This window comes from Tamandua tetradactyla, chromosome 2 (assembly GCF_023851605.1).
Source record: "Tamandua tetradactyla isolate mTamTet1 chromosome 2, mTamTet1.pri, whole genome shotgun sequence".
Classification (NCBI taxonomy): domain Eukaryota; kingdom Metazoa; phylum Chordata; class Mammalia; order Pilosa; family Myrmecophagidae; genus Tamandua; species Tamandua tetradactyla.
The window spans coordinates 197,470,244-197,583,072 of record NC_135328.1 but is presented as its reverse complement, the minus strand read 5'-3'; the positions used below and the strand labels follow the sequence as shown (position 1 = coordinate 197,583,072).

The 112,829-nt window shown below is 39.5% G+C and overlaps 2 protein-coding genes and 1 non-coding gene across 17 annotated transcripts; 2 read left to right on the top strand and 1 right to left on the bottom strand.

Moving 5' to 3' along the window:
• Window positions 1-7,487: 7,487 nt before the first annotated feature.
• Window positions 7,488-56,264, bottom strand: TAF12 (TATA-box binding protein associated factor 12). 3 transcript variants are annotated; one of them, XR_013171133.1, is made up of 7 exons: window positions 56,149-56,264; window positions 22,197-22,281; window positions 21,240-21,491; window positions 19,463-19,540; window positions 12,438-12,552; window positions 8,990-12,299; window positions 7,488-7,534 (listed from the first exon to the last, which is right to left on the bottom strand). XR_013171133.1 is itself a non-coding variant. In XM_077150591.1 (7 exons), the coding sequence occupies exons 2-7, from the start codon at window positions 22,266-22,268 to the stop codon at window positions 7,499-7,501; spliced, it is 642 nt and encodes a 213-aa protein (XP_077006706.1). In that variant the 5' UTR covers window positions 22,269-22,281; window positions 56,149-56,264; the 3' UTR covers window positions 7,488-7,498. The 3 variants fall into 3 exon arrangements, 2 of the variants coding, with proteins under 2 accessions (XP_077006706.1, XP_077006708.1); XM_077150591.1 differs by having other exon boundaries at window positions 8,990-9,078; XM_077150593.1 differs by lacking the exon at window positions 22,197-22,281 and having other exon boundaries at window positions 8,990-9,078.
• Window positions 56,265-56,321: 57 nt separating this feature from the next.
• GMEB1 (glucocorticoid modulatory element binding protein 1) lies at window positions 56,322-111,670 on the top strand. 13 transcript variants are annotated; one of them, XM_077150583.1, is made up of 13 exons: window positions 56,322-56,402; window positions 63,493-63,604; window positions 77,557-77,656; window positions 79,542-79,701; window positions 80,285-80,439; window positions 85,835-85,947; window positions 86,672-86,796; window positions 87,862-87,965; window positions 94,266-94,423; window positions 101,168-101,299; window positions 102,215-102,352; window positions 105,901-106,023; window positions 109,347-111,670. In XM_077150583.1, the coding sequence occupies exons 5-13, from the start codon at window positions 80,312-80,314 to the stop codon at window positions 110,045-110,047; spliced, it is 1,722 nt and encodes a 573-aa protein (XP_077006698.1). In that variant the 5' UTR covers window positions 56,322-56,402; window positions 63,493-63,604; window positions 77,557-77,656; window positions 79,542-79,701; window positions 80,285-80,311; the 3' UTR covers window positions 110,048-111,670. The 13 variants fall into 13 exon arrangements, with proteins under 13 accessions (XP_077006698.1, XP_077006703.1, XP_077006704.1 ...); XM_077150586.1 differs by lacking the exons at window positions 56,322-56,402; window positions 63,493-63,604 and adding an exon at window positions 74,446-74,502 and having other exon boundaries at window positions 79,584-79,701; XM_077150585.1 differs by lacking the exons at window positions 56,322-56,402; window positions 63,493-63,604 and adding an exon at window positions 74,446-74,502.
• LOC143675376 (U11 spliceosomal RNA) lies at window positions 59,350-59,482 on the top strand. Its single transcript, XR_013171602.1, has one exon. It is a non-coding gene; the product is annotated as a U11 spliceosomal RNA (small nuclear RNA).
• Window positions 111,671-112,829: the final 1,159 nt, after the last annotated feature.

Genomic DNA, 112,829 nt, shown 5'->3' with positions numbered 1-112,829 from the left:
TGGTTTTGATGGGTGAGTGTCTGAGTGATAAGAATCAGCCCTGTCCTGCCTTGCCCTGCTTTCTGACTAGAGGAAAGGAGCAGAAAACAGGGTAGAGAGAGGGGGGAAGGCTGAGAGGGGCAGGCTGACGGGAGAGCTGGAGCCTCATCTCCCTGTCACTGTTCGGAACCAGGCCCTGACCGCCTCATCTCCTCTTTACCACATTATCCGGCCACCCAAACTAGGGCAGCTTTGCAGTCAAACCTGGACTTGAATCCCAGCTCCACTATGTCCTAGCTGTGGGACCCTGGGCAACTCACTTTCTCTCTGTGAGCCTCAGTTAGACTCATCTGTAAAATGGAGGTGATAATACCCAGCTCACAGGGTTCTCAAAATAATTATATGAGAAATCAAAGGCAGTGCTGGTCACATAGTAGGAGTTCAAAAAATGGAAGTCTCCTTCCCTTCCCCTTCAGATTTTGCCACTATAACGACTATAATGGAACAGAAACTACCAATTGGGGAAAAAAACAAGAATTCCAGATGCAAAGTTCTGACTCCCTTCTGTAATGTGGACTGGGCTCTCCTTTCTCACTAAGGGTGAAGTTCTGTACTCTTCCCTTAGTTCTAGCCCTAGGCATGCAAAGCTCCCTCTTTAAAATGGGACCCTGGCCTACTGCAGTCAGACTCCCCTGCTCCCAGGTCTTTGAACTGCTTCCTGCCTCCAGGCCTTTCTTTGAAAGAGTTGCTTCCTGTCTGAAACATGCCGTCCCCCACACCTCTCCCTTGTTCAGTTTGTACACTTTGCAACCCAGGTCTGATTCTACTATCCCTTCTGCCCCTTAGAAGGAACACAGCGAAGGTCTGCCACCCATGGAACCCTTTCTGAAGGACCTGCCTGCTGTGGGGGCCATTGACACTTCATGGGTAAAGAGGACTCACCTTGTCCACCATGCATATGCTGGAACCAAAGACCGTGGGCTGGAATCCAGCCTCTATCCTCTGCCTCTCTGAGCCTCCATCTACAGATGCTCAAATGAGAATGATTTCTACCTCACATGGTTGATGGAGGATTAAATATGATGTAAGTTCCCAATAAACTTTAGTTCCTTCATTTACAAGTCTCCTTTGTGTCTTTGCATGTGCTGTTCCCTGACCTGGAATGACATCTATCTCTATCAAAATTCTGTTCATAACAGCCTCTTTGAACATGAAAAAGTAAGAATAAAAATACCCCTAAAGTGGGAGAAAGATCAAAGGTGATGATGGAGTTATACAGACAAGTTTGGGTTTAACAAATGAGTATGATTGCTGAATCATTATACTGATATTTCTTTTGGTCTCCAGTATCTTAAAGCAGCTAGAAGTAAAAACCTAGAATTGTGCAACTGTAATCCATACCAAACTCTGAAATCTATTCTACAAATAATTGTCACGCTGTGCTTTGAAATGTATTGCTTTTTTGTATATATGTTATTTTTCACAAAAAAGGAAAAAAAGTCGACTGTGATGGTAAAAAAAATATATATATTCCTTCTAGCCTCCAAAGTTCTAGAGCACCTAGAAGGAAAAATCTGAGATGATGGTATGGTAGCCCATGTCATATAGAATCTTTTTAAATGGTATGGGATCTGTCCTCTAACTACTTGTTGAGAAGTGCTTTGAAAATGATTACTTTTTTCTTTCTTTACTTTGTATAAATGTTATATTATACAATTTAAAAAAAGCAAAACAACAACTCTGTTCATTCTTCAAGGCTCAAATACCACCTTACCTGATATATCAGTTCATTCTCAGAGCCTTCTCTGAACAGCAATCTTTGGAGATATCAGGCACTGTTGTCTGTATCTTAGTGCCCCATTTGACTATAGTTCTTCAAGTTCAGGGGTGTGTTTGAGTCTCTTGAGGAGGGGAAGACTGGGCATGGAGCTGAGACTCAGTCCTAGATCTAGCTCAGCCGCTCCTAGCTGTGTGACCTTAACTTAGTCACTTCCCAGTTTACAGCTTCAAGTTTCCTCACTTATATTACGGGATCAAGATGCAGACTTTAGGTCAAGCCTACTTAAAAGGCCTAAGAGTCATCCCCAAGAGAACCTCTTTTGTTGCTCAAATGCGGTCTCTCTCTCTCCAGTCAACACAAGCAAACTCACCACCCTCCCCCTCTCTACGTGGGACATGACTCCCAGTGTGGACCTTCCTGGCAACGTGGAACAGAAATCCTAGAATGAGCTGAGGCTCAGCATCAAGGGATTGAGAAAACCCCTAGAATGAGCTGAGACTCAGGCATCAAGGGATTGAGAAAACCCCTAGAATGAGCTGAGACTCAGGCATCAAGGGATTGAGAAAACCTTCTCCACCAAAAGGGGGAAGAGTGAAATGAGACAAAGTGTCAATGGCTGAGAGATTCCAAACAGAGTTGAGAGGTTATCCTGGGGGTTATTCTTATGCATTAAGTAGATATCATCTTGTTATTCAAGATGTAGTGGAGAGGCTAGAGGGAACTGCCTGAAAATGTGGAGCTGTGTTCCAGTAGCCATGTTTCTTGAAGATGATTGTATGATATAGCTTTCACAATGTGACTGTGTGATTGTGAAAACCTTGTGTCTAATGCTCCTTTTATCTACCTTATCAACAGACAAGTAAAACACATAGAATAAAGATGAATAATAGGGGGGGAAATGTTAAAATAAATTTAGAGTGAAATGCTGGTGACTGGTGAGGTGGAGTGGTGGGGGTTAATGGTATGTATGAATTTTTTTTTGTTGTCTTTTTATTTCTTTTTCTGAATAGAAGCAAATGTTCCAAGAAATGATCATGATGATGAATATACAACTATGTGATGATACTGTGAATTACTGATTATATATGTAGAACGGAATGATCAAAAGTAATGAATGTTTGCGTTCGTTTGTTGTTTTTTGGTATTCAAAAAAAATTTTTAAATTAAAAAAAAAGATGCAGACTTTACACAGTTATCATGTAGGTGGTTTGCTTTTTAACAACTATTATGGAAAATTTCAAACATACCCAAGAATAAAGAAAAGGATATAAAGTATAAAATAGTAAAAAGAACTCTTTTCATAAATGAAACTCATAACTCAGTTTCAGCAAATATCAAAATGAATGCCAATCTTGTTTCACTTATCCCCTTTGCTTTATGAATATTTACTCTTAAATAACAGCCCTGGAAGGGAACAGGTGCTCAGTCTATTGCTGACAGGTGGGGGGTGACTCCTGGCTGGGACACCTCCTCCCAAGCCAGCAGGAAGACCCAGTGTTGGGAAAGAACTCCCTGCAGCCCAGGCCTGGGGCTCAGGCCAGGGGGAAGTAGGGGTCTTCTGGGGACTAACAACCCATAGTCTTTCAAGTCATCACCTAGAGACCATGTAGGATAGATATGGGAGCCAGGGCCTTTGTTCCAGGGAAGCACTACTTGTTTTGGTGGGACATATCCTTGCAGAGGTGTTGTGGCAGCTTCTCTAAGTCCAGGTCTGGATGTATCCTGGGGAGCCTAGACCTGATACTTGGATACCCTGATTACCTTTGGGTTCTCTCCCTTCGAGTCTGAATCAAGCCCCAGGGTCATGAGGCTTGAGCCTCAACTCTGGCCTCTCTCCTTCTGGCTGGCCTGGGTGCCTTGTGCACTATGGATGCCCTCTGGTAGTAATAGCGCCGCATCATCCCCACAGGAGACTTGACTATGGGCAAATCATCCTTACTGAGACATTAAACAGAGGGCATTTTTGTTGAGGTCGTCACCCATTCAGCTGGATAGACTCTTCCATGTACCTTGTGCAGGTGGAGCTTGGAGTCCACGTGAAGCTCCAGTTCTGGGACACAGGTGGCCAGGGAAGGTTCCAGTAAGCATGGCAGGAGTAGGCCCCTGCTCCCTGTGCCTCCCACATTACACCTCTGCTATGGGCCTTGGGGAGAGGCCACCCTCCAGTGCTGCTGCCCAGGAAAGATCACAGAATTTCAGCAAGAGGTCTTGGGAGCCATTTAGAAGGGTGGATGCTGTATCCAGAGCACAGACTGAGTCCCAGGCCTGTGCTATACTGCCTAGCAGTATAGACATCTCCGGGCCTCAATGTACTGATCTATAAAATAAGAGGCTATCTTGTATCACCTCCAGTGACTTTTTCCCCCTAACTCCAGGTGATTCTAACTTCTCAGTCCAGCTCTGCCTCCCTTCCCTCCCCCTAGCTTCACCCCATGCAGGTACAGGTGGTCCTCTCCAGGAGGGCTTTCTGGGTACATTTGGCTCTGTTTCCTCAGAAACTCATCCCTAGTGCTGTGACCAACTTCTACTCTTGACTTTTGGTTAATTCCCTGGAAAAACTCTCAAGCCTTATTTCTTTACCTTAATTCTAAAGATTGACTGCAGCTTTTTGGCTGGTCTCCCTCTTGCTTGCTTTCAATTTTACTTACCACACTGGTAGCCAGAGCAAGCTTCTAAAACACAAATATAACCACATCAGTCCTTTACCTAAAACTTAACTGGCTCCTTGATGCCTGCACAGTGGTTTTCAATTTTCTGTTTATATTGCTTGTTTTTAGTGGCAGAATCCTCTTGTCAGATGAAATCTTTTCAGAGCCCTACAGTGTCCAGTGGTTAAGAAAGACGTTGCTCATGCTAAAGGGTGGGAAGCCAAGAACTAGCCTGCTGGGTCTCCCATAATACTCTGCCCCAATGCACACATATGGTAGCCTCCAAGGCACAGGCTCTGGACCAATGCCACATGTATCTGCATGAAAAGCCAGGATGAAGCCCTCCACATATCTTAGTATGAGGGCCACCCACCCCCAGCTCACCTTCCGCTCATCTCTGGCCACTCTGTCCTAATCTTGCATCTTGGGCTTTACCTATATTAACACACTGACTTCCTTACACCTCTGCACTTTTGCATCAGCTGTTATGTCTCCTTAGTCACTCCCATCTCTGTCTCCACTGGACTTAGGGAGATAGTTTAGAGCACAGTTAAGAGAGTGCAGGTTCTGGAGTCAGATGCACTTTGTTGAAATCTTAGCATCATCACTACTAGCTTGAGTGACCTTAAATGCATTACTTAAACTCTCTAAGCCTTAGTTTCCTCAGCTGGAAAATGGAATTAAATGAGATATTGAATCTATCACCTCTGTAACACTGTGAGTTACTCAACATTTGTTAAGTTCTGTCGGGTGCCCAGCACTGTTAAGCTCTAGGAATCAAAGTCAAGTAGGCATGGCTACTAGCTTAATGAGGTACAGGGCCTTGTGCATGGGTAGGGGATGACCACAGACATACAGTTTCAGAAGATCCCTTACACATCACCCAGTGACAGCCCCCCTTTTTTTTTTACCCCACATCTCATCACCAAGTCCTGCTGAGTACACAACTTAAAACATCTTTCAAATCTATGCCTTCTCACCACTTTTACTACCACCACCTTGTTCCTGGCAGCAGCCTTCTGAATAATCTCTTTGCTGCCACAATTGCCCTCTTTCCTCCTTCCTGTCTGTTCTCTACATTGCCTGGCCAGAGTGATCTTTTATAAATCTTTCAATTACTCCCATTACTTTTTGGATAAAGCCCATTCTGCCAGAGCCTGCTAGGTCCTGCCTCTGGCCCAATTTGCCTCTTTACCCTGCCTCAGGGCTTGTACACATGCAGATCCCTCCTTTGAAAGAGATCCCACCCCTCTTCACCTGGATAATTTCCAGCTCACAAAGCACTTCTCCAAAACTGGGGCTGACCCCCACTTCCATCGTGGGCTTTCCCAGTCCTGTGAACCTCTCTTCTGAAACCCTTGTCAAAGTGGCCATTATACAATTATCCAATAGCAGGATTGCTCCTTGTATCTGTTTTTATTCATTATTGTGGCCCACTAGCACAGGCATAGGCAGTGCTTATAAATACTTGCTGAACAAACAAACAAGTCCTTTAGTATACAGATAGGACAGCAGAGAGAGGAAGCCACTTCCCCGTCACACAGCTGATCAAGAATTGAGGTCTTTTGACTCTCTACCTCAGTTATTTTTCTTTTCTTGTCTTTGTTTTTAGCCACCCAAATTCCCTTGTCCTCTTCTGTCCTCAACAGAGGACTTGAAACAATTTTGGATTCCTTCTTGGCTGCTGAGGTCAGGGACCTGCTCCTATTATCGGAACTTGTTGGAAACCTCCTGCTACTTGATACTCCAACAGAACATGATTAAGAATATCACCTGTGGGCATCAGGAGGCTCTGGAGAGAGTGAAACCCTTCGACATCCTCTTCCTGGTGGTAGGCCACAAGAGTGATCTGATGGCTGAGAGTTAAGGTGATACCAGGAGGGGGAGGAGCTGGCTGCTTCCTTGAGGGCTCACCATGTTGAGATTCAGCCAGAAGCAATAATAAAGTCTCTGAAGAAAGGGATCATGGGGCCAAACACAAGAGTAGTAGGGAGTGAAAAGCAGAGTCCCATTTCAGGCCATGCCTCAGGAGGCAGAGGACCAAGGCAGGGTAAGGCAGATATATACCTTTGCTGGTGATCCCTGGGTGGAACAGCCACCCTCCTGGAGACCCACGGAACACACACAATCCACAAGGGCTATGCTGGGCACAGGACAGGATGACACTAAGTGCCATTGAAGGACATGACCTTGAGGTCTGGAAGGGGCCTGGCTTACTCTGTAGGATGGGAAACATACTGGATTGGACAGACGAGCACTCAAGAATAGACAGCCACCTGCACATAGGCCTTTGTCCAAGGCTACTGCCATCCTTTCTGAGGGCCAAGGATGAACACAACTCTCTCCAGGAGTTCTAGGAAAAGCAGATCCAAAAAGGTTCTTAGACATATAACACTGCCCCAAACAAGATGCCTCTTTAGTCTGGGGCTCAAAATGTGAGAAGGTGACCACTATCCAATCCTTATGGCAGAAAAACTGGACTCAAACACCTATTGATGGTTATGGGCTCCCTTGCAAGAAAATCTCTAGGTTCTTCTGAAACACAGAAATGAATAATGTTGCTGCCATCTGCTGACAAGATAGCTACATTCAGTCTCACTTGACCTCTTCCTAATTCTCTCTGGAATTCCAAAGGCACCCTCTGTCTGTCGATATTAATAACTTCTTTATTCTGGAAAAGCAAACGAAAGTCTTATTCATATAAACACTGACATTACAAAGTAAAAAGAAAAGGACAAGGGAGAAGGAAACAAAATCTCTACAAATCCTGCTAATACTGTCTCACCAAACAGTACCATAATGCTTTGTCCCATATTCAATCACTTATATAATAAACCACAAATAAAATCTTCTCTGGAAGATACTTTGTTCCTCTTTGAGATGGCAGGGAAAAGGGACTGGAAGTTGGGGTAGGAGGCTTTTATTCTTTTGGCAGATCCTCTCAGTCATTATAGATATTGCTGCACTGTTAATAAAAAATATATGCTTCTCTGTAAAGCATTAAAAAAAAAATTCCATGGGTGAGATGGCTGAGGCCTCAGCTCAAGTATCTCCAAATACATTGTTGTCCATTCCCTAACCTTTCCGTGTGTTATTTCTTGGTTGTTTTCCGGATCAATGCCATTCTCTGGAAGGAGAGAGAAAAAAGCCAATTACATGGGTCAGAATCAGGAGCCTAAAGACTGGGACACCTGTGTGTAGCTAGCAGGCAGCATGGTCTACACTACAGGCTGAAGCTTTCAGGACCTGTGGTCATAGGGCAGCTCAGAGGCTCCTTCAAACCTGATAGCAGTTTGCAGGGCTCTAAGAGATATTTACATAGGCCAGCAGGCCCATTTCATTGATCAAAGGACCCAAGTGGTTATCGGTTAGCAAAAGAGCAAAAGGGATAAAAGCAGGAGAGGGTGACAGCCCTTGCTGTTTTGGGGATTGAGAGGAAAGACCATCAAAGCATGTGTTTTTTCTAGGCTCCCCAACCCCAATTTCTTCTTTCCTGGATGATGGAGAATATAAGGGGCTTCTATTTCAAACCTATTGCCACACACAAAGGGAGACATTTCGCACCTGATGATCCACAGTGAAGAGAAACTGAAGACCAACAACTTCCACTATAACCCACAGGGAAACATTCAGATCATGGGTTTTACTATTACCAACCACTGATGAAATTACTATCTCGCTTTGCTCACTTTTTTTAGCCAAGAGATTGTGCCAACATTCTATTTGTTGAATAAATAAACAGTACTGAAAAGAGAGCTGAGCCAAAGTGACAGACAATTGTCTAGACAGACTTCCTTCTAAAGAACATTATAGTCCTTTGGTTCAGGTTATTGGCGGGTGCCTTGCAGAGCTTCCTCTATGAGCTCTGTAAATATATCCACTCCAGAGACACCAGGCCATGGAAAAGCAAGGGACACTCACCTAGGCTGGCCTAGGTGCACCAGTGAAGCTTGGAAAAGGCTCACTTCAAATCAGAGTAGTCAATTAAATTAAGACAGCAAAGATAACAGCCTTGTCAAAAGGCTAAAACTGCAGTCAGGTTGACCAATGAGAGGGACAACCTGCTCCACAGTAAAAGTAGTGTTAGGTTCTCACACTGACCTCTTAGGTCTTTGTTAAAAGAGGCAGAACAGAGGAAAAGCTGGAAGAGAGGCCACCATATCTGGCAGAACAGCCGGAATGCTACCTCCCAGCACCAGAGCAGAGTATTTCTGCTTTCCTTAACTTGCTCTCTATTCACAGGGCCATATATAGTGTTCAAATCAGTAACAACGAAGGCAGATGTCATTAAGAAGGTGTGGAAGGGATGAACTCTGTCCATATTAGAAGAACCTAGAATCAGTAGCTTTAAGAGATGCCCGTCTGAGTTGAGAGGTAAAAAACAGATCCCATGTGGGAACAGTTCAGCACTAAGGAAATATCTGATTGCCTCCCATGGGCCTCTGCTGTCTCTTCCCCTTTCTGATCTTTGGTCAGAAGTTTGCTGTGTGGAAGAAGAGATAACTGCAATTGATGAGCATCCCTTTTGCTACAACTCAAGGGATCAGGCTTGACTGTCCCTGAGGCTCTGATGGCTCCTCACCTGTTTGTGAGCTTCTGTGGTGCAAGCTTTTTTGTAGGGTCGGATTTCTTCAGAGCCAAATCCTGGGATCCACATGTTCCACTGACGCTCTGCATGGAAGAGGCCAACAAAGAGATAAGGGGACCAGGCAGGGTAAGGAGTGTAACATGACCATAAGGCAAGGGTCAACGAGGACTAATCCGGGCAATGAAATGCACTCACACTTAACTCTACAGAGGGACCCTACGGAATACAAAAGGAAATCTCATGTGCCTTTTCCAAGGTTTTAAAGGACCCAAACAATTTGAGCTTCTTGCAAGAAAGCAGTAAATATGGGTGCTGAGCCCTCAGGTTTCCATGTGGCTCATCTACTCCACAGGAAATGAAAGTCATTAGTTCCTTCAATTGTCCTACTTCTGTGCTCAAAATAACCCCCTTCAAACCAAAAGGAAGATTAGGAATAGAAAGGCATTTCTAGCATTCTGTAGTACAGAGCCAATTTCTAGCTCTGCTGCTTTTCAGTTTCTCCATCTTTCAGGTGGTAATAACAACAATGTCTACCTCACAGGATGGCTGAGTGAATTTAATGACATAATGTATATAACGTGTTTAGCCTAGGGCCCAGAATAAATATATAGAGATGTGGATATAGATATAGGCATACCCATGTCCCAGTTTCATGTCCTTGTGCCACTGGATAATATCATCCCTGTAAGATTGTCAGTAGGAGTTTCCACAGGTTAGGGACTTTATTTTACTTTGTCAGTAATTGGCATAGCTACATGGCCCCATAAATCCACAAATAAAGGTGTACAGCAGTTTATGCAAACCCAATGCAAAATATCTTATACTTACACAAGGCTATTTAGGAAAAAATCACAATTCAAAAGGATTACTTTATCACACTCCGCTAGAGCACTGAAAATAGGATTTGTTTTGCAAAATTTGTTTTATCCCAGTCAGGTACTTATTAAAATCAAAAATTAGTGGTCTCAGATATGCTTTGTGTCTAATGCATAGTAAACATTGTGAATGAATGATTCATGTTTAGCTCTAGAATAATTTGATATACAGTGATCCTCCAAAATTTCTTTGAAAACAGAAAAAAATTATTTAGATTGAACTGGATAAATATGTGCTTTTGGGAGAAAATGCCCCAAATCTTCTATTAGCAATATTTGTTATCAGTACTTGGAAGTGAGACTGAGATTATTCTCTGATAATTAAACTTTACAATCAACACAAAGTAGATCAGAGAACAGATATTTAAAGTCATTGTGATGAGAGTGGCTACCATGCAAGTGTATGGATATATGTGTATTTAAGTATGTGTATCTATACATTTCACATATATGCATGCATATACATATATAATATAATATAAATATAATAGCAAAAACAATCATTTAATGGATAAAATACTTATTAAATGCCTGGTGCAAAGCAGTAGTGTGCAGAATATTGGATGTACATTATCTCGATTTTAACATTTCTAATGGAAAACTCTGTCAATCAGAATGGGAAGTGATTTGTCATTCAAGTGTGGAAAAATAGGTGAGAAGCAAACAGCAGCAGTATCCACCCAACCCAATAGGAGAGAGGTGTCAAGAGTTTATAGCCCCACTGGCAAGCTCATCCTTATTAGGGGCATGGGAGAGGATGTGGACCAGATCCGTATTGTGTGATGCTATTTATCACCAGTTCCCTAATTCCCCATTTTCTGATCCCATGCTCTCTAGGCAATCTTCTAATGATGATTTAGCTTCCATTAGGCGTGCTACAGAAATTTTTCTAGTCATGCAGCCTTTTGAATATTCAAACGTTTGTGATAATTATTTTTTACCTTCAATCAATACACTGGCATTCTGGCTTTATTTTCAATAACTAAAGTATAAAATAGGAAAGCTAAATTCTCAAAGTAATATAACCAACAATTGGGTTGGCTTTAAAATATGTCTGCAAATTCTTTGACACTCCTCACTTAAGAAATGGAGTATGTTCTTTTCTTCCCTTGAAACTGAACAAGTCTTTGATACTGCCTCAAGGTACAGAATTCAGCAGAAGGGTTACTTTATGACTTCAGAAGCTGGGTTAGAAAAGGTCACACAACTTCTACCAGGTGCTCATGGGATACTGATTCAGGGAGCCTTCAGTTGCCCTGTAAAAAGTTCAGCTACCCTGTGGCTACCATATGATGAGACCATGTGATAAGACCACAAAGAAAGAGAGAGTAAAAGATGCCTGTGGAGTCCCCAGGTGCTAGAGTGTTCCCAGCCCAGGCACCAGTCATGGAAGTGAAGCCTACCTTTCTCAAGACAATGTGAGATCCAGCTACCACCTAATTTAACCACATAAGAGACCCTTAGCTAGAAGTGCCTACCTGAGCTCAATCAACCTCCTGATTCATGACAAAATGATTGTTATTGTTTTATTTCATTTTTATTTTACTTTTTTTTTGGCATGGGCAGGTACCAGGAATCGAACCCAGGTCTCTGGCATGGCAGGCGAGAACTATGCCTGCTGAGTCACCACGGCCTGCCGATTGTTATTGTTTCAACCACTGTTTTTTGAATGGTTTGTTGCACAACAACAGATAACTGTAATATTGGTTTTCTGCTATTAATACCAGCAACATTAGCCAGAGATGTGTTATTTGCTCCACAAGACTATAAGTGCTTCCCCAAGCAATCCTTTCTTAACACTGGGAAGGAGGTTTTCAATAACCACTCATGGGCTAATCTGTACTGAATCCCTTGATAACTCCAGCCTCATTTTCTTGGCCTGTCTGTCTTTGCAGCAATACACCATTATTTTCTCTCTTTCAATCACAATATAACCATATGCAGAAGGGGGCTCATTCATTCCCAAGTGATTCTGATTATCAATGTTAGATAAGTTATCTTCCAGAAAAATGCAAGCCCAAATTTAGTATCTGTTAAGTGAAGAGGAAAAAAAAACAAGACTACAAAATGGTATGTATAATATGATTATAATTTTCTTGGAAAAAAGTATAAGTAGGCCAAAATATGGCAGGGAACCCTGAGAAAGTTTTATTTGAACAGTAATGACATAATAGTAGATATATTTCCTGAGCTCTTACTATATGTCAGGCCCTGTATCAGTCCCTTTGCATATATAACCTATAATTCTAGCAATTAACCTGTGAAGAGGATATTATGATCCTTGCTTTATAAATGAGAAAACAGGCTCTAAGAGAAATTAAAGAAGGATGAGGTGATACAGACAGGAAGTAGCAGAATCTGGTTTCAAAGTCCAAGCCTGGGCTCATTCACTCTGCCATAGATGGATTCCTCTTCTCTCTTCAATGCTCCTATTGAATACATAAATACATAAATCCCAGAGCCTAAAAGTCTCATCCTGACATGAGGATCCCTCTGACTATACATTCTCTGGCAGTCCTGGAAGGAACAGTAGTATTGATACCTCGGGGTGAAATAAGACCACATACCTAGATGCAACTGGACATCTTTCACCTCCAGGGTGCTGGACTTGCGATGCCGAGCAAGCTGGCAAGCTGCTGTCACTACACTTTCGATAAAATCATCAGCGATCTGTAGCAGCATCTGGGGAAGGCAAATGTGAGGAAGATAACCATGAGAGTAACATTGGCAGGGTAGGATCCTGTTGCTGAGACAACTGTTATCTGCCTGAATCACATATGTAGTCAGGCTTTCTATTAGAAGTCCTGGAATCAGCATTTGGGTTAAAGTAGGGAGGAGAAATGAAGAGAATAATAGAAATACACCAACCCATTAGCCAGGTCCAGTGAAACTGACACCATTCTGAGGATGTACTTTCTACCCATCAGGGATCAATTAGCCCAATCCATACTCCTCACATTTTCTTCTGAATCAGGTGGATCAATATAATCAAAACAAAAGTGGGTCAATATAATACCTCACTCATAGTTTCTGAAGACACTTTCATTATCTCCTTTAGTCATTAAAATAATCCCATGAAGAAAATGGGCCATGGATATTATCTTCATTTTATAGAGGAGGACATTAAGACTTAAGGAGACTAACTAGCTCATGGCCACATAACCACTAAGCAGTAGAACCAGGATTCTACTTGAGGATTCTGAGTCCAAATCCTAGGTTATTTCCACTTCACTATCACTATCACTGCTCTTGTATGAAGAACAAGAGCAGAATTCTGAAGCTAAAGATCTATATGAAACAACTGAAATTTTGATAAGTCAATACATTCCCCACAGCTTCCTCTGCTATGCAACAAAATCAAAGAAAAACGACAACCACATGTGCAGACATTTCTTCCCTGCTAGAACATAAACTTACTGCCATCTTTCCTACGGGAAACAAATGGAAACCATGTAAGGAAAGATTTCTGATTAAATATGACAGATCAACTCCAAAAATGACCTCCTCTCCCTTCTTAAACCTATTATGGAAAAAGAAAGACATTAATCCACAAAGACAGTAAGAACAGGAGAGAAAATCTTAATGCACAAGTGTTTTCAATAAACTTTGAAGTAAATTTTTGCTAAAGAAAAGACAGAGGAGAGTGGGAACTTAACTAGCAGATAGAAGCACAACACAAGTACTTATAGAGGAGACACCTATAAGATTTGCCCTTTGAAACCTATGAGAGATTCAGGATTTGGAGACGACATTTATTACAGAAGTTTGGGCTGAGGCATGGATCTAAAATCAGGGGGAAGTGACACTTGTTTATATACAGAGTAGTCCTCTCCACCCCCATAGTCTAAAAGCAGCCAGGTGACTTCTCCCCATATATGCCTGACTGAGAACACAGCAGGTTTATTTCCTAGAGAAACTGAATGGGAGTGGCTCTGGAACCTGCCAGCCACAGCAGATGGAGGAGAGAGACATAGGTCCTTTCTCCTGCATTCCTTCCAGAACGTCAGAAGCTAGGGGTAAATCTCCCAGATAGGAAACAGGAGAATTTTCCTCTAGAGATAAATAACAACTCTAGAGAAAAGACTTACAGATACTGACATTTACAGAATCCCCCAATAAGTAGGTTGGCTTGTGAACAAATTGTTCTGAAGTAAAACTTAGTAGCATTCTAGAGCCAGCTGAGATCAGCTCATAAAAGCCAATTATGCAGCCCATACACTTCCCCGCAAACAAACAAAAAACCAAAAAACAAACAAACAAACAAAAATTCAACAAATGGTGCTGCAATAATGGAATACTCACATGGAAAAAGAATGAAATGTAACCCTGGCCATACAGAATACAAAAAAAAAAAAAAAAAGGTAATTATGGACGTGGTGGGCCAGGCTTGTAAGCCTGGGGCCGACACAGCGTTCCAGACATACATGACCCCAGTGCTACTGGCCCATAGGGAAAGGGCAGAATTGGCCACAGAGGAGTTTATTCCTCCCCAACTATGACTTCCAAGCAGCAAGTAGGGGCCCTAATCTGCAGCTCTGGCAGCGGGCCATGCTTCCTGCTGCCTGGGGTGGATGCCACTCCAGATCTTTGGAGGAATAGTTACCTTCTGTTCTTTCATAACTGAGTGAGATAACTTTGTTGAATAAAGAAAGACCTTTATTAGCAGGGGGAAAAAAGCCAATTATGAGAACGACTTTCCAATTTTGCACTGTAACCATCATGTTGGTGGCTTAAAATAGGCCATGGCCTCTCTCTCCAGCCAACACAACAAGCAAACTCACCACGCTCCCCCTGTCTATGTGGGACATGACTCCCAGGGGTGTGGACCTTCCTGGCAACGAGGGACAGAAATCCTAGAATGAGCTGAGACTCAGCATCAAGGGATTGAGAATAACTCTAGAATGAGCTAAGACCCAGCATCAAGCAATTGAGAAAATCTTCTCGACCAAAAGGGGGAAGAGTGAAATGAGACAAAGTGGCAATGGCTGAAAGATTCCAGAGTCGAGAGGTTATCCTGGAGGTTATTCTTATGCATTAAATAGATAACACCTTTTTAGTCAAGATGTAATGGAGAGGCTGGAGGGAACTGCCTGAAAATGTAGAGCTGTGTTCCAGTAGCCATGTTTCTTGATGATGATTGAATAATGATATAGGTTTCAAAATGTGACTGTGTGATTGTGAAAACCTTGTGTCTGATGCTCCTTTTATTTACCTTGTCAACAGATGAGTAGAATGTATAGAATAAAAATAAATAATAGGGGGAACAAATGTTAAAATAAATTTAGTTTGAAATGCTAGTGATTAATGAAAGCAAGGGGTAAGGGGTATGGTATGTATATATATTTTTTCTGTTTTCGTTTTATTTTTCTGTTGTCTTTTTATTTCTTTTTCTGAATTGATGCAAATGTTCTAAGAAATGATCATGATGATGAATACGCAACTATGTGATGATATTGTGAATTACTGATTATATATGTAGAACAGAATGAGCATATGCTAAGAATGTTTGTGTTTCTTTCTTGTAATATATTTTTTAATTAATTTAAAAAAAAAATAGGCCATGGTGGGACTTTTACACCACAAAAAGAATTCTAAAAATCAGAGCCTTTCCCTCAAAGATCTGACTGTTAACATTTACCAGCATACCATTAGGCAAAGCCCATAATCAATAAACCCTGCTTCAAATCAACTTTTTAGTGGCTAATTCTTTAAGAATGGATAGCCAGGATCACCAGACATTTGAAGACATTTGCAATACTAAACAGAGACTATAAAAAACAAAAACAAGGAGCAAAAAAGGAAGTCAGGGGAAACATAGATAATGGGTGGAAAAGCAGAAAATGTCAAAAAGTATAATATCCTCAGAGAGAAATAAGAGAAGATATAACCATAAACTTAAAATAAAAAATGGCTTCAACTGAAGGGATACAGACTGTGCAACAGGACTAGATACAAAAACTCAAAAATGGACAGCACAATACTACCTAATTGTAATGTAATTATGTTAAAACACTGAATGAAGCTGCATCTGAGCTATAGTTTTTGTTTGTTTGTTTGTTTTTTATATATATTTTTTGTATTCTTTTTTTCTCTATATTATCATTTTATTTCTTTTTCTGTTGTCTTGCTATTTCTTTTTCTAAATCGATGCAAATGTACTAAGAAATGATGATCATATATCTATGTGATGATATTAAGAATTACTGATTACATATGTAGAATGGAATGATTTCTAAATGTTGTTAGTTAATTTTTTTTTTAATTAATAAAAAAATGGCTTCAAAAATATAGGAGCAATCAGTTAACAAGAAAAAGCTCTTGGAAATTAAAATTTTTACATCAAAAAAAAAAAAGTTAAAAGGTTTAGAAGATAAGCTCAGAGAAATTTCCTAGAAAGTAGAACTTAAAATTACAAAGAGACAAAAAAAGAGGGGAGGGGGGGAGAGAAAAGACCAAAAAGCCTAAGTGGATCAATTTAGAAGATTCAATAACCAACCACTAGTTATTCCAGAAAGAAAGAGCAAAGTCAATGGAGAAGATCAGGGGCAGGGGTGGGATGGGGACTGGGGGACAGGGAACGGGGAATTAATGCTAATGGATACTGTGCTGGTTTGAAAGGAAGTATGCCCCCTAGAAAATCCATGTTTTAACCAAAATCCCATTTCATAAAGGTAGAATAATCCCTGTTCAATACTGTATGTTTGAAACTGATAGATCATCTCCCTGGACGATGTGATTTAGTCAAGAGTGGTTGTTAAACTGGATTAGGTGATGACAGATCTCCACCCATTTGGGTGGGTCTTGATTGGTTTATTGGAGTCCTATAAAAGAGGAAATGTTTTGAAGAATGAGATTCAGAGTGAGCAGAGAATGCTGCAGCACCACATAACAGAGAGTCCACCAGCCAGAGACCTTTGGAGATGAAGAAGGAAAATGCCTCCCGGGGTGTTTCATGAAATAGGAAGCCAGGAGAGAAAGTTAGCAGATGACGCTGTGTGCCCTTCCAGCTGAGAGAGGAACCCTGACTGCGATTGCCATGTGCCTTCTCATTGAGAGAGAAACCCTGAATTTCATTGGCCTTCTTGAGCCAAGGTATCTTTCCCTGGATGCCTAAGATTGGACATTTGTATAGACTTGTTTTAATTGGGACATTTTCTCAGCCTTAGAACTATAAACTAGCAATTTATTAAATTCTCTTTTTAAAAAGCCATTCTATTTCTGGTATATTGCATTCTGGCAGCTAGCAAACTAGAACAGGTACAGAGTTTTTGTTTAGGATAACAGAAAAGTTTTGGTAGTGGATGGTGGTGATTGTAGCATAACATTGTGATTGTAATAATATCACTGCATTGTATTTTTGAAAGTGGTTAAAATGGGAAACTTTATGTTACCACAATAAAAAAATACAGAAGAAGAAATGCTCAAACATGAGTTAAAAAAATTGGAACCCTTCTACATTGTTGGTGGGAATGTAAAATAATACAGTTTAGTTCCTCAAAAGTTAAACATTGAGTTACTATATGACCCAGCAATTCCATTCCTAGTTATATACCCAAGAGAAATGAAAAGATACGTCTACACAAAATCTTATACATGTATGTTCCTAATTATATTATTCATCATAGTCCAAAAGTAGAAACAATCCTAGTATCTATTAACTAATGAATAGATAAAAAAAAATTATGGTATGTCCATAAAATGAATATTATTCAGGCATGATATTAATGAAGTATATTATTCAGGCATAAAATTAATGAAGTATTGATACATGCTACAACATAGATGAACTTTGAAAACATGGTAAGTGAAAGAAGTCAGCCACAAAAGACACAAATTGTATGATTACATTTTTGTCAAATATCCATAATAGGCTAATCTATAGACAGAAAGTAGATTAGTGTTGGCCTAGGGCAGAGGGACTTGAGGTGAAATTGGTCCAAGATTTCCGTTTGGGGTAATGAAAATATTTTTAAATTGAATATAGTGATGGCTACACAACTCTGTGAATATACTAAAAAACCAATGAATTATATTTGAATGAGTGAATTTATGGAATGTAAATTATATCTCAATAAAGCTGTTACCAAAACAAAAAACAAAACACAACAAAAAATCCCCCCCTACACTTTACAAAAAACAGCAAATATGTTTCCTCTGCTTGAAAAATAAAAATAACCAAGGAGTTACACTGGCTTTGTAACATGTATAATCTTTACCTTCTGTTAAATATTTCTCTGCAAAGTCCAAAAAAAAACCCATCAAGTAACAAACAAAAAATCCTAATATACAAATCATTCCAGAACTGAGGCACAAGTTTCTAGAATAAAAGCAGCCTCCAAGAACTCAGTAAATTGAATGAATAAAGACCCATACTAAAGCTCATTATATGAAAGTTCAGGACAGAGATGATAGGATCCTCAAACGATTGGTATGTGAAAAGCTTAAGATTTCTTAAGAAGATGGCATGGGATCTAAGAAACAAGAGCCTGACTGAGGTGGCATTTGTGCAAGTTGTCTAAAAATTAATCAGACCAGAAAAGGATGTAGGTTTTTGAGAGTGAAATCTCCAAGAGAAACAGAACAAAACAAAACAAAATAAATCAATAAATTATTATCAATAAATCTGGAAAACAGTTTTGATAGATATATAACAGATCTGATATAGCATGCAGAAAAAAAAGCTACAAAGAAAAGCAAGTAAACAAGGGTTATTATTATTTTTTTTTCTTTGCATTGGCAGGCACTGGGAATTAAACCCGGGTCTCCGGTATGGCAGGCAAGGTGGTTCATGCCGGCCAAACCACCATGGCCAGCCCAAGGGTCAATTATTAACTTCAAGAAAATGAGTTGTACAAGAAAAGAAAGGTAATCACAGACACTAGTTTGCTTTGTGGTGAATAATATTTATATAGTCAAATGCATATACTACCTTCTAAGAAGTCAATTAACTTTAGAGGAGTCAATGTAAATACTGACTTCTGAGTTAATAAAAACATTCTGACAAAATATACTGGAAAAATGAGGAGGGTTCAAAGCTGGTTCAGTGGTCAGAATGCCTGCCTTTCATGGGGAGACCTGGATTTGATTCCTGGACCATGCACCCTCAAAAAAAGAGAGAAGTGTGAGTGGTATAACAAAATTCTCATCTACTATAATAGGAAGTCAACAGACTATTGCGAAGGTAATGAATCAAAGAACATCTGTTTATTATTTAGAAATACAGATGATTATCTGTTTATTATTTAGAAATATGGAGGATTAACAGCTAAAATTTTTTAGTGATTGCCTTTGAGCAACAGACTTTGCCTTTTTGGACAGGCAAAAGCAGTCGCAGCTACTAGGTATAAAGTTCCAGGCAATCTCCTAGGTAATTTGTATAAATTATCTCATAGGTCCTCTCAACAACTTTATAGGTAAGGCAGAAGCTGAGGCTCAGAGTGCTTAAGTGACTTTTCTGTAGCCACAAAGTTGGCAAGTGGAGGTGCCAAGATTCAAGTTTAGATTTGTCTGTCTCTAAAAATCTGAGCTTGTAACCACTATGCTATTCTAGTTGTCAAGAACACTGTCTCTGAGGTACCCAGCCCCACCTTACCTCCTCCACATCTTCATCCAACTGCTCATTAGGATCCACTTCTCTTACTAAGTCTTGCAATTTCTTCTTGGTCAATACCTAAAGTTAACCAGGAGAAGACTTTTCAGTCAAGTTTAAGGAAACAAAACAACTCAACACCTCATAATGAAGTAAAGCTGTCAAATTGTTGGGTTTAGTTTCTACTTTCCAAAGAATTTACAGTCTGGCCTATCTGGTGGTACTGCTACACTCTCAAGACAGAAGTAGGCTGGAGAAAGGCAGAAACAGCAGTTTGGAAGAGATGCCAGGTCTAGCTGTCAGGCAGTTTATTTCAGCCTCATCTCTTTTTCTCACAGTGCCTCACCTTTTTTCCAACAGTGAACAATTCGCAATTCTCTGACCACCACAGATTGTACCATGCCTCTGTTGCATCTGAACATGCTCTTCCCCTCTTCTTCCTACCTGCTCAGCTTGTGGTATTTCCTTTCTAATGCCTTTCCTAGTCCACCAGAGAAAAGTGACCACTTCCTCTTTTGGCCTCTACTGTACTCTGTACACCCTTTTGTCATTGTGCATATTTACAAACTTGCCTATCTCTGACTTAAAAGGCTGTAAACTCCCTGAAAGCAGGGAACATGTATTCATCTCTGTATCACTAAATATCTGTTTAAGGGCTTAAGTATGTACAAGTACAATCCCTCTTTCATAGAAGAAATGTCATATTGCATATATATGCCATTAAAAAATGACCAAGACCTACACTAAAATACTAGCCATGGTTATTTTTGGGTGATGGTGGTGGAATTATGGGTTATTTATTCTCTACTGTATTTCTAATGTTCCTGACAAACACGTATAACTCTAGAAATAAGGAAAAAATAAACTAATTTAAACATAAGTCGCTTTTTATGAGGTCTCAGATTTATCTGTTCTTCATTCTACCTAATTACCTAATTCAAGCCTTTGCCATGTCTTCATTTATTACAAATGCCTGAGAATTGGTCTTCCTACCAGTCTTCCTCCTTTCCTATCCTTCTTGACCTCTTACTGCCAGGTTAACACTCCTAAAACCCACGGTTTTTATTATGTTACACTTATTATTAGATAGTTGCAAAGACTGTCTACTGACTAAAGGTGCCAATATAAACTTACTGATGTAATCCTACCTATACAACTCCATCGTCCACTCTTCTCCAAAAGATTCTACTTTCAACATAGGTTGGTTTCCTGACTTACTGCCTAACACTGCCCCATCCTTTGAAATGTTCTCTCTTTATCCAGTTCCACCCAGGCTACAAGGTTCAAATCAAGGGAATAAATTTATTTCTGTGGCTCTGGAGGACAGAATCAGAATCCTAGATAAAAAGAGGGGGATGATTATAGAATCACAGCAACACATTAATAATGGCAACAGCTGGATGAACCAGAAGAAGGAAAAACCAAAAGGTAAGAGTACTTTTAATATAGTAATAGTGAATCCATTTATTACTTTATTTAACAATTATAGAGTATATATATATTATATATATATATAAATAACCTGTCACAGTCAAGGTGTTGTGTTAACATATGCATATGGATGTCTGAATACATACATATACAGTACTGAGTAAAAATTGATAAATGTGTTGTACATGAAAATTCAATAAAGAACTTTAGAAGTCCAGGGGAATGAAAAGACCTTCTTTTTCAGCTAAGAGGAAGATGCTACATCTGACAGGGATATCTTTCATAGCATTACAGGTTCAAATAGCAGGTAAGAGGTACCTATAGAGAGCAAAAAGTAAGAGGATGATACCTGATTGTTTTCAGGGCTGAGACGACCTCCTGTTCCAGGAGTACCTGGTATCTTTACTACTGTAGTGCTATTGGCCATGGAGCCTTGTGGAGGAGTGCTGGCTGGTTCCGGTTTTATGGATGAGAAATTGGAAAGGTTGATTAGGGCTGAGGGGCCAAACTGGTTCATAATCTGCCGAGCTTTGGATTTCAGCTCATAGAGCTTATCAAGATCCTGTTTCCTTTTGGAGCTGTGAGGACCAAGGCCAATCAACTGTAGATGGAAAACATGAAAATTAGTTCCCAGAAGTCTGTAATAAAGGATGAGTTTTGAAAGTGAAATTAGTAAGGTCTGTCAGACTCTGAGGAGTTTTTGGTGTATCTGGGATGATGACCACCTAAAACTGGAGGGAATGAAGAATGTTCACTGCTCTTGTTTGATATTTAGAAAACGTCTCTTCTCCAAAAGCTAACTGAAATAGTCTAAAAAATTGAAATCAGGAAGAAAATAAAATGAAATGAGGAACCTTGAGTAGAAAAATAAACTAAAAGCAAGGCATTTTGAAGACTTAGTAAAAATAGAACACTTGGTTAAGTACTACATGCATTATTTTTGAGCATCAAATAATGTTAAATTCAAATAAATCATGGCATGGTCACACACTTAAAATCCACTCACAATGCTTCAGGAAACAGATTAGTTTATTTTGGCATTTCAAAAGATGCTTAAGTCTATGTCAGGGCTATGCCCACTAAATACGATTTTAACAATTGTTAAAAAGCAAGCTATTTATCATCAAAGACAATTTTTCTCTGAGTGTTAGCAATATTTAAGTACATGCAAGAGTCCCCAGCCTGAAGCAGCTAGGTACTTCTAAATCTTAGAGGTTTAGTCTGTGGACCTCAGCTCTGGTGTTGTCAAAATCAGATGCACATTCACCAAGTTCTGCCCACAGCGGCCTCAAAGAAGCTTACTTACAGCTATCTGAGTGTCTAGATCTTTAATTACATCAGCAACAGCTGTGAGCCCGGTGAAATGAGAGGCAGCCATTTTCAAAAGCTCCCTGTAAATGAACAACTGGCATCAAGCACCACTCCTTCTACAGAACCATTTCAGTTGCATAGACTGACACAACTTACAGACCAATGACCCAGGGAAACTAGATGTGGTTGTAGTAAATATAGTATGTATAGACTATCTGCCTATACAAAAATCAATGTTTTAATGGATAAACTAGCAGCATATGAAATACTTTATTGGGAAAAATTGTAGTATTTAACTCTGGGTGGAATCAGAGCAATGGCTTTCTGAACTTGGTAAAACACAGCAACCTGAGTGCTATCTGTTATATCCTTGCTCCTACTGTTGTGTTCCTCCCCAATTCACTACCTAACTTTCTAACATGAGAAATCATCTGCTTCCATATTATTCTCAATAAAACCAACTAACAATGCTTTGCTTAAATGACCAAGAGAAACTGAGCTGAGTTGTTGGCCAACAGCCAGCTGAGGATGACAGCACAGTATTAGGATCAATTGGTTTATTTTAAACCATGTGTGGCTCATGCCTTCTTGCTTCACAATATCTCCGAATAATTCAATTATTTTGGTTAAGCTATTTCTTCCTATTAAAAGAAAAATCCAGATGATAACTAGACATCTATCACCAGATTGACACTACCCTAAGTTTCCTAGACCTGTTCTTTATATGGTTGGATTTAAAACACAATAACATGTTTCAGTGGTGATTACATGGGTTTTATAATTGTCAAACACACCACACTGAACATTTAAATCCATGCATTTTATTGTATGTAAATTATACCACAATTAAGAATAAGCCAAATCTTCAAAAAGTAGGTAATAAAATTAACATTGCATATATAATGGGAAAAGATAGATTATCAAATAAATGGTGGTGTATGACTGAGCACATCTGGAAGATATCTGCTATTGTGTCTAAAATTTAAATATTTTATCTTCCTGGAATGGAAGGGATGCATATCTTCTTCCCATATACCTCTCATGCCAGATGGAGCAAATATTTAAATTTTAAACATGAAATCATATACTAGAAAAAAAATACAAATTTCACGAACCTAAACCTCATATCCTACACAAAAGTTTATTCAAATGGAGCACAAACTTACATATAAAACATAAAACAATAAAACATTTACAGAAAAGAAAAATATAGAAAGTCTTTGGGATCTAGGATTAAGCAAAGAGTTTTTTTAAATTTTTATTAATAAAACCAATCAACATACAATATGAACATTCTCTTTTTTTTACATCACATAGTTGTATATTCATCATCATGATCATTTCTTAGAACATCTGCATCAATTCAGAAAACGAAATAAAAAGAAAACAGACAGAAAAAAATTCATACATACCATACCCCTTGCCCTTCCTTTCATTGATTACTAACATTTCAATCTACTAAATTTATTTTAACATTTGTCCCCCATTATTTATTTATTTTAATTCTTTTTATTTATGATACATAATGACATAGACACATTCTTATCATATGATCATTCCGTTGTTATATAATCAATAACTCACACTACCATCACATAGTTGTATATTCATCATCATGATCATTTCTTAGAATATCTGCATCGATTCAGAAAAAAGCAATAAAAAGAAAACAGAAAAAAATTTCATACACACCATAACCCTTACCCCTCCCCTTCACCATTCACCAGCATTTCAATCTACTAAATTTATTTTAACATTCGTTCCCCCTATTATTTATTTATTTTTACTTGTCTGTCGATAAGGTAGACAAAAGGAGCATCAGACGCAAGGCTCTCACAACCACATACCCACACTGTGACAGCCATATCATCACACAATTATCTTCAAGAAACATGGCCACCGGAGCACAACTCCACATTTTCAGGCAGTTTCCTCCAGCCTCTCCACTACCTTAAATAAACACGTGATATCTATTTAATGCGTAAGAATAACCTCCAGGATAACCTCTCGACTCTGTTTGGAATCTCTCAGCCACTGACACTTTATTTTGTCTCATTTTGCTATGCCTCCTTTTGGTCCAGAAGATTTTCTCAATCCCTTGATTCTGAGTTCCAGCTCATTCTAGGATTTCTGTCCCACGTTGACAGGAAGGTCCACACCCCTAGGAGTGATCCCTGGGAGTCAGGTACCACGTAGACAGAGGGAGGGTAGTGAGTTTGCTCGCTGTGTCGGCCGAAAGAGGGGGGGGGGGCAGAGAGAGAGAGAGAGAGAGAGAGAGAGAGAGAGAGAGACCACATCTGAGCAACAGAAGAGGTTCTCTTGGGGGTGACTCGTAGGCCTAATTTTAAGTAGGCTTAGCCTATCCTTTGAGGGATTAAATTTCATATGAACAAACCCCAAGATTGGAGGCTTGGCCTATTGTTTTGGCTGTCCCCACTGCCTGTGAGAATATCAAGAATTCTCCACTTGGGGAAGTTGAATTTTTCCCCTTTCTCACCCCCTAGGGGACTCTGCAAATACTTCTTATTCACTGTTCAAATCTCTCTGGGATTTATCTGGGCATCACTGTAGAACCTACAAAACCTCATGCCCTACGCAAGGTTCCAAGTACTGTGGTTTTTGTTTGTTTTTTTTTTCTGTGTTCATTTTTTTTTAATTAAAGAAAAAAAGAAATTAACACAACATTTAGAAATCATTCCATTCTACATATGCAATCAGTAATTCTTAACAAGTACTGTGGTTTTGACTAAGCTGTCCACATAAGTTATATTAGGAAATGCACTAGTTAAAATATGAATTTTGTACTAAATAAACATTTTTTGCTTGTCTCACACATATGTTAAAGTTTTAACATATTAATTACCATCTATTTTCAAATCCTTGCATTATTGACATTCCTTTGTTCTTCCTCATGCAGAAAGGTTTTTAAATCTGCACATTTAGTCACTATCATGATACACTCCAGGCATTCCTAGATTATACCATCTCAATGTTTACTGTCTATCTTTCCATCTGATTTCATTTGTGCCCCCAGGCCTCCTCCGTATATCATTCTCACATTCAGCGTTCTAACATTATTGTATTACAGTTAGGTAGTATTGTGCTATCCATTTCTGAATTTTTACAATTAGTCCTGTTGCACAATCTGTATCCCTTCAGCTCCAATTACCTAATATCTACCCTATTTCTATCTCCTGATGGTCTCTGTTACCAGCTGAAATTCTCCAAGTTCATTCGCTAATGTCGATACATATCAGTGAGACCATACAGTATTTGTCCTTTTGTTTCTAGCTAATCTCACTCAGCAAAATGTCCTCAAGGTCCATCCATGTTGATATATGCTTCATGACTTTATTCTGTCTCACAGTTGCATAATATCCCATCGTATGTATATACCAAAGCTTGCTTAGCCACTCGTCTGTTGATGGACATTTTGGCTGTTTCCATCTCTTGGCAATTGTAAATAATGCTGCTACAAACATTGGTGTGCAAATGCCCATTTCTGTTCTTGCCCCCACATCCTCCAAAAAGATACCTAGCAATGGTATTGACGGATCATATGGCAATTCTATACTCAGCTTTTTGAGGAACTGCCACACTGCCTTCCACAGCAGTTGTACCATTTGACATTCCCACCAACAGTGGATAAGTGTGCCTCTTTCTCCACATCTTCTCCAGCACTTGTCATTTTCTGTTTTGTTGATAATGGCCATTCTGGTGGGTGTGAGATGGTATTTCATTGTGTTTTTTATTTCCCTCATAGCCAGGGAAGTTGAGCCTCTCTTCATGTGCGTTTTGGCCATTTGTATTTCCTCTTCTGAGAAGTGTCTGCTCATGTCTTTGGCACATCTCATGATTGGGTGGTCTGTCTTGTTGAGTTGAACAATCTCTTTGTATATACTGGATACTAGACCTTTATCTGATATGTCGTTTCCAAATATTGTCTCCCATTGTGTAGGCTGTCTTTTCACTTTCTTGATGAAGATCTTTGATGCACAAAAGTGTTTAATTTTGAGAAGTTTCCATTTATTTATCTATTTCTTCAATGCCCATGCTTTGGGTGTAAGGTCTAGGAAACCACCTCCTATTAAAACATTGATAACATATTTCCCTGCATTTTCCTCTAAAAGTTTTATGGTCTTAGACCTAATGTTTAGGTCTTTGATCCACTTTGAGTTAATTTTTGTATAGGGTGTGAGATATGGATCATCTTTTATTCTTTCGCATTTAGATATTCAGTTTTCTAGGCACCATTTACTGAAGAGACTCTTCTGTCCTAGGTGAGTTGGCTTGACTGCCTTATCAAAGATCAACTGTCCATAGATGAGAGGGTCTATATCTGAACACTCTGTTTGATTACATTGTTCAGTATATCTATCTTTATGCCAGTACTATGCTGTTTTGACCACTGTAGCTTCATAAAACGCATTAAAGCCAGGTAGCGTGAGGCCTCCAACTTCATTTTTTCTTTCTCAGGATAATTTTAGCTATTCGGGGCACCATGCCCCTACAGATAAATTTGGTTATTGGGTTTTCTACTTCTAAAAAGTAAGTTGTTGGGATTTTAATTGTTATTGCATTGAATCTGTATAGCAATTTAGGTAGAACTGACATCTTAACTATATTTAGTCTTCCAATCCATGAACACGGTATGCCCTTCCATTTATTTAGGTCTTCTGTGATTTCTTTTAACAATTTCTTGTAGTTTTCTTTGTATAGGTCTTTTGTCTCTTTAGTTAAATTTATTCCTGAATATTTTATTCTTTTGGTTGCAATTGTAAATGGAATTTTTTTCTTGATTTCCCCCTCAGATTGTTCATTACTAGTGTATATAACACTACAGATTTTTGCATGTTGATCTTGTAACCTGCCACTTTGCTGTACTCGTTTATTAGCTCTAGTAATTTTGCTGAGGATTTTTCAGGTTTCAACATATAGTATCATATCACCAGCAAACAGTGAGAGTTTTACTTCTTCCTTTACAATTTTGATGACTTGTATTTCTTTTTATTGTCCAATTGCTCTGGCTAGAACTTCCAAAACAATGTTGAATAACAATGGTGATAGTGGACATCCTTGTCTTGTTCCTCATCTTAGGGGGAAAGTTTCAGTTTTTCCCCATTGAGGATGATGTTATCTGTGGGTTTTTCATATATTCCCTTATTATGTTGAGGAAGTTCCCTTCAATTTTTAGCCTTTGAAGTGTTTTCAACAAGAAAGTATGTTGAATTTTCTCAAATGCCTTTTCTGCATCAATTGAGATAATCACGTGGCTTTTCTGCTTTGATTTGTTAGATGGTGTATTACATTAATTACTTTTCTTATGTTGAACCATCCTTTCATACCTGGGATGAATCCTACTTGGGTATGGTGCATAATTTTTTTTACTGTGCTGCTGGATTCGATTTGCTAAAATTTTGTTGAGGATTTTTGCATCTATATTCATTAGAGAAATTGGTCTGTAGTTTTCTTTTCTTGTAATATCTTTGTCTGCCTTTGATATGAGGGTGATGTTGGCTTCATAGAATGAATTAGGAAGCTTTCCTCCTCTTCAATTTTTTTGAAACATTTGAGCAGGATTGATACTAATTTTTCCTGAATGTTTGGCAGAATTCACATGTGAAGCCATCTGGTCCTGGACTTTTCTTTTTGGGGAGCTTCTTAATGACTGATTCAGTTTCTTTACTTGTGGTTGGTTTGTGGAGGTCGTCTATTTCTTCTCGAATTGATGTTGGTTGTTCATGCCATTCTAGGAAGTTGTCCATTTCATCTACATTGTCGAATTTATTAGCATAATGCTGCTCATAGTATTCTCTCATTAGTTCTTTTATTTCTGTGGGGTCAGTGGCTATGTCTTCTCTTCTATTTCTGATTTTATTTATTTGCATCCTCTCTCTTATTTTCTCTGTCAACCTCGCTAAGGGTCCATCAATCTTATTTTCTCATTCAACCAACTTCTGGTTTTGTTGATTTTCTCGATTGTTTTCATGTTCTCAATTTCATTTATTTCTGCTCTAATCTTCATTATTTCTTTCCTTTTGCTTGCTTTGGGGTTAATTTGCTGTTTCTTTCTCTAGTTCTTCCAAGTGGACAGTTAATTCCTCGACTTTTGCTCTTTCTTCTTTTTTGACATAGGCATTTAGGGCCATAAATATTCCTCTTAGCACTGCCTTTGCTGCATCCCATACATTTTGCTATGTCGTGCTTTCATTTTCATTTGCCTTGAGATATTTACTGATTTCTCTTGTAATTTCTTCCTTGACCCACTGGTTATTTAAGAGTGTGTTGTTGAGCCTCCAAATATTTGTGAATTTTCTGGCACTCTGCCTGTTACTGATTTCCAACTTCATTCCTTTATGATCTGAGAAAGTGTTCTGAATGACTTCAATCTTTTTAAATTTATTGAGACCTGCTTTGAGACCCAGCATATGGTCTGTCCTTGAGAATGATCCATACGCAGCTGAGAAAAAAGGTGTATCCTGCTGTTGTAGGGTGTAATGTTCTATATATGTCTGTTAAGTTTAGCTCATTTATTGTATTATTCTAGTTCTCTGTTTCTTTATTGATCCTCTGTCTAGATGTTCTGTCCATTGATGAGAGTGGGGAATTGAAGTCTCCAACTATTATGGTAGATGTGTCTATTTCTCTTTTCAATGTTTGTCTCATGCATTTTGGCACATTCTGGCTTGGTGCATAAATATTTATGATTGTTATGTCTTCGTGCTAAATTGTTCCTTTTATCAATACATACTGTCCTTCTCTGTCTTTTAGCTGTTTTACATTTGATGTCTACTTTGTTGGATATTAGTATACCTGCTCCTACTCTTTTCTGATTGTTATTTGCATGGAATATCCTTTCCCAACCTTTCACTTTCAACCTATGTTTATCCTTGGGTCTAAGATGTGTTTCCTATAGACAGCATATAGAAGGATCCTGTTTTATAATCCATTCTGCCAGTCCATGTCTTTTGATTGGCGAGTTTAATCCATTAACATTTAGTGTTATTACTGTACGGGCAGTACTTTCTTCTACCATTTTGCCTTCTGGATTAGTGGGTCAAGGAAGAAATATCTTGAGGCAAATGAAAATGAAAACACGACATAGCAAAATGTATGGGATGCAGCAAAGGTAGTGCTAAAAGGGAAATTTATTGCCCTAAATGCCTATATCAAAAAAGAAGAAAGGGCAAAAATCGAGGAATTAACTGTCCACTTGGAAGAACTAGAGAAAGAACAGCAAACTAACCCCAAAGCAAGCACAAGGGAAAAAATAAAGATTAGAGCAGAAATAAATGAAACTGAGAACATGAAAACAATTGAGAAAATCAATAAAACCAGAAGGTGGTTCTATGAGAAAATCAATAAGATTGATGGACCCTAGCAAGATTGACAAAAAGAAGAAGAGAGAGGATACAAATAAATAAGATCAGAAATGGAAGAGGAGACATAACCACTGACCCCACAGAAATAAAGGAAGTAATGAGACGATACTACAAACAACTTTATGCCAGTAAATACAACAATGTAGATGAAATGGACAACTTTCTAGAAAGGAATGAACAACCAACATTGACTCGAGAAGAAACAGACAACCTCCACAAACCAATCACAAGTAAAGAAATTGAATCAGTCATTAAGAAGCTCCCCAGAAACAAAAGTCCAGGACCAGATGGCTTCACATGTGAATTCTACCAAACATTCCAGAAAGAATTAGTACCAATCCTGCTTAAACTCTTCCAAAAATTTGAAGAGGAGGGAAAGCTACCTAATTCATTCTACGAAGCCAACATCACCCTCATATCAAAGGCAGACAAAGATATTACAAAAAAAGAAAACTACAGACCAATCTCTCTAATGAATATAGATGCAAAAATCCTCAACTAAATTCTAGCAAATCGAATCCAGCAACACATTAAAAGAATTATACATCATGACCAAGTAGGATTCATCCCAGGTATGCAAGGATGGTTCAACAGAAGCAAATCAATTAATGTAATACACCCTATCAACAAATCAAAGCAGAAAAACCACATGATCATCTCAACTGATGCAGAAAAGGCATTTGACAAAATTCAACATCCTGTCCTGTTGAAAACACTTCAAAGTATAGGAATAGAAGGGAACTTCCTTAAAATGATAAAGGGAATATATGAAAAACCCACAGCTAATATCATCCTTAATGGGGAAAAACTGAAAACTTTCCCCCTAAGATCAGGAACAAGACAAGGAAGTCCACTATCACCACTGTTATTCAACATTGTGTTGGAAGTTCTAGCCAGAGCAATAACAAGAAAAAGAAATACAAGGCATCAAAATTGGAAAGGAAGAAGTAAAACTCTCACTGTTTGCTGATGATATGATACTATACGTTGAAAATCCTGAAAAATCCACAGCAAAACTACTAGAGCTAATAAACGAGTACAGTAGCAAAGTGGCAGGTTACAAGATCAACACACAAAAATCTGTAGTGTTTTATACACTAGTAATGAACAATCTGAGGGGGAAATCAAGAAACAAACTCCATTTACAATTGCAACCAAAAGAATAAAATATTTAGGAATAAATTTAACTGAAGAGACAAAAGACCTATACAAAGAAAACTACAAGAATTTGTTAAAAGAAATCACAGAAGAACTAAATAAATGGAAGGGCATACCATGCATGGATTGGAAGACTAAATATAGTTGTCAGTTCTACCTTAATTGATTTACAGATTCAATGCAATAGCAATCAAAATCCCAACAACGTACTTTTCAGAAATAGAAAACCCAATAACCAAATTTATCTGTAGGGGCATGGTGCCCCAAATAGCTAAAATTATCCTGAGGAAACAAAACGAAGTCAGAGGTCTCACACTGCCTGACTTTAAGGCATATTATGAAGCTACAGTGATCGCAATATCAATACCAATGGAATCGAATAGAGTGTTCAGATATAGACCCTCTCATCTATGGACATTTGTTCTTTGATAAGGCAATCAAGCCAACTCACCTGGGACAGAACAGTCTCTTCAGTAAATGGTGCCTAGAAAACTGGATATCCATATGCAAAAGAATGAAAGAGGACCCATATCTCTCACCCTATACAGAAGTTAACTCAAAATGGATTAAAGACCTAAACATTAGGTCTAAGACTATAAAACAGTTAGAAGAAAATGTAGCGAAATATCTTATAAATCTTATACTTGGAGGCGGTTTTATAGACCTTACACCCAAAGCACGAGCACTGAAGAAAGAAAGAAAGAAACGGCAGCTCCTCATATTAAACACTTTTGTGCATCAAAGATCTTCATCAAGAAAGTAAAAAGACAGCCTACACAATGGGAGACAATATTTGGAAACGACATATCAGATACAGGTCTAGTATCCAGAATTTATAAAGAGATTGTTCAACTCAACAACAAAAAGACAGCCAATCCAATTACAAAATGGGAAATAGACTTGAACAGACACTTCTCAGAAGAGGAAATACAAATGGCCAAAATGCACATAAAGAGAGGTTCAACTTCCCTGGCCATTAGAGAAATGCAATCAAAACCACAATGAGTTATCATCTCACACCCACCAGAATGGCCATTATCAATAAAAGAGAAAACGACAAGTGCTGGAAAGGATGTGGAGAAAGAGGCACACTTATCCACTGTTGGTGGGAATGTCAAATGGTGCAACCGCTGTGGAAGGCAGTTTGGTGGTTCCTCAAAAAGCTGAATATAGAATCGCCATATGACCCGGCAATACCATTGCCAGGTATCTACTCAAAGGATATAAGGGCAAGGACACAAACGGACATTTGCACACGAATGTTTATAGCAGCATTATTTACAATTACCAAGAGATGGAAACAGTCAAAATGTACATCAAGAGACGAGTGGCTAAACAAACTGTGGCATATACATATGATGGAATATTATGCAGCTGTAAGACAGAATAAACTTATGAAGTATGTAACAACATGGATGGACCTTAAGGACATTACGCTGAGTAAGACTAGCCAAAAACAAAAGGACAAATACTGTATGGTCTCACTGATATGAACTGACATTAGTGAATAAACTTGGAATATTTCATTGGTAACAGGGACCATCAGGAGATAGAAATAGGGTAAGATATTCGGTAATTGGAGCCAAAGGGATACAGACTGTGCAACAGGACTGAATATAAAAACTCAGAAATGGACAGCACAATATTACCCAACTGTAATACAATTATGTTAAAACACTGAATGAAGCTGCATGTGAGAATGATAGAGGGAGGAGGGCTGGGGGCATAAATGAAATCAGAAAGAAAGATAGATCTTAAAGATCGAGATGGTATAATCCAGGAATGCCTAGAGTACATAATGATAGTGACTAAATGTACAAATTTTAAAAATGTTTGTGCATGAGGAAGAACAAAGGAATGTCATTACTGCAGGGTGCTGAAAATAGATGGTAATTGATATTTTAAAATTTCAATTTATGTGTGAGACTAAAGCAAAAAATGTTTATTTGGTACAAAATTTATATTTTGACTAGTGCCTTTCCTAATATAACTTATGTAGATAGCTTGACTGAACACCAATGATTGGGTAGGACATGAGATTTTGTTGGTTTGTCCAGAGTGATGCCCCGAGGAATCCCATAGTGATTCGATCAGTGAGTGGAAAAGTATTTGCAAAGTCCCCTTCGGGGAATGGAGAGAATGGGGAGAAATTCAACTTCCCCAAGTTGAATTCTTGATATTCTCACAAGCAGTGTGGACAACCAAAGCTATAGGCTGAGCCCCCAGTCTTGGGGTTTGTTCAGATGAAACTTACCCCACAAAGGATAAGTCAAGTCTATTTAAAATTTAGGCCTAAGAGTCACCCCCAAGAGAGTCTCTTTTGTTGTTCAGATGTGGCCTCTCTCTCCAGCCAACACAACAAGCAAACTCACCACCCTCCCCCTGTCTACGTGGGACATGACTCCCAGGGGTGTGGACCTTCCTGGCAACCAGGGACAGAAATCCTAGAATGAGCTGAGACTCAGCATCAAGGGATTGAGAATAACTCTAGAATGAGCTGAGACCCAGCATCAAGGGATTGAGAAAACCCTCTAGACCAAAAGGGAAGAGTGAAATGAGACAAAGTGGCAATGGCTGAGAGATTCCAAACAGAGTTGAGAGGTTATCCTGGAGGTTATTCTTATGCATTAAATAGATATCACCTTGTTAGTCAAGATATAATGGAGAGGCTGGAGGGAACTGCCTGAAAACGTAGAGCTGTGTTCCAGTAGCCATGTTTCTTGATGATGATTGAATAATGATGTAGGTTTCAAAATGTGACTGTGTGATTGTGAAAACCTTGTGTCTGATGCTCCTTTTATCTACCGTGTCAACAGACGTGTAGAACATATGGAATAAAAATAAATAATAGGGGGAACAAATGCTAAAATAAATTTAGTTTGAAATGCTAGTGATCAATGAAAGTGAGGGGTAAGGGGTATGGTATGCATAATCTTATTTTTTTCTGTTTTTGTTTTCTTTCTTTTCTGTTGTCTTTCTATTTCTTTTTCTGAATTGATCCAAATGTTCTAAGAAATGATGAATATGCAACTATGTAGTGATATTGTGAATTAATGATTATATATGTAGAACAGAATGATCATATGTTGATGTTTTAGTTCGTTTGTTGTTAATTTTTTTAATTAATAAACACAATTTTTAAAAAAATAGATGAAAAGACAAACTACAGATTACCAGAAAATATTTAAAATTACATATCCAACAAAAGCGTAGTATCTAGAATATATTAAGTGATCTCAAAACTCAGCAGTATGGAATGCCCACCTCAGCAGTATAGGATGCTCACCTGCCATGTGGGAGACTGGGTTTGATTCCCAGCCCACGTACCCCACAAAACAACAACAACAACAACAACAACTCAGCAGTAACTTTCTGTATTATCTTTACAATTTTTCTTTAAACCTAAAAAATAAAGTTTACATGAAAAAGAAAAAGTACAAACTGTGATATGCAAAACAATGAGTGAATCTCAAAAAATTTACATGAGAAGACACCTGTCTTAAAAGAGTACATACCGTATGATTGAATTTATATGAAAATCTATTACTGAGGTAAAACTAACCATTAGTGACATAGCAGGGCAGAGATTAACTGTACAGTTAGGGGGTCATTTCTGGAGTGATGAAAACAACCTATATCTTGAGTGGGATGATGCTTATAGGTGCACACATTCATCAAAATTTACTGCGGTAAATGTGTACGTGTTCTTGTACAAAAATGAAGTCAATATAAAAGAAAAAATCTAAACATGCAACTACCATATGACCCAGTGTGAGGACCCAGGCCCCTCCCCCTCCCCCATTATGAGAACAAGTCACTGAAGGCAGCCGCCTACAAGACCAAGACAGACATTGAAGGTCAAGAGAACCCCTTAGAAGGGAAAGAATGTCATTAAAACCCTCCTTCCCTAATCAAATCTCAGGAGACCATGCTGAAACTCAGTTGTCACACCCTGTGGAACTAAACCTTTATAAGCCACTCCTGTGGCACCCCTTCCTCTTCTCTCTCTTTTACATGGAACACTGACTTCCATTTCCCAACTGGCCGTGATCGGGAAGAATTTGCTCCTTTTCATAAGTCCCTAATTAAACTCATTAGGTAACTGCCAAGTGTGTCTTTGGTCTTAGGGCTAAGATGGATTGGAACATTTGGCAAACCAGCCAGAAGACCAAAGAGCCGCTGGCAGTAAAAGGCATGAATACTGGAAAGGGAGACTCCCCCAGGGGGAGTCGCAGGATGGCTCACAACATCAGTGTGGGGAGGGGTGGCTACCCTCCTAGATGAATGGGGACAGCCAAGGGAGTATGGGGCTGCCCAGGACTTCCTGGCTGGACTGTTAGCACTCCTGCCACAGGCCACGAGACAGTTAAGATATTATAAGAAAAGGGAGAGCTGTCAGGCTGCTGTGACCACCACATGGACCCTGTTAGAAACTGTATGTTCAGCCACAGAAGAGGCCCTGGCTGCTAAAGCTGCTGTTCACCACCTAAAAGAAGAACTTAAGTTAGAAAGGGACTTGCATATAGTCCAAGAAGATTTGAAGGATGCATTGAATGAGAGGCTACGCTGTGTATATGAGAAGTTACAAATATTGACTTGACATGCCTATATGCTGGAGTAAGAGGGTGTAGACTGCCCAAGGGGAAAGTGAAGTATATCCTGACTTCCCCTGATTGAGACCTTAAAATATGGGATCCTGTTGATTTCTCTTCAGATGATGATGAGCCCCAGTCTGACTGGGATATTGAAAATGAGGAACAGAAGCTTGTTCACCCTCTGATCCAACAAAAAGTTAAGTCAGAACATATTCTACACCCTCACCCCCAGCAGGGGAGGGTGACACTGAGAGTACCACTGCCCCTGTGGCTGCCCCAGCACTCCCTCCTGACCAAAATACCTTAGTTACCATGTGGGATTATACCACCACTGAGTTACATGAAATTGGAAATCAATGTAGACAAAAGCCTAAGGAAGTCCTGCCAAATTGGCCACTATGTATTTGGGATACTGGTGCAGAGGGAGTGTTACTTTCAGGATAATAAATAAGCAAATTAGCCTCAATTACTACATACCCCTCCCTCCGTCAACCTATATATACTCTGCCTGCCAGGCCAAAATCCAGTTCATTGCTAAATTGGTTTATAACTCAATGTAGAGAAATTTGACCCAACATGGAAAACATACCTCATGCTGGTCCCTACTGACATACGCTAGATGAATTATAAGCTGTACTGAAGGACTATGAATGAAGAATGCCATTTATGTTGCTAATTTTGTAGGACCAGATAATGAAGCCTTCACAACAGGCACAAAAGATGCTGTTTTAATTTGCTAATGTTGCCAGAATGAAATATACCAGAAATGGAATGGCTTTTATAAAGGGGATTTATTAAGTTATAAGTTTACAGTTCTAAGGCCTTAAAATGTCCAAACTAAGACATCTAGATGAAGTACCTTGACTTCAAAGAAAGGTCAATGTCTGTCACATGGGAAGACATATGGATGACATCTGCTGGTTCTTGTTTCCAGTTCTGTTGTCTTTAGCTTCTGATTCTAGTGGCTTTCTATTTACACATCTGTGGGTCCTGACTTAGCTGTGCCAGGGCAAAACTCTGGGTTTCATTTCTTAGCTTAGCATCTCATAGAAATGCATAAGGCAATATCTGCTGGGCTCTGGTTCCTGTCTAGCTTCTGTCAGCTCTCTCAGCTCCTGGTGTCTCCTGGGGCTTCTGCATTTCTAAACATCTGTGTCTCTATTGCTTTTGAGGTTTGCTCCAAAATGTTTCTGCTTTTAAAGAACTCCAGGAAATTAATCAAGATCTACCTTAAATGGGCAGAATCACATCTCTGTCTAATCAAAGGCCACACCCACAACTGGGCATGTAATCTCCATGGAAACAATCTAATCTACCCTAAACCATAGGCCTTCCTCCACAAGACTGAATTAGGAAAAAGAATATAGCTTTTTGGGAGTACATAACAATTTCAAACCAGCAGATGCTATCCTGCATAGTGCCCCCAATCAGTGTATGAGACTCTGAAACCCATTCTTAATCCAATAGTAGGGCAGTCATTTCAAAGGCTGCCCAAATTGTGGCCGATTCAGGAGAGTAGAATATCTAAGGTGTAGAGGGGTTGATAGGTCATGCCCCAAGGGGGCATGATGGTCCAAATTGTGTATATGCAGGCAGATGTGGACCAACCTAATAGCCGCTGGCACTAAAAGTGAAGAAACTGATGGGTAGCCAAATGTACTACTTTTCAGGGTCTGGAATAAATTACCTGCATTACTTGGTTAAGCTGCCAGAATGCAATGTACCAGAAATGGAATGGCTTTTAAAAAGGGAATGTAATAAGTTACAAGTTAACAGCTCTAGTGCCAATAAAATGTCCAAACTAAGGCATCCAGGAAAAAATACCTTGGCTCAAGGAAGGGTGATCTGGGAAGGCATGTGACTGGTGTCTACTAATCTGTTTCTGGTGCCACTGCTTCCAGCTTCTGATGCTAGTGGTTTCCTCTCTAAGCACCTCACTTCACTGCTCCGAGATAAAACTCTGGGTTTCATCTCTTGGCTTAGTATCTACTGGGGCCAGAGATTTATTCTCTTCAGATTCTGGCTATTCTGTGAGTCCTTGGCTTAGCACCAAGGCTATTTCTGTCTTGATTTCCAAATCAGCAGTCAGCAGTCCAAGCATCTGAGGTTTCTTCAAAATGTTTTCCCTTTTAAAGGAGTCTAGTAAACTAATCAAGCCCCACCTTGAATGGGTGAGTCACATCTCCATTTAATCAAAAGGTCACACCCATAATTGGGCACATCACATCTCTGTGGAGATAATCTAATCAAAAGCTTCCACCCTACAGTGACAAATAAGGATTAAAAGAAAGGGCTGCTCCCACAAGATTAAATTTAGATTAAATCATGGCTTTTCTGGGATACATAAACTTTTAAACCAGCACATTCCCAAGAATAAAGATAATAAAACTGAAACCAGATCAGCAGATGGAAAGGAAACTTGGGCTGAAAAACCTGATCCTTAACAGTCTATGGGGCCCTCTGCTCCTCCTACTAAGGAAGCTGGGCAAGCTCTTTTTCCCCTTATTTAGGGGACTGCTAAGATCCCCCAATAAGAGCTATATACAGGGACACTGGGGATTGGAGGCTGCATATTGAGTTAACAATCTTTTGATCCCCTCTTTGAGCATAGGATTTTGGCACTCATGGACACTGCAATGGAACGCACCTTAATATACGGAAAATGGCCCTGACACAGTGGGCTTATATTAGCCATTTGCTGGGACAGGGGTCAAAGTATTAAAGTAACACAACAATTACTAACACAGATTGGCCAGTTACCACTGTAAAAGTATTCAGTGTACATATCTCCTATTCCAGAATATATATTGGGAATTGATATTCTGCAAAATATTACTTTGCAAACTACTATAGGTGAATTCCATCTCCAGTGTCAGGTGGTCAAAACCACCCAAAAAGGACATGTTAAGTGGTTAAAACTACCCTTCCCCAGATGCATGGTGGCAGTGAGTCAATATAAGTTTCCAGGGGGCCATCAAGAAATAACTGCCACTATGAAGGAACTGGAAAGAGTGGGTGTATTAGTTTGTCAAGCTGCCAGAATGCAAGATACCAGAAGTGGAATGGCTTTTAAGAAGGGAATTTAATAAGTTACAAGTTTACAGTTCTAGCGCCGCGAAAATGTCCAAAGTAAGGCACCAAAAAGAGGTTACCCTCACTCAAGAAAAGGCTGAACCAATATGATGAGCATTCTCACCACCCTCCCCCTCTCTGCGTGGGACATGACTCCCAGGGGTGTGAACCTTCCTGGCAACGTGGGACAAAGATCCTGGAATGAGCTGAGACTCAGCATCAAAGGACTGAGAAAAAACCCTAGAATGAGCTGAGAATTAACATCAAGAGACTGAAAGAAACTTCTCGACCAAAAAGGGGAAAGAGTAAAATGAGACAAAGTGTCAATGGCTGAGAAATTCCAAACAGAGTTGAGAGGTTATCCTGGAGGTTATTCTTACGCATTAAGTAGATATCACCTTGTTGTTCAAGATGTAGTGGAGAGGCTGGAGGGAATTGCCTGAAAATGTAGTGCTGTGTTCCAGTAGCCATGTTTCTTGATGATGATTGAACAATGATATAGCTTTCACAATGAGACTCTGTGAATGTGAAAACCTTATATCTGATGCTCCTTTTAGCTACTATATCAACAGAAGAGTAGAACATATGGAATAAAAATAAATAATAGGGGGAACAAATGTTAAAATAAATTCAGTTTGAAATAGTGGTAAATGAAAGCGAGGGGTAAGGGGTATGGTACATATAGTTTTTTTCCTCTATTATCATTTTATTTCTTTTTCTGTTGTCTTTTTATTTCTTTTTCTAAATCGATGCAAATGTACTAAGAAATGATGAATATGCAACTATGCGATATTAAGAATTACTGATTATATATGTAAAATGGAATGATTTCTAAATATTTTGTTTGTTAATTTTTTTAATTAATAAAAAAAGTTAAAAAAAATAAAAAAATAAACACACACACACACACAAAAAAAGAAAGAAAAGGCTGAAGACATCCAGAACACATCTGTCAGCTGGGAAGGCATATGGCTGGTACCTATTGGTCCTTTGCTCCTGGGCGCCCTTGTTTTCAGCCTCTGTTTACTGTGGGGATTCCTCACTTGACATCTGTGGACCTTCACTTAGTTCTCTGGAATACAACTTTGGGTTCTGGCTTGCTTTGCTTCTTACAGGAAGGTACATGGTTATGTCTGCTGGGCCCTGCATCACTAAACATCTGGGTCTCGTGTTTGCTCTGTTCACTCTGAAGCAACTGATCTCCAAGTATCTGCATCTGCTCTGAGATTTCTTCAGAATGCTTCTTCTTTTAAAGGACTCCAGTAAACTAATCAAGACCCACCCTGAATGGGCAGTCACATCTCCATCTAACCAAAAGGCCGCACACCTCCATGGAGATAATCTAATCAAAATAGTTTCTGCCCTACAGTATTGAATCAGGATTTAAGGGCATGGCTTTTCCTGGGTACACAATACTTTCAAACAGTATAGTGGACATTATAAATCCTACTCACAGCCCATTTAATAGCTCAGTTTGGCCAGTGAAGAAGCCTGACGGTTCCTGATGGATAACTATTGATTATTGAGAACTTAATAAAGTAACTTCTTTGTATGCAACTGTAGCAAATACAGCTACTTTGTTATAGGACATAAGTACTAAATCAGGCCTATTTCATTTTGTGCTGTATCTTGCTAATGCTTTTTTTTTTTAGTAATTCTTTAGATCCCTCCACTAGCTTGATTTGTCTTCACCTGGGAAGGACAACAGTGGACATGTATTGTGCTACCACAAGGATATCTTCATAGTCCCACTCTCTGTCATGGCTTGGTAGTCCAAGATTTTAAAATGTGAAAACTTCAAGCAGAGGTTATTCTTTTTCATTATATTCATGATGTTAGGTTAACTAGTAACCCTCTGGCAGAACTGGAAACCACCATTAAGACTATAGTGGCCTGTCCTGAATGCTAAGGATGGGCAGTAAATCAAGACAAGTTACAAAAGCCTGTATGCTCTTTCAAATTCCTGGGTGTTGTTTGGTTGGGCAAGACTAAGACTATTCCCTCTGCTGTTACTTATTGATAAAGAGCAAAATTACCCCACCCCATATGCTCCTAAAATGCTCATGGCTTTCTTTGGTTTGTTGGGTTACTGGAGACCATTTATACCCCATTTAACACAGATTTTAAAACCCTCGTATGCCCTACATAGAAAAGGAAAAACACGGGAATGGGATGTTTCACAGAAGAGTGCTTTTGAAAAAGCCAAATGGGTTCTACGACACAGGCTCAGGGTTCATGGGGGGTGGACCCAGATGTGCTTTGTGAATTAGACATGGCTAGTACAGATATTGGCTTTGGGTAAGGCTTGTGGAAAAGGCAACAGACAAAGCAAATTCCCACTAGAATTTGGTCTCAGTTCTGGGAAGGATCTAAACATGATATAACCCCTTAGAAAAACACAGATTATGCTGTCTGTAATGCCTTACTGCAAGTTGAAGAACTAACTCAGAAACGTCCTATGAAATTAAGAACAGCCACCCCTACAGAGGTGGTTACAGGACATTGCCACTAAGCCTCACCCTGACAGTGCACAATTCAGAACATTAATGAAATGGAAAGCTTATTTGCTGTAGCGCAGCTTTTTCAAAAACAGCCTTTAACTGCAGAAATGTATATCTTAGGACCAGTTTCCTATGTGGAAAAACAACACTTGCCCCTTCCCACTGATCCTACTAAGGTGGCTACCTCTGTGCTCACTGTTGACAGATGTGGCAGTATACCTGAGTCTGCCTGGTATACTGATGGATCAGCTTATAGACAGCCCACTACCTGGATGGCAGTAACCTAGTAGGGACATTATATAGTGGGAAACTGGGATTATGCAAAGCAAGCCAAGGGGCTGAATTAAGGGTTGTATGGACAGTCATTGTCCATGAACCAGAAGATGCATAAACTATTTGTATTGACAACTGAGCAGTATTCTGGAGCCTGACAGTGTGGATGGCAACGTGAAAGCAAGAGCAATGGACTGTTGCAGGCTGCCTGTTATAGGGAAGGAAATGGGGGAAGACATCTAGACTACCTGTCACAAGCAGAGGCAACCATATTTATGCCCCTGTCCATGTGCTGGTTTTCAACTGTTGTGTACCCCAGAAAAGCCATGTTCTTTAATCCTCATTCAATATTGCTGGGTGGGATCTTTTTTGTTTGTTCGTTTCCGTGGAGATAAGGCCCACCAATTGTGGGTGGTATCTTTTGAATAGGTGGTTTCCATGAAGATATGTCTCCACGCATTCAAGATGGGTTGGCTTACTAAAGTCCTTTAAGAGGAAACCATTTTAAAAAAGCTTTAGAGCTCACACAGCCACAAACTTTTGGAGATGAAGAAGGAAAACATCCCTTGGAGAGCCTCATGAAACAAGAAGCCAGGAGAGAAAGCTACTAGATGTTGCCATGTACCTTCCTAGCTGTCACAGGTGTCCAGAAGCCAAATATCCCAACAGAAGCCAGCCACATGCCTTTCCAGGTGACAGAGGTATTCCGGACAGTATCAGCATTTCTTGAGTGAAGGTAACCTTTTGCTGAGCTTTAATTTGGACATTTTCACAGCCTTAGAACTATAAACATGCAACTAAATAAATTCCCTTTTTAAAAGCCATTCTGTTTCTGGTATTTTTCATTCCAGCAGCTTTAACAAACTAAAAGATTTTAGTGCCAGGAGTGAGGTGTTGCTGCTGTTGGCAAATATCAAACATGTTGGAACAGCTTTTTAAATGGGTAAGGAGAAGATTCTGGAAGAGTTGTGAGGATCTTAATAGAGAAGGCCTAAAATGCCTTGAAGAGACTGTTGGTAAAAATGTGGACTCTAAAGAGACTTCTGTTGAGGTTTTAGAAAGAAATGAGGAATATGTCATTCCAAACTGGAAGGAAGGCGATCCTTATTTTAAAATGGCAGATAATTTGGCAAAATCAACTACTGGTTTTGGATGAAAGGCAGATTTTAAAAGCCATGAATGTGGTTATTTAGCAGAAGACATTTCCAAATTAAATATGGAAAATGCAGTCTGGCTGTTCTTTACAGCCTACAGTAAAATGCAAGAGGAAATAGATAAGTTGGGAACTGAATGCTTGAGTACAAAGAAAACAGAAATTGGTGGTCTGGAAAATTCTGGGCTTCCGGAAAGTGAGATCCCAGAGAATAGTGCCCAACATGAGGATTTACCCAAACATGGAAGCAGTCAGCCATTACAGGACAAGTGAGGATTTGAGATGGAATTATCCAGAAAGGATCTGTGCAAAGTCCTTTTGTCTAATGGGCATGATCCCAGCATATTGCATAAAAAACCAACAAGAGTATTGTGGGATCTGTATAAACAGAACCATTGTCACTCTGGACTAAAAGGGACAGAAAAAAGACAAACTGAAGGGAAAATTAAAGGAAGAACCATGGAACCTAAGGTCTGAAGACAAGAAACCTTGAACCAGGAGAACAGACCACCCATGCACTTGGAGAGGGTGAAGCACATTCCTTGGGGATTGGGGACAGCCCTGCTGCCACATGTGTGGGCCCTGGAGATGGCAGAGAGCCCAGGTGCTGCCCTGATGCATGGAGAGGGTGGAGCTGAGAAAAAGGTGGTCTTCTCAGTGTCCCCCAAGGTTGCATTTGGAGAAAACAGAGCTGCTGTGTAAGCTTTGGCAAGGGTAGTGCTACTCCTTTCTAAAGCTCTGAGGAAAAATGACTCTTAGACTTGGAAATCTAATGGAATTTGCCCTGCAGGTTTTTGTAATTGTTTGGGTCCTGAGACACCTGTATTCCTTCCAATTTCTCCCTATGAAAATGGAAACATGTATCCTATGACTGTCCCTTCTTTGTATGTTCCCAGCAGACAATTTGTTCTAAGTTTCACAGGTCCAGAGCTAGAGGAGAATTTTGCCTTAGGATACACTATGCCCGTAGCTGACTTTGATGAGAGTCTGCACTGTTTCTGACACTGTATTATATTTGTATTGTTACTGAAATTGTTTAAGGCTTTGTGATACTATAATGAAATGAACATATTTTGTATATGGAAAGAACATGTCCTTTGGGGGTCCAGAGAGTGGAATGTGCTGGTTTGAAACTGTTGTGTACCCCAGAAAAGCCATGTTCATTAATCCTTGTTTAATATTGCTGGGTAGGATCTTTATTTTTATTGTTTCCATGGATATGTGACCCACCCAATTGTGGGTGGTATCTTTTGATTAGGTGGTTTCCATGGAGATGTGTCTCCAACCATTCAAGGTGGGATGAGGGTACCTTAAGAGGGTACCATTTTGGAAGAAGTTTTAGAGTCCACATAGCCAGAGACTTTGGAGAGGAAGAAGGAAAATGCCCCCAGTGGAGCCTCATAAAACAAGAAGCCAGGAAAGAAAGCTAGTAGTTGTTGCCACGTGCCTTCCCAGCTGACAGAGGTGTCCCGATGACATCAACATTTCTTGATGTTGAAGGTAATGTCCTGTTGGGGCCTTAATTTGGACATTTTCACAGCCTTAGAACTATAAACTTGCAACTTAAAAAATTCCTTTTTAAAAAGTTGTTCCATTTCTGGTACATTGCATTCTGGCAGCTTTAACAAATTAAAACAGCCCATAATACTGATTCTTTACCTGGCAATATTGAAGCAGATACTTTAGCAAGAATCCATAGCCTAGAGCCAACATCACATGACTCTGCTGAATGGTTGCACAGGAAAACAGGACACTGAGGGTAACAAACTGTGGAGACTGGCACAGCAATTTCAGCTGCCCATCATCAGACAATAACTAAAGGACGTTGTCAATGCCTGCCCCACCTGTTCCTTGAGACACCCAAGGATGCTTCCTCATCAACTCAATTACATTGGCCTAGAGCAGATTACAGTCATTGGGTGGCAGGTAGATTATACTGGGGCTCTTCCCTTATCCGAAGGAACAAAATATGCCTGTACAGCCATAGGTACAGTCATGTACTGTTGCTGGCCTTCCCAGTAGGGAAAACTAACCAAAGAGCTACAATACGTAGCTTAGAAAAGCTAAGTGCATTCTTCGTGATCCACACACATGTGGGGAGTGATGGGGGACCTCCTTTACCAGACAACTAACCGAAGCCTGGGCTACTGAACACATGTCTTATGGACATTTCATTTGCCTTACAATCCCACAGCAGCAAGGTTAACTGAAAGGATGAATGGGCCTTTAAAAGAGCAATTAAAAGATGGCAAGCAATCTCTGCAGCATTAGACACACCAGTCGGATCTGGCCCTTACCAGACTCAATGCATAGACCCAAGCAGCTGCTCCAGCTCCTAGTGAACTGATTAAGGATGGGGCCTATGCAGGCACTACTAATTCAGGTAAAAGGACAAGCAATGCTACAGCCAAAATGAGGTAATGAAAACAACTTGCTCTTTCCTGTGCCACAGCATTAGAGTATAGGTTACCAGGATATAGACTGAGGCTATAGAATGGGGAGTGGTTGCTTAATATGTACAGAATGTTTAACTAGGTTGAACTAAAATGTTTGGAAATGGACAGGGATGACAGAGCACATTATTGTGAGAATAACCAACAGTGCTGACTGGTGCATGAAAAAGATGGAAAGGGAAAGTTTAGAGTCACATATGTCATCAGAAGGAAAGCTGGAGGTTAAAATATGGGAATTATAATACAGTCAGTCTTATGGTAGACAATGTTCATAACTGACTACACAAATACTAAAAAGTTCTTTCATAGTAGATGGTAATTAATATTTAAAATTTTTAATTACGTGTGAGACTAAGGCAAAAAATGTTTATTCGGGACTTCCGGAGAAGATGGTGGCTTAGTAAGACGCGCTGGTCTTAGTTCCTTCTCCAGAACAGCAACTAAAGAAACAGAAACAATACGAAACAGCTCCCGGAGCCACGACAGAGACCAAAAAGACAGCGTACCCCATTCTGGAACGGCTGAACGGGCAGGGAGAATCCGCTGCGGTGAGCTACCCGAGGGGCGCGCGTTTTCCCGGCCGGGGCGGCTGGCGACTGGGGTCCCCTCCACGCACGTGGCTCCCCGGTCTGACTGGGAATGTTGGATAGCGGGGCCCTCCCACCACGCTTGGCGTCTCGGGCCAGCTGGGCAATTTGGACCGGCACTCCCCCAAGCCGCGGCGGCCAGCGACCCCCCCTCCATGCGCGGTTTCCTGGGCGGACTGCGAGATTCAGATTGGCAAGTTAAAGGAGCCACAGCATCTTTTACTGGTGGGACCCGCAGACAGACGAGCGCCACGAGCGCTACCTACTGGGCAGGAAAAGAAAAACAGAGCCCAGAGATTTCACAGAAAAACCTTTCAACCAGCCAGGTCCCACACCCAGGGAAATCTGATCAAATGCCCAGACACCAGCAGAAAATAACGGATGACGCTCGGAAAATTGAAGATATGGCCCAGTCAAAGGAACAAACCAATAGTTCAAATGAGATACAGGAGCTGAGACAACTAATGCTGAATATACGAACAGAAATGGAAAAACTCTTCAAAAACCAAATCAATAAATTGAGGGAGGACATGAAGAAGACATGGGCTGAACAAAAAGAAGAAATAGAAAATCTGAAAAAACAAATCACAGCACTTATGGGAGTGAAGGACAAAGAAGAAAAAATGGAAAAAGCAATGGATACCTACAATGGTAGATCTAAAGAGACAGAAGCTACAATTAGTGAACTGGAGGATGGAACATCTGAATTCCAAAAACAAACAGAAACTATAGGGAAAAGAATGGAAAAACTTGAGCAGGGGATCAGGGAACTGTATGACAATATGAAGCGCACAAATATATGTGTTGTGGGTATCCCAGAAGGAGAAGAGAAGGGAAAAGGAGGAGAAAAACTAATGGAAGAAATTATTACTGAAAATTTCCCAACTCTTATGAAAGACCTAAATTTACAGATCCAAGAAGTGCAGCGCACCCCAAAGAGAATAGACCCAAATAGGCGTTCTCCAAGACACTTACTAGTTAGAATGTCAGAGGTCAAAGAGAAAGAGAGGATCTTGAAAGCAGCAAGAGAAAAACAATCTGTCACATACAAGGGAAACCCAATAAGACTATGTGTAGATTTCTCAGCAGAAACCATGGAAGCTAGAAGACAGTGGGATGATATATTTAAATTACTAAAAGAGAAAAACTGCCAACCAAGACTTCTATATCCAGCAAAATTGTCCTTCAAAAATGAAGGAGAAATTAAAACATTTATAGACAAAAAGTCACTGAGAGAATTTGTGACCAAGAGACCAGCTCTGCAAGAAATACTAAAGGGAGCACTAGAGTCAGATACGAAAAGACAGAAGAGAGAGGTATGGAGTAAAGTGTAGAAAGAAGGAAAATCAGATATGATATATATAATACAAAAGCCAAAATGGTAGAGGAAAATATTATCCAAACAGTAATAACACTAAAAGTTAATGGACTGAATTTCCCAGTTAATGGACTGAATTTCCCAATCAAAAGACATAGACTGGCAGAATGGATTACGACCCAGCAATACCACTCTAGGTATCTACTCAAAGGACTTAAGGGCAAAGACACAGACGGACATTTGCACACCAGTGTTTACAGCAGCATTATCTACAATTGCAAAGAGATGGAAACAGCCAAAATGTCCATCAACAGACGAGTGGCTAAACAAACTGTGGCGTATACCTACGATGGAATATTATGCAGCTTTAAGACAGACTAAACTTATGAAGCATGTAATAACATGGATGGACCTAGAGAACATTATGCTGAGTGAGTCTAGCCAAAAACTAAAGGACGAATACTGTATGGTCCCACTGATGTGAACCGACATTCGAGAATCAGCTTGGAATATACCATTGGTAACAGAGACCAGCAGGAGTTAGAAACAGGGTAAGATAATGGGTAACTGGAGCTGAAGGGATACAGACTGTGCAACAGGACTAGACACAAAAACTCAAAAATGGACAGCACAATAATACCTAAGTGCAATGTAACTATGTTGGAACACTGAATGAAGCTGCACCTGAAATATAGTTTTTTGTTTGTTTGTTTGTATCTTTTGTTTTTGTTTTTTTTTCTTTTTCCTTTTTTATATATATATATTTTTTATTAGTATTATTATTTTAATTCTCTTCTCTATATTAACATTCTATATCTTTTTCTGCTGTTTTGCTAGTTCTTTTTCTAAATTGATGCAAATGTACTAAGAAATGATGATCATACATCTATGTGATGATACTAAGAATTACTGAGTGCATGTGTAGAATGGAATGATTTCTAAATGTTGTGTTAATTTCTTTTCTTTTTTTTGATTAATAAAAAAAATCTATTGGATTAGAAAAAAAATGTTTATTCGGTATGAAATTTATATTTTGACTAGTGCAGCTCCTAATATAACTTATGTGGACAGCTTAATTGAACACTAAAAGTACATGGAACTTTGAGTAGGGTATAAGATTTTGTAGGTTTGTCCAGAGTGATTGCCCCAATAAATCCCAGAGTGATTTGAACAGTGAGTGAAAAAGTATTTGCAAAGTCCCCTTGGGGAAATGGTGAGAAAGGGGGAAAATTCAATTTCCCCAAGCGGAGAATTCTTGATATTCTCACAAACAATGGGGACAACCAAAGCAATAGGCTGAGTTCCCAATCTTGGGGTTTGTTCATATGAAACTTAACCCCACAAAGGATAGGTCAAGCCTACTTAAAATTAGGCCTAAGAGTCACCCCCAAGAGAACCTCTTCTGTTGCTCAGATGTGGCCTCTCTCTCCAGCCAACACAACAAGCAAACTCACCGCCCTCCCCCTGTCTATGTGGGACACGACTCCCAGGGGTGTGGAACTTCCTGGCAACGTGGGACAGAAATCCTAGAATGAGCTGGGACTCAGCACCAAGGAATTGAGAAAACCTTCTCGACCAAAAGGGGGAAGAGCAAAATGAAAAAATACAGTGTCAATGGCTGAGAGATTCCAAACAGGGTCAAGAGGTTATCCTGGAGGCTATTCTTATGCATTAAATAGATATCACCTTGTTAGTCAAGATATAATGGAGAGGCTGGAGGGAACTGCTTGAAAATGTAGAGCTGTGTTCCAGTAGCCATGTTTCTTGAAGATAATTGTATAAGGATATAGCTTTCACAATGTGACTGTGTGATTGTGAAAACCTTGTGTCTGATGTTCCTTTTATCTACCTTATCAACAGACGAGTAAAACATATGGAATAAAAATAAATAATAGGGGGAACAAATGTTAAAGTAAATTTAGACTGAAATGCTAGTGATCAGTGAGGGGGGGTTAAGGGGTACGGTATGTATGAATTTTTTTCTGTTGTCTTTTTACTTCTTTTTCTGAATGGATGCAAATATTCTAAGAAATGATGATGATGATGAATATGCAACTATGTGATGATATTGTGGATTACTGATTATATATGTAGAACAGAATGATCATAAGTTAAGAACGTTTATGTCTGTGTTGTTATTTTTTTTTAAATTAATTAAAAAAAAAGTTCTTTCATGAACTAGAACAAACTTAACACCATTATAAGGAGTTAATAATACAGGGTATGTGGAAAAATTGTACCTATTGCAAACAATAACTATAGTTAACAGAAATATTTTAATATTCTTTCATCAACAGTAATCAATGGACTATACCAATAACATAAATCAATAATGGGGGATTAAGGGGGTGAGAGGATTTGGGTTTTTTAAAAATTTCTTTTCTGGAATATTGAAAATGTTCTAGAATTGATCATGGGGTTGTATGCACAACTATGTGACGATACTGTGAGTCAGTGATTATTTACTTTTGATGGTGTGTATGGAGAGAATATATCCCAACAAAATTGCATTAAAACACACACACACACTTTCCAGAAACCTACAACCTCCAGATGGGTCCCTGGTCCAGGTAAGTCCTGAAACCTAGAGGGCCCCGCAACATCAGATAGTTCCATCTCCCTACCCCATATTAGTCACAGCTCCTTCCAATATGAAAAATTTAGAATAGCACAGCTTAAACACCCCTAGAGAGATGGAAAGATCAAAGGTGATGGTGGAGTTACACAGTGAAGATAGGATTTAACAAATGAATATGAATGATGAATCATTAAATTGATATCTCTTTTAGTCTCCAGTATCTTAGAGCAGCTAGAAGTAAAAACCTAAAATTGTGGAATTGGAACCCATGTCAAACTCTGAAATATGTTCTACAACTAATCGTGGTGCTGTGCTTTGAAATTTATAGCTTTTCTGTATATATGTTATTTTTCATAAAAAAAGAAAGAAAAAATGTCAAATGCAATGATAAAAAAATATTTAAGCCTTCTAGCCTCCTATATTCTGGAGCAGCTAGAAGGAAAAATCTGAGAGGATCATATGGTAGCCCATGAAAAACTCTGGGATCTGTCCTGTAACTCTTTGCTGCAGTGCTTTGAAAGCTATTGCTTTTTTATTTCTTTGCTTTAGATATATATTATACTATACAATAAAAAAGTTAAAACACACAAACGTGCACACACACTGGTAAATACATACATTATTCCTGGAAAGTTATATAAGACACTGATAACTGTGATTGCCTTAGGCAATGGGAGATGGTGGTAACTGGGTAGCTCAAAGGACTGAGGTAGGAAAAAATTTACTTTGCACAGTATATTACAAATTCTATACCAAATGTATATGTTACCTATCAAAAAAAATCAAAACATCTCACCTCTTATACAAAAATTTATTCAAAATGGATCAGAGTCCTAAAGGTAAGAACATAAAACTATAAAACATTTTGAAGAAAACATAGGAGAAAATTTTCATGATTTTGGTTTAGGCAGAAGTATTAGATAACACTAAAAGCACAATTCAGAAAATTAAAAATTGATAAAAGGGCAATCAAAATTTAAAATTTCTGCTCTGTGAAAAACATTGTTAAGAAAACAAAAAAGGGGGCAGGCCACGGTGGCTGGGCAGGCCACTGTGACTCAGCAGGCAAGAATGCTCGCCTGCCATGCCAGAGGACCCGGGTTCGATTCCCAGTGCCTGCCCATGTAAAAAAACAAAACAAAACAAAAAAGTAAGAAAACAAAAAGGCAAGTCAGATCGGAAGAAAATAATTACAAGTCACCAATCTGAAATGGAATTTTATCCAGAATTATTTTACATTATATTTTTTTATATTATATTATTTTATATAACAATACAGAAGTCTATTGTATAAAAAATCAACTCAAAATGGATCAAAGACTTAAACATAAGAACCAGGACTATAAACCTCCTAGAAGAAAATGGGAGATATCTTCAAGATCTTGTGGCAGGTAACGGATTCTAAACTTTACACCCAAAGCACAAGCAACAAAAGAAAAAACAGATAAACGGGACCTCCTCAAAATTAAAAACTTGTGAAAAGGATTTGTCAAAAAAGTGAAAAGGCAGCCTGCTTAATGGGAGAAAATATTTGGAAACTACATATTCAATAAGGGTTTAATATCCAGAATATCTAAAGAAATCCTACAACTAAGCAATAAAAAGACAATCAATACAATTAAAAAATGGGCAAAAGACTTGAATATACATTTCTCCAAAGAGAATAAACAAATGGCTAAAAATGCATACGAATAGTTGCTCAATACTACTAGCTATCAGGGAAAAGCAATTCAAAATCACAATGAGATATCATTTCACACCCACTAGAACGGCTACTATTTAAAAAGCAGAAAATTATAAGTGTCGGAGAGGATATGGAAAAATAGGAACACGCATTCATTGCCAGTGGGGATGTAAAACAATGCAATGGCTATGAGAGAGTTTAGTGGTTCTTCATTAAGCTATGTATAGAACTACCATATTAACCCACAATCCCTCTACTAAATGTATATCCAAAAATAACTGAAAATGGGACTCAAAAAGATATTTGCACATTGAGGTTCACAGCAGCATTATTCACAAAAGATGAAAGCAACCTGAGTCTTCATCAACTGATGAAAGGATAAATAAAATGTGATATATGCATAAAATGGAGTATTATTCAGCCATAAAAGTGAAGTTCTGATGCATACAACAACATGAATGAACCCTGAGGACATCGTATTGAGTAAAATAAACCAGACACAAAAGAACAAATATTATACAATCTCACTGATTTGAAACAATTAGAATTGTAGAGTCAGAATCTAGAATATACATTACCAAGGGGACAGGATGGGGATAGGATAGGAAATGAGAAGTTAAGGCTTAACATGTACAGGGCTCCTAACTGGAATGATGGAAATGTCCCAGTAATGGATGGTGGTGGTAGTATCAGAATGTTGTGAACACAATTAACAGCACTAAATATAAAACTTAAAAAAAAAAATTCTCAAAATTCAGCAATAAGAGAACACTAAGCAAAAATAGGCAAAAGATCTACATAGACCCTTCACCAAAGAAGATAAAAGGATGGCAAATAAGCACATGGTAAGATGCTCCACATCATTAGTTATCAGAGATATGCAAACTAGGACCACAATGACATGCCACTACACACCTACCAGAATGGCTAAAATTAAAAAACAAAAACAAAAAGCTAACATTACTGCTAGAGAGGATGCAGAACAACCGAAATTTTCATATATTGCTGGTGGGAATATAAAAGGGTACAGCTGCTTTGGAAAATAGTTCGGCAATTTCTTATAAAGTTAAACATCATATGACCCAGCTATCCCACTCCTAGTATTTTCACACAAAAACCTGCATATGACTGTTTATAGCAACATTATTCATAATCACTAGAAACTGGAAACAATCCAAATGTCCTTCAATTAGTGAATGGAAAAACAGATAATGGCATCCACACAATGGAATACTAGTCAGTAATACAAAGGAATAATATGGATGAATCTCAAATGCATTGTGCTAAGTGAAAAAGACAAGACTCAAAAGACTACGTACTGTATGATCGCATTTACATGACACTGGAAAAAGACAAAGCTGTAGGACTGGAGGACATATCAGTGATGGCCAGAAGATAGGATTAGGAAGGTTTTGAATACAAAGGAGCAGAAAAGGGGGAATTGTGCAGGGTGTGAAAACTGTTCTGTATTCCAATTGTAGTGTGGTTATATGACAGTATGCATTGTCATAACTCATAGAACTGTACATTAAAAAAGTAAATTTTATTTTCTGTAAATTAAAAAGTAAAGTTAAAAAAAGTAAAACAAAACATAATATCCTGATCAGAATGGTCAATGATTCTATGTTCAAATTACCTGTTTACCAGCAGCTCTCATCAAGCCAAACTATGGATGAATCTGATCAAGCAAATGGAATGAATGGAATGTAAATAACTTGAATTCCATTATGCTATATACCATGGTTGCATTTGGCTTACACAAATTTCTAACTCTCACTTGTTCAGAATGCCAAGAAACCAGGAGACCTTATAACAGGTTTAAGACATTGGCCTTCTCTGGACATCTGTTCCACTTATCGTTTTTAAGTGAAGGTAATAGAAGATTGGAAGTTCATATTGTCTTTAAAATCCTTAACCCCTGAAATGCTTAGGAATTTATTATTTAAACAAAATACTGGCATTAAGAAGACCTGCCTGGTGGCATAAAAGCCTTGTCACCATGGTGCATGATTTGACTGAATGACTGCTTTTCTACCTAGTACTTCTCTACAGCTTCTGGATTTATTATAACTTCCCAGCCTAAATAAACCAAAATAGTCAATTAATGCAGTCTGTGAGACTGGAGAGCAACAGAAAAGCGTTTTATTTTTCAATTTGAAGCTAATATGGGGTGACTAGTTTGACCCTGTTTAGAGAGTTGTGACTTTACAGAAAGGTTGTATATAGCACAGTCAGTGGTCAAGGGCACAGGCTCTAGTGGCAGTGTCTGGGTTCAAGTCCCGACAATGCCACTTAGTTGTATGTCCTTGAACAAGTTACCTATTCTCTTTAGGCCTTAGTTTCCTCATTGTCCCTCGTGGGGTTGTCATGACAATTTACTGATTTAATGTACCTAAGGTGCTTAGAAGAGTGTGCAGCACATGGTAAACACTCATAAACATGTCTGTTAATCTGATGTATATGTGCTCTCCTCTCTTCTAAATCTTGGTCACATTAAATTTTGGTGCATTAAAAGGTTTTACCTATCCTGCTGTTAGCACACATACCCATGTACTGGTGGCACCCTAGCAACAATCTTTTATGGCCACAGAGATTGAAAAAAGAACAGTGGATTTAAAAAAAAATGGTAGTGAAAAGTCAGCAGAAGGCTGATGAGAGATACTGCAGAACATGGATAAGTCAGGAGAGCTGGGTTGCCATTAACAAATTATGTGAGCTTCCTTTCGCCAGAGGTTCCACATCTATAACTAGGAGCTGGAGTAGGCAAATTCTAAAGTCCCTTTCAGCTTTAACAGTGTAAAATTTAAAATATGGTTATTATATATAGCTTTAAAGCTTGTCTTCTGCCTCCAGTTTGCAGGACTGCAAACTGATGATAAATTCCCTCCAAAATATTTTGGGACTTTCCATGAAGACCTCAGGTCAAAAGCAACATTTCCTATGTCATATCTGCTGTAACTTTAACACAGTGATTTTCTGTTCAGGCATTCTGAAATCCTATTATAATAACTCAGTCAATGTTAGAGCCAAAAGAGTGATATTGGGTACACTTTGCAAATATAGATGTGGACAGGATATTAATTCAGGAAGAAATGATCATTTATCAAACTATCAAGTGCTTTGAAATGGTGGCAGGTTCTGCCTCATAATTTGGTGTAAATAAGTTTTGATCATTTGCGCAGAGTATAGGCCTTACATAAAGTATAGGCTAACCATTGGGAAAAAATTGTAGGTTCAACTAAGTTAACCCAGGTTCCCAGCCATCCAGTTCATGTTACAAGTAACTGTCAAGTCAATCCAATTTAAGACCTTCAAATTGGTCTTTCTTGGCTTCCTAAATTTAAAACACAGCTTATTCCATTGCAAGGAATGCTCAACACAAGTTTGTTTTTCTATCTTGACTATCCATGCTTCTTCGAAAACACAGGAATTCTGTTCTCCTCAAATACCATTCACTATAAATTAGAGTTCTTGACATTAAGAGCAGTCTTAAAGGGGAAAATGCCTTTCATTCAAAGATCTGCTTTGTATAGCTATCAATCCTATTTTGCTGATGGGCAAACTGAGACTTGGAGAAGAACCAACTTAGAAAAGCAGAAAAAAGTTTTGGAGACATATAGCTGGGTTTAATGGGTTTGACTGAGGCTCGGCCAACTTAGTAGCATGTGATTTCAAGCAAGTTACTTAACTTCTCTGAAACTATTTACTTCTCTGTAAAAGTGACTAAAAAACTCTAATTTGTGAGGTTCTAAGTGATATAACACTTGAAAGTGCTTAAGACAGTGACTGGTTGGTCTGCACAATGTTCAATAAGATATATTACTACTGGAGAAGGGAAGTGAATGGTCCAGGTCTCCCACTATCCTTATCTAAAAGCAGCCATCCTCAGTAAACGCTTATATTAAAAATGCAGGACATAACTTTATTTGCAACTTTCTAACAACTCAGCAATTTTAAAAAAAGGGAGGGGTTTCATTTGAAGGTTTCCTTACTGCCAAGTAACATCCACAGTACCAATGCCAATACCACCCAGAGTAGCTAGGTAATAAGACTCAAAATAAGTACTAGAATTTGTAAAAATTTCCCTCCTGAATTTCAAGTTAGAGCAAAGATTCTAGAAGCATTTATCCAAGGAATATAAATGCTTCCTATATTGCTAGCACTTCCTATTTGCTAGCACCGCAGAGTACTGTGTCAAAATTACAATCTAATTAATCACTGCCTCACTATGATCCTAAGCCCTCTCTGGACCTTAGTTAGCCTTCTTAACTGTAAAATAAGGGTTTAAAAAGGAAACTTTTTCGGGTCCTTTCATCTCTGACATTCTTTTATTTGAGATGCAGAGGTAATCAAGGTTGAGTGGATTGGAATTTAAAGCACTTATATATAAAATGAGTTCGAACTGTTTCCAACTTCACATTCTAGCTTCGCAAAAATGAAGCAGAAAACGAAGATGCTTGCCGACGGGCTTCCTAGATCAGGTATCTGACAGAAGGAAAGTCTGCCAAAAACCAAGTAGGTAGCGCGAAGGAGTCGTCTTCCTCTGAATAACTTCCTTTACTACTCAGGGTTCAGAGAATACAATTTAAAAAAATGGATCTCTATACCATTTTCAAATCCTTTCCCTTTCCCTCGGAGGCTGACCTCCTTATAAGCCATGTCCTCTGAGATCTTCAGCCTTTAGGAGCTCGGGTCCTCAAAGCCCTGTTCCCTCAGGAACTCGGGAGTCTCAAAGCACCTATTCTGTCCCACAAAAACCTCAGTTCTCATTGCCCGCTTCTCTTCCCTCACAAATCCAAGTCTTCGCTGCCCGCTTCTGCCCCTCAGGAGCCCAAGTCCTCACTCACTGCTCTGCCTATACCCCTCAGGAGTCCGTATCTTCACACCCCGTTCCGTTCAGACCCTCTCCTCTTTGGAACGCGGGTCCTCACAATCCTGTCCTTCTCACACCGCTTCCATCAGTGCCAGAGAACTCACATCCATCCCCTTTCCCTAAGTCCCGTCTAGAGCCCGGGTTCCCACAGTCGCATCTTCTTGGACCCCGGATCCCCTCAGTCTGGTCCCAAGAGCCTGAATCCTTTACATCCCCGTCTCCTCCACCACCTGGTTCTTCAAACACTGACCCACTGTAGGTCCGGGTCCTAACTCCCTCCTCCCGCTCTTCTTTCTCAACTGCCAGGGCCCAAGACTCACAGGCAGCAGCGTCTATCTCCCCATGATATGCGGAGACTGCCCCAGTGAAGCGTTCGTCTCAGCAGCCGGTCTGACTGCGCGGCCCTCCCCGAGCACTTCCGGCACCGCTCCCCGCCTCCAACCCGGAAACGCGCAGCTCTTCCGGCCGGCGGGCGCGCGCCTAGCTTGCGCAGGCGCAGACTGCCCTCAGACACGTGGTCCCAGCCCCGGGCTTACCCCCGTATCGGCGTTGGCGTTTTCTTTCTCCCGCTGAGGTGAGATTGTCCGCAAACTTCAAGCTTTACACTTCCTCGTGGCTGTTGACTCTTCCCTCCTTCTTTCTTTTCGCCCTTGCCTGTGGTGCATATCTCCAGAATGGCCGGTAGTTGACGCCTCCAATGGCTTAAAGGTAGCCATATTTAGTTGGCGCCTTTGCCGTTCAATCACGATGGAAATATCTCCTGGGACAGCAGCCCCCTAAAAGTATCCTGTTGAACCCCACCATGGGAGTTAGCAGCACAGGAACCTGGGGATCGGAAAAGACTGGTTGTACCTTTGAATAGAGAGCAATTTAGTCCTTTCTATATGCCAGAAACTGCTAATTCCTTACTTCCGATATGTCATTTAATCATTTAAAGCTTCCAGCTAGTAACTGCAGAAACTTGAGTTCTGCAGTTTCTGGCATATAGAAAGTTGAGTTCAGAACTCTCACCCCAAAGCCCGAACCTACTCTGTAACTGCTAAGCTCTGATGCTTTCATTTATTTCATAGGTAAAACTCTTGGTGAAAACTATATTCCTGTCCCTAGATTCTAGGCATGTAAATCAGACCGTGCCAGCCTCCGAGGGGCTCACGTACGGTGGAGAAAACCCTCAGAAACACAAAGGAATTCACAAACTGCCAGAATGAATCAGAGAGCTGAGTCCCAGTTTGGTGCACCAACCTGCCCTCCCTGCCTTTCTACTTTCCTGTTCCATCTTCATCACACCATATTCCCAATCCACCCTCTACACTGCCACCGGATCTAAATTCTCAGATTCAAGGCCCCTTCACCGTTAGGCTCCAAGCCATTTTCTGGCCTTATCTCCCTGCCAGTGCTCTCATTCTTATTAGATTGTGGACTGATATTGCACTCTTGTCCATATTCTTAAGGCCCAGATTAATTGTACATTCATTTAACACAGGTGCCAGGTATGTACGAGCAGATGGATTAAACAAGCAATACCTTTATCTTTACAATCTCGAGTGGGAAAAAGCTCATAAACAAGTGCACAAGGTTAAAAGGAGAAAATACCTGGGGAAGACTTATTTAACTGGATGATGGAAGGTCCTGTGCCAAGCCCCTAGTTAGGAAAGAGGTTATTCAAGGAGCAAGATGGCCAAGGTGTCTGGAGCTTAATGGGTGAGAGGGGAAGTAGGCAGGGGTCTAATCAGGAAGGACCTTGTAAACTAAGGTGGGGACTTGGGATTTTTATTCCTAAACATGAGGGAGAAGGCATGGAAGGATTAAGTGGAGGAGTGAATTGATTTTGTTTTTAAGAGATGATTCTGGTGGATTATAGGAAGAGCCCTGTTTATGTGACTCCCTTCTTTTTTAGGTTCTACTTTGTAGAGGGCAGGGACCTCCATGTGTTATTAAGCCAAGAAAGTAAAATATCTAACAGTCTATTATGTTTTGTTTTTTGAAAATATATATACATACATATGTCCATAGAAAACAGTTTAGCAAGATGAACACTAGACTGTTAATAGTAGCTTGGGGAGAGACTTTTCACATTTTACATAATTTCTGTACTGTTTCAATTACCTTACAATTAACACGCAATGTTTTTATGTTAAAAATGAATATGAATGATTACATTTATATGCCATCCAGGAAAAGACAAAACTGCAGGAACAGAAGAGATCACTAGTTGCCAGGGATTGGGTATTGGGAAAGGGGTGGACTAGAAAGAGGCACAAAGAAATTTAAGGGGTGATAGAAATGTTCGATATTTTGACTGTGGTAGCTGGTACATAGCTGTTAGGTGTTTGTTAAAACTCATAGAACTGTATGGTAAAAAAAAGGTGAACTTCCTACATATAAATTGTACCTCAGTAAACCTGACTTAAAAAAAAGAAATATATGGAGAAAATATGCAAGCCTAAAATCACATTTCTAAGTGTTTTAAATTATACATAGCATTACACAATAAATACCAACTTTCCTTTTTAAAAATTAGAACATTACAGGTGAATCTAAAGTCCTGTGTGATCAACGTCCACAATCCTGATCCCCTCCCTTCTTCCCAGAGGTAATCTCTGATGTGTGCCTTTCCAGATTAAAATATATATGTATGTATCATATATGACCATTGAAAATATATAGCACTGTGGTGTGCGCATGCTCTTTATCACATCAAATGGTATCCTGTACCCAATAAGCCACCTTTCTTTGCACCCAATTTTCTCAGTATCTGCGTGGACGAAGATATAATCCAATCATCCGAAGTGCAATATTTATTTCACATGAAAGGTACGCTGTACCTTATTTTGCAACGTTTTCTGATGTCTAATTCATTTCTTCAAGTGCAGTATATAGCATCCCACATTATGAATACACTACATTATGTTATCCTTTTTTCTCCTGTAGGCAGACAGTAGGTTGGTACCAGCTTTTTTCCCTTTTACAGCGATATGGTGCCTCCTGTAGTACACCCGTGCCGGGACCGCTCCAGGGTGAATGGCTACGCGTGGCCACCAGTTTATGCATTTTCACTTTTCGTTTGGGATTCCTGTCTTCCCCGGTTTGGTACTCAGCGCCCAATACGGCGCCCCTCGCGTGGGGCTGAAAATGAAGACGCTCCTTCAACGGAGGATACCAAGCAAAAGGACCTGAGCGGCCACCGCAGACTACCGCCCAGCGTAATAAACCGGGAGAGCGACTCCGGGTCAATTGCAGTCTACACTCATTTAGCCACTCCTCCTGGTCACGCCCTCTGCGCCCGCCGGCAACTTCCCAGCAAGCCCTGCTATATTTGCATAACAACTCACGTACTTACCTTACTTCTAAATAAAATCTAAAAGATAATAGATTTGGGGGGGAGCTCCCCATCAGGCAATAAACTTTTAGAACCCTTCTCCTATTCAAGATCATGAAGTAAGTGGCATAGGAGTCATCTGCACCTTTACCAAAAGATGAATTCGCTAACATGGCCACTGTATTTTGCTGTTTGATCTAGTAAAAAGGGCTTCTGTCGTGAGTGGCACACGTAGGGCGCCTCGGTTGCTCTTCGTGCGGAATCGACATCAAGAGATTTCGGAAGCATAATTTTTGTTGCCAGGGCAGCTGGTGATCGTTGGTCCCGGCGCCCTTGTTTGGTTGTTCTTGAAAAAGCAAGTTTAGTTGTTCTAGAGCTGCGAAGTATTTTCTTAAACGGTTTGCGCCTGGATTCCGGCTGTGTGCAAGCATCTAGTCTCATGGGGTTTTTTTTATATATGCGCTCTGTAGTGTTTGGTGTTCGGTTGGGTGTTCTTTGTTATACGGCCTCTGAAGTCAGTGGAAAAGTAACAAGTATTAACAGTTTGGTAAGAGTCTTTACAACGTAGTGTATCCTTCACGGTATTCTTTCTAGAACTTTTGTTCTTCAGAAACATAAGGCAATAATTTATAACTGTATTTGAATGGCACTCTCATAGCAACAACCTTTCCGGCGAGGAAGTCCACAACTACCGTAAAAATCTAAAATCTTTAAAAATTCATCTTGTAGGAATGGATCCTCGAGGAAATTTAGCTAGAAGCGTTCATTCATTTTAATAGCCAGATATATATTGTGCTCTGAAGTACTAGTAAACAGAATAGATACCAGTTTAGTAAGGAGAGAGGATGGCAGAGTACAGGGAAGCTGAATCTTGGGGGGCAGGGTGGAGGGGGTGTGCTGTCTGGGAAAGTTCCTGAAACAATGCATTTGAAGCTGAAGCCTAAAGGGTGATTAGAAGACAACCAGGCAAAGAAGGAGGCCGGGGAGTGGGGAGGGCAGTCTAAACAGAGGCAAAGCGTTGAGGCTGAAGAAAAAGGATCTAAAAGACCCGTGTTTCCTAGAGTAAAACCATCCAGGCGCAGGAAACAAGGGAAGCCTGAAGAGGTTGGAAGGACCTGTTCTCACAGGCTGAGGATGTTCACTGCAGTGTGTTGTATAAGCAGAAGAAATTGAAAATTTACACCAGGTGTTGGGAAAATTTTTCTGTGAGGGGCCATGTGGTCTTTGTTAGTCATTCAACTCTACTGTTACAAAGCAACAATACTCAATATATAAGTTAATGGGTGTGGCTGTGTTCCAGGAAACCTTTATGGATACTGAAATTTGAATTTCATAATTCAAAATATATTTTTCCTTATATCTTTTAGCCAACTTTTAAAAATAAATTTTTAAATTTTTTTTAAAATACCAAAAAACACCAGATGCAAACATTCATAATTTTTTATCATTCCGTTCTACATATATAATCAGTAATTGACAATATCACATAGTTGCATATTCATCATCATGATCATTTCTTGAAACATTTGCATTTTTCAGAAAAAGAAATAAAAAGACAACAGAAAAAAATTCATATATACCATACCCATCACCCCTTCCCCTCACCGATCACCAACATTTCACTCTAAATTTATTTTAACATTTGTTTCCTCTATTATTCATCTTTATTCCATATGTTTTACTCGTCTGTTGATAAGGTAGATAAAAGGAGCATCAGACACAAGGTTTTCACAGTCACACAGTCACATTGTGAAAGCTATATCATTATACAATCATCTTCAAGAAACATGGCTACTGGAACACAGCTCTACATTTTCAGGCAGTTTCCTCCAGCCTCTTCACTACATCTTGTCTAAAACGGTGTTATCTATTTAATGCATAAGAATAACCTCCAGGATAACCTCTCAACTCTGTTTGGAATCTCTCAACCATTGACAATTTGCCTCATTTCATTCTTGCCCCTTTTGGTTGAGAAGGTTTTCTCAATCCCTTGATGCTGAGTCTTAGCTCATTCCAGGATTTCCATCCCACCCCTGGGAGTCATGTCCCACGTAGACAGGGGGAGGGTGGTAAGTTTGGGTGTTGTGTTGCCTGGAGAGAGATTAGCCAACTGTTTTAAAATGTGAAAACTATTATTAGCTTTAGGAACCTTACAAAAGAGGTGGCAACCAAGGAGCAGTACCTTGCAGATCCTTGACCTACTCAATCAATAGCAGTAAGAGTTTGGTTAGACCAACTATCGGATATCCACACAATGGAATACTATATGCCCATTACAGTTTTGAAATAGAGGCTTTTATGCTCACAATGATGATGGTTCACCTTTATGCCTTTATGGAGCACTCAGAAAGTGCCAGGCTTCCTATTAAACCTGTATGCATTAGTTCCTTTACTTATTACATGAATCAGTGATAGAGGAGCACTTTATAGATGAGCAGCCCAGATCACACAGCTAGAAAGTAGCAGAGCCAAGGTCTTTTTACACAGGGAATGACCAAAATGGAATATCAACTGTGGTGAAATTGGTTAGAAAGGAAAGACTTATTGGGAAAGCAGAGCTTTTTTTTTTTTTTTTTTTTTTTTTCTGTTTTCTTATCTATGTTTTCCTGTTCTCTACAAAAAAAACCCAAAACAGTACATGAAAAGGTTAAGGGAATGAGAACACATAGTCATCAAAAGATAAATGATGATAAGTAAAATCAGGGACTCGCAAGGAAGTCAGATGCAATATCAAGTAGTGTATGATCATGGGGGTGCAAGGGTAGTTCAGTGGTAGAATTCTCACCTGCCTTGCGTGAGACCCGGGTTTAATTCCCAGCCCATCCGCGTCCCAAACAAACAAACAAACAAAAGAAAAACTGAACAAAAAAAGTTTTCAACAAATGGTGCTGCAATAGGGGGAAATTCACATGGAAAAAGAATGAAATGTGACCCCCGCCATACACGTACAAGAAAAAAAAAAGTGTATGATCCCATTATGTAAAACGTCTAGAAATGGCAAATCTATAGAAGCAGAAAACAGATTGGGGGTTGTCTGGGGCTGCAAGGGTGGAGTGACTACAAATGGGCATGAGAGATATTTGGGAGGGTGATAGAACTTTTCTGAAACTACATTGTGGTAAGAGTTGTGCATCTATATATTTACTAAAAATCTTTAAATTTACACTTAAAATGGGTGAGTTTTATGGTATGTAAATTATACTACAATAAAAGTGTTTTTTAAAAAATCAGGGGATAGCAGGAGAAAAGTTCAGCCAGCTGGTAGTGTGAGAATCTATGTTTATGAAATCCGTTCTTTGATTTAGAAAGTTTATCAGAGTGAATTTCCTGTATACTAAGCTTCTGGTTTTGAAGTCAAAGTTATTAACTGATCAGGTCACTCCAAGGTTTAAAACCCTTACTAACTCAGCAGCTAACTATCTCGTAAGTTAATATCCTCCAAGTCTGGAGTGACCCACCCCTCTCTTCTCAGGGCTCTTGGTACTGGGCTGGAATCCTGGAAGCCACCACTCTTACTCTCCCTTCAGGGCCTCCAGAAACTTCTCTTTTCTTCCTGGATAGTCTCTCCCAACGTGGCAAATTCCTCCTCATTTTTCAGATCTCAGCTCAATTGTCACTTCTTCAGGGAACCCTTCCTGACCACTCTACCCCCATCTGCGTCATGCCCCCCCCTCCCATTCTGCTATACTTTTTCATAGCAGCATGGCAGCTCAGGGAGATGGATTTAGAAACTGTGAGGCTTTGAAACTGTGAAGGTAGGAGAGGGGAAGAGGGTGTCAGTTTGGCAGAGAAGAGAAAGGTCTTCTTTCAGGTGGGACAGATGTCAAATAAGCCTTCTGACTTAGAACCATTGACACCTGTTTCCTGAGCAGATCTACCAGCCCGTATTCAAGATGCTGGGATTGGTGACTATTAATAAGAAACAGTAGCAACGTTTTTGGACAGGCCTTTTTATGTCCCCAATACTGGGCTGAGGGCTGGTCACCGGCTCAGGAGCTTACATACTAGCGACTATGCTGGTGGGTATGCCAAGCGCCCACACGGGGTCTGGTACACAGTAAGTACTCATAAATGTCATCATTAATGGTCCCTATCACAGGTAGAGAAACTGAGGCCCAGAAAGCGTCTTCACTAAGATCCTATAGTCAGTGGAGGCGGCTGCGTTCTTGAAGTAGATGAGTGGTAAGTGCTAGCTGTTAAGTATTTATAGTGATCACAGCTGACATTTCTTGAGTGCTTACTACATTCCAGACATTATTCTGAGTGCTTCTGTGCCTGCGGATTACTTCATTTACTGTTTCAACCCCCCTGTTAAATGAGATAACATACCATCTCCCTTTTACAGATAACGAAACTGCAGCTCAAGCAGAGACTTGTCCAGGGTCACAGGACTAGCAGGACTTGAGTCCAAAACCAGAAAGTCAGCTGTCTGCTTTGGTCCTGGTGGTGGACAGTGGGTAAGGCTGGGGCTGGGGTGGGGGAGAAGGTGAGTCACTCGACTGTATCTGGATTCATCTCAGATGTTTTGGGTCTTTTTTGTGCTGTCTCTCTGCCTCCTTTTCTGATTCACTCCCCATCTGTTAGTGGTTTCTGGATTCTGAGAATGTGGATGCAAAGAAGTGGGGTAAGCAACAGGGGAGGGGGAGTTAGACACAAAAGTGCAGGCAGTCATTAAGAAATAAACATTTTCTGAGTGTTCTGTTGCCAGGCAATGTTCTAGGGGCTGGGGTCCAGCCATGAGTAAAACAGATCATGTCTGACTCTCATGGAGGTTCCATGGCAGGGGAATGGGGGGGGGGGTGAGGCGGGAGTGGGGTGGATACAGACAAGAAAAAGCTATGTCAGATAGTAGTTAGGATTGTAAAGGCAATGTATGAGAGAGAGAGAGTGACTGGGGAGGGAGCACAATATGACCCAGAGTGAATAGGGATAGCCAGGCTGGGCCATGAGATCAGGAGGATGGGAAGGAGTCAGCCAGCTGACCATCTGGAGGAAGAGTGCTCTGGGGAAAGGGAAGTAGCCCTGGCAAAGACCATAATGTCCATGTGTTGGAGAAACTACGAGAAGGCCAGTGTGGCTGGAGCCAGGGACAGAAGAGAAAAAGGAGTAGAAGAGAAGATCCTCGCACCAGGTCATGGAGTGCCTTACAGATCACAACAGGGAGTTCAGTTTTATTCTGAGGGAGAGGGAGGCCACTGAAGGCATCAAGAATGAAGGCGGGGCTTCTCCTTTAGAGAATACCTATGCTCACCCCCCTTCAAGTGCGTACCTTCACTACATTAAAGTTTTGAACTGTAAAAAAAAAAAAAATGAAGACTGGAAGGTGGCATGACAGGAAGTGGGGAGACCAGTTAGGAGGTACTGGCTATAACAGAGGCAGGCAATGATGGTGGTCGAGACCAAGTGGAGTTTCAGATAGGAGGTAGTATTAGAGGGCTCTTTGGTGGTGACTGAGTGATGGAGGTGCCATTCCTTGAAGTAGAGGACACAAGAGGAAAAGTAGATTTAGGGGTGATCTAAGGGGAGGTAGAAGTAGAAATGATTAATTCAGTTGCAAACCTGTTACTTTACAGAGCCAGTGGCTGGCCGGGCAACTGGAGACACAGTTCTAGGCTAGAAGGAGATACCTGGGAGGAGAGACCATAGTCTGCCTCTTGGGGACTCATAGGCCACACTTCTTCACAGATGGGCAGTGCAGAATTCAGATGATGCTTGAAGCTGTTGGTTTCTTGTTTTGCTTTGTTTTATAATTGGTTGTTGTGCTAGTTTTAAAGGATGTATGTACCCTAGAAAAGCCATGTTTTAATCCTAATCCCATTTTGTAAAGGCAGTCATTTCTTCTAATCCCGAAGCAATATTGTATGTTTGAAACTGTAATTAGATCATTCCCCCGGAGATGTGATTTAATCAAGAGTGGTTGTTAAACTGGATTAGCTGGAGGCATGTCTCCACCCATTTGGGTGGGTCTTGATTAGTTTACTGGAATCCTATAAAAGAGGAAACATTTTGGAGAAAGCCAGAGATTCTGAGAGAGCAGAGAATGGCATAGCCATGAGAAGCCTAGCCAGTGACCTTTGGAGATGAAGAAGGAAAATACCTCCTGGGGAGCTTCATGAAGCTAACAGATGATACCATGTTCACCATGAGCCCTTCCAGCTGAGAGAGAAGCCCTGACTGTGTTCACCATGTACCTTCTCACTTGAGAGAGAGACCGTGAACTTCATTGGCCTTCTGGAACCAAGGTATCTTTCCCTGGATTCCTTTGATTGGACATTTCTATAGATTTGTTTTAATTGGGTATTTTCTCGGCCTTAGAACTGTAAAATAGCAACTAACTAAATTCCCCCTTTTAAAAGCCATTCCATTTCTGGCATATTGCATTCTGGCAGCTAGCAAACTAGAACAGATTTTGGTACCAGGAGTGGGGTGCTATTGTGGTTTGCAAATACCAAACATGTTGGAAAGGCTTTTTAAATGGAAAAGGGGAAGATTTTGGAAGAGTTGTGAGAAGCTTGATAGAGAAGGCTTAAAATGCTTCTAAGAGACTGTTGGTAGAAATGTGGACTCTAAAGACACTTCTGATAAAGCCTTAGACAGAAATGAGGTACATGATATAGACTGGAAGGAAAGCAAGCCTTGTTTTAAAATTGCAGATAATCTGGCAAAATTGACGAGTGGCTTTGGCTGGAAGACTGATTTTTTTTTTTCATTCAGTGTTTTAACATAATTACATTACAATTAGGTATTATTGTGCTGTCCATTTTTGAGTTTTTGTATCTAGTCCTGTTGCACAGTCTGTATCCCTTCAGCTCCAATTACCCATTATCTTACCCTGTTTCTAACTCCTGATGGTCTCTGTTACCAATGACATATTCCAAGTTTATTCTCGAATGTCGGTTCACATCAGTGGGACCATACAGTATTTGTCTTTTAGTTTTTGGCTAGACTCACTCAGCATAATGTTCTCTAGGTCCATCCATGTTATTACATGCTTCATAAGTTTATCCTGTCTTAAAGCTGCATAATATTCCATCGTATGTATATACCACAGTTTGTTTAGCCACTCGTCTGTTGACGGACATTTTGGCTGTTTCCATCTCTTTGTGATTGTAAATAATGCTGCTATAAACATTGGTGTGCAAATGTCCGTTTGTGTCTTTGCCCTTGAGTTCTTTGAGTAGATGCCTAGCAATGGTATTGCTGGGTCGTATGGCAATTCTATATTCAGTTTTTTGAGGACTCGCCAAACTACCTTCCACAGTGGTTGCACCATTTGACATTCCCACCAACAGTGGATAAGTGTGCCTCTTTCTCCGCATCCTCTCCAGCACTTGTCATTTTCTGTTTTGTTGATTGGAAGACTGATTTTAGAAGCCATGAATTTGGATATTTAGCAGAAGAGATCTCCAAATTAAATGTGGAAAGCACAGCCAGGTTTCTCCTCGCAGCTTATAATGAAATGCAACAGGAAAGAGATAAACTGAAAACTGAACTCTTGGGTACAAAGAAACTAGAAATTGATATTCTGGAAAAGTATGGGCTTCCAGGAAGGGAGACCCCAGAGAATATTGTTCCACATGAGGTCTTGGCCAAATGTGAAACCAGTCAGCTATTTCAGAGAAAGCCAGGATTCCTGTTTCATGAAGCTCCCCAAGAGGCGTTTTCCTTCTTCATCACCAGAGGTCACTGGCTGATAGAATCTCTACTTCTCATGGCTATGCCATTCTCTGCTCTCTCAGAATCTCTGGCTTTCTCCAGGATTCGACATGGAGTTATCCAGGAAGGATTTGTGGAAACTCCTTATGTCTGATGGGCATGATCCAAGGCTACTGCAAAGAAAGCCAATGAGAGTGCTGTGGGACCTGTATAAACAGAGCTGCTGCTAGTCTTGACCTGGGGGGTTCAGAGAAGGTACACATTAGAGGAAAAATAACTTCAGAGGCAAAACCATGGAGGCTGAGGTCTGAAGTCAAGAAGCCTCGGGCCAGGAGAGCAGACCCACCCAAGCCCATGGAGAGGGTGAGTTTGCCCCAAATGCAGAGGATGGGCCTTCCACTGTGGCAGTGGCAGAGTCATGCCACCTCAGGCCTTGCAGAGGATGAAGCACATTCCTTGGGATTTGGGGAGAGCCTGGCTGCCACCACATGGAGGGGTTCAGCACGTGCCCCGGAGATGGCAGAGAGCTCAGGTGCAGCCCCGATACTTGGAGAGGGTGGAGCCAAGAAAAAGGTGGTCTCCCCAATATCTCCCAAGGTTGCATTCAGAGAGAGGCAGGCCTCTGCATAGGGTCTGGAAAAGGGTGAGACTGCTACTTTCTAAAGCTCTAAAGATAAATCACTCTCAGACTTTGAAATCTAAATGAACTTTGCCTTGAAGGTTTTCAAAAGTGTTTGGGTCCAGTGACCCCTGTGTTCCTTCCTCCCTATGGAAATATGTATATGTACCCTATGACTGTTCCTCCTTTGAATGTTGGCAGCAAATAACTTGTTATAAGTTTTTACGGGTCCAGAGCCAAAGGATAATTTTGCCTTAGAACAGGCCATGCCCATAACTAACTTTGATAGGAGTTTGTACTGTTTCTAACTTTGTATTTCATTTGTACTGTTACTGAAATGGTTAAGGATTTCTGATATTGTGATAGAATTAATGTATTTTATATATGGGAAAAACGTGTCTTTTTTAGGGTCCAGAGGGTGGAGTATGCTGGTTTGAAAGGATGTATGTACCCTAGAAAAGCCATGTTTTAATCCTAATCCCATTTTGTAAAGGCAGCCGTTCCTTCTAATCCCTGTTCAGTATTGTATGTTTGAAACTGTAATTAGATCATCTTCCTGGAGATGTGATTTAATCAAGAGTGGTTGTTAAACTAGATTAGATGGAGGCGTGTCTCCACCCATTTGGGTGGATCTTGCTTGATTAGTTTACTGGAGTCCTATAAAAAAGGAAACATTTTGAAGAATGAGAGATTTCAGAGAGAGCAGAGAATGACATAGCCATGAGAAACAGAGAGTCTACCAGCCCGAGACCTTTGGAGATGAAGAAGGAAAACGCCTCCTGGGAAGCTTCATGAAACAGGAAGCCAGGAGAGAAAGCTAGTCTTCTCCCGTGAGAGAGAGACCCTAACTTCATCGGCCTTCTGGAACCAAGGTATCTTTTCCCTGGATGCCTTTGACTGGACATTTCTATAGACTTGTTTTAACTGGGACATTTTCTCGGCCTTAGAACTTTAAACTAGCAACTAATTAAATCCCCCTTTTAAAAAGCCATTCCATTTCTGGTATATTGCATTCTGGCAGTTAGCAAACTAGAACAGTTGTCAACATTTACAAATATGGAGATACCAAATAAAACCCCCTCTTCCAAATTAGATTTTCTGACCACCTTGGGCCCATATTCTGGGCAAGTCACAGCAGGCCAGTGGAGGAACTACTGTCCCTCCAGATGGGATATGAACCCTCCAGTTGGTCTGGCCCCAGCAGGCCTGCAGCAAACTCAGTTCAATGCCTGTCCTAACAGGCCCTGGAATTTATAATACCTGGAGAGGGTGGGAAGTGACACTATGGAAGGGGCTGAAATAGCAAAGAAGCTGGCCTGGGGAAGAACCTGAACTTTGAACAGACCCACAGGGGTGGCAGTTCTGCCAGTTCCCAGCCTTGTGACTCAGGATAAGCCATTTCATTTCACTGAGCCTTGTCTTGCCTCATCTAGAAAATGGGGATAACACTGCCTACCTGGAAAGGAGACTAACATGAATTTCACCTATTCATGTTAATCTTCACCTAAGATTGAGAGAAGGGGCTCAATCTTTGTTGGTTTTCTTTCCTTCCAATTCCCTAAGCAGCTAAAGTCTCAGGAAATTGTAATGGTCAAGCCAGTAGCGTGGTGGTTCTCAACCCCAGCTGGCCATTAGAATCATCTACAGGCATTTTAAAAAATACTGTTCTCATGCCCCAGCCCCGTCCCCAGATATCCGTATTGAATTCATCTGGGTTGGAGCCATGGTATAAAGTCTCCCCAAGTGATTTATCTCCTGCTAGGGACAGGAGATCAGTGGAGAGGTGATTGTGTGTGGGTTCTGGAGGGCATCTGCCTCTTTTCAAATCCAGCCCAGCCACTAACCAGACGTGTGAATTTGTGAAAACTGCTTAACCTCTCAGTTTAAATAGGGTTAATAACAGGACCTGTAAAGGGAAATAGATCTAAAGTACTCAGAGCAGTGCCTGGCAACTAGCAGTCTCTCTTCAGGCCTGGGCGTCACCATGCCTGAGCTTCCTTGCTGTTTCCAAACTGATTGCAGCTACCCGCAGGCCTGTGTCCAACTCACACCCACATCGTCCCCAAGGGGACCTGAATGCCTCCAACCTCCCACACCCAGGCCTCTCCTCACCCTGTCAACTGCTCCCAAAATTATTTTTGGGCCTTCTGCTGTTCAGTTTTGTAAGTCAACAAAGTGAATAAAATTATTCTCCCAAATTATCTGCTTATACATCAGAAGACCCCCATAAATGCTGGAGGAAAGGGAGATTCAGACTAGGCACTCAAGTATCTTTCATGTTAACAAATGAAAGGAGAATTCTTAATGCTGAGGAAACTGTCTAGTGAAAAAGGAAAAAAAAAGCACAATACAGAATTGTATATTCAAAATAATTCATCAAGGTAAAGGAATAAAATGCATAGAAAAAAGATTGAAAGGAAATATACCAGATATCAGTCGAGTTTTTTTCCCTCTACTCCACAAACTTTCACACACATTACAATTTTCTTCAGTGAACATGTGATTACGAGAAAAACAAGTGAAAAGCACAAAAAAAAGAAAGCCTTCACTGGCCTTTCTCTCCTCTTAAAATAATCATCCTGTGGACTTTGGTGTCAACCACTGGCTGTTCCCACCACTTCTCCTCCTATCTACTACTTGATCCGCTACAGTCTGGCCTCCTTCCCAATATTTAGAGGTGACTCCACCCTAGAAGGATCAATAAAGATACACCACTTAGTTGCCAAGTCCAGTGGCTTCCCCTTTTTCCTTGCCAGAGTTATCTGCAGTATCTGAAGTTTTTTGGTGCTCATCTCCTCCCGGAAACTCCCTGCCTGCCTTCTGAGCTTCCATCCCCCACTCCATCCAGGGCTCTGACCTATCTGACCAGTTTTGTTTGGTCTCCGTCCCTTGAGTCTCGGAGGTCCTTAAATTTGAAGCTCTGCCCTCCTCCCTCTCTGCATTCTTCCTGGATGATCCCATCTATCCTTGGCCTTGGTGGTCCAATCTGACAGTTCTCAAATTCCAGTCCTGGCCTGTTTCCTGAGACAAGTCAATCCTCCTTCCTTCTGGACATTTTCATCTGGATGTCCCTCAAGCACCTCGGGCTCATGAGTTCCAAACTGACTCATCATTTCTACTTTCCCATAGTCCCCAATCAGTTCTTTTTGGCTTTGTTCCCTCCCTTGGGGTCCCTTGTCCCTTTCAATCCTACCCCCTCCCTGCCATATGCAGTTGGTCACTATGCCCTTTGGGTCCAGACAGTATGCCTGAGTTGCTGCCTGAACCCAAGCTCATGGCTGATGAGCTCTGGCTCTGCCTGGGTGATGCCCTCACTCTCTTCACTGGATGATCATTGGGTTTCCTTTCTCCGGGCTTTCTCCTCTCCAATCCCTATCTTCTTATAATTTTTCTGATCATTCATTCATTTATTCATTCAATTAACAAACACCTACCATGCACAAAACTCTGTTCCAAATACTGTGTGGAGTCAATAATAGGGATCATCACAAGATAAGTAAACAAATAACCAAGTGTTCTAGTTTGCTTGCTGCCAGAATGCAATATACCAGTAATGGAATGGCTTTTAAAAAGGGGAATTTAACAAGTTGCTAGTTTACAGTTCTAAGGCCAAGAAAATGTCCCAATTAAAGCAAGCCTATAGAAATTGTCCAATCAAAGGCATCCAGGGAAAGATACCTTGGTTCAAAAAGACCGAAGAGGTTTAGGGTTTCTCTCTCAAGTGAGAAGGCACGTGGTGAACACAGTCAGGGCTTCTCTCTCAGCTGGAAGGGCACATGGCAAACACAGCGTCATCTGCTAGCTTTCTCTCCTGGCTTCCTGTTTCATGCAGTTTCCCGGGAGGCGTTTCCTTCTTCATCTCCAAGGCACTGGCTGATGGACTCTCTGCTTCGTGGTGCTGCAGCATTCTCTGCTCTCTCTGAAATCTCTCATTCTCCAAAATGTTTCCTCTTTTATAGGACTCCAGTAAACCAATCAAGACCCACCCAAATGGGTGGAGACACATTTCCCCTAATCCAGTTTAATAACCACTCTTGATTGGGAGACATCTCCAGGGAAATGATCTAATTACAGATTCAAACATATGGTATTGAATAGGAATTATTCTGCCTTTACAAAATGGGATTTTGATTAAAACATGGCTTTTCTATGGTTCATGGACACGTTTCAAACCAGCACACCAAGGGAATTTCAAATTGCAGTGATTGCAATTTGAAGGTAAAAAGTGGGGTGTGACTGTGTTCCAGTAGCCTTGTTTCTTGAAGATGATGGTATAATGATAGAGCTTTTACAGTGTCACTGTGTGATTGTGAAAACCTTGTGTCTGATGTTCCTTTTAGCTAGGGTATGGGCAGATGAGAAAAAATATGGATAAAAAATAAATAATAGGGGGGACAAAGGTTAAAATAAATTGGGTACATGGAAATACTATGGGTCAATGAGAGGGAGGGGTAAGGGGTATGGTATGCATGAGTTTTTCTCTTTTTCTGAGGTGATGCAAATGTTCTAAAAAATGATCATGGTGATGAATACACAACTGTGTGATGATATTGTGAGCCTTAATTGTACACCATGTATGGAATGTTTGTATGTTAAGATTTATCAATAAATATATTTTTTTAAAAAAGAGGGGGGTGGTGTGAGAGAAAGTGACTGGGCCATGGGGAGGGGAGTTCTCCTGAAATAGTTCTCCTGATGAATATGACAAGTGCCTTGATAGAATGGCAGAGGGGATGGGGTGGGATGGGGGGAGAAGGCAGCAGGAATGATAGAGAAGAATGAGGCTGGACACCTACTTTAAATTGGGAACCAGGGAAGGCCTATGAGAAATAAAGGGTAAGAAGCAGCTCTGTTGTCCTTGGGAGAGGAGCATTCCAGATAGAAGGAAGAGCCACAGCCAGTGCTAAGTCCCTGAGGAGCATTCCAGGCATAACTCAAGAAGGTGTCCAGGGTGCCTGGGACAGAGAGTGAGGAGCAAAGGAGAGGAGGGCAGGAAGGAGATCATGCATGGTGGCCACAGCAAGGAATCTGGATGTTATCCTTAGTGCAGTAGGAGGTTACTTAAGGGCTTGTTTTTTAACAAGGAAGTGACATAATTAGACTTTATCTCCTTAAAAGATTCACCCTAGGTGCTTAGAGTGGATAAGATTTGGAGGTGGGTAGATAGGCATGCTGAAGGCATTCCGAAGAAGCAAGTGGGAAATTACTGCATAGTCTAGGGGAGGCCTGCTGGCTGGGATTAGGTGTTAGCACCCCTACTCCTTAGCTCCCTTATCCCTGCATGATTACCACAACTGCCTGGTTCCCAGCCTTCCTCTTCAGCTCCATCTCTCATCAATTCCAACTTCTTTGTCTTTGTTTCTTTTGGAATGTCCCTCCCCATTTGTCCCTTGGATGAACTCTTGTTAGCCGTTGTGACCAAGCTCAAATGTCCCCTTCTCTATGAAAACCTTCCAGGAATCCTCCAGGGAAAGTCCTTTGTACTTTTTTTTAGTTCTTTGTTCATATTTCTGTGATAACACCTACCACAACTGTCCTTTACCTGTTTACAATTCTGTCTCTCAAAAAGGTGGACCAAGAGCTTCTGGAAGGCAGGGACAGAAGTGTCAATGAGGGCACGATGCATAATCAGAACACTCAGATGATTTTGACTAGTTCACAGAGGTCAAGAGACCAGTCATGACTAACCCCCTTAATTCAGAATCATGTGCTGATGTGGAAGTTCTTGATCATAAGAACAGACGCTAACATGGACACCAACCCTCCCCATTTGCTTCTCATAAAAGCCCTGAGAGGTGAGAAGAGTGGATAGTTATTCGTACTTTATGGATGAGGAAATCAAAACTTATGGGAGGCAGTGACTTGTACAAGATCCTGGAGCTGCTACTTGCCAAGCTTAGAATCTAGGCTGTTTGACCCCAAATCCAATTCTGTCGTTTGACTCCAGGCTACTTTGCCTGTCTTGAAACAAGAACCTGCAGAACTTCCAACAGCTCCTCAAGTCTCTTTAGGCACAGGGGACTGAGGGCAGAGGTACCACTGATAGGAGGCAAGATGGGGACACAAATTTCTTCCACCCCCTGACCCCCACTCCCCAAAGTGCCTGTACATCATGATCTCATTTGTTCTCATTAACAATACCATCCATCTTAGTGGTTATAACCCGTGGACTCTGCAAAAAGGGCCTGAATTTAAATCTAGGCCATGCCACTTACAGGTGACGTGACCTTGAGAGATTAGGTAAAATGGGAGTGATTAAGAACCTACTTAGTATGGTCGCTATATTAAATGATACAAAAACATTTTCCCCACAGCTTGGCCATAGAAAGGTCTTAATATTTATTAATAGCTATTACTGACCCCAGGAACTTTCCTAAGCACTTTTTCACATATCACCTCATTAAACACTCACAATAATCTTATGTCTTACGTTAGATAGAGGATAAGCGCTGTTAACTTCCCTAAAGTTGCAAAGCTTCTGAAAAGTCAAAAATTGGACCCAAAACCTCACAACCAGAAAAGGCTTGGCAAACATGAATGGGTGAGAGAATTTCAGAAGCTTGCTCGAGTCCTCGTGACCAGTTACTGACTCCTGCTCAAGCAGGTCTTCTGTTCCCAAATTAGTACTTGGGTATTAACTTCTGAAGGTCTAAAAAGATGTAAGCTTCACAAAACAGGATTTTGGGAGGGTAAGGGGGTAGAGTCCTCCAGAGGAGTGGAGAGAGTTGGTTTTGATCCTGATTGTAGATGAGCTAATGATTTTATTTAGGTCTGTTTTCTCACCAATGAAGCAGGGGGAGAAGAGTTATAGGGTCTCTAGTGTCCTTTCCAGCACTACCTTTCAAGAGCATAAGACCTCTGCTCAGGTAAGGCCCAAATCGCTCCGGATGAGTTTATCCTCCGCGAGGCCGGCAATAGGGACGCGTCCCCTTTAAGGCGCCAGCTCGCCGGCGGCGGCGGCCGGAAGTGTTGAAGCCCGGCCTGGCGGCGGCGGTGTAGATACCAGCCGTGGCGGCCTCTGCGCATGCTCCGTCGCCCGCCCGCCCTGGCCGCTCGCCGCCCGCCCGCCCGACGGAGACGGTGAGGAGGGGGAGGGGTGGGCGCGCGGGCGCGGGCGCGGGGTGGGGTGGGGGCGGGGGGGCGGGCGCGGGGGCCGCGCGGCGGCCGGCGAGGGCGGGCGGGCGCGCAGGGGGCGGGGGGCTGCTGCCTCCGCGGGCGCCTCCCCACGCCCTGTGCGTGCCGCCGCCGCCGCCGGGGAGCGAGCGGACGTCGCGGCGCCGCGGGGGGGGGTGGGGGGACGCTGCCGCTGGGTCCGCCCGAGCCTCCGGGCCGCCCCCAGCGCGGCCGGCCGCGCTGCCCTGGCTCGGTCCTAGGCTTCCGGGCCTCGGGACCCCCGGCCGTGGGGAGTGGAGGCCGGCGAGCCCGGCAGTGGGGGGCCCCGGAGCCCCGGGGCCCCCAGACCTTGGGGCCCGGAAGTCCTCGGCCAAGGGGCTGGGAGGGGCCGGAGTGACTCTGGACTGAGAGGTCCGGGCGACCTGGATCCCGGCGAGGGGTCGGGAGAACCCGGGGTAGTCCGAGAGGCGTGGTCTGAGAAACACCTGGCCCACTGATGAGGAGCTGGTTAGAGGCCCGGCTTGCCGAAAGGAGAGGGACACCCATATGCCTGCCCGGGAGGAGACCCTCCGAGCCTTGGCAGGGGACATAGGGCAGAGAGAGGCTTCTGCCGAGGGAGGGAGTGTCCGAGCTTCTCCCGAGGGGCACGTTAAAGGACTCGACCACCTAGTCGAGGGGGAAAGAAGCAGGTGCATTTCCGAAGGCATGGTAAAAGACTTGGGTAGTGGGAGCAGGGGACAAGGAAGAGGAGATCCAAGGGAAACTGATCAGGCCCGTGCCTTCCCACAAATTGAGAGGACGGTAGGAAGACACCTCATAGCTACCAGAAGTAGGTTCTAAGGCTGTGTGAAGACTAGAGTACTCCCTGACTACAGGTAGAGAACAGGGTAATCTGGTATGTCTGAGGAGATGGGGAAGCCCGTGTTTTTAAGGGCTATAGGAAAGACCAGAGGAAGAAGCTTAGTGTACCCCCCACTTTCAGAAATGACAGGTCCTCTAATTGAGGGGCAAAAGATAGAAGGGCAGAATCCTACCTGAGGGTCCTGGGGAGTGCTCTCCCAGACAGATATATAAGGTGCAGCAATTCGGGAGTGGGGTTGGGGCAAGGCTTGGCTATCCAAAGAACAGAAGGAGGCTTGAATTCTCTCAGCATAAGAGAAGTCCCCAAACCACACCCTACCAGGCATAAAGTGGACCTTGGTGCTATTTGGAAGTACCAAGCAGAGTTTTCCTTTGTATCTCAAAGGATCAGGAAAAGGGACTATCAGATAATTCTAGTTTCACAGAGAGATTCTCCGCAGCCCTTAACCTCCTGCTGATGGCCACCAAAGTGCTTTTAGGGAAGTTTTTCATAACATGGTTCTGTCTCTCTTAATTCTGTCAGCCTTATAGCAATTATGTATATTTAATGTCTTTTGGTTTTAATGATGACTTTTTCATTCATATTTACTTCGGCAGACATATATTGAATAGCTAACTTGTCCTCAACTTCACTGGGTTAACTTGAACCCTATTTTAGTCTTGTCCTGAGCAGAAGTTCCCCAGACTCTGATGGAATGACCCTTCAAAGAGCTCTGTTATTCCATTGCATCCCTAAACACCAAATATAGTTGTCTCTGATCTGTGGATATTTCCATTTGCTCTGAATATTTCCCTCACAGTGGTTTTTCTGTAGTCGATTTAATGGCACCATTACATCTGGTAGACTCTGGATCATCTACTAAATGGATGAGAAAAAATAAAGAAGGAAAAACATCAAAATTTTGGCCTCAAGTAATAAAGTTTAACTTGAAAATGTCTTAAGAATAGACCACACATGCAAAAGCATAGAATAAAGGTTACAGTAGAGTATGGGGTAAATACATTTCGAGTTATCAAAAATCAGAATATCTGGTATTTCTTTTCTTACTCACTTTCAACCCAGATGTCCCTGTAACCATGTAATACTTGTGCTTACTTCACACAAAACATCTAGTCATCTTCTAAACATTGGTTTTCTGGACACACAAAAATAGATTTAATCCAGAGTAGGTCAGATATCATTTGTTTAGTTTTCCAGTTGCTTATCTGAGTAGTTAGTTATGTGCCCAGTTTCAAAGTGCCTTTTTTGTCTTTAATAATAATAAAATAATTCTTACTTTTCACATAAATTTGACATATTTCGTTTATGTGTGTTCCCCTAGAATTGGAGAATGTTCTGTGATTCCGCAATAAATACTCTAAGGCTCCTTCCGTGAAATACCCAAAGGATCAACTCATCTTGCCTCAGGAGTTTTTGTTGCTTTAAACAAGAGCTACTCAACACATTACAGTCAGCTTGTACTTAGCCAGTGTAATCTGTAGAACTGGTTTAGGGTTACTTTCTAAGAATTTGGTATTCATAGTAATAAGAGATAATTCAACCCAAACTTGTTTCTCTAAAGAATGTTCAGAATGGCCATGTTGAATCAGATCCATTTCTCTGACTGACATTGAGAGACATGGATAACTATAATTATCTTCTCTGATAAATTCTCAGGTTAGAAAAACAGGCAGAACATTCCTGTAGGGTTCCAAGGTGTGGGAGGGGTGAGGAGTGAGATACAAATTTTGTGGGGGAAAGTGTTAATCCAATAGCTAGTAAACAATTTATTCAAAATGTTGCAAAAGAGATTCAACTTTAGGGTAGAGGGTTGAAATTAGAAGCATCTTTCTGAGGTTTTAATTTACCTAAGCTTTTAATATTTTTTTATATTTGAACCTCTATTTTGGAGTAATAAATTCCATAAGATTACTACTTGCTAAAGTATGACATCTTTTAAATTAATTAAAATATGAAAATATTTTAAAATATTGAAGTAGTAAGAGCAGAGTGCGTGGCACATAATGAATGTTGAATAAATGTTAGCTATTTTAATTGATACATTTTACATGATTCTTTACATACATTTTAATGATTCTAGTTTTAATCCTTTAACTTTCGGAAGTTCAGATTGTTTACTGTAATATCTTACAGTTACTTTTTTCCTCTATATTTGACAGTGCCGTGCATCTCTTTCCCATCTGTAGTTCCTTAAGAGCAAGTACTGTCCCTCTTCATATCCAAGGAGCCTAACTCTGTGTCTGATGTTGAGTAGACTCAGTAAGTTTTTGTTCAGCTGTCTATAATGATGGGTCACTTAGGTTCCTTAAGATAATTTACATTTCCTAACTTAGAAATTTAGAAAGTTCTAGAGGCCTTTTAGGGTAAGGGAATCATTCAAAACATTTCTTACAGACCTGCTATGTACCAGAAAGGTACCTTAGAGAGGTTCCAATAGGCAGTTTCGTAGATAGAAATCGTCTTAAGTGCTGGGCACTATGCTAGGCATGGGGAAACTGATGGGTAACTCACAGTGAGAGAAGCAATCCTTGCTCTCCCACAATGTTCAGTTTGCGGGGAGAGGCTGATGAAGTGCAATGATGGTGGTTGGAGAAGTACTGTAGAAACTGAGGGAGCAAGGATACCGGCTCAAACTTAGTCAAGGAAATCACATAAAGCCTTCCCCAGGAAGTGATGTTAGAAATAAATTGCAAAAGATCAGCAGAAACTAACCAAAAAGGAGGGGGAAGAGAATTCCAGGTAGAAGAAACACATGTGAAGGCTTAGGTGAGGAAATATGTCATGTTTGAGAAATTGGAAAAAAATTTCAATAATAGGAGCCTGAATATGAGGAGCGTGTCTGTGAGTAATGAGGCTTGTGATGAATCAGGGTCAGACTTGGAGGTTGTAGGCCCTGTTAAAGTGTTTGTACTTCATTCTAGCAGCAACAGGATTCCATTGCAGGATATTTAAGTGGGAAAATGGCTTGTGGCCTTCAGTAAGATCATTCTGGCTTCTTTATGGAGAATGAATCGGAAGAGAGCAAGAGTAGATATTAGGATAATGATGAGAAGCAGCTGGAAAAATCTAGGTGCAAGAGCACCTGTAAGACCCAGAATATCATGTGGCAGCAAAGATGAAGAGTAGGAGATAGTTGAAAAAAATATATAGGGGTTGGATGGATAGGATGTGGTGGTCAGTTGGATTTAAAAAGAGAAGGAAGCAAGGAGTCAAGAATTATTCCTTAGTTTCTAGCTTGAGAAAATGACTGGAGGGCAGCACTATTTACTGAGACAAGAAACATGGGAGGAGGTTTGAGAGGGAACATGAGTTCAGTCTAAGGGTCCTACAATACATCATTGAAGCTGGATATAATGGATATAGAATTTAGAAAAAAAAGTTTGAATGTGAGGATCATAAAGGGCAGAAGTAGAAGTCAGATTTGAGAAATTTTAACTTGGTCAGATGCAAACCAGAATCAATTGAACCAACATATGTCAGTGCCTGCTGTGGGAGGCACAAAGATTTTTAGATGAGACAGAGCATCTGTCCTCACTGAGAATGGAGTGCATTGATGGCAATAGATGTCTATTCAATTAACTGCAATACAGAGCACAGTGTGATAAATGCTGGTAAGAGAGCTACAAACCAAGTGCTGGGGAAATGCAGAAAAGAGAATGATTTGGCAATGGTTTCATGGAGATGGGAGAGAAAGTCATTTCAGGCTTAGGGAATAGCAAAGGCACAGAAACTTCAAAATACATTGTATGTTCATAGTTCAGTGTGGGGTTGGTTTGGCTGGAGCTTAAGATTTTAGGGACATTATAATTGCAAATAAAACTAGAAGAGTATTTGGGCGCTAAATTGCTTTGAATGCCGTGCTTAAATATGTGTGTTATAGTCAAACAAGCCTTGTGGAAGAGCTGAGACTTGGATTAGGTCTTCTGACCACTAGTTACATATTCAAGCCTTCATCCATTGTATGCCTACTCTGATCAGGCACAGTCTTAAGCATCTTCATATATTTAAGTAAATACTTAGCTGTTATTTATACTGTCTTAAGTGACTCTCCACTTTCTTTTCAAATGTGAAGATTGATAGCTTCAGAATATCCTGAGTATCTAAATTTTCATTAAGATTGGGACAATGCTTTGAATTAATTTAGAGTCAAGGAGCACTTGGTGTGGGACACCCGTTTCCCCAACAGGCCTGTAAGGGAGCTGCAATATGAGATCATCTCTCCATTCAGTCTGAGGCAAAGAGGTATTAAGCAGTTCCTGGACGTCGTGCGCTTGGATTCAACGTTTGTTAAGCAACTACATAATGCAAGTCATCTTCCTGTTTTCACTTAGTTTAGTTCAGTCAGCAGATACTTATTAAGTATTTTTAAAGGACAGAACACTTGATGAGGTGTAATGGCTGGCTCTCAAGAAAAGAAATAGGAGCTTACTAGTTGGGTGGAACTGGTGGTGTACCATCAAACTGCCTCTCCTGAAAAAAAAAAACAAGCAAAACCAAAAGCCTGATGTGTAGCATTTACCAATTTCTGTGGTATAACTACTCCCAGCATCACTGATTTCAAGCTACCAATTTAATGTCACTGAACTTGGAGTTGGGAAGAGATATGTACAGTCTGTTCTCACAAGATGGTAGAATTAGCTCCAGCCATCGCAGCACTAGAAGTATCAGATATACTTAAGAAAACCTACAATAGCAAGTGAGTCCTGAGGTATTTCTGGAAAGAATAGAGTCTATGTCAGTCCCTCCTCACAGTTCCTGTCCTTTCAGAGGACCATGATCTCCAGGGTACCCTTGGAATTGGTAATCATTATTTTGGTATTTCTCTTCTATGGTTGCCATCTTTTCAAACCAGACAAAGTTACTGGTGTTTCTTGTTCCTCATAACAGCCCTAGCTATCTGACTTCATGTGAAAGATGGCTAATGCAGAAGTGAGTGTCCCAGTGGGGGATGTAGTTGTGGTACCCACTGAAGGAAATGAAGGGGAGAACCCTGAAGACACTAAAACCCAGGTGATCTTGCAGCTACAGCCTGTGCAGCAAGGGTAAGTGACTAGAGATTTGGATATTCTGGAAAATTTGGGAGGTTTAAAGGGTGGGGAAATTATAACTTTATGATTGCTTAGCACAGTGGAGCATTCAACACCAATCTCTTACACCTGGCTAAATTTTCATCTCTATAATATAATGTGTCATATATTCATCATTTTGATAAGAGAAATACTCCTTATTTCTATTCCTCTTCTTTTTCACTGAACTCTTATTTATCCACACTATCTAGCACAAGGCCTTGGTACATGTTTACCAAAAGACAGTGTAAAGTTGAAGGAGATTAAACAAGGCAATTACAAAAGTATTCCTGCTAGAAAAATCTCTGAATCCTCATGAATGGGTAAACTATCAAGGTTAGTTTATCAAAAACTATATATCAACCACCTACTAAAATATAACATATTACTAAGGTGTTGAAAGTAATACATCAGATGGTTCTGCCATCATGGAACTTAAAGTTAATTGTAAAAACCAAAAAGATCACTAACATGGAAAAATCTAAGGAGTACTAAATGGCATGGTTAGAAAGTTCTTTGAAGATCAGAGGTCACTATGAACTTGGAAAAAAGAAGAGATGAGATTTGGAAAAGATCTTGAAGGATAAATAAGAATTAGATCTACAGAGAAAAGGAAGATAGTTATTCTTTCTTGGGTTGTGCATAAAAGATTTCTTCATAAAATTAGAAATTATTCTCGACAAATTCATAATCTAATTCCAATCTAGTAAATAATATACCTTTCTTAAATATTTCTAGAGAAAGCCAATCAGTAACCTCTCTTGGTAATTAAAAAAACTTTTTATCATATAAACTTTCAAATATATGCAAAAATGAAGAAAATAGTATAATAAACTCTTTGTAAGTCCTCAGCTTCAGTGATTATCAACACATGGCCAGTCTTGTTTCATCTCTACATCCACCTATTCCTGAATTTTTTTGATCCAAATCCCAGACATTAGTATGTGTCTTTAAAAGATAAGGACCTTCGATTCCTGGTGCCTGCCCATGTGAAAAAAAAAAAAAAAGAAAGAAAAAAAAGATAAGGAGCTTCTTTTCATTTTAGTTTTTTTTTAATATAACAGTTTGTTGACATTTCTGAATATTGTTAAACATGCCGGAAATATTCCAAGATCTGTAAGAGAAAGTTGATATACATTATTCCTGACATATAGTTAGCTGATTAAAATCTTTTTTGGTGCCAACAGATTTTGCATGCTTATTCAGATTCACATATTTGAAAATTTCATTTGTTGCAAATATTACCTTTTTTTTTTTTTTAACATGGCCAGGCACCGGGAATCAAACCCGGGTCTCCCTGACTTCGCAGGTGAGAACTCTGCCAGTGAACCACTGTTACCTGCCTGCACATGTTACCTTTTGGTACATGAAGAGTATATCAGTTTACTAGGGTTGCTGAAACTAAGTACTACAAACCTGGTGACTTAAAACTACGGAAATGTATCATCTTATGATTCTGGGGGCTGGAAGTACAAAATCAAGGTGTTGGCAGGGCCATGCTCCCTCTGAAACCTGTATGGGAGAATCCTTCCTTGCCTGTTCTAGCTTCTGGTGTTTGCTGGCAATGCTCAGCATTCCTTGGCTTGTAGATGGATTATTCCCATCTCTGCCTCCATCTCTAAATCGCATTCTTTCTTGTTTCTATCTTCACATGATATTCTTTCTATGCCTCTTCTCCCCTTTTTATAAGGATGCCAGTAATATTGGATTAAGGATCCACCATTCTCCAGTATGACCTAATTTTAATTTAACTAATTCCTTCTGAAATAATCCTATTCCAAATAAGGCAACATTCACAGGATGGGGGTTAAGACTTGAACATGTCTTTTGGGGGGACACAATTCAACGCATAACAAGTTCTTGGCAGCTTTATTTTTCCATGGAGCACAGTTTCTTCTCTTTCTTAAAGTGCTCCTTTTGTTCCTAGTTTTATCCTTAGCAGAGACAGAAAGAACTCTGTTATTTAAAGACTAAGTTCTTTTGAAGATTTAGTTCTATTTATTTTATTTTTTCTATCTCTTTAATTTTCCTAATGATATTGCCTCTCCTGGAAGCTTCTAGTTGTTTGATTAGATATAGGCATCTTTGTATGACATATACTGACTCCCCAAGCATTGTTCATGAATTTAGTACATGTACTAATGAATAAGCATTTTTGAGAGACTGCATTTTGAGATGCTTGATAGTCAATGCTCAGTTGATTTCTACAGTGGTATTATCTAATTATTTGAATATTTTATTTATTTTGACCTTATTTTATAAAAATGAGTGGGAAACAAAAACATTGATACTAATGATAAGAAGTACAGATCTCATAGGTTAAACATAGGGGAGATGAAAGATGGAAATCATCGGGTGCTAGTTTTCAGTCTCAGTCACAACCTGATTAGCTGTAAGTTCAAGCATGAAAGAAAGAAACAATCATAGACCATGTTTGGAGACTGGGAATGTGAAATGCTGGGAATATATTGGTGAAGATTATATATAAAAGGCAAGAAATAATTAGGGATTTTATATAAACACTTTAGATTTCAATATATAGCACTCCCTTTGTGTGTCTTTTTAGCTTATACATATATGGCATTTTACACATTTTCAGGGATACATTATGAAACAAAAGTAGCTCGTCTGGTAACAGTTTTTTTAATATTAATGCATAGAATATGACACATTGTATAAGATGATACTTTCATATTAAAACTACATTGACTTTAAAATATATCTGCATTTAACTTTTTTTTAAAACAGATACTAAAGTATCTATAAGGCTTTTAATTATGAGAGTTCAAGATGGAAGACTTGCTCAGGGAATGCTTTCTTTAAAAAAAAAAGAATGGCTATTAACTTTTTCAAATAAAATCTCTTTTATACCATGCTAAAAAAAAATTCCCAAAAGGAGTGAAGGAACTAGGATTTCCTCACCATTCTTGGCTTTCCAGCTTATTCTGAATTCATAATAAACTTGCTAGTATAATATGAAGTCTAGTGACTTTATAACTACATAAGGCTACTTAGTGTATTGACTGATTTCATTATTCTGTAGAGGAAATCAGTTCAAATGTAATAGAATAGTTCAGTTTGAGGAGTAGTGGCCCTATTTTCCCTTTAATGCCCATATCCCTTCCTAGTAGAAAGCTTAAGGTGTTAGGAAGATGCATTAACTCTTTCAGATCAGTAGGACACCTCTTATTTTATGTAATAATCATTCATTTTTTGAGAATCCTAATTCTTAATCCAATATTCAATTTATCAGAATATCTTTCCTTAACATTCTGGATAAAAATAACTTATTCTATAAAGGATTTATCAGTTTTCAGAAAAATATATACAATAAAGTGAACTTATCTTGAAAGCTGTAGTAGACATAATTTTGCTTTCTTTTGATGATTCATGAGGCGTGGTATGAATTATGTTATTATCTTTTATTATAGTTGTAGTAGATATAGGGTATTTACCTCATTACTCTGAGTTACTTTAGAAGACATTCCCCTAATAAAATCTTGTTTACTCATAAAAATATTAAATATGCCCCCTACTTTTTTATCCCAAAGTACAATTTATTGAAATTGTATATAAATGAGAACTTATTTTAAGGGACTTTTCATATATTGATCAATTTAGAAGGGGTTTACTAATCTTGCTTGAAGCGATGGTTTCTCATATTCATAGCAGTCATTCATTGAACAGCCATTTATTGAGTGCTATGCCATGTTCCAGTCAGTATCTGTCTGATGGACATACAAAATTGAATAAATGAATAAGACAAATCTGTGCTTTCAGGGACTTCTTAAATATACACCAGGGGAGATAGGTAAACAGGTATATATTATGAAGTGTTATAGGTGCTATGAGAAAAAGTCCAAAGTACAGTTGGATTACGAAGGAGCAAACGGGTGATTATACTTCTTTCATACATGGACGAAGTATGAAAAACATCATAGAGGCTATTTATTCCAAAACAAATAGATGGGAAAGGTTATTCTGGGCAGAGGGAGAAGTAAAAGCAAAGATCGAAGGTAAAAGAGAAGATGGCATTTTGGGGAACGACAAATAGTTTGGTATGACTGGTGCTGGATTGTAAGATAGGACTTGGGAAGAGTTGAAACCAGGGGTCAAATCTTGGAGGGGCTCAAATACATTAAAGATTTGGGGTTTATTTTAACAGTGAGGAGAGTGGTCTTGAAGGTTTTGAGGAGGGATTTACAAGGTCACTCTAGTGTGAGTATAGAAGATAAGTTACTTGCACATAGACTAGTCCAGACTAGAGACGATGATGCCTGAATTAAGGCAGTATCAGTGGCGATGGAGATAGAGAGAATGGTTGGAGTTAAAGAGGTATATCTGCCAAGATTTGGTGACTATGTGAAAGATAAGGAAGAAAAGTTAGAAATCTAATGTAATTCCAAAGTTTCTATCTTTGACTACAGTGTGTTGGGTGGTGCCATTAACAAAGATGAGGAGTATAGCAAGAAAAGGAGTAAACTGAGGGGAGTGAGAGGGACTCACTAATGAGGTTATTTTAGACATATTGAACTCAACAAAGTCCTCTGGGACATACAAATGTATTTCTTCATTTAGTAGTTAATTGTATCCTAGTGTGAAATTTAGAAGGGGGGGGCCTGTGCCTAGAAGTATCACCATGGAGGTGGGTGGCCATTGAGACAAAGGAGATAACTCGGGGAATGCTTTCAAATAACAAGCTGCAATAATTAACATATTAGGCTTATAATAAATATGATCATGTTAGGTTTTCTGAGACCATTTCTCAGAAGGTAGAGACATTTTAGGGTGATGTGGATCATATAACTTTTCTCTAAGTGGTGCCTCTTAGTTACTGCTAGTCACATTGGACAAAGTCTCTCTCTAGGCTCTAATGTTTATGGTACCATAAAAAAATGCTGAAGTGCTAAAAAAAAAAGTTTTTAAGTGCCTAGATTCTAACAAAGGACATTATCTTCTATGGTCAACAACATATTACTACAGTTCATGGTTCTTCCTTTCTTGTAGTGTGTAGTGCCATTAATTTTTAGTCTTGTCAGGATAATTCTGTAAAGTAACTTAGTCTTTTACTTGAAGGAACCCTATATGTCATGAGCATTTAAAGTCTATTGTAATATAGTAGCAAGTAGTGTTATAAATACAGTAGCAAGAATTACTTTCCTTTGAGATGAGGAAAGTTGTTGATTCATTTCCATAGTAGTAGCTGCTAAGCAGTCCTGGACAGCTTGAAGTTAAATACAATGGGGAACTAGTCAAAGCACTCATATTTTTGTAGAATTGTAAATATATTTATTTTGTTCCTTATGGGATAGAATAAAACAAATGTATTAACCCCATGCTGTGAATATTAATTTTTTCATGATTTATGTAGTTTGTTTATCGATGGACACTTTTACAACAGGATTTATGAAGCGGGGTCGGAGAACAACACAGCAGTTGTGGCAGTAGAAACTCACACGATACACAAAATTGAAGAAGGGATTGGTAAGTGTTTGTTGTTATCTAGTACTTTTGACCTTAGCTTCCTTAGTTGAGATTTTGCTATTATGCTTTATGTCCCAGGCCCCCTTTCTCTCATTATGCTCTAACAATGCTGTACTTTTAGAGAAACCCACTGATGGGACTGTCAGTTGATAGCAGTTGTTTAGCATCAGTTTGCTAGGGTTACAGAAAAGAGTTTTTATCCGTAAAAATTCCCCAAAGAAATTAAAGCCTTCAGGTTGGTCTTTGTCATGAGGGAAGTTGCTGAGGAAGACTGACAAAGTATTGACTGGAAGAAAGTCACTGGAAAGAAAATAAACTTTGAGGTTAGACAGACCTCAGTTTGAATCTCACTTTCTTACTTAGCTGTGTATCCTTAGGAAAATTACTTCACCTTTCTGAGTCCCACATACTTATATGTAAAACAGAGGAAATAATCATTGCCTTAGAGGATGGTTGTAAGATCTAAGTAAAATGATGCATATAAAAGCACATGGCAAAAATAAATAAATAATAATTTTTTAAAAAGCACATGGCACGGTATCTGGCAAATAGTGGGAGCTTCTAAGAGATAGCTGTTACACCAAACTTCTTCCAGAGGATTTCTAAACAGTGTTGTCAAGTATGAACTGTTAACCCCTCAGAGGAACCTGGAGACTATAGATTTTGAAGATAAGCTTTGGGGAAGAGTTGCATGATAAATAACAGATATTTTTTCCAATTTCAGATGCAAGCACTATAGAAGCAAATGAAGATATGGAAATTGCTTACCCCATAACTTGTGGGGAGAGCAAAGCCATCCTCCTCTGGAAGAAGTTTGTATGTCCAGGAATAAATGTGAAGTGTGTCAAGGTAATTTTCTTCTCTTCTTGCCGGGGCCTATTTTGTAGCTCCTTGTTTTTGAAAGGTGTGGTTTCAGTGCTTCTTCTTTTCTTTTCACCATATCAAAGTTTTTTTATCTTTTATTTGTGTGTGTGGCTATAGCTCCATGTTTCACAGTAGAAACAAATGAGGACTTTGGAGTGAAATTGACCTGTATTGAGCCACTGGGCTCAAGTTCTGTGAAAGCAGGAAACTTGTCTGCTTATTCATCAATATCGCCTCAGCACATAGAAGGGTACCTGTCATATAGTAGATGATAAATAAATATGTGCTGAATGAATGAATGAAGTTCCATCTCTATCACTGACTAACTGAGTGACCTTGAGTAGGTTATTTAATATTTCAGAGCCTCATATGTTAAAATGAGAATGATCATATGTATGTAATGCTAGAATAATATATATGCTAGGAGATTTAATGAGATAATATCTTAAAATATCTTGCACTTCTGTGCATTGTGGTAAAGTATATTAAAAATTATTATTGATAAAAATAAAATAATCTTCATGAGAACACACTGTAGAATGATTGTTCATTCTGTCTCCATTGGCAGTGCCACTAGATAATAGTGACCATGAATGGCATCATCCTAGAATCATTAAGGATTCCAGAGTTTTGAGGCTCTGTAGTGCTATTGGTTTCTGTCATACTTTTCTGCCACACCATGAATTTTATCATTAGAGCTGAATAGATAACTTCAGTTTATGTGACCAGCCTTCGTAACACTGGCCCCAACCATCTGATTCAGATCATAATGGAGTCTAGAAGCTAATCAATAAATTCATCTCTGATCTTCCTCATGTCCTATAAGGCTTTGTGCTAGGAAAGGGAACTGTCCTTAAGGAAAGGATCATCTCTAGCTATAGGGCAGGAAGCTGGATAATATAAGGCTTAGACTTAAGCCTTAGTCTCAGTGACTTAGACTGATGCCTGGGTATCTTTGTACCTAACAAGTAGAGTTATCATCACTTTCTTTTCCCTCTTGGCCTGACCAAGTTGACACTGGATTATTTTGGACTTTTCTTTCAACTTTAGTTCAATGATCAGTTGATCAGCCCCAAGCATTTTGTTCATCTAGCTGGCAAGTCCACCCTGAAGGACTGGAAGAGAGCTATTCGTCTGGGTGGAATCATGCTCAGGTAAGCTCTAATGGCAAATACACACCTTTCCATACCCTTTGGGACTTAATCATGGGAGATTCCAGAGAATCCAGTCTTTTCTCTTTAATTTGAGATTTTTATTCTATTTCAAGGATTGACTTGAGCAATCCATGAATTTATTTGACCTTCATCAACTTATTCTTGAAATTCCAGGAAAAGAAGGAAGACTGAATTAGTTTAACTTTTGCCAGCATCTAGGACAAATTTTTCTAGATAATTCTGGATAGAATCCTCTCTGGGCAGAAAGCTCAGGAGTAGATGACAGACCTGCTTGAGATCACCAAGCAGAGTCAAGTCCAAGCCAGGTGCCAAGGCATGACAGCCATGGAGACATTTAGGCCGACTAACAAATCAGTAAACTGGTGAACTAAAAGGGTGCTGTTAATAAAAACAATTGTGCAGTCCCTCCTCCCATCCTCCCACCTTTTTTGCAGCAAGTTTTCTATTACAATCTTTTCCTTCAGATAAAGATTACCATAGATTTGGTATTCCTTGAATACTCACCTATTGATAGAAAATTTTAAAATGTGGTTAAAAATTAAAATTTCGGGTGGGCCACGGTGGCTCAGCAGGCAGAGTGCTTGCCTGCCATGCCAGAGACCCGGGTTTGATTCCCGGTACCATGCAAAATAAAAAAAAAAAATTAAAATTTCTCCACAAAACATGTGTCAAGAGCCTTTAAAACATCTTACTCTTTCCTTTTTAATTATTTTTAAATACTTTGTCCAAGAAATAATCTATAGTGCTTGTAGAGATTCAAGCATAAAGATGTTAATTATAGTATTTTTTATTATGGTAAAAATTGCAGTTTGCCTTAATATACATCTAAAGTAAATTATGACTTTTCTATATACATATGAGTGTACATTATAGGATATTAGGTGGCTATTAAAATATTTCTGAAGATTTTTAGAAATGAAAATGCTTATGATATAAAAGAAAGAAGGTTATAAGATTATATAGTGCAGTTTTAGCTATGTTAAAAACACACACATGTAAGTATAATTTACTCCAGTAAAATATGCCAAAACATGTATATTACCTCTGTGGTAGAATTTTTTTTATTTACAGATACTCTGCACCCACCAAGCAAACACTTCCCCTTATACCCTCTTCCTATATCCTGGTAACCTCTAATCTACTTTATATCCCTGTGAATTTGCTAATTCTAGGTATCTCACATAAATGATATCATGTCCTATGTCCCTTGCTTTTAAAATTTTTTTTTATTGTGAAATATAACATATATACAAAAAAAGCAATAGATTTCTAAGTACATTTTAACAAGTAGTTATAGAACAGATTTTTTTTTATTAATTAAAGAAAAAAAGAAATTAACATAACATTTAGAAATCATTCCATTCTACATATGCAATCAGTAATTCTTAACATCATCACATAGATGCATGATCATCATTTCTTAGTACATTTGCATCGATTTAGGAAAAGAACTAGCAAAACAACAGAAAAAGATATAGAATTTTAATATAGAGAAAAAATAAAAAAAATAATAATAGTAAAAAAAAAAAGACACAAACAAACAAACAGACAAACAAAAAAAAAAGCCTATAGCTCAGATGCAGCTTCATTCAGTGTTTTAACATGATTACTTTACAATTAGGTATTATTGTGCTGTCCATTTTTGAGTTTTTGTATCTAGTCCTGTTGCACAGTCTGTATCCCTTCAGCTCCGATTACCCATTATCTTACCCTGTTTCTAAGTCCTGTAGAACAGATTTTTTTAAAACTTTTTTATTGTATAGTATTACATATATACAAAGCAAAGAATAAGAAAAGCAATAGTTTCCAAAACACTCTTCAACAAGTAGTTACAGGACAGATCCTAGAACAGATTTTAAAGTTTGTAGAGGTTACAGTTCCATAATTTTTCGTTTTTCCTTCTTACTGCTCCAAAACACTAGAGACCAAAAAGAAATATCAATACAGTGATTCAGCAGTCATGCCCAGTTGTTAAATCCTATCTTCTCTGTTATAATCCTTCTTCTTTTTAAATAATATGTATATATGTACATAAAGGCAATAAATTTCAAAGTACATCGGAACAGTTAGTTGTAGAACAGATTTCAGAGTTTGGTAGGGGTTACAATTCCACAATTTTAGGTTTTTATTTCTAGCTGCTCTAAAGTTCTGGAAACTAAAAGAAATATCAGTTTGATTCAGCACTCATGCTCATTTGTTAAACCCAAACTTCTCTGTATAGCTCCACTATCACCTTTGATCTTTCTCCCACTCTTTAGGTTTATTTGGGCTATGCCTATTCTAACTTTTTCATTTTGGAAGGGGCTGTTGATAATATGGGATAGGGGAATGGAATTAGTCAATGTTCTGGAGGGGCTGGCCCCTCAACATTTCAGGACTTATCTGGAGGTTGTAGGTTTTGGAAAGTTACCTTAGTGCATCGAACTTTGTGGAATCTTAAATAATGCCCTAGGTATTCTTTAGGATTGGCAGGAATGGTTTTGGTTTTGGTTTGGCAAGTTATGATAGGTAGCAATGTCTAACTGAAGCAAACCTAAGAGTGACCTCCAGTACAGTCTCTTGACTCTATTTGAACTCTCTCAGCCACTGACACCTTATTTGTTACACTTCTTTTCCCCTTTTTTGTCAGGATGGCATTATTGATCCCACATGCCAGGGCCAGGCTCGTCCCTGGGAGTCATCTCCCATGCCTCCAGGGAGATTTTCATCCCTGGATGTCATGTCCCACATCAAGGGAAGGGCAATGGTTTTACCTGCAGAGTTGGGCTTAGAGAAAGGCCACATCTGGGCCACAAAAGAGGTTGTCCCTTGCTTTTTTTACTGAGCATAATGTTTTCAAGGTTATTCCATGTTGCAGCTTATCTTAGAATTTCATTCCTTTTCATTGCTGAATAATATTCCATTGTATGTATGTACCACATTTTGTTATCCATTCGTTGTTGATAGACACTTGGGTTGCTCCTAACTTTTCGCTGTTGTGGATAATGCTACTATGATAATTGGTGTCAAGCATATATTTGAGACTCTGTTTTATTATTTTTGGATATATACAGAATAGTAGAATAGCTGGGTCATGAGTTGTTCTAGTTTGCTAGCTGCCAGAATTCACTATTACCAGAAATGGAATGGCTTTTAAAAGGGAGAATTTAATGAGTTGCTGGTTTACAGTTCTAAGGCCGAGAAAATGTCCCAATTAAAGCAAGTCTATAGAAATGTCCAATTTAAGGCATCCAGGGAAAGATACCTTGGTTCAAGAAGGCCGATGAAGTTCAGGGTCTCTCTCTCAAGTGAGAAGGCACATGGCGGACACAGTCAGGGCTTCTCTCTCGGCTGGAGGGAACATGGTGAATACAGTGTCATCTGCTAGCTTTCTCTCCTGGCTTCCTATTTCATGAAGCTCCCAGGGAGGCGTTTTCCTTCTTCATCTCCAAAGGTCACTAACTGGTGGATTCTCTGCTTCATAGTGCTGCAGCATTCTCTGCTCTCTGAATCTCTCATTCTCTAAAATATTTCCTCTTTTATAGGACTCCAATAAACCAATCAAGACCCACCCAAATGGGTGGAGACATGTTGTCCCTTAATCCAGTTTAACAACCACTCTTGACTAAATCCCATCATTCAGGGAGATGATCTGATTACAGTTTCAAACATTCAGTATTGAATAGGTATTCTACCTTTATGAAATGGGATTTATATTAAAACATGGCTTTTCTTAGGGGGCATACATCCTTTCAAACCAGCTCATGAGTTAATTCTGTACTTAACTTTCTGAGAAACTACGATGTTGCTTTCCACTTTGGCTGTACCATTTTTCATTCCCATCAATGCATTAGAGTTCCTATTTCCCTATTTCCTCTCAAACACTTATTACATTCCTTTTTTTTTCAATAATAGCCATTCTAGTGGGCATGAAGTGATATCTCATTGTGGTTTCAATTTGAATTTCCCTTTATGGCTAATGATGTTGAACATCTTTTCATATGTTTATTGGCCGTTTGTTTATCTTCTTTGGAGAAATGTCTATTCAAGTCATTTGTCCTTTTCTTTTAACTTTTTTATTGTATAATATAGCATATATACAAAGCAAAGAAAGAAAAAGCAATAGTTTTCAAAGCACTCTTCAACAAGTAATTACAGGACAGATCCCAGAGTTTGTCATGGACTACCATACCATTATCTCAGATTTTTCCTTCTAGCTGTTCCAAAACACTGAAGGCTAGAAGGAATAAATATTTTTTTATCATCACAATCTACTTTTTTGTGTGAAAAATAACATATACAAAAAAGCAATATATTTCAAAGCACATTGCAACAATTAGTTGTAGAACAGATTTCAGAGTTTGGTATCGATTACAATACCACAATTTTAGGTTTTTACTTCTAGCTGCTCTACAATACTGGAGACTAAAAGAAATATCAATATAATGATTCAGCAATCATATTTATTTGTTAAACACTACCTTCTCTGTATAACCACACCATCACTTTTATCTTTTTCCCACTCTTTTGGGGTATTTGGGCTATTCCCATTCTAACTTTTTCACGTTGGAAGGTGCCGTCAATAATATGGGGTGGGGAGATGGAACTAGCTGATGTTCTGGAGAGGCTGGCCCCTCTAGGTTTCAGGACGTATCTGGTCCAGGGATTCATCTGGAGGTTGTAGGTTTCTGGAAAGTTACCCTAGTGCATGGAACCTTTGTATCATTTGCCCGTTTTTAAATTGGATTGTCTTTTTGTTGTTGCATTGTAAAAGTTATTTAACTATTCTGATTATTATGCACTTATCTGATATATTTACAGCCATATTTTCTCATTCCATTGGTTGTCTTTTTAGTTTCTTGATAATATCCTTTGATATGCAAACATTTTTTATTTTAATGAAGTTGAATTTACTTGTATCTTTTGTTGCTTGTGCTTTTGATGCCATATCTAAGAATCTATTGCTGAGTCCCTGATCGTGATGATTTGCCCCTATGTTATCATCTAAGAGTTTTATGGTTTTAGCTTTTGTATTTATTTTGTGCAGGAAGGGTCCAGCATCATTGTTTTGCATGTGGTTATCAGGTTTTCCCAACACCATTTGTTGAAGAGACTATTCTTTCAGGATTTTTTTTAAAGGGTAGTTGTTTTCTTCTTTATAGTTTTCTGTATTTTCCACAGATATGTTAAATTTTGTTTCACATATTATGCTTATAGTGAGAGACACATAAACATTATTAAAAAAGTTTTTTTCCAGATAGTTTGTTTGGACAAACAGTAGTTGAATAAAAGTGGGGAGGGATACCTTTAACCTTCATTTTTATTGTTCTTGATCTGATTTATTTGACCAGAAAGACAAGCATATACCAAATTTCCCCAAATCTAGAGAGAAATCAGAATGCCTAAAAAATCTTTAGTGAAAACAGGGCGGGCCGCGGTGGCTCAGCGGGCAAAGTGCTTGCCTGCCATGCCGGAGGACCTCGGTTCGATTCCCGGCCCCAGCCCATGTAAAAAACAAACAAACAAACAAAATACAATAAAACAAGAAAATGTTTAAAAAGATGTTTCCCTTTCTTCCTTCCTTCCTTCCATCCTTCCTTCCTTCTCTCTGTCTTTCCTTCCCTTCCTCCCTAAAAAAAAAAAAAAAAAATCTTTAGTGAAAACAAAATGACATTATAACACAGTCTACTATAATTAAAATACCTCATGTTTTTGTTCTTCGACCATAATAACAACATCTGGTAGATCCACTTTTTGGGATAATTTCTAGTGAAAGTTTAGTATAATCAGCTTTGTTTTCTATTTATAGGAGACTTGGTAGTTATCTATTTTAAATGAAAAAAATCTCTGAATTTATCTCTGAAAGTAGCAACAGACCTTGTTTGTCTAAGAATACTAATATATCAGACTCTCATCACAAAACTGTAATTCATCTGCAGCATTTCTCAGTTGTATGGGAATATGAACTAGTCTTTTCCTCTTTCAGGATGGGTTTCAATGAGAGTCTATGAGGAAGCTCAACCATTGTCAGGAGTATATATCTAAAGATTAGTGATAACAGGACATAGAACTGAGTATCCATAATGTGAATACAAGGGAGGGAAGAGGAGTATTCGTACATGTGGGTAGGACCAGTGAAAACTTTATAACTCCAGTTAGAATTTTTGCAACCTAATGACTCTTAATACTATCGAGTTTCACGAATCAACAGAATAGACTCAACAGTGTTTATCGCTGAGGCCTAGTTCCCTCTAGATGAAGTGGAGGCTGAACTGGTACTTCTTGTCTCCCTTTGCACAGGAAAATGATGGATTCTGGTCAGATTGACTTTTACCAACATGACAAGGTTTGCTCCAATACCTGCAGAAGCACCAAATTCGATCTTCTGATCAGCAGTGCAAGAGCTCCAGTGCCAGGACAGCAGACAAGTGTGGTGCAGACACCCACTTCGGCCGATGGTAGGGGGTAGGAAACCACCTGAAAACCCAGTGTTTTTCAGCAGCACTTTTTCTTCCCATTTCTCCTTTTTGTTCCATAATTTCAATTCTTGTGTCATTGAACATTTTTGTAAGGTATGGAAAACTTGGGTGGGATTCCATGTTTTGGAAACAGACCTCTTGTTTTCTCCCAAGCAAGTCCTTATGCTTAGACTCCTTTCCTCATTTCTTTCATACAACATATGGTAAGCACTAGACATATGGTTCAGTAGTTATAATAGTTATTCAGTGACTGCTTTGATGTTAGTAGGCCTATCTGTGTTGAACTTAGACTCTGCTGTTCTACTTGTAGCCAAGGCAGGAAGATAGATTAGAATAATGAATATTTTCCTAGCCATTGAACTGAAGTGTATCCATGACAATACATCATTGGCTGGGCTGGACTCTTGAAACCCTGTTATAAGGATCAAAGTGCTCTGCCTGGAAAGGGTCCAGATTAGAGTCCAGGAAAAATGTAGTTATGTGAGATTTTTTTTTTTTTTACATGGGCAGGCACTGGGAATCAAACCCGGGTCTACAGCATGGCAGGCAAGAATTCTGCCTTCTGAGCCTGCCTGCCATGTGAGATTTTAAGGATTCAGTTAGTCTTGCTGGAGACTTACCACAGCTGGAGAGAATATGTCTCAATTACTGACAGAAGATTTATAAATGGGCTTGACAGATTCACAAGAATGTAAAGGATATAAAAGTTAGCATGTAATTATGTTAAAAATTACCTCTCAAGATTTCTGACTAGCCCTAATGTTCTGTGAGTAACCAGTGAGTGAGTAGAAGCCAAATCTTTTGGAATTTAAATCCTTCCAGAGAAATATAAAGCATTTAGCAGTTTGAATTTTGGTCACTTGATTCCTTTACCTGAAAAGTGAAAAATGCTCTGAAATTATTTAGTTCCTTTTTATTTGGCCAAAGCTCCTTTACTTGATTGTCAGAATTAGTACTTTGCTTGATTATATTGTTATTTGTTTATTAACTGAAGTCCTTCCTTTATTTAGACTTCCTCAGTTTTTCTCGAATGACCCTTTTCTGTCCCAGAACCCCACATAACATTTAGTCATCACATCTACTGAATCTCTCCTGGGCTGGGAGAGTTTCTTGGACTCCCTTTATTTTAGGTGACTTTGACAGTTGGAGGAGGACTGCACAGGGATTTTGAAGATTCCCTCAGTATGGGTTTGTCAGAAGTATTCTTATGATGAGACGGGGGTGGTGAGAGTTTTGGAGGATGACTACTGAGGCAAGGTGCTCTTCTCTTCACGTTGATTCAAGGGTGCTGGCTGCCAATATGCCATTGCTGCTGCTGACACGCAGAGCTTCTCCAGCCTTGGGTGGTGTGAAAGCCGGAAACTTGACTTGATGCGATGCACACATTGGCAGCTTTATTTTAGAATGTGGAAACCAGCTGGTTGTGGCATCTGTCACCACTTTGAACCCCTTTTGATTTTTTCTTTTTTACATTTTTTATTTTATTATTGTGCATGTTTTATTCACACACCTTATAATCCATCCAACATGTATAATCAATGGCTTTCATTATAATCACAGAGTTAGGCTTTCATCACCACAATCAATTTTAGAACATTTTCATTGCTACAAAAAGAAAAAAAAACATGCTCCTCACACGCTCCTGTTATTGACACTTAGCAGTGGTGTGGTACCTTTGTTACAATTGATGGAAGAATATTAAAATATTACTGTTAAAACTATTCTCCATAATTTGCATTAGGTGTATTATTTCCCATATACCACCCTATTATTAACACCTTGTATAGTGACATACATCTGTTCTAGTTCATAGAAGAACATTCTTATATTTGTACTATTAATCACCTTCATTGTTCACAACAGGGGTCACTGTGTTATACAGTTCCATGTTTCATCCACTAACTTTCCTTCTAGTGACATACACAACCCTAAACTTCCCCTTTCAATTACAATCACAGACGGATTCAAGACTACTAATTATACTCACATGCATGTGCTACTTTTACCTCTATCCATTTCAAACATTTACAATCAACCTTATTAAAAATTCTGCACAGGGTGGACCATGGTGGCTCAGCAGGCAGAGTTCTTGCCTGCCATGCTGGAGACCCAGTTTGAGTCCTGGTGCCTGCCCATGCAAAAAAAAAAAAAAAATTCTGCACAAATTAAGCATCAGCTCCCCATTCTCTACCCTCATTCTATTTTCTAGTAACCTATATTCTAGATACTAACTCCTGGAGTTTGCTCATTATATTTAGTTTGTATTTGTGAAATCATATAATATTTATCCTTTTGTGTCTGGCTTATTTTCCTCAACATAATGACCTCAAGGTTCATCTATTTGTCTCATGGATTAGGACTTCATTCCTTCTTACTGCTGAATAATATTCCGTCATATGTGTATACCACATTTTGTTTATCCATTCATCAGTTGATGAAGACTGGTTATTTCCATCTTTTGGCAATTGTGAATAATGTCGCTGTGAACATCAGTGTAGAGATATCTGTTTGCATTCCTGCTTTCAATTCTTATGAATATATACCTAGTAGAGGGACTGCTGGGTTATGTGACATTTCTATACTTAGTTTCCTAAGGAACTGCAAGACTGTCTTCCATAGCATTTGTACCACCTTACATTCCCACCAGCAGTGAATTATTGTTCCTTTTTCTCTACATCCTTTCCAACACTTGTAGTTTTCTATTTAATAGTGGCCATCCTAGTTGGTGTCAAATGATATCTCTTTGTGACTTTGATTTGCATTTCCCTAGTAACTAATGATGTTGAGCATTTTTTCATGTGCTTTTCAGCCATTTGTTCATTTTTAAATTGAGTTATTTGTCTTTTTATTGTTGAGTTGTAGGACTTCATTGGATATTCTAGATATTAAACCATTATCAGATACATGGTTTCCAAATATTTTTTCCTACTGAGTAGGCCGCCTTTTCACCTTTTTGACAAAGTCCTTTGATACACTAAAGTATTTAATTTTGAGATGGTCCCATTTATCTGTTTTTTTCTTTCATTACTTATACTTTGGATCCAAGTCTAAGAAACTGATTCCAACCACATCATCTTGAAGATACTTCCCTACATTTTCTTCTAGGAATCTTATGGTCCAGATGCTTATATTTAGGACTTTGATCCATTTTGAGTTAATTTTTGTATTATTAATTTAAAAATTTTTTTTACAATACCAAAAAAACACCAAACACACACATTCATAATTTTTGATCATTCTTATCTACATATATAATCAGTAATTCACAATATAATCACATAGTTGCATATTCATCATCATGATCATTTCTTGGAACATTTGTATCTATTCAGAAAAAGAAATAAAAAGAAAACAGAAAAACATTCATACATACCATACCCCCCACCCCTCCCCCTCACCGATCACCAGCACTTCACTCGAAATTTATTTTAACATTTATTCCCCCTATTATTCATCTCCATTCAATACGTTTCACTCATCTATTGATAGGTAGATAGAAGGAGCATCAGACACAAGGTTTTCACAATCACACAGTCACATTGTGAAAGCTATATCTCATTATACAATCATCTTCAAGAAACATGGCTACTGGAATACAGCTCCACATTTTCAGGCAGTTCCCTCCAGCCTCTCCGTTATGTCTTGACCAACAAGGCGATATCTATTTAATGCGTAAGAATAACCTCCAGGATAACCTCTCTGTTTGGAATCTCTCAGCCATTGACACTTATTTTGTCTCATTTTACTCTTCCCCCTTTTGGTCAAGAAGGTTTTCTCAATCCCCTGATTCTGAGTCTCAGCTCATTCTAGGTGTTTTCTCATTTTCTTGATGCTGAGTCTCAGCTTATTCCAAGATTTCTGTCCCACTTTGCCAGGAAGGTCCACACCCCTGGGAGTCATGTCTCACACACACAGGGGGAGGGCGGTGAGTTTGCCTGTTGTGTTGGCTGGAGAGAGAGAGAGAGAGAGGCCACATCTGAGCAACAAAAGAGGTTCTCTTGGGGGTGACTCTTAGGCCTAATTTTAAGTTAGGCTTGACCTATCTTTTGTGGGTTTAAGTTTCATATGAGCAAACCCCAAGATTGGGGGTTCAGCCTATAGCTTTGATTGTCTGCACTGCTTGTGAGAATATCAAAAATTCAACATGGGGAAGTTGAATTTTCCCCCTTTCTCACCATTCCCCGAAGGGGAATTTGCAAATACTCTTTTATTTACTGTTCAAATCACTCTGGGATTTATTGGGGCATCACTCTGGACAAACCAATAAAATCTCATGCCCTACTCAAGGTTCCATGTATTTATGGTGTTCAATTAAGCTGTCTACATAAGTTAAATTAGGAAATGTACTAGTCAAAATATAAATTTTGTACCAAATAAACATTTTTTGCTTTAGTCTCACACATAAGGTAAAATTTTTAAATATTAATTACCATCTATTTTCAGCACCCTGCAGTAATGACATCCCTTTGTTCTTCCTCGTGCAAAAACATTTTTTTAATTTGTACATTTAGTCACTATCATTATACACTCTAGGCATTCCTAGGTTATACCATCTCAGTCTTTATCGTCTATCTTTCTTTCTAATTTCATTTGTGCCCCCAGCCATCCTCCCTCTATCATTCTCACATTCAGCTTCATTCAGTGTTTTAATATAATTTTATTACAGTTAGGTGGTGTTGTGCTATCCATTTCTGAGTTTTTACATTCAGTCCCGTTATACACTCTGTATCCCTTCAGTTCCAATTACCCAATATCTTACCCTATTTCTGTCTCCTGATGGTCTCTGTTACCAATGAAATTCTCAGAGTTTATTCACTAATGTCAGTTCATATCAATGAGACCATATAGTATTTGTCCTTTTGTTTCTGGTTAATCTCACCATTTTGAGTTAATTTTTGTATGCAGTATGAGAATGGGGTCCTCTTTTATTCTTTTGGATACGGATTTCCAGTTCTCCCAGCATCATTTATTGAAGAGGCTGTTCTATCGTAGTTGAGTGAACTGGTAGCCTAGTTGAGTCAATTGACTATAAATCTGCAGGTCTGTTTCTGAACTGTCCATTTGATTCTGTTGATCAATATGTCTGTGTTTATGCCAGTACCTTGCTGTTTTGATTAGTGTACCTTTGTAATATGCTTTAAAGTCAGGAACTGTGAGTCCTCCAACTTCATCCTTCTTTTTCAAGATGTTTTTGACTATTTGGTATCCCTTACCCATCCAAATAAATGTCATAATTGACTTTCCCATTTCTTCACAATAGGCCATTGGAATTTTGATTGGGATTACCTTGAATCTGTAAATCAGTTTGGGTAGAATTGACAACTTGATACTATTTATTCTTCCAGTCCATGAACATGGAATGCCATTCCATTTATTTAGGCCTTTTGATTATTGATACTTCTAACATGTAGCATTTGTTCTAGTTTGCTAGCTGCCGGAATGCAATATACCAGAAAAAGAATGGCTTTTAAAAAGGGGAATTGCTAGTTTATAGTTCTAAGGCCGAGAAAATGTCCCAGTTAAAGCAAGTCTATAGAAATGTCCCATCAAAGGCATCCAGGGAAAGATACCTTGGTTCAGGAAGGCCGATGAAGGTTAGGGTTTCTCTCTCAAGTGGAAGGGCACATGGCGAATACAGCCAAAGTTTCTCTCTCATCTGGAAAGGCACATGGTGAACACAGCATCATCTCTTAGCTTCTTCTCCTGGCTTCCTGTTTCATGGGACTCCCCAGGAGGCGTTTTCCTTCTTAATCTCCAAAGGTCGCTAGCTGGTGGACTCTGCTGCTCGTGGCTATGTCGTTCTGCTCTGCTCTCTCTGAATCTCCCATTCTCCGAAATGTTTTCTCTTTTATAGGACTCCAGAAACTTATCCAGACCCATGCAAATGGGTGGAGACATGTCATCATCTAATCCATCTTAACAACCACTCTTGATTAAATAACATCTCCAGGGAGATTATCTAATTACAGATTCAAACATACAGTGTTGAATAACGATTATTCTGCCATTATGAAATGGGATTTTGTTTAAAACATGGCTTTTCTAGGGTTCATAAATCCTTTCAAACCAGCACAGCAACTATGCTTGCCTATATTTTTGTTCAGATCAATTTGATTTTTCTTAATTTTCTTTGTTTAAAATTTTGATATACAATGATAGTAAATGTTTTTTTCTCTGTTAACTTGCTCTTCATGAATCTCTTCTTATCTGGTTTTTTTTTTTTTTTTTGGTCTCGATTTTCTTGCTTTTCATTATATAGGCTGATAAATAAGCTACAACCACTTCAGATATTCTAGATATTTTGTATCAAATGTGCTTGTAGTAGGGCTTTTGGCCAAACCCTGTGTGTTTCTCTTAAGTTATTCCAGGCCTTCTCACCCTTGATATGCCTGGGGCATGCAAGCTGACAATCATGCCCACTTCAGCCTCTATCAAAAGTATACCTGCTCAGAAAGCAGATTGCCCTTTTGTGATTTTATGTTATCTTGCACTTTCTAGACAGAGTAAGAAGAAAGCATTTTCTTTTGCAAGGCAGGTTGTCTGTAGAGAATCCCATATTCACTCTGCCTTACCTAGTATTCTAGTTTTTAAAAGTATGGACCTGTAGGCAAGTGGCCAGAATGTTAAAATAACAGAGGTTCAGAGGCTATAAGTATGAACTTGAGGATAGCTATAACTTTTTCAAAAAATTCACTGCGCTCACATCCAATGGACTGCTTTTAGGTAGCATCACCCAGATTGCTATCTCAGAGGAGAGCATGGAAGAGGCAGGGCTCGAATGGAACTCGGCTCTCACTGCTGCTGTCACCATGGCCACAGAGGAGGGCATGAAGAAAGACACAGAGGAAATTTCAGGTACTTTCCTGTGGGGCTCAGATATGTTATGGGGTTTTATGTCCCTTATTACCATTATTGTTATAGATGCAGAAGACCTCTTAATTACTTTTGCTTTTTCATGTACATTAGTACTAATTACTACAAACATTTTAGTTTAATCCATACAATGGCCCTGCAAAGTCACATTTTACAGTTGAAAAAAATCCCGATTCAAAGAGGTTTTGCAACTTGCCTAAGTCCACTCACACAACCAATAAGTGTCAGAGTTGAATTCAGCTGTTTAGTGCATGCTTTTCATCCTACCGAACTACCTCCAACTTTGTCACAGTTCTTAGATAGACCCACCTACAAAATGTTAGAAGGAAAAGTTAGGTAGCAGGTGATGTAAGAGAATGATGAGTAATGATGATTCTCTTAGAGGGTACCAGAAGAGGCTGCACATCATTCTCAATTTGTTTAACAAATATTTATTCATACCTATTTTTAGTTGGCACCATTGCTGGAGTATGCTAGATACATAGATGAAAAGATATAGCCTATGCGCACAGGAGCTTATAGCCCCACCTATTTAACTTTTCTCTTAGATATATATATACACACACACACACACACACACACGTACAGAGCTAAGGTGAGAATATATTTAATATTTTTACTGGAGGAAGATGCCTGTTCCTTGTAGCCAGAGGCCTAACAAATTGAGAACATGACAAATTGGGACAATTATGCCAAGCCCCTGTGCTGCTGAAGGAACCAAATAACTATGTACCAACTTAGGGAGACAGCTGGAGTTCCAGAAGCTCCTACCCTTTTCTCAGAAATGGCCCAATAGGAAATTCTTTTGAATTAAAATAATTTTGACTTTAACATTGCATGCCTAAATATCTATGAAACACCCTTCATTTACCTTCTCTCTTGTTTCTTTTATGCCAGAGGACACTTTGATGTTCTGGAAAGGAATAGCAGATGTAGGGCTGATGGAAGAGGTTGTCTGCAATATACAGAAGGAAATAGAGGAGCTACTCAGAGGAGTTCAGCAACGGCTCATCCAGACTCCCTTCCAAGTCACAGGTAGGCGTACTAATCCTAGCAACAGTGGTCATTTATTGAATACACACAACTGTAGGCAGGTACTGTTAGCCTCACCACAATCTTGAGGTGTCGGAAAATATCCCCATTTTACAAATGAGGAAACTAAAGGACATAAAGTTAAATCACTTGTCCAAGGTTCATAACTTTTCTGTGTGTGTGTGGTGAATTCTTCATTTTAACATTTTTGTTGAGAAATACACATACACACACACGTAGTCCTACCATATTGTACAATCAGTGGCTCATAATATCATTGCATAGTTGTGTATTCTTTACCATGATCATTTTTAGAACATTTGCATTATTCCAGAAAAAGAAATAAAAAGAAGAAAAAAGAACTCATACATCCCATACCCCTTACCTCTCCCTCTCATTGACCCACAGTATTTCAATCTACCTAATTTTTACCCTTTATTTCCCCTTATTATTTATCCTTTTTTTTTCACTCATCTGTCCATACCCTGAATAAAAGGAACATCAGACATAAGATTTTCACAATCACACAGTTACATTGTAAAAGCTATATAGTTATAGCTTCTTTAAGAATTAAGGCTACTGGGGCGGGCCACGGTGGCTCAGCAGGCAAGAATGCTTTCCTGCCATGCCAGAGGACCCGGGTTCGATTCCTGGTGCCTGCCCATATTTAAAAAAAAAAAAGAATCAAGGCTACTGGAACAGAATTCAGCAGTTTCAGGTACTTTCCTCTAGCCACTCCAATAAACCATAACTAAAAAGGTATATCAATATATATAATAAGAATAACCTCCAGTATAACCTCTTGACTCTATTTGAAATCTCTCTGCCACTGAGACTTTATTTTGTCTCATTTTTCTCTTCCCTCTTTTGGTCAAGAAGGCTTTCTCATTCCCATAATGCTGGATCCTGGCTCATCCCCCGGAGTCAAGTCCCAAATTGCCAGAAAGATTTACACCAATGGGACTCATGTCTCATGAGGGGGGAGGGCAGTGAGTTCACCTGCTGAGCTGACTTATAGGAGCCACTTCTGAGCAACAAAAGAGGTTCTCTGGGATGACTCTTAGGCCTAATTATAAGTGGGCTTAGCTTCTCTTTTGCAGGAATAAGCTTCATGGGGCAAGCCCTGAGATTGAGGGCTCAACCTTTTAAATTGGTTGTCCCCACTCCTTGTGAGAATATCAGGAATTCCTCAGATGGGGATGTTGAATATTTCCTCCTTTCTCCCCAGTTCCGCAAGTGGATTTTGCAAATACTTTTTTGTTCTCTGGCCATATGACTCTGGGATATATCAGGGCATCACACTAACCTGTACAAACCAATAGGATCTCAAACCCTATTCAAGATTTCATGCAATTATGGTGTTCAAATAAACTGACCATACAAGTTTAATGAGATAATGTGCTACCCAAAGTATAAATTTTGCACCAAATACACATCTCTCCCTTTGGTCTCGGACAGAGGTTGAAATTTAAGTATACGGGCCATATCTTTACCCAGTATTCTGATTTGCTGCAGTACTATCCAGATCAGCTTCATTCATATCTCTAGACAAAGTTTGATCACATGTTCAGCTTTTTAACCCATAACTGTGTTCTGAACTGAGGTCTGGCCATGCTTTTTCTCACAGATAATTTTTGCCTTTATATATCATGCTAGAAAGCAGTTTTCATAAAGAGGGAGAATTGGAGAAATTCACCTAATTTTAGATTATTCTCATAACCTATTAGTTAAAGGCTTCCAGAACTCTTGTGTTCACTTTTAGCTGAATATTTTGCTGTATTTTGAATATTCACAGGGTACTTGTTGCTGAGCAGAATGTAAAAGGATGTTTAATCATCTAACACAAATGAGGTTATGAGGAGACCTCATAAGCTTCAGTGAGTTCTTACTTAGATGTGTTGTTTCTTGTTACTTTTTTATAACCTGTACATTTGATACCATACACTTAAACAACTTTACAGCAAAATATTTTCTAAAATTTAAAAGTATGCATGCTTGTAATAAAAAAAGGCATGTAATACAGAACTCTGGGGTGACTATTTAGGTAGTGGTCAAGGACGGCTCTTTAGGGAGGTGACATTTGAGCAGAAACTTGGCTTGAAGGAGCTAGCCACATGAAAAGCTAGGAGAAGGAACATTCCAGGCAGAGGGAACAAAGATCCAGAAATGGGAATGAGCCTGGTGGGTTCAAAGAATTACAGGAACACCAGTGTAGATGCAGCAGAGCAAGCTATGTGGAGGGTGATAAGTGATGAGGTTGGAGAGGAGGAGAGATATGCCTTGAATTCTGGGTTTTATTCTAAGGTCATAATAAGCAATGGTAGTGATTTTCCACCCCTTTTTTGGGGGGAGGGGACAGATGCATGAGCTGGGAATCAAACCCTGGTCTCCCATATGGCAGGCAAGCATTCTACCACTGTACCACCTGTGCCTTGACCCCCATCCCTTTTTTTCTTTTTTTCCCCATCATAATGATTTTGAGCAGGCGAGTGAAGTGATCAAATGTGTATTTTTAAAGGGTCACTCTGGTTGCTGTGTGGAAAATAGATTATATAGGACAAGAATGTAAACAAGATCAGTTGGGAGACTTATAGGAATTAGTCCTGGCAAGAGATGTCAGTGGCATGGATTAGAATGGTAGTGGTAGATTTGGGAAGAAGTGATGACATTAGGGATGTGTTTTGAATATGAAATGACAAGTCTTGTTGATGGATTGGATATAGGGTGGAAGGAAGAAAGAAACCCAGGGTGACTAGTAAATGTTGGTCTGTGCAGTGAGTGGTAATGCCATTTAGAGTTGATGATGATCACTAGGGAAGGAACACGTTTAGAGTGGTAGTCAAAACTGTTTTTTGACTTTTAAATTAAGATGTCTGTGAGGACTTCAAATGAAGATGTCACTCATATATACAGATATGCGAATCTGGAACACAAAGAAGAGGTCAGGGTTGGAGATAACCATATGAGAGCTCTCAGCATGCACATAGTATTTAAAACCATGGAACTGGATGAAGTAATTGAAAGAGAGTGAAAGGTAGAAGTGATCTGAGTTGAGGAAGCAATGACAGCAAATACTGACAACTCTTTCAGGAAGTTTTGTATAAAATGAAACGGAGAAATAATATTAATAATAATACTGCATGCCACCCCCCATGTTTGACACTTAAAATATGATACAGATCTTCTAATCTGTCTTTTAGGGTAAGTATTTTTAGTCCCATTTATTTCAGCAGTGAAATGACTTGCCTATCTGATCACTTTACTCCCGTGCTCAATATCACTATGATGGGCAAGGAGTAAAACTGAGATTTATACTTATCTCTATCTAGTATAGTGACATTGTTTTCTAAACCGAAAGTCAGAATTTATAGCCAGATTAAAAAATTTTTTTCCTGATTATTGTATGTATTTATATGGAAAAATTTACAAAGATATAACAGATATATCAATCCCATCATTTCTGGGTTGTTCCATATTTGTAAGTAGCACAACACAGAATTGGTGGAACATTTCTGTTTTAACTTGACAGACATGTCTTTTGTTTTAAATAGATGCTGCTGTTCTCAACAATGTGGCACATACATTTGGCCTAATGGATACAGTCAAGAAGGTTTTGGACAACAGAAGGAACCAAATAGAGCAGGGAGAAGAGCAGTTTCTTTATACTCTGACAGGTATGTGTTACTTCTCACCTTTTTTTTTATTAATTAGCGGAAAAAAAGAAATTAACCCAACATTTAGAAATCATACCATTCTACATATGCAATCAGTAATTCTTAACATCATCACATAGATGCATGATCATCGTTTCTTAGTACATTTGCATCGGTTTAGAAGAACTAGCAACACAACAGAAAAAGATATAGAATGTTAATATAGAGAAAAGAAATAAAAGTAATAATAATAGTAAAAAACAAACAAACAAACAAACAAACAAAAAAAACCTGTAGCTCAGATGCAGCTTCATTCAGTGTTTTAACATGATTACTTTACAATTAGGTATTATTGTGATGTCCATTTTTGAGTTTTTGTATCTAGTCCTGTTGCACAGTCTGTATCCCTTCAGCTCCAATTACCCATTATCTTACCCTGTTTCTAACTCCTGCTGGACTCTGTTACCAATGACATATTCCAAGTTTATTCTCGAATGTCCGTTCACATCAGTGGGACCATACAGTATTTGTCCTTTAGTTTTTGGCTGGACTCACTCAGCATAATGTTTTCTAGGTCCATCCATGTTATTACATGCTTCATAAGTTTATCCTGTCTTAAAGCTGCATAATATTCCATCGTATGTATATACCACAGTTTGTTTAGCCACTCGTCTGTTGATGGACATTTTGGCTGTTTCCATCTCTTTGCAATTGTAAATATCGCTGCTATAAACACTGGTGTGCAAATGTCCGTTTGTGTCTTTGCCCTTAAGTCCTTTGAGTAGATACCTAGCAATGGTATTGCTGGGTCATATGGCAATTCTATATTCAGCTTTTTGAGGAACCGCCAAACTGCCTTCCACAGTGGTTGCACCATTTGACATTCCCACACTTCTCACCTTTTTTAGGTGATATTATCCTGGTATCTTTGTTGACTTTTCCTTGTTGTTTTTTCCTTGTTGACTTCTCTTGGGACTGGCTTTATTCTTTCTTTCTTTTTTCTCAATTCACATAATATCAGATTTTACTTTTTTATTACATACACCCCTAAGTGAAGTGGTGGGAAATAAAGGGGGCACAAAGATACAAAGGAAAAACAATGAAGCTGATATCTTTTTGAGGATTAAGATGTCTGCAGGATTGCTTCATTAATCCAGTAGTGTTGGTGGCAGAAGAAACAACTTGGCCTTTGTCTTGTTTACATTATTGACACCTCCCCTTTAGTGGATGTTTATTTAGCACCTTTTCCATTATTTTGATGATCAGAAATTATGAGAACATGGGTAATTTAACTTTTTATCAAGTACTTTGTGCTAGTCTCCAATCTAGGTTTTAGAAATATAAAGTTAAATAAGATCACCTCAGTCTTTCATGGTCTTTAAAAGGACTCAAGAGGGAAGCAGACCTTGAAACAAGTAAGTGCAAAGGTAGCAAGTTTTGTGACAGAAGCATGTAGAGGGTATGATGGAAGGGCAAAGGAATTAGTCGCTTTTATCTGCAGAGAATCAAGAGAAGCTTTTGGAAGAGATAAGTCATGAAAGATATAAAACAAGGAGAGGTATATATTATAGCATTTGAATAATGTAGAATTTATTATGGTTGGTCATGAAGATGAAAGGGAAGAAAGAGGACTTAGTAAGTAAAGGAAACTGAGGTTGTTTATTAAATTATTTGTTAAATTTATTTGTAGACCCAGTTTATATTTTAGACCCAGTTTATCCAATGCTTTCAGAGATACCCTTTCACATTTGATCTTCTAAGAATGCTGGGATGGCTATTATCCCTGTTTTACATATAGCCCAGTAGAGACACGGAGAGGATTAATGATTTACCTGAGGCCACATGACTACTTGGCAGCAAAACCTGGAGTAGAATGCTGTCTAATCTTGAAACTTTAAGCCCTTACAAAAAAAAATATACCCTGGGTCACATTTCATTCTTTTTCCATGTGAATAGCCCATTATTGCAGTACCATTTGTTGAATTTTTGTATGTTTGTTTTTTCTTTCTTTCTTTGCTTGTTTTTGGGAAATGTATGGGTTGGGAATCGAACCCGGGTCTCCTGCACGGCAGGCGAGTATTCTACCACTGTACTATCCTTGCGCCTGTTTTTTCATTTTTAATTTGGGCTTCTGGTTCCTTGTTCACATTATTTTTTAGATTATTTTAATCATAGTATACATAAAGTTTGTTTTCTGTTTTTTTCCAGGATGACATATTAATAATATTATCCCAAATTGCTACACAGTAGCTTACCTAGACATTCCTGGGATGACATTTAAATTTTCTAAAATTTCTTCAGTAGCTTTTATAATGTTGCGGTGACAGTGTATGAATATAACTTTTTCTTTTTATGATCTTTTAAGCTACCTGTAACTTTAAAAGGCAGTATTTTATAGGTTTTGAAGGTATTCCTACTTCAAATACCTACTCCTTTTATTCCAGCTAGGAATTGACTTTTGTCCTTGGTGTTCTATAGAGAGCAAAGTGCTCTACAGTTGTAGCCTATATTTAGTGGGTGCTTGTCAGGTACTAAGCAATAAAGAAGTTATACTATAGAACTGGACTTAACTGTGGTCAGTAAAGTTGATTTGGACACTTGAAAGAGAGGGAGAATGACTGGAAAACCACCATGTAGGCTATCAGAAGACCTCTGTCCTGGCCCCTGACCTTAATTAAGTCACTTTATCTCTCTAGGTCCTCACTGAAAATAAATGAATTAGAATTCTAAAATCTTTTTCAGTTCTGTAATTCTTAGGGACTTCCTCTGAAACTTTCTGTAGACTTCCTTGGACCGATGGCAGACTGAGGCCATTTGGTCACCAGTAAAGGAGTTTTCCAGCCAACTCATCAGGGTGCTACTGCCATGAAGGACAGTTTTGGAATGACTGTTTTTCAGAGTTGCCATTGTGTCTCCTTGGTAGGTCTGTTGAAGTTCCACAGGGATTGTGCAGATATTCCTAGTTTCCTTTTTATTTTTAGTCTGTTCTATAGACCCAGGGAGGATATATTCAGGCTGTAAGACAACCTAGTGGTGTCTTTTGTTTGTATTTGGTAACAAATGACAAAATGCTAGAGAGGCTTTAGGATTGACTGATAGTAGGATCATAGCCTGAAAAAGATTCTGAACTGTTGCCCTGCCTATAATCACAAAATGTAATGTAGTTACTGGAGGGATTTTTAAAATCATCCAGTCTAGTTTCTTCATTTTGAAAACAATGAAGTGACTTGCTTGAGGCTACATGGTGACAAAAGCAGGACACTACTCCAGGACTTCAGATTCTCAGTTTAATGGTCCTGAGATTATACTTCCCTCCGTATGAGGTCTGTTTTCTTTTCCCATAGAATTGGAACGGCAGTTGGAAGAGCAGAAGAAGCAAGCTCAGGATCACAGGCTGAAATCCCAGACAGTTCAAAATGTGGTACTGATGCCTGTGAGCACTCCTAAACCTCCAAAAAGGCCCCGACTCCAGCGGCCAGCTTCTACCACCGTCCTGAGCCCTTCGCCTCCTGTCCAGCAGCCTCAGTTCACAGTCATCTCACCCATCACCATCACCCCAGTGGGGCAGTCATTTTCCATGGGTAATATTCCAGTGGCCACCCTCAGCCAGGGCTCCAGCCCTGTGACTGTCCACACATTGCCTTCTGGTCCTCAGCTCTTCCGCTATGCCACCGTGGTCTCCTCTGCCAAGAGCAGCTCACCAGACACAGTGACCATCCACCCTTCGTCTAGCTTGGCACTGCTAAGCTCCACTGCCATGCAGGATGGGAGTACCCTGGGCAACATGACCACCATGGTGAGTCCTGTGGAGTTGGTGGCCATGGAGTCCGGTCTGACCTCAGCGATCCAGGCTGTTGAAAGTACCTCAGAGGATGGGCAGACCATCATTGAGATTGACCCAGCCCCAGACCCAGAGGCTGAGGATACTGAGGGCAAAGCAGTAATTTTGGAGACAGAGCTGAGGACTGAGGAGAAAGTTGTGGCTGAAATGGAAGAACACCAGCATCAAGTCCACAATGTGGAGATTGTGGTCTTGGAGGATTAACTGGGGAACTTGGGGCCAGGAGATATGTTTTGGTTTGGGATTTTAATTATTTGTTTATTTTTATCATTGTCCACTCATTTCCACATAGGATCTTTCTTTTTTTTTTAAACAAAATCTTGTTGTAATTGAAAATGTTGGGTCCCTCCCATCCCCTCACTGAGAAATGGACAAAACAAGCTGCCATTCCAGAAGCTGAGAGTAGGTCACTCAATGTTCTAATTCTCCTACACCAAGAAAGGTATTTCCTTTAAGGGAAGATAACCAGAAACCCTGTCTAGAAAACTCTTCCATGGCTAGTCTGTATGGGTATGCATGTCATTTTATTTTTGTGAAGGTCCATTGACCAAATTCTGGAAAACAGATCTGGCACTGGAAAGCAACCCCCTCACATGTGGCTGCAAAAGGGTACTTTATTTTATGTCTTAGAAAGGGCCCTCAGAAGCCGATGCAAAACTCTGAACAAGGAAGTTGATCTTTGCTTGAGGGAAAGATAGCATACCAACAGCAGCTTAAAAAGGGAAGTGCTTTGGTGAGGACGGGGCAAGGAAATTATCTTACTTCTAAGAGTGTGACTGCGATCTCTTAAGATCTCTGAAGGCCATCACCATGGGTAACCGTGGGTACTAGTTTTGAAGAGAAGCAGTTAATGAGTAGAAGGGTACAGTTCCACAGAGCAAGTGGCAACAGTGGGCCTGTGGCTTTGAAGAAATAGAAATCCAGGGATGGCCACAGCTAGGCTTTGGGATTGAAGTTGGTGGCTCACCCCATCCCTCCATCCCCTTGTCAAAGCACTTAACTTCCTAAATTGGAATCAGTCCATTCATTTGCAAACTGTGTAATGTGGTAAAAATTGCTCTGGTTCTTGGATTGTAGTTGTCTGGGGGGTGAGGCTCAAATGCATCATTTTTATTGCATAGCTTCAAGGACAGGGGAGTTCCTTATCCAGACCAGCTGCCAGTTTTGGTGGAACAGAAATAGCCACTCATTTGCTATTTCCTCTTGTTCTGGCCTCCATCCCTCAACTTGTAATCCATCCCCACTGGATACCATGCTCTTCAGTTTTTTGTTGATTGGAAGAACAGTGACAGGATGTTTACCTGCCTTCATCCCCTTTTAGATTGATTTATACCATAGATGTTTCTGTGAAATATTGAACTCATAAACAAAACAAAACCTTAGGCTTGGCAGGGAAAATTCAACCCCTTACCTGTATCCCCACCTTCACCCCAGCCTTTCCTGAGGCACTAAGTACATGTATCCTCCTGAGTGAGCTGGACTCCCTGGGAAAGAACATTGTGTCTGTAACATTATCTTATAGGAAATGTACCAGGAATGTCAATAATAATGTCTTTGGGGAGGGGGGTTTGTTTTGTTTTCTTTTTTAAAAGTTGTTTGTATATTTAGAGCTGGGCCATTTACATGCTGTGATTCCCTCTCTTTGACCCTCTTCAATGTTTGGGACAAGAGTGGACCCTGGTTTTTCTTTCTTTGATTGCATTGTTTACTGCACTAGGGAAAATATAGGGAAACTGCAGACAATTTAAAGGAAAAAATAGGTTAAAAAGAAAGCACACACCTTAGGAGTGGGAGGATTTTTTTTTTTAATTAAAAGCAAAACTTTGACCTGTAGTTTCTTTTTTTTAAAAAAAAAAAAAAGAAGAAGAAGAAGGCACCCATCTGAAGTACTGTTTCTTCCAATAGATATTAGAAACCTGGTCGGGTCAATGAAAATTGTTTTCTGCCAGCTTTCAGATGGCTGTATATAGTTAGAAGCCCTCTAATTTGGGAGGATCTTAAAAGCCTTAAGGGTGAGATTTCTGAACCCCATAGAGTTGTGGTTTCCAGCTTTAAAATTGTGTGGGGTTTAATTTTTCTTTTCAAAATATTTAATAGGCTTAGTACTCAGCCATATAAGTGGCTTTTATTTCCTGCTTCTTCAGATTTTCTGTTGGTACATAAAAACAAAAATTTTGTCTAAGACTGGAACTACTACTTGAACATGGAAAGATATATTTTATCCCCATTGTGGTTTTTAGGGACACGTATCTCTTTCCCAGAGATGACAGGACCAATTTGGGACAGGAGAAGAGCCCCAGAAATAACCTACACACTAGCTCAGGTTCCTTTCTTTCCTCGTCAAATCTAGCTGTTAATTTCTAAGGTAGGGTGAGCATCATGCTTCCAAAGTCAAGAAAGAACCAACTCCTTAAGACAAAGCCAGTTTACTTTCACTCTCTGAATATTTCAGCTAATGAAAATACATGAGCTTTGTTGTGTGACTCGTCTTCCACTAGCCTGATAATATTACTAGATGCTGTGGCACTGATGAGGGCAAGTTCTCTCACAGCCCTGGTCTAGATGATGTTAGAGTGAGACAAATATAAGCCATTGGTATATGCACAAACAGTTGCAGTGAATCACTCCTCAAGCTGACTTGCCAGCAGTCATTTATCTTTCTATTCATTCATTAAATAAACATTGATAAATACCATCTAAGTGCCAGACTTTGTGCTAGGCACTGGCATTACAAGGATGAAGTTCTGCTCTCAAGGGATTCATACTCCAGAGGTTCTCTGAAGTTAAGGGCTGTACTTCAATGTGTTTCCTTTGTAATACTATATATTTTATTTTATACATTCAAAAATATTATTCCAAGAATCAGTCCATAGATTTAAGCAGACGGCCAAAGGCATAAAAAAATTAAGAACCCCCTTCTCTAGTGAGAAACCCTGAAACAAATCATCATCATGGGCTAGGTGCAGGGATAGAATATTGACTGGGA

Bases quoted from the DNA above. Each gene is read 5' to 3' on its own strand.
- GMEB1 (XM_077150588.1), top strand. From the start codon at position 80,312: ATGGCTAATGCAGAAGTGAGTGTCCCAGTGGGGGATGTAGTTGTGGTA. The intron at 85,948-86,671 runs GTAAGTGTTTGT...TTCCAATTTCAG, and splicing joins CAAAATTGAAGAAGGGATTG to ATGCAAGCACTATAGAAGCA. The intron at 94,424-101,167 runs GTAGGGGGTAGG...GACTGCTTTTAG, and splicing joins GACACCCACTTCGGCCGATG to GTAGCATCACCCAGATTGCT.
- TAF12 (XM_077150591.1), bottom strand. From the start codon at position 22,268: ATGGCTGCCTCTCATTTCACCGGGCTCACAGCTGTTGCTGATGTAATT. The intron at 12,553-19,462 runs GTAAGGTGGGGC...TGCCTTCCCCAG, and splicing joins TGGATGAAGATGTGGAGGAG to ATGCTGCTACAGATCGCTGA. The intron at 7,535-8,989 runs GTGAGGAGCCAT...CTCTCCTTCCAG, and splicing joins CCACAGAAGCTCACAAACAG to AGAATGGCATTGATCCGGAA.